Genomic DNA, 140257 nt, shown 5'->3' with positions numbered 1-140257 from the left:
AAAACATCAAAACTGTAGATATCAGTACCTCCGTTAAGCTTCTGTCATATTTTCCGTTAGTGGGTCCCAGTTACCAACCTTCCCTCCCTTTCTTCTTTCTCTCTCTTCGATCCTATTTGAATTCCCTCCCTTTTACTCTCTCTATCTCTCTCTTTGCCCTGTTCCTCCATAATCAAACTCCTCAACCACATGCATTTACTCCATAGTCACACTTCAACCACAATTTCTTTCTCTCTCCATTGTCAATTGTTAAGGTAATTTGTTTTTTTTGTCACTGTAATTTCTACAATTGAGTAAGGCGTGGATTTTTACTGGAAGCTCACATCAGCAACTGGGAAAGGCTTGGACTTGGGTGTCGTCATCTCCATTGACACTTAGGAGAATCTTCTAACAACGACGCAAGTATGGTTTTTTCAACTTTTTGTACCTTTCCATTAATGGTTTAAGTGCAATTTGGATCAATTTTTTGGGCAATTTTGGAAAATAATTTCGCAAACCCTAGAAATGTGTGTGTGGATTAAATTAAGGTTAAATAATCAGTTTTATACAAATTGATTTACAATTCATTGTGACTGTATGCTTAAGTGTGGTATATGTGTGGTATATTGTGACTGTATGCTTAAGTGTGGTATATGTATGCTTAAGTGTGGTATATGTGTTGTTGCATGTACTGTGTTATTTTGCTTAAGTCATATGAACTTAATTAGGTTGGATTATGTTTGTTAAGGTACCGGTACATGATTTTTTTGCTTAATTTGTAGATTAAACAAATGGATTAGCTTGATAATGATAGGCCGTCGTCGAGCCTACCAAAGATAAAGTCCTATCTTGGTCTCACTAGCTAATAGCAAGGGTAAGAAAGGGTCGAATCCAAGAGAGGCGTTGAATCAACCACCGAGATACTACCATTTAAACAAGCTAAATGAAGTCGAAATTGGTTTGGCTTTATGTAGCATGTACTAATTCAAATCAACTAATACTAAGGGATGATTAACAATATTTAGAGAATTCTAGGGCTTGGGATATACCACTCAATTTCGTCACAAATCACAATTAGCAAGTAGCAAACAATGGTAATTTGAGGGGATAATATAGGGGAAGTCATCTAAAGCACCCAACTACTCTCTCAAGCTAGAGGGATTACTTGAATCATGAATACAACCTACTCTCGTGGTTAAAAAGCATAAAACAAGTGTTAAAGGATAATCACGATGACAAAAATATTCCCTTGACTGGAAGTTCCTATTCTCATGGCATTTCAAGTCAATTAAGCATAAGGGAGCTAACTCAAGTTCATCTCTCGATCCTTCGTTGAGAAAGCTTAGATAATAGTTCTAGCAATGGCCATATACAAGAACTAAGCAATTAAACCACTTAAGCTCAACTAATTAACACCCAACAATTACCAAATTAACACATGCAACAAGTAATTAGTGACTACATTGAGGGTTTTACCCAAACCCTAGAAAATTAGACTACTCACAATCCATTGAGATTAAAGCAATTAAAGATTTTAAGTAACTCATGAACAAGAATTAACTAAAGATTAAGCTAAATAACAATCTAAGCATACAAGAATTAAGCAAGATAACTAACAATCAAAGCAATTAAAATGGAAGAGAAGAGTGAGAAAATGTTACTAGAAGCTTCAACTTGAATATCAATGGTGGAACTTGTCTTCTACAATGATTGAGAATGAAATTTCCAAGCTAATAATTATAATCTAACTAATGATTTGAGAATATTTGTGTTTCTACAATTGCAAACTAAGAGGAAGCACTAAAAACTTGGATGTCGTACAAATGAGCTCAAGGGGTTATTTATAAAGACCCCCCCAAATAAAAAGGACGGAGAAAACAAGTCGGGCACGGCTACAGGTCAGCACAGACGTGCTGAGGTTGGCACGGACGTGCTGAGGTTGGCACGGGCATGCACCTGGGAGGCAGAAGGTACTGTTTTGGCCAGGGCATCCTGCACGGACGTGCAAAATATGGCACGGACGTGCAGGCCTTGTTCAGTAGAATCAGTTTTGAAACTGATTTGGGCTGAGCAAACTGCACGGACGTGCAGGATCAGGCACGGACGTGCTGAATATCCTGCACGGACGTGCAGGCCTTGAAAGCAGTAGGCAATAGCTTCTGGTCGTGCTGGAACACTTCTGCACGGACGTGCCATACTTTGCACGTCCGTGCAGACTCTCTAAGGCCTTTATCTTCACTTTTCTTCGGTTTTGCTCCATTGTTTCGGCTTCTAACCTCGGTTTATCATCCAAATGCCTCAAATGGTCGTCTTTGAACCTAAAAACCCAACAAAAACACTAACAACCCGTAGAGCAAGGGATACACAAAAGTTGAACAAAAATAGAGTAACAGTGAACCAAAATGCCAATATACCAAGTAAACAAGGTTCGAAATCACTCTAAAATCGTATCAAATAACAAGTTATCAAATCCCCCCAAGCTAAGCTTTTGCTAGTCCTCGAGCAAAACAAACATGTCAAATCAAGAAGGAAGATTACTTGCTAATGATCAAACCAAGGAAAGATACTTAAAGAGAAAACACAAACACAAATCCGCATGGCAAGAACCATAAACACTTTTAGCACAAGTGAAAAGCAATTTAAACCCCTAAGTCGCCTAAGAGGACGAGTTTTTATCTCGTGAGGGTTTCCCTTGAGCTTAACCCACAACTCACAAAAACCATGCCAAAATTGTCAAAACACATCATCATCATCATCAAGGTGATCAATACACACCAAAACCAGTGTTTTTATTTCCCAAGTCAACTCATCGGGATATAAATCACAAGCAAGACAAGTGAGCGACTTTCGAGAATTACCGATCATACAAATGTGCACATGAGTTGGGGGTTGTAGGGAATAATTTCAAGCCTTTAAAATCCTACTAGCTCGAACCCCACTGTGATCATACACTAAAGTACGGTGGCGTCCAAAAGGGAAGAAGATAGAGCAAAAGAGTCGCCAACAAGTTTTTAGGAACTTGTAAACCGTTCATAGGATGAAGGTTACACCCCTTAACGATCCAAGAGATCGTCAACTCCATAAGGTCTAGAACCAAATAAGGGTTCGGGGATGAATGTACAAATCTAACCTAAAAGAGATTGAACCTGCCCTAATAATAGGCCTCTACTTTATTCTGATCGTATTCATGTGCGCTTTTTAATTAACATGCAATCATTAGGTTTAACCCTAAACCTATTTAATCTATGTTAGTTGAATTTAATGCACAAATAAATCTATTATTGGCGATCACTTGAAATTATAATCACAATTAACCCTATTAATTATCTTATTAAGCGTGATTACAAGTACAAATTCCCTTTAAACATGCAATAAAAGGAGTGATCAAGCAATAACAATAAATATCAAGAAACATAATAAATAATTAATATCATGAATAATAATTAATAATCATATCATAATAATAATCATAATCATCATAAATAAAATAATCATCATCAAAATAATAATAAATTATAACAATTATAATCATAATCATGTTCATGTTAATATTAAAGCATAATAAAAATAGCAAGATCCTAGGCATGATACTAACAAGATTAATAACAAACCCTAGCATGTCACTAAGCAATAAAAATCAAATCTTTAACCCTAACATGATACTAACAATCATAAATATTAGGAAGAGAATAAAAGGCATCATAGCAATCATATTTGATATTAAAATTAACCTAGACATGATACTAGGAATATCATAATAACAATATAAACATGATATCTACATCATAATATCAATAAATCAATTAAAGCACTTACTTGGATGCCTCGTACCTCTTTCTAATAACAAAATACACACGTTAGTAACTTCAAGGAAAAATAATAATCAAAGCAATTAAATTAAATAATTGAAATAGAGATTTGGGACCAAACCCTCAGAAATTAAACCTTTCACGTCTAGGACGAAGGCAGCTTCGAATATGGCTAGGTGTTTCTAGATCTTGTGAATGCGGAATTTGTATGAAAAAGTAAGAAAGAATTGAATGAATGAAAGAATGCTAAAGAATTAATGATTGTTGATGAAAGCTAATTAAAACTAATTGTTGATGAGAATTCGTGAATGAAAGATGATGAATGATGATTGCAGATCATGAATTGTAGATCATGAATTGTAGATGAATGAAAACGGAGTTTTTGATACGATATTTATAGAGAAAATAAGCCAAAAAAGATAATTTAACAAAACAGAGTCTGACGCACGCAAAACAAGGTTGGCGCCAACCCTGGCTAGCTGGCGCTAGCCACCAATGGCTAGCGCCTGGCGCCAAGCCTGGGGTTGGACGCCAAACTGGATTTCAACGCGTTTTCGAAAATCTGATAAATTTCCCGTACTGGAGGATAAAATAATATAATTTCTTCGAAAATGCTATTTGATTTTGATTAAAACTCTAAAAAGTCAACAAAGTCAACTTATCAATGCTAATTGAATTAGGAATGAAAAGAACCTTCTAGAAGATTCTAGAAGACTAAAACCATTCCTAATTGCATTAGGAATGATAAATCATATTAGGCCCTCCCCTAGATCACTGGGCCGTACATAAAGCTCAAACCGGGCCCAGTTTAGTAAATTGGCCATAATTTCCTCAATATTCATCGGAATTGGGCTTATAATATATCGTTGGAAAGGTCTTTGCAAGCCCCATCCAACTACACTACTATTGAACCCATATCATGGACCAACCAAACTGGATTGGCTGTTTTCTTAAAATAAAGTTTTCAAAAACAGAGAGAAGAGAAAAGAAATAAAAACTTTCCGCAACACTAGACCTTTCCACACTTTCGTTTCATTCGATTATGATTCGACGTGAAAGGTACTCATCACTGGGTTTGGTTTTGGGGAGACACAAATGGGTGTCTACAGGGGTAGAGAGGAGAATTAAGCAAGGTTGCACTAGGATACTTCCTTATACCTTTTACTAGTTCATTAGAGCACGTCTAGATATTCCAAAGTTGCAAAAATCCCTCTTTCGGTTATAAAATCTCAAAATGCAAGTCCACCTCCCAAAATGCACTCCAAAGCCTTTTCAACTACGCTCTAATTCGGAAATTTACACAAGAAACATCAAAATAGATAGTGTGTGGGAGGCATCCACAAATTGACCTCTGGAGAAGAAAAAGTGAAAACTTTGAGAAATTTGGAGGAGTTTTTTTATCTCCTTTTCTTTTTCTATTTTTTTTTTCTTTTCTTTTCTTTTCTTTTTTTTAACATTCATTGCCCTTGCCTCTTTTAAGTGTGAGCGGCTCTTTCTTTTATTCGATACATGTGGCTTATTATGCCACTTATTACACAAGATACAAATAGAACCAATTCCCTAATAGAGTTTCATTTTGGGAGAGGAGGGGAGGAACATCAAGGGCACAAGGGACCGCAATTCGATTCAAACATATCCTACTTTGGAAAAATTTGACAATATTCTATACTAGACGTGCAATTGAGCATTTATCGGTTTTCATTTCATATACTCTAATGCAATCAAGATTAATAAGCCTCTAAATGACCCCAACTCTTGCACACACCCTTCTAAAAGAACTTTTACTCATCACTCAAGAGTCAAGCAAGCAAATCATATAAGCATCGCCATTTGAGTCTCATCCAAGGGCCATTTTTCCTTTTTTTTTTTTTTTTTTACTAAAGGTTACTGGAAAGCAAGAATAGATAAAAATTTAAGAAAACTAAGCTAATCATAAAAAAAAAAAATTTGAAGCACAACTATACATCTAAATAAATAAAGAGAGAAGAGAAGAGAAGTATTCACATATTAAGAGATTTGGATTTAGGGTGTTGGATTTCAAAGGGAGCAAATTTGGATGTTTAGGGGTTTGGATGTTAGGGGAAGGAACAAACAACATGCAAAGTTTATACCAACAAGAACATACAAGAACCAACATATGAACCAAAGAGAAAGACTCCCCCCAAGCTATCATAAACATTGTCCCCAATGTTAAAACAATTAAAGCACAAGAAGGGGGAGAAAGAGAACTAACTCATTGGCTCGGGCCTCCTTGGGAGCTTGAGCCCCCGGGGTACCAATGTCGGTAGACGTTCCGGAATTCACCCAATTCTGATCGAAGATCCTCAAAGCTTGTCCTCATATTGTCGTAGGAGGACCTCATGTCTTCGTGAGACTTTCTCATAGTCTCGAACTCGGTGGACATGCGGTTGAACCCGACATTCATCATTTGCATTTGTTGCTCGAAGGAAAGGGGTGGGTTGCCCTCACCCATGCCTTGACCTTGGTACCCTTCTTGGTACCCTTGTTGGTGCTCATATTTTTGTTGTTGTTGGAATTGTTGTTGGAATTGTTGTTGTTGCGGTTTTTGTTGTTGTGGTTGTTCTTGCTCTTGCTCATGCTCTTCTTCATCATCACCGGGAATCCAAGGGTGGTCCCTCTCGAAGACCTAGTTGCTCTCGTCGTAGATGAAGGTCCGCTCCGGATCGGGGAGGTAGGCATAGGGGCGGCCACTCACGTGCCACAAGTAAGGATGCGGCCCTTCCGCGTCTGCAACCTATCTCATGGTCCTAAGCGACTGCATGTCTAGCTGCGTCGACCTTGGGCAAACCTGCTCATCTGCAAAATCAAGGTTAAGAGCAGAAGCAATAATAGTGATCATGCCACCTATGGTGATGTTGCCGGACCCAGTGGCAACATCCTCTAGGTGGTCGACTAACCAGGCCCCTACATCTAGGGCCGTACTACCCTCGCTCAAGTGCCATAGGAAGTGAAGCTCCCTAGTGGACACTACACCCGAACTATCACCTCTAGCGAACGTCGTGTTCGCTATGGTGCGCTGTGACATCCTAAAGGCGGGGTGGATTATGGCCGCTTCAAGAAGTTTTAAAACTTCTTTTTTCACAACTTCCTTCATGTTTGGATTGAGCCTTCTTTGGTGCTCAATCGAGGAAGCATGATCATCATCAAGTAAAATCTTATGCATGCATATAGTAAGACTTATCCCCTTAATGTCATCAATTTTGTACCCAATGACACCTCTATACTCCCTTAAAACAACTAGGAGTTTCCCAAGAGAGGTATCATCAAGTTTAGCATTGACAATAACGGGATAACTCTCACTATCATCAAGAAAAACATATTTAAGTAAAGGAGGAAAGGGTTTAAGTTCAACCTTGTGAGGAGGCATAGTCCTCTCCTCTTTTACCTCCACATTAAGCACTTCCACTTTCTTTTCGTTGTGGACTAAAGGTTGGTTGAGCAAAAGATCATACCCCCTTGTTTCTTCACCTTCCTCAACTAAGCCTCCCGTTAGGATAGCTTGTAAAGGATCTCCTTCAAACAAATTCTCTTGGAACTTCTCTAAGTCCCTTTCCAATGTATCAACTCTATGAACTTCATCATACAATGGCTTTTTCAATGTTTATGGGAATGAAAATGATATTTTCTCATCTCCCACATTCAAGGTCAATCTTCCTTGCTTCATATCAATCACAACACTCTCGGTGTTAAAAAACAGTCTTCCCAAGATTAGGGGCACCGTAGTATCTTCTTCCATTTCCATTACCATAAAATCACATGGCACAAATACTCTTCCAACTTGAACCGGCACATCTTCAAGAATTCCCAAAGGTAGCCTAACCGTGCGGTCGGCCAATTGTAAGGGCATTCTTGTTGGGTTCAAGTCTCCCACTTTCAAACTCTTAGCAATAGAATAGGGCATCAAACTCACACTTGCCCCAAGATCACATAAAGCATACATAGCCTCCAAGTCTCCAATCTTCACCGGTATTGCATAGCTACCGGGGTCACCAAGCTTTTGAGGAAGCTTGTTTTGAATGATTGCACTCACCTCCTTAGGAAGGGAGATGGTTGCACTCTCTTCAAGCCTACTCTTGTTGGATAAAAGATCCTTCAAAATTTTTTCATATGTAGGAATTTGTGACATAGCATGAAGAAAGGGGATATTCACTTGAAGTCCTCTCGTGACTTCAAGAAAGTTTGAAAACTTTTCATTCAATTTCTTTTCAACAATCCTATGAGGGAATGGAATGGGAGGCTTGTATACTTTCATGGGGGGCTTTTCTACCTTTTCCTCATATCCCTCATTCTTACTTTGTGGCTCCTTTCTCTCAACATCAACTATCTCATTTTCAAACTCACCCTCATTTCTCACCACAACTCCCTCATCTCTCTTTTGTGGCTCCTCTTCACTCATAACCGGCCCTTCATAACCTCTCCCCGATCTCAAAGTAATGGCCTTAGCTTGCTCCTTTGGGTTCACAACCGTTGATCTTGGGAAGTGACCACTAGGATTGGAGGATGAACTTCCAACTTGTTGCGCAATTTGAGCCAATTGATTCTCAATTATCTTGTTGTGTGCTTGAAGTTGTTGGATGTTCGCTTGCATATCCGCATTGCTTCTTCCTTGTTGTGTAATGAAGGTCTCAAGTGCGGCTTCAAGGCTAGATTTTTGAGGAGGTGGAGGAGCGGGTTGGTTATATTGTTGCCTTTGTTGGTTTTGGTCCCTTTGGTTAGGGTGACGGTAAGGAGCTTGTTGGTTTTGTGGATGAGATTGGTTGTATTGGTTTTGAGGGGGGCCTTGATTTTGTTGTTTCCAACCCGTTTTTTGTTGGGGTTTCCAACCTTGATTGTAGGGTTGAGAATATTGATCGTTTCTTCGCCCAATAGTCGCAGCTTGCTCTTGGTTAGTTGAGTTGCAATAGGAGGACAAGTGATCATTTCCTCCACAAGTTTCACAAGACATGACTCGTTGTGAAGAAGAGCTTGGAGATGTAAGGGTGGCTTGATCTAGCTTGTGAGCTAGCATGTCTAACTTTGATGCAATAAGGTCTATTGCACTAAGGTCGTGGATTCCGCCCTTCTTTGATTGAGGTTGTCGTCTATCACCTCCGTATGCATAGTGCTTTGCCACTTCTTCAATCATCTTGTATGCATCATCCAACGATAGCTTTTTAAGGCTACCACTGGCCCCGTTATCAAGGTTGGCCCTTGAAGTAGGAGTAAGACCATCATAAAAGCTTTGAACAATGATCCATGATGTGAAACCATGGTGTGGGCATTTTCTAGTGTAGTCCTTGAAACGCTCTCAAGCTTCACTTAAGGTTTCATCAATCTCTTGGTTGAAATTGGTGATTTTCCTTCTTAGTTCGGCGGTCTTGTCGAGTGGACAATACTTTCCAAGGAAAGCTCTAGTGACTTCATCTCATGTGATCAATAATCCCTCTTCTACCGTTCTCAACCAATGCTTTGCTTTGTCACGGAGGGAGAATTGAAACATGTACATACGGATGAACTCTTCCGTAATGTTGTTTTGCTTAATGGTTGTGCACAATTCAAGAAAGTTGTCCAAATGAGCAAAAGGAGACTCATGAGAACTCCCACCAAATTGATCACTTTGTATCATCTGGATGAGTTGAGGTGAAAGCTCAAAATTATTTGCATTCGTAGTAGGGAGACGTATGCCACTCCGAAATGTGAAGGCATTGGGGTGGTCATAATCTCGTAACAATGGTGGAGGAGGATTGTTATCACCCATGTTATCTTCTTTGTTGGTTGCAAAGATTTCCTCCGGATCGGAACCGAATATACAATAGAGAACTCGGGTGTGCCTTGCAAAAGCCTCCTCACGTTTCTTAAAGTCCTATTTAACTCTGGATCAATGGGAATAAGCGGTGATTGCTTACTCTTCCGTGTCATGCAAGGTCAAACAAAGCTAAGAAAAACGTTAGCAATGACTATCACGAGTTGAAAACACAAATATACAAAATAAATAAGAAAAATTATGATACACATATACACACTTAGACTCATTTAACAATAATACATTCAATGTGACTTTGCCTCCCCGGCAACGGCGCCAAAATTTGATAGGCCGTCGTCGAGCCTACCAAAGATAAAATCCTATCTTGGTCTCACTAGCTAATAGCAAGGGTAAGAAAGGGTCGAACCCAAGAGAGGCGTTGAATAAACCACCGAGATACTACCGTTTAAACAAGCTAAATGAAGTCGAAATTGGTTTGGCTTTATGTAGCATGTACTAATTCAAATCAACTAATACTAAGGGGTTATTAACAATATTTAGAGAATTCTAGGGCTTGGAATATACCACTCAATTTCATCACAAATCACAATTAGCAAGTAGCAAACAATGGTAATGTTGATCTTAAGTTTTGATGATGACTCAAGGAACCTAAGCAAACCATAAGGGCTTTAACTTTTGTCTATTAGCTTTGATGTACTTGACAGGTTTTATATGCAACGAAGTTCTAGAGTTAGAATGGAGCATGGAACAAGTCTAAAGGATGAGCTATGGACAAGCATAGAAGACAATCAGTAGCCAAGTTCCTTTAGTGAGGAACTGAAGCTCCAGAGTCGAAGCTTCATTGTGTTCCAAGGAGTCTATTGTATCTTTATTATTTATTTTAGGCTTCTTGTATATATGTTAAGTACGTGGCAAATTGATAGAATTTAAGTGGATTTAATTTCGAGTTTTAAAGATTTTATTTTCCTTGTTTTAAACAAGATTTAATCTTATTTCTGAAAACTATTTTTTAAGTGAAAAATATCTTATTTATTTAAAAGATTTTCTGTTTTTATTTTATCCTAATCTTTTGGAAAATCTGACTTGGTAAAACTATTTTGAAAAACGGCTTTTTACTTAGTCAAGGAAGTTGAGAAAATAAAGGAACCACTTCCTTTTGTGCGCTTCAGCTTGCTGCCCAAGCATCCACGAACTGCACTTCCTTATTTCATGGAAGTTGTGGTGTAGTGGGAGTTAAGGTAAACGTAAGGTCTCAACTGGTTTCCTCTTATATAAATAGGATCAGTTTTCTGTTTTAAAAAGTACACTTGAGCATTACAATTCTTAGTTTTTCGAAAAGAGTCAAAAATCCACTTAAGTCCTTGAGTGTCCTTGTACTTAGAATCTTAGGAGTTTTTGTCTTGAGTTGTATTGGGGAAGAGTTTGGGTAAACTCTAGAGTGTGTTATTGCTTTGAGTGAAGTAGGGAGAAAGAGAGAGATTCGAGAGCTTAACTGATTGAGGGATCAGTTAAGGGGGAACTTAAGTTCATTGAAGAACTTGAGTTTAGAGTCTTAATTTGTAATAGGTTGTTTGCCCTATTATTATTAAGAGTTGAGTTTAAAATCCCTTGTGGTCGTGGTTTTTCTTCTTGATTAGGGCCAAGAAATTTTCCACGTAAAATCTCTCTTGCACTTTAAAGTTTTTGTTTAAGTTCCTTTAAGAATTTCGCAAAAATTACCCTAGTTCCTCTACAATACAATTCACCCCACCCCCCCTTGTATTGTTCATTCGAGTCAACAATTGGTATCAGAGCAGGTTCCTCGGAGAAATCAGGAAACCCTGACGAGTCAAGTTCCTGGAATCAAGATGAACAATCACGAGAAACTGGAAGAAGGTTACTCTACGCAGCGTCCTCCTATGTTCAATGGGAAATTCTACACCTATTGGAAGAACATGATGGAGATTTTTATCAAAGCCGACAACTACCAGGTTTGGAGAGTAATCGAAGTTGGTGATTTTGAAATTACCAAAACTACTAGTGAAAATGAGGTAGTACCTAAACCCATGTCTGAATTTGATAAGGAAGATTTTGAGAAAATGGAAATTAATGCACTTGCTGTTAAATTACTTCATTGTGGTCTTGGACCCCATGAACACAATCTTGTTATGGGTTGTAAAAATGCTAAAGAAATTTGGGATTTACTTCAAGTTACTCATGAAGGAACTAACGAAGTGAAACGCTCTAAAATTGACCTGCTTATGTCAAAATATGAACGGTTTGAAATGCAACCAAAAGAATCAATTCAGGAAATGTTAACTAGATTTACTAACATTATTAATGAGCTTGTTTCTCTTGGAAAGAAAATCCCTATTGATGAGCAGGTCAAAAAAGTTCTAAAAATCCTCCCTCAAGATGAGAGATAGAGAGCCAAGGTAACGGCCTTACAAGAAACAAAGGACTTCACAAAGTTCAATATTGAGCAACTTGCTGGTTCCCTCATGACTCATGAGTTGCACCTAGGAACAAGCAACAGTGAAGGAAACCGAGGAAAAGGCTTAGCTCTCAAAGCTGGAGATCAAGAAGACTCTGAAGTCGATGAAGAAGAGGCTGCCATGCTGGTGAGAAGGTTCAAAAGAATGTTCAACCGAAACAACAAGTCAAGGAACTTCACTAAGAAACCCTCTACTTCAAAAGCTGACTCTGGTTGTCACAAATGTGGATCTCTAGAACACTTTATTCGTGAGTGTCCACTTTGGGATACAGAGAAAGGTAAAGGGAAGGCAAAGGAACAAGTTAAGAGCAACTACAACAAAAATCCTTTCAACAAAACAGACATTAGGAAGGCTATGATTGTTGCATGGGGAGATTCTGAAAGTGAGGATGAAGAGGAACAACCTGAAGAAGAAATAGCTCATTTGTGTTTGATGGCCAAACGTGATGAAAAGGCTTACAATGATGAGCTTGCTAAAGAGGTATTCCTTGATCCTAATGTGCTTAAGACTTATAATAAAGATGCTCTCATTGATTTAGTATTTGAATTGGAAGATGACTGGACTCATACTAGTATTCGTCTAGGTGAATGTCAAAGAGCTCTCAAAGTCTGCAAGGAACACAGTACGTGGATTGAAAATCAACGAACTGATGTTCAGAATAGATTTTTTGAACTTTTTGACAAGAATCTTCTCTTAAAAGAAATGAATGAGAAACTCAAGTTTGAAAATATCATGGTTAATGTAGAACTGACTCAATACAAACTTGCTAATGCAGAAGTATCTCCAAGTTCCTCCTTTGAATCTTTGCCTAAATTCAATGAGGATTTTTAAAAATTAAAATATAATCTTGACGAGTTAAGAATTGAAAAGGCAAAATTGGAGAAGGAACTGGATCTTCGAAAAGAAAGAAGCATTAGTCAGTTTGGAATTCCTAAGTGGATTGAGAATGCTCAAACCAAAAGAACTGAAGGTCTAGGATTCATACGTTCTAAGCATAAGGGCAAGAAAAAATATGTAGACTTGCCTAGTTATAAAGTATGTACCTTCTGTGGTAAGATTGGTCATCTTGTTACTACTTGCAACAAGAAGGAACAGTCTATTAGCAAGAATGTTAGGCAAGTTTGGGTAAAGAAATCTGATATTGCTTCAACGTCCAAGGAACCCAAGGAAACCCGGGTTCCTGAATCTAACCATTAAGTTCTTTTGCAGGTCCTAGTGAGGGGGAACAACACGTGGTACCTCGACAGTGGTTGTTCAAAGCATATGACAGGAGATAAATCAAAGTTTCTCTCACTAGAGGCCTATCCAGGAGGAACTGTGACCTTTGGAGACAACAAAAAAGGTGAAGTAATTGCTAAAGGAAAAGTAGGAAGGTCCAGTTCTCACTCAATAGAAAATGTACTTTTGGTCGAGGGTTTGATGCACAATTTGCTGAGCATATCACAATTTTGTGATAAAGGAAACTCTGTAAGTTTTACCTCTGATTCATGTAACATCATTAATGATAAAACAGGAAGAGTTGTTCTCGAAGGAACTAGAAAAGGGAACACATACATTGTGGATCTAAATTTTGTTCCAAGGAACAACCTTACCTGCTTAAGTGTCATTAATGATGATCCTTTATTATGGCATAAACGTTTTGGACATGCTAGCTTCTCACTCATGAATAAACTTAGAGCAAGGAACTTGGTTGTAGGGCTTCCCTCAGTCAAGTTCCTCATACAACACATCTGTGATGCATGTGTGAGAGGCAAGCAAGTCAGGTCTTCTTTTAAAAGCAAAAACATGGTCAGCACCACAAAACCATTGAAGCTAATTCACATGGATTTGTGTGGTCCCATGCGTATTCAAAGTAGAAGTGGAAAGAAATATGTTTTAGTTATAATTGATGATTTTTCTAGATTTACTTGGGTGATTTTTCTGTCTAGCAAAGATGAAACTTTTGATGAATTTGTGTCCTTTGCCAAAAGAGTACAAAAGACAAGTGGAAATCAAATTATCCACATTTGATCAGATCATGGAACAGAGTTTGAGAATTTAAGATTCGATGACTTTTGTAGAGAAAATGGCATGGATCATAACTTTTCAGCCCCAAGAACTCCTCAACAGAACGGAGTTGTTGAAAGGAAGAACAGGACTCTAGAAGACATGGCAAGAACTATGCTCATAGCTAGTGGTCTTCCAAGGAACTTCTGGGCTGAAGCTATTAATACTGCATGCTATATCATTAACAGAGTTATGATGAGACCAATCATCAATAAGACTCCTTATGAACTGTTTAAGGGCAGAAAACCCAATATTTCTCACTTTCGAGCTTTTAGATGCAGGTGCTTTGTCCATAATAATGGGAAAAGGAACATAGGAAAATTTGATGAAGAAGTGATGAAGCTGTGTTCCTTGGCTATGCATCAAATAGCAAAGCTTACAGAGTTTATAATAAAAATACATTGTGCGTAGAAGAAAGCATTCATGTGATATTTGATGAATCTAATATGTTTATGAATGTGCAGGAACAAGACAATATTGATTATGAAATTGGTATGATTAGAGACAGGGAAGAAGAGGAAGAAACCTCCAAGCAAACCAAGGAAGTAAGTGAGGAACCAGAGCAAGAACATCAAGAATATGCTGAAGTTCCCAATCAAGAAACCCTGGAGGAACAAGATCATGGAGAATCTTGCAACAAGGAAAATGCAGAAGAAGCTGAAGAAGAAATGCCTCAAATAGGAGTTCCTGCCAGAGAGTTTCAACCAAAGCCATTCAAATACCAAGGCTCTCATCCAACAGACCTTATTATAGGTGATATTGGTAGAGGAACTCAGACCAGATCACAGATGAGGAACTTCTGCGCCTTTCAAGCCTTCCTATCCATTATTGAGCCAAGAAATCATGAAGAAGCTCTAAAGGATGCTGACTGGATAATTGCCATGCAAGATGAACTCAATGAGTTTGAGAGGAACAAGGTCTGGCATCTTGAAGAAAAACCTAAGCACAAAAAGGTTATAGGGCTCAAGTGGGTATTCAGGAACAAGCTGGATGAATATGGAACAATTGTAAGAAACAAGGCAAGACTGGTTGTGAAGGGCTATAATCAGCAAGAAGGTATTGACTTTGAAGAAACTTTTGCTCTTGTTGCTAGATTAGAAGCTATTAGAATGTTAATTGCTTTTGCCTCTTTTATGGGTTTCAAACTGTATCAAATGGATGTTAAGTGTGCTTTCTTAAATGGCTTTCTTGAATAGGAGGTGTTCGCGGAACAACCTCCAGGTTTTGAAAATCCCCAATTTCCTAATTATGTCTTTAAGCTTGATAAAGCTCTTTATGGGCTGAAACAAGCACCTAGAGCTTGGTATGAAAGACTCTCTAAGTTCCTTCTTCAAAATGATTTTAAAAGAGGTAAAGTAGATAAAACTTTGTTTTTAAAATCTGAAGGAACTGATTTACTAGTTGTTCAAATATGTGTTGATGATATTATTTTTAGAGCAACTAACGAAAACTTGTGCAAGTACTTTGCTGAGCTATTGAGTGGTGAATTTGAGATGAGCATGATGGGGGAACTCAACTTCTTTCTTGGACTACAAATCAAACAAACAGAAAGAGGTATTGCAATTCAACAACAAAAGTATGTCAAGGAACTACTGAAGAAATATAACCTTGACTAAGCAAAGACCAACCATACACCAATGGGAATAGGCACAAGATTAGATGAAGATCTACAAGGAACTAGCGTAGATCAAACCAAATACAGAGGTATGATTGGATCCCTTTTATACTTAACTGTTAGTAGACCTGATATTGCATTTAGTGTTGGCTTATGTGCAAGGTTTCAAACTAATCCTAAGGAGTCACATCTTACAACAGTAAAAAGGATCCTACGATATCTCAAAGGAACTGACCATCTTTGTCTCTTCTATCCTAGAAGTGATACTTTTGATTTAAAAGGTTTTGCAGATGCTGACTATGCAGGAGATTTGGTGAATAGGAAGAGTACTTCAGGAATGGTTCAGTTTCTTGGGCCATGCCTAGTTTCTTGGGGATCCAAGAAACAGAACACAGTGGCCTTGTCAACTGCTGAAGCTGAATATGTGGCAGCTGCAGCCTGTTGTTCTCAAGTACTTTGGATAAAACAACAACTAAGAGATTATGGTATGAAATATAATTGCATTCCTATCTATTGTGATAATACTAGTGCCATATGCATTTCAAAAGATCCAGTTCATCATTCTCGTGTGAAACATATTCACATAAGGCATCATTTCCTCAAGGATAATGTGGAAAAAGGCTTAATTAAGTTAGATTTTTGCGAAACTGAAAATCAAATTGCTGACATTCTTACTAAGCCTTTGAGCAGGGACAAATTTGAAAAGATGCGCATGGAACTTGGTATGATACAATTGAGTTAAGAAGACCTCAAGTTCCCCCAAGGTATAAGTCAATCATGCATGCATTATATGTATCTTACACAATATGTATATGTGAAAACATAGTCCTACGCATTAGAGTGTATGGCAATGCATATGGGATTGTGGCTGTATGTGAAGAAATCAAATTGCATTAGGCATGTCTGTGTTATTACAAACTATGTTGATTTGTTCCTAGTTCCTCCGAAATAATCTATAAGATTTTATTCTATCTTTTTGTGAATTAATTAACTAGTCAGTTGATTAATTTTATCTACTTAAAATCTTATCTTTTGAATTATTCTTCATCGCTTATCTTTTAAAATTCAAAATCGTTCCTTGAAATTGTTGATTAAATACCCGTGACCTTTTGCATTCAATTCAAAGTTCCTGATCAAAATTTATCTTCAATTAATCTAAACCCTTCATGTCAAATCACATTAAAATCTGACCAAGTGAAAAGTTTTGTGCCATCCTTCATCAATCGACACCTACCCCATTCAATTAACCTTCTACACCATTCCACCGACCAAACTCACCCCTCTAAATTCCACCACTATATAATGAAGCTAAACCCTAACCACTGTTCCTCACCACCTCACTCAATGAAATACAAACTCATATTTAGTGACAACTCTCCAATTCCCATGGAAATCTCACCCAAAATTCAAAACTCTCCTCAAAAGGAATCACCCATGGAAATAGAAACTGAAACTTCAAACAAAACTGTTGCTGAAAAACCCCAAAACAAACCCATGGCTCGCAGTGATTCGAAAAAGAGGAAGATCGAGGAATTAGACTATGAGGAACTGGGTGAACCAATTCAGGGGGAAAAGTCGAAGTCCGCTGCTGTCAAAAGGCTTGAAGCCAGCTCTGAGCGGTTCATTCCTGGGTTTTGTATAAATCTAAAGTGGTGCGAATCGAGTAAGTACTCTGAACTTCTTGATATTCTTGAAGCACAAAATTGGATTAAGCTATTTAGTGAATGTTATGACAATGTGATTTCACATGCACCTTTAAAGGAATTTTGTGCGAATTTTAAGAATGTGAATGGTGCTTGTGTTAGTAAAGTCAAAAACAAGAAAATTAGTTTTGATGTTGATGATTTAGCTGCTGTGTTTGGAACCCCTAATGAGGGATTTGATGAGTATTTTAAAGGAGAAACTGAATTAAGTGTTAAGGGTGTTTCTATTGAAAAGATTGTTGAATCAATTGGTGGTAAGGCATCCAAAGTTCGAACCAATCATAACCTGTTTTCACCTATTCAAAAGCTGCTGTTTATTTTTGTTCATCTAGCTATCATTCCAAGAACCCAGCATAGGCATGAGGCAAACCATCTTGATGTCGTGCTTATGTATTGCCTTGAAAACAAAATACAGATAAATTTTCCTTCTTTGATGATCCAGCACCTCACTCATTGTCTTGCCAATCACTTAAAGGTTGGGTATGCCAATTTGATAATTACTCTTCTTGAAAGTTGTGGAATCTCCATGACTAACTATGAATCCCTTAAGCTTAAAACCAACCATTATGTCCAACCCAAAACACTTGAAGCCCGAAACCTAACTGTTATTGAGGGAACTACTCAATTTCTCTCAAAATCCCTTTTTAAACCTAAACAGGATGAGAGTGGTTTGAAGAAAAAGGAGGATGAAGAGTTGGATAAATGGTTGGAGGAAGAGGGCAGTGAGAAAGAAGGTGAACAGGAAAGGAAAGAGGTGATTGTGATGTCAAATCCAAAGGGTACTCAAAGCTCTGGGAAGAGAAAGAGTACTAGGTTGACTATAAGGTCAAAAGGGAAGGACAAGGCTGAGTCTGCTGCAGTGGTTGATCTGAGTGAAGAGAGAAACAATGCTCCAGGGGATCAAGGGATCCTTGAAGAGAAAACTGGTTCTCAGGGGGAACAGGGCATTCTTCAAGCTTCTGTTGAAAAAACATTTCCTACAGGTTCAGGTTTTGCTGGCTTTAGCACAGTGAGTTCCACCTTGGAACTTAAGGCTCTCAAAGAGACAGTGCAAAAACTAGTTGATACTCAACCAGGGTTGATTCAAAGGATTGAAGCTCTTGAGAAGGTAGTATCAGACTTGGTGAAAGCTTCCATAGAGCTCACCTCAGCAATGCACCAGAACACATCAACTCTCTCCAAAGGGCAGGCTGATCTTTTGAAGAAATTGGAGGACTTGGTCATTGAGGAGGTGCCAGAGAATGATGCTGAAGAAGAGACCCAGTCCTCTGCCCCTAAAGCTTGTTGTTTTCTTTCTTTCCTAGCTCTAAAACTTTATGAACTTGCTCTATTTTGAACTTGTTTCTTTTTGCTTCTTTTGGGTTGTAAACACTTAAAACAGGGTATTTTCTTTTGTTTTTGTTGTTCTGGAGGAACATCAGTTTGTTTATATGGATGTTGCTTGCTTGCTCTATGACTATTTGCATACTATTTCTGCCTATATGTGCTTTGCTCTATGCTTTGGACATAAACCATTACAATGGTGCTGTGTTTAGATATGTGTATTTGTGTGCATTAATTTTGATGAACGCCAAAAGGGGGAAAGAAGGCAGAACTCAATTGTTGACAAGCTCTCCATCCATCTAAAAATAGAAGGTATAACTTTCATTCAGTTCTTTGTTTAATTGTAGCTAGTTCATTTTGATTTTTTCTTTGATTGTTCTTCAATTTTTTTTTTATGAGTTTGCTTAGGTTTGTCATTCATCAAAAAGGGGGAATATTGTTGATCTTAAGTTTTGATGATGACTCAAGGAACCTAAGCAAACCATAAGGGCTTTAACTTTTGTCTATTAGCTTTGATGTACTTGACAGGTTTTATATGCAACGAAGTTCTAGAGTTAGAATGGAGCATGGAACAAGTCTAAAGGATGAGCTATGGACAAGCATAGAAGACAATCAGTAGCCAAGTTCCTTTAGTGAGGAACTGAAGCTCCAGAGTCGAAGCTTCATTGTGTTCCAAGGAGTCTATTGTATCTTTATTATTTATTTTAGGCTTCTTGTATATATGTTAAGTACGTGGCAAATTGATAGAATTTAAGTGGATTTAATTTCGAGTTTTAAAGATTTTATTTTCCTTGTTTTAAACAAGATTTAATCTTATTTCTGAAAACTATTTTTTAAGTGAAAAATATCTTATTTATTTAAAAGATTTTCTGTTTTTATTTTATCCTAATCTTTTGGAAAATCTGACTTGGTAAAACTATTTTGAAAAACGGCTTTTTACTTAGTCAAGGAAGTTGAGAAAATAAAGGAACCACTTCCTTTTGTGCGCTTCAGCTTGCTGCCCAAGCATCCACGAACTGCACTTCCTTATTTCATGGAAGTTGTGGTGTAGTGGGAGTTAAGGTAAACGTAAGGTCTCAACTGGTTTCCTCTTATATAAATAGGATCAGTTTTCTGTTTTAAAAAGTACACTTGAGCATTACAATTCTTAGTTTTTCGAAAAGAGTCAAAAATCCACTTAAGTCCTTGAGTGTCCTTGTACTTAGCATCTTAGGAGTTTTTGTCTTGAGTTGTATTGGGGAAGAGTTTGGGTAAACTCTAGAGTGTGTTATTGCTTTGAGTGAAGTAGGGAGAAAGAGAGAGATTCGAGAGCTTAACTGATTGAGGGATCAGTTAAGGGGGAACTTAAGTTCATTGAGGAACTTGAGTTTAGAGTCTTAATTTGTAATAGGTTGTTTGCCCTATTATTATTAAGAGTTGAGTTTAAAATCCCTTGTGGTCGTGGTTTTTCTTCTTGATTAGGGCCAAGAAGTTTTCCACGTAAAATCTCTCTTGCACTTTAAAGTTGTTGTTTAAGTTCCTTTAAGAATTTCGCAAAAATTACCCTAGTTCCTCTACAATACAATTCACCCCCCCTCTTGTATTGTTCATTCGAGTCAACAGGTAATTTGAGGGGATAATATAGGGGAAGTCATCTAAAGCACCCAACTACTCTCTCAAGCTAGAGGGATTACTTGAATCATGAATACAACCTACTCTCGTGGTTAAAAAGCATAAAACAAGTGTTAAAGGATAATCACGATGACAAAAATATTCCCTTGACTGGAAGTTCCTATTCTCATGGCATTTCAAGTCAATTAAGCATAAGGGAGCTAACTCAAGTTCATCTCTCGATCCTTCGTTGAGAAAGCTTAGATAATAGTTCTAGCAATGGCCATATACAAGAACTAAGCAATTAAACCACTTAAGCTCAACTAATTAACACCCAACAATTACCAAATTAACACATGCAACAAGTAATTAGTGACTACATTGAGGGTTTTACCCAAACCCTAGAAAATTAGACTACTCACAATCCATGGAGATTAAAGCAATTAAGGATTTCAATAACTCATGAACAAGAATTAACTAAAGATTAAGCTAAATAACAATCTAAGCATACAAGAATTAAGCAAGATAACTAACAATCAAAGCAATTAAAATGGAAGAGAAGAGTGAGAAAATGTTACTAGAAGCTTCAACTTGAATATCAATGGTGGAACTTGTCTGCTACAATGATTGAGAATGAAATTTCCAAGCTAATAATTATAATCTAACTAATGCTTTGAGAATATTTGTGTTTTTACAATTGCAAACTAAGAGGAAGCTCTAAAAACTTGGATGCCGTACAAATGAGCTCAAGGGGTTATTTATAAAGACCCCCAAATAAAAAGGACGGAGAAAACAAGTCGGGCACGGCTACATGTCAGCACGGACGTGCTGAGGTTGGCACGGGCATGCACCTGGGAGGCAGAAGGTACTGTTTTGGCCAGGGCATCCTGCACGGACGTGCAAAATATGGCACGGACGTGCAGGCCTTGTTCAATAGAATCAGTTTTGAAACTGATTTGGGCTGAGCAAACTGCACAGACGTGCAGGATCAGGCACGGACATGCTGAATATCCTGCACGGACGTGCTGAGCTCTGCACGGACGTGCAGGCCTTGAAAGCAGTAGGCAATAGCTTCTGGTCGTGTTGGAACACTTCTGCACGGACGTGCCATACTTTGCACGTCCGTGCAGACTCTCTAAGGCATTTATCTTCACTTTTCTTCGGTTTTGCTCCATTGTTTCGGCTTCTAACCTCGGTTTATCATCCAAATGCCTCAAATGGTCGTCTTTGAACCTAAAAACCCAACAAAAACACTAACAACCCGTAAAGCAAGGGATACACAAAATTTGAACAAAAATAGAGTAAAAGTGAACCAAAATGCTAATATACCAAGTAAACAAGGTTCGAAATCACTCTAAAATCGTATCAAATAACAAGTTATCAGATAACACTGTTGACATAAAGCTAAGACTATTTGGGGGTTTTGTGTTTAAGAAAAGAAAAAGAAAGGGGAGTGAGTATCAAGTATATGAGGCTGGTTTTGTGTATTGGAGGTTGAATGTGCCTTTGTCATTTATAATTGTGTTGTACTTGAGATGGTTATGTACTGAAGGGTTTAGGGAAAAGGGGTTGGCAGTCCCTCAAATTTATGTGTTATGGTATAAAGAGAAGGGAGAAACATAGATGACTGGGAAAAGGAGATTAGAGGATGATGAGGCTCTAAAGGGGTTTCTTGAGGCCAAACACAAAGATGGGCACTTGGAGTTATTTTGTACTGTTTCTGAAGAAAACCCTGACCAAACAAATCCAATTCAGACTGAAGGGCCAAGTGAAAGCCCAAACCCAAACCTGAGCCCACCCAAAGACATTGAGAGTCAGTCTAAAGTCAGCCCACCTCAAACTTCTCTTACTAAAAAAGTGTCAAAACACACTGTTATAGCAAAAAGCTCAGCAAAAAAAACTCCCAAAAAGGCTTCAAGTGCATTAGTTGTGAGGAGGAGCCTTAGGTGGCAACAATCCAACCCAACAAAAACTGCTACTGTAGTGAGTGAGGTAATACTTAGGAGGATTCCTAGGTTTTCTGATGGGAGTGATAAGGTGAAACTTGCAATTGATAAAGGGAAAGGGAAGATTTCAGAAGAGCTTGAGTTGGGTAGCAGGAGAGAAAAAGTAGAGGGGAAAGGAAAAGGCAGGTGTCAAAAGAAGCTGTTCATTGATAATGAGGATACTGAATCTGGATCTTCAAGTGAGGATTTGAGTGACATAGATATAGATAGGAATCTAGGAGAGGAGGAAGAAGGTGATTCTGAAGATGAGAGGGTGGATCAGGGTGCAGGTTACATTTTAGGAGAGGTAGATAGGAGCTTAGCAATTGTGCAGGCTGGCAGAGCAGTAAGCAGAAATTGGACCAGCTTGTTAAGGATATTGGGCAGCCTAAGGTTGAACTACAGGAAGAAGAAAGTGATGATGATGAGCTCAGAAGTGAGCATGGGTCTGATGAAGAGGCAGATGACAGTCTATGGTTTAGAGAGGAGACAGATTTCAAAAAACCAGTTGTGTAAGTGAAGGGTCAGAAATTTAGCAATATTTTGGTGCTTAGGAAAGCTCTAAGAACTCATGCAGTTGAGAATAGATATGAGTTCTATTTTTTGCACAACAACAAGGTCAAGTTGACCACTTTCTGTAGGAGGAGATGTGGGTGTGTATGGGATTCAAAGAGGAGCAAGCTGCCTGTTTGTCAGTGCAGTGAGGAAGTTAGGAGGTGCAGGTTCAAGGTGATTGCTAGGCCTTTGTTCAAGAGTTGTGCCAGGAAAATTCATGATATTAGGTTAGAACATAACTGTATGAGGAGCAACATGAATGTAAATGTGACTGCAGAGTGGTTAGCTGAAAAATATGTTGAAGAGTGGAGAAGTAATCCACACTGGAAGACTAACAGCTTCAGGGATAGAGTGTTAAGTGATTTGGGTATCAAAATTGGGTACTACAAGGCATGGATAGCTAGAGCAAGGGAAAAATTCATGATATATGGGTCTGCATCTGAGCAGTATGCCAGAGTATGGGATTATGGCAAGGCTGTTCAAAAGTATAGTCCTGGGACTGTAGTTAATGTGGTGGTAGATCAGCTGGAGAGGCCAGAGCCACCTTTATTCTTAAGAATGTTTGTGTGTCTATCTCCATTGCTGAGGGGTTTCTTGAAAGAGTGTAGGCCACTAATAGGGGTGGATGGATGCCATTTGAAAGGCTCTTACCCTGGTCAGATTTTGGTGGCTGTAGGAAAGGATGGGAACAACAGTATCTACCCCTTTGCTTGGGCTACTATTGAGGTGGAGAATAAGGAAACCTGGTGCTGGTTCTTGGAATGCTTGAAGCAGAGTCTAGATGACTTAGCAATGGGAGGTGGATTCACATACATGTCAGATAGGCAGAAGGTTAGTTGAGAATGTTGTATTTTTTCTATTTTTTGTACATGTCTGCATTTATGTGTAGTTGACAAGAGTATTTTGATCTTATGTGTTAGGGACTGCTTGAAGCATTTGAGGAGGTGGTGCCTTTTGCTGAGAAAAGATTTTGTGTGAGGCATATATGGGCCAATTTCAAACTGCAGTTCTCAGGCTCCACATTCAAAGAACTGTTTTGGAATGCTGCTAGGGCCACTACTTGGGTATGAATAGCTCTCAACATATTGATTTTGGTCTGTGCTTTGTTGCTGATTTATGTTTAAAATAGTAGTTGTGTTGTGTGCTTTGTTGTTGATTTTTTATTATAATAACTCTCAACTATGCTGGAATACTGTGTTGATTTGCAAAAAATAACTTTTCTCAGCAAATTATGGTTGTATATTGTGTGATTAATTGTTGATTAGCATGTCATTGTGGTTGTATATTGTAGGCTGACTTTGAAATTGCTATGGAATCCATTAAATTCATGAGTGAGGATGCATATGAGTATCTAGCCAACATTCCTGCCCAACATTGGTCTAGGCATGCCTTTTCCACTAACTGCAAATCCAACATGCTTCTTAACAATATGTGTGAGACATTTAATGTCTGTATTAGAGAAGCTAGGTATAAACCAATCCTAACCCAAATGGAGTGGTTAAGGAGATATGCAATGAAAAGGCATAATGATAAGTGGGAGGGTGTGAAAAAAATACAAGGAAAAGTGATGCCATATGTCAGTAAGTTGTTTGAAAAAATAGAGAGGGTGGCTAGGCATTGCATATTACAGGTGTCAAGGGATGATACCTATGAGGTCAACCTAAATGCAGACCAAGTGACAGTTGACCTTCAAAACAGAACATGCACATGCTATCACTGGCAATTAACTGGCCTCCCTTGTGTGCATGGCGTTGCTTGCATACTTGACAAGAGAACTGATCCAGAGGAGTTTGTGGATCACTATTACACAAGGGAGAGGTACATTGAGGCATATGACTTGCCTGTGCAACCTATGTCAGGTCCCAAGCACTGGGAAAAGGTGAAAATGAGGGAGCCACTACCTCCACCAGTGAGAGTCATGCCTGGAAGACCCAAGTCCAAGAAGAGGAAGAAAGAAAGGGGTGAGGGTGTCCCTGATCCTGCTGAGAAAAGTACACAAAAAAGGCAAAAGAGGTGCAAAAAATGTGCACAGTATAGTCACTATGCCAAGACATGCACCAATGTGCCTGCAGATGTGGCAAACACTACTTCCCACCCTGACACAAAAGGCAAGGCTGCTGTGAACACACCATGGGTAGTAGAACAAAGGAGAATCAAAGCAGCAAGGGCATTAAACAAGGTCAGTTCTTCACACTTTCCATGTACATATGACTCATACATATGATTTGGTTATGTTTTTTAACTTTGTGTCTTTATTTATTATGTGCAGGCTACTCCTGGTGCATCGGCAGGTCTCAACAGCATTGCTAACAAAAAATTCCCCCAAGAGGAGGCTAAAAAGAAAGCTGCAGCAGCTGCAGCCAAAGCAGCATCCAAGGGAGCAGCATCAAAGCTAGTAGGAGCAAGACCATCTCAGGGTGCAGCAGCATCAGCACAGGGACCAAACACAAGGTCTAGGACAGGTGCTGAGCCACACTTGTGCGGCCAAGCATCAACAACAACTACAGCAAAGAAAAGCACAGCAACCAGGGCAAGCAAGAACAAAAAATTAGGATAGAGTTTGAAAACAGTTGGGTCTGTTTATTTGAAGACAAACAGTATGTATTTTGTGTGTTGAACACATGTACTTAGCATTTTATTTTTGTGCTAAGTCACCTTTTGATGAACAACTATGTGTGTAAATTTTCTATGTTGAACATATCAATGTCATTCACAACACAACATCATTCCAACTTCTCAAATATAATATTGCTTGAAATTGATAGATTCATTGATTGTAACCAAGTTCAAATGAAAACAGAAACAACTAACATTCAACACATTACATAAACAAACTTGAAAAAAATGTCCTAGAATCCCTCAAAGTCCCCTAAATCAGTTTAATAACTACACTAATTCCTAATATCATAACAACTACACTAATTGCAACTAATACAACCAAGCACACTGTGTCAGTAGTGCCATTGCTGCTTGTCATCTTCTTCCTATCACCAGACAAGGCCTTGCATTTAGTCTTCAATGTGTCAACTTCATTAAGCAAACACCTTCTTTGCCCAACCAGATCATCAACCTCCCTTTGCAAAGAATTCATCTCAGATTTCATCAGCTTCTTGTCTAGCAGCAACTGATTGATCACATCCCTTTGCCATTCAGTTTTATCTGAGTCAACCCATTCAAAGCATTTGCATCCCCTTGTCTCAGTGTTTGGATCCCAAAATTTGCAAGCCTTGAACTTGCGCCCTGGATTGTCTCTTGTCCAAGATGTCAGTCTTGCAAATGGCAATCCACAGTTACACTTCTTCAGTTTAGAGGGGGATTCAGTATTCCAGGACATTATAACTCCTGCAAAATTTTAAAAAGAAAAAAAAAGGGCATTAGACACAACAACTACAACAGCAACAACTGTTACCCACACCAATCTCACACAAACCTTGTCAAACTAGTGGCTGAGCACCATTATAGGGATAGCCAGGGGGTGGCCAATTCCCATTTTGTTTCTGCCTAAACTCCCACATACAATCTGCCAAGAACCCAGGATCATCAGTGGTGCCCACATGAATGGTGTAGATGTCCTTATTAGGCAGCCTCTTAATCATTTTGAACATATCACCATCATCTTCTAAATCCCTATATTTCCCTTTATAAATGTACTGGAATTTGGGAAACATGATATCTATAGATCCTTCTACTGGATCATCCATTTCACGCAAACGGTCTTCCCACTCTAGGCATTTATCCATCAAGTTGTCCTTGCCTATGTCTACTTCAATGTCAATGACTACACTCAAGTACTTAAATCTGAAAACCACCCTATTCTCAGCCATTCTGCAATAAAATTGAACCAAACATGCAACAAAAACACCCAATTTCAGATAAATTACTTACATGCGACATGAAATTCAAACAAACAACATTTCCCTAAATTATTCAACTCAAGAACCCTAATTTTTCCATAACATAAAATTATAACAACATAATTCAATTACACACACAGTTGACAATACAAATCACAATTTCACAACATAAGAACCACATCTATAACACAATTCAGCTGAATTCAACTTCAAATTTAACATTTCGACAAAAAATTACTAAGACCTTACCTCTTTTTTTCGCCAGCAGCAGTGCTTCAAAAATGCCTCCAAAATCTTCCCAAATCCTTCGCAATTCAACAATGACCAACAACCCTAAGATTAATTCAAATTCTTACCATTAATTTCACTGTTTTCATTCTAAATTATAAACCCAATCAAATTAGGGAAAAAAATAAGAATAGAGTCGTTCTTAAAAGGGGGCAAATTTTACCCACTAGCCGTTACACTGGGACCCACTAACGGAAAATATGACAGAAGCTTAACGGAGGTACTGATATCTACAGTTTTGATGTTTTGGAGGTACCAATTTAAAATAAAATTTTAGATGGGTACTAAAATTCAATTACCCCAATATTTGAGGTACCAAAATCCAAATTTTCCTTATTATTATTGAGCCCTTTCCCTAAATATTGTTGGGAAATTATCTAATTTCCAAATTACAGCTGCTCTTTTTTTTAATTCCCACTATACCGTCCACGTTAGCTAAGGAAAACAAACCGGTTTTTTTTTCTCGGTCCAGCAACAAACCGCTACTTCAAGTAGCGGTGTTATGAGAATAAACCGCTACTTCAAGTAGCGGTGTTATGAGAATAAACCGCTACTTGAAGTAGCGATTTTAATTTTGTAAACCGCTACTTCAAGTAGCGGTTTTCCTCAAAACACCGCTACTTCAAGTAGCGGTTTATGGGTTTGTTTTGTAAGTTTTTCTTTAAAAACAAAATATCTGTAAATCAGTCAAAATTAAACCTTCAAGTACTTATTTGAATAATTGTATCCCCAAGTTCCATAAACCTTTAATAATCGGTGCAATTTGGCGTGCAATCGGTGTCGGCAATCACAAATCCTTTGATATATCCTCGTTTCTGGTTATATTCTCACAGCAATCATTGTCGGCAAACAACTGTAGGAAGGCGTCGATGGTGGCGAAAACGGCTTCCAGCGCGAGGGATTGCTGCGTTGGAAGGCTACTTGAGGAGTGTCGTTCGAATTTTTATTTTTTTTTTCTTTTTGGATGATTCTGCTGAATTACTTTACAATGGAAGGGGAGAAAGTGATTTTATTAAAAAAATTAATTAGTAAGTACAAACCGCTACTTCAAGTAGCGGTTTACTAAATTAATTAGTAAATACAAACCGCTACTTCAAGTAGCGGTTTCTAATAAGTAAACCGCTACTTGAGAGTTCGTTTGGCATCGCTGTGGTTTTCTGTTTTTTGGTTTTTTGTATTTTAAAAGTATATTATATATGTCGCATAATGAATCAAAAAATATTTAAACTTATTAAAATCATAATAATTTTGAAAACTGACAACAGAAAAGTGGAAACACCTTTTTCTTGTTTCCTGTTTTTGGTTTTTAGTTTTCGAAAAAACAAGAAACTAAAAACTAAAAATGATGCCAAACAAACCCTGAAGTAGCGGTTTTCAGTAGCACACCGCTACTTGAAGTAGCGGTTTTCTAATAAACCCGTTTTTTAAAAAAAATTCCCTCTGAACCGGTGACGTGGACGGTATAGGGGGAATTAAAAAAAGAGTTGCTGTAATTTGGGAATTAGATAATCTCCCAACATTATTTAGGGAAAGGGCTCATTATTATTATTATTATTATTATTATTATTATTATTATTATTATTATTATTATTATTATTATTATTATAATAATTATTATTATTATTGTTATTATTATTATTGTTATTATTATTATTATTATTATTATTATTATTATTATTATTATTATTATTATTATTATTATTATTATTATTATTATCTCAAAAACAAAAGTCATACAACCTACAATAAATTAGTGGGAAGCCGAGATACAATCTGGCCTCCACTCCTCTAGCTATAGCAAAGCCTACTCTAGTGAATATATGAGCTACAGCACGAGCCCCAATGTCTTGCGTCATTGAGAACCTTTGAATCCGCTTCAGCAACACAACAACCTCCTTCTCTAAATCCCCAAGCGAAGAAAAGGAGAAGGGAATGAAACCATATTCAATCGCCAGACAACGAGCTTCATACTTAACCCGCTTTTGATGAGCCGCATCAGCCACAACCCATCCCGGAACAAAGGCAGATAGCCCTGTTTGTGTCAAAGGAGAAGACCCTGTGAAGTCGACACATACATCACGACCACGATCCCATGAATAAAGTACTACTACTACTACTACTACTACTACTTATTATTATTATTATTATTATTATTATTATTATTATTATTATTATTATTATTATTATTATTATTATTATTATTATTATTATTATTATTACTATTACTATTACTATTACTATTATTATTATTATTACTATTATTATTACTATTATTATTATTACTATTATTATTATTATTATTATTATTATTAAAATTACGACTACTTATTATTATTATTATTATTATTATTAATTATTATTATTACTACTACTACTATTACTATTAATATTATTAAATATTAATTATTATTATTATTATTAAATATTATTATTAAATATTAATAGTTATTATTATTTAATATTGATTATTATTATTATTATTATTATTATTATTATTATTATTATTATTATTATTATTCAATATTAAATATTATATTTAAGCAAAGCAGAGCCGATTGAAGCAGAGGAGAGCAGAGCAGCGCTAAAGAACAAGACATAATCATGAATCACTTAGAAGTGGCAAAAGCGATCTAACTCAATTTAAGACTAAGGGTCTGTTCTGACTGAACTGATTGGAGATGAAGTGAACTGAATATTTTATGAGAGTAGAAAATTAAGAATTGAACTGAACTGAAAATAATCTGAAAAGAACAGGCCCTAAAATTGTCCAATTCTTTTTTTTTTAATTGACCAACTAATATAGCATACGTACAAATGTGCGATGTATGATTTAATAAATTGTCCGGGGCTTATATAGCTATTTATTGCCAATAAATGTTAAATATAGAAAATGCATGCCACTTACATGAGGTCAGAAAAATTGAGTCAATGGGCGGAATTCGACTAGTACATGGCACCTTATTATTGAATCTTTTTTTTTTGTGAACACGAGGGACAAGCCTCAAAAGAAAAACACGAAAATAAAACAAACTAAAAGCAAAAAAACTACTAGCCCTAAGGCTTTATTTCAACTAAAAGAAACTTAGATATCCGGAACCATTCTCGGCTAAGCCACTCCACTCAAGTCCTCCAATAAAATAGCATGAAGGTCCTTCGGGACCACCTCAAGAAGCACCAAGTTAGACCCCGTGTTCACTTCATAGTTAGCTAACCATTCAGTCGCCCGATTAGCTTCCCTATAGCAATGAATAATTTTAATCTCCCAATCTCTTTGAGAAATCAAAGCCTTACACCTGCGCATAATCCTATATATAAAGTGAAAGGGCTTTTTGGGAGATAAATTTCACTATCCCCAAATTACCCCTCTCAAGTTGCAAAATTACCCTTTTTTATTTTTTTTTAATTTTTTTTTATTACAATTACAGTTAAAATTTAAGAATTATTTTTTAAAAAATCCTATCATATCTACCCTATAATAACCGCTCCCTTTCTTCCACATAAATTACATATTCAACTGAAACCACTCTTGAATCGATTATTTTTTCATCTAATTTCTTATATTATACACGCGTAACGTGTATCTCTTAACTTGTATGTATAAAGGGAGAGTTAGGGGAAGAATCCTCCACTAACAATTGCAATACCACATGAAAATCAATAGCTAGGACCTCTCTTCTATGACCTCCCTCCCAAGCAATCTTAAGCCCATTCGTAACAGCTACAAGCTCTTCTATTGTACATGTGCTGACGTGCACACCCCATAGCCAACAGCCAAAACTTCATGCAGCTCCCCATTGCTAGCACGAAACAAGCTACCTACTCTGGCCACACCCAGATTACCCTTAGCTGCCCCATGAGTATTTAACATCGCCCACCCAATTTCGGGTCTCATCCATTTAATAGGCACCTTTTTTCTCTTCCTTTTGTGAGATTTCAAGACCATATCATACCTTTCCATAGCTCTTCTAATAATACCAACCCGATCAAAAATGAAACTTACTTGGTCAATAGGAATTGGCAGAGGGTCTTTAAAGTATCTTTCATTTCTCCATTTCCAAAGTCACCACACATGTGACCGCAAACATCCTTGGCCACTCATCTCCCAACTCTGATTTCTCATCATCAATGTTCTCTAAATCCAATCTAGGAAAGGAGTAACATTACATATTCGGGAGTAAGCAACACCCAATTTTCGCCACAGACTACGAGCTGCTGGGTACCTTCTCACTACATGCTCATCGCTTTCATCATCTTCCCCACAAACAAGGCACCTTAGGCATCAGTGAGGCCACTAACAAATCTGTTTCTGTTAGTCATGAGTCATTCTTGTGCAACAAGCCAAAAAAAATAAAAATAAAATGAGGCACTCTCATCTTCCAAATTAGCTTCCAGCCACGCACATTACCCAGGTCCGTTGCCTCACTGTCTCGGCTAATGGCAACAACTAATTTAATAGTGAATTTTCCTTTTGGTGAGCCACTCCAATACACTTCATCAATAGCCTCTTCATCTTTAGTCACTTGATGCGCTGCAATTTCTCCTAGAACATAAGCTTTTAGAGAATTATTGAATCAATAAATGTAATTGAATCAGAAATTGCCAAAGTGATGATTAATTACCAAAATAAGACCTATGATTTATCAGTGAAGAGATAAAGATAGAAAGTAAGTTGTATGATAAAAGCTTTTGGTTTTTCTTACTCACACTAGTTCACAACTTCACAATACGTGAACCGCTCTTATATACTTGTAAAAAAAAAAAAAAAAAAAAAAAAAAAAAAAAAAAAAAACCTTCTCTATATAGCTAAAGTTATGGAATATAATTGTATACATTATTGTACCACATGTAAATTACTGTACTAGGTAAAGTTGCATTAACCAGTTAAAACTAAAAATGCATGTGAACTTCAATCATCTTTGTATTTATCTCAACAATACCCAATAATTTCTTTATCAAAAATTTCACCATCAATTGAAACTAGGGATGGCAACGGGTCGAACTCGGAGCGGATTAAGCTAAATCCGACTCCGATCCGACAGGAAGTCGGATGTTAGATCCGACATCCGACTCCGACTCCGACATCCGACATCCGACATCCGACTCCGACTTCAATATCCGACCTCCGACTCCGACTCCGATCCAACCCGACTCCGATTTTTTTTTTCATTATTCAATATACTCTGAGATGTTGGGCTATTTGGGCCTTTACAACCCACACCCAATGCCACCATGACCCACACAAAAATCCACTATTTATTGGAGTCGGATTCGGATAATCCGTCAGAGTCGGACATTTGTCGGAGTCGGATTTTTTTCTCGGATTTTTTGTAGGATCCGACTCCGACCCTCCTCCGACTCGGAGTCGGATTATTTTAACGGAGTCGAACTCGGATTACTTTTTTCTCGGACTCGGAGCGGATATTTTACCTCGGATCGGGGCGGAATAGGGTCGGATCCGGACTAGATTGCCATCCCTAATTGAAACCATTATAATTTTCTTAAAAAAAAAAAAAGGAAAGAAGAAGAAAGTTCAAGCTTTATATTAGTATTATTTCATCAAAGCTTAGAATATGCGAAAATATAAATGCTATATTGTAAAGAGAACATAACTTAAGACGAGCTGTCCTAAATCGAGCCGGAGTTGACCCACTTCACCCCATATGTGAGTATTGATAACCCAAGCTCGAGCCATCCAGCACCCTCCTCCTCGATCACGACGCAAATCACACTCTCTCCCTACTTCAACTCCAGAAAACCACCCCTTGATTTCCGCCATTGAAATTCTCTCTCTTTCCTTCCATCAATTCGATACTCCATTGATTTAGTCAAGCTCTTCTGCTGCCACAACAATGGCGGCCAAAGGATCTATCCTGCTTCACCATCTCCGCTTTCCGAAGCTCTCTCGTCTTTCCGTCTTTGTTTTCTTTCTTCTACTGGTAACCTCTCATCCCCAATTTCGCATCTTTTGATTTGATTGCTAATTGTGGTTTTCCTTTTGTTAGTTTTATCATTGATTATATGATTGTTAGTAAGGAAAGTATGGAATTTTGTGTTGATTAATCTGATTATGATTGCTGCATTTGATTTGTATTTTATGGGTTTTTTGAGGAATTTGGTTCTCATTCATTAGGAATTCTTGATATTATGATGTCTTATTATTTTGATTGCTATACTATGCTACCTTTGATGAAATAATGGCCCCCATAATTGAAGTAAAAGATATGGAATTTGAACTATTAGGGGTTACTGAGTTACTCTACTCTCCTTGGCTCCTTGCTTAATGTCATGCCGAAACAAAACCCTTGAGTACTCTTTACCTCTAACCGATCACGGACTTGAAAATTTGCTTACTTCTGAAATGGATATCCATTTGCCATTGCCTTGAGAAGCAGACGTCCTCTTGCTCCACCATATGAGGTTTAGAGTGGTGCATTTGAGCTTGACTTTTTTTTTTTTTCGCAAATCTTCATAATTATTTTATTTAAGAGATATTTTCATTGAGCAGATGGGTAGCTCTAACATTCTTGGGTGACCCACCTCTTCCGATATACTACCTCCGTTACATGTTATGTGCAACGATTTGACATAAAGCAGAGAGGGAAAATGTCTAATCGTTGCACATAACCTGTAACAGAGGTAGTATATATATGTAATCCAATGTGAAACCTTGCGGCAAGTATTGGAAGATGAATTACACAGTTCTATGTCGTACTTCCTCAGTTTCACTAAAAATGCAACACTTGCCTATTTCCGGATGTCTTAAAATAATTGCGATTTGCGACACTTCTTTTTCACACAACTTTTCATATATGTACTTGGCCCACTCTATCTCTCCTCCTCCTCGCTATCTTATTTAGAGTATACTTTTTACTTTTAGATTTTTGATTAACTCCCCTCTTACATTAAAAAATGTGTGAACCAAGTGTTGTGATTTTAGTGAAATCAAAGAAGTATAAATACACACAGTATGAGAGATGGTTAGGGTAAATGAGCATCTCGCAAGGGTTGTGAACTTTTGCTGCAGAAAATGAAATTTAACTACACTGTCATGGGTTACATGTGTCTTGGGTATATTGGCTGGCTATTATTATTGATAAAGACTCAAGAAGTGGGTGAATTGGGTTTTTGCCTGAATTGAAAAGAGATGCTCAAATAATAAAACTTTTGTACAACCCAATTCAAACTGTTGTAGCTGTTTCACTATTAAACAAGTAAACAACATGAATCAAAGTATCTTGCTGTTCATGTTTACCTAACCCAGTGATCAGAATTTTCATTATTGAGCTCGTCTCACGACTTAATATTTATCTGTCCAAGTCTAGCATCAAATAGGTGAATTTCGATAAGTTGTTTATTTTATATTCATCCAACGGATAATCGTAAGAGGGCTTCCTTAGTTCCTTCTAAGATCTACTGATCTTGTGGCTGAGCAGGTATATAAGTAGTTAGATGGTTTGGATAGGGCTTATATCTCCTTGGGAGCACAAATTATGCTTATTTAATCTTGCCATTTTTCTTATTTTTGTGTCCCTTGTTGAGTGTCCAGTATTATGGCTAAGATTATAATGGGTTTCAGTTGATGAGGAGATTACAATTAGTATGCTGTGTCCTCTAGCATAAATTGAAGGCAGGTTTAGTTCTAAATAGTTGGGTTTGATATTTTGCGGTCCAGGCTTATTTATTTAACCCAGCCAGGACCTGCTGTCATCCCCTACGAACTATAGATTTTAGCTTGCCAAAGAAGATCTCATTGTTGCTAAACAGACATGGAGCATTAAGAATTGTTTTGACCTGAAAGTTGTTGACTACTTTGATGTGTAAAATTTTAGGATGGGTTTCATTCTTCTTTGTGGTCTGGGTTGTAGGTATATTACAAGATGTGAATGGTGATCAAATGCTTTCTTTAGCTATATTTCATGGAAACCTCAAATCCCCCCCCCCCCTTTTTTTGAACGGGAAGTAATTATATCATTAAATAATAGCCATACGACATCTACAATAATAAAGATCTGTAAACCACAAATTTAGAAAAAAATATCATAAATTTTACAATCAAAATCATAACTAATTTGCATATTTGGCATAGCTCATACTCCATCGCTTCAAGCTTGACGCAAGCAATGATTTTTCGATGTATTTGCATCTTTTTAAGTTGAGACCTCATCAATCTGCGCTGATGTTTTGATCGACTAGTTGATGACAAATCCCAGATCTATAGGAATCCAAATCACCTTCCCAATTATTATAAGAACCCTAAAAATAAAATTCTCATCCATGGATGAGAATCAAAATCTCAAAAAATTGGGAACAACCCAGAAAATTGGGACAAACTATCACAGATGGAGAGAACAAAACAAAACAAACAAACCAAAACGTAAAACAAAACAAAAAACCTAAATTGAATTAAAGAAAAAGGGTCGGAAATAGTCTAACTTTCTTTGGAAATTAGACTATTTCCGGCCTAAATGACCTAGAAAACTAAAACCCTTGAAAAGAGAGGAGAGAGAAGAGAAAAAAAAAGGGGACTTCTGGTAATTTTACGAGTAGTTTTTTCTTTAATTTACTGCTAAAAATCTGGAAACCTCAAACCTTGTCTTCCTGTTTCATAGTACTTCTGGAGTGATAGATTCTCATATGATTAAAAGATAGTGATGAAATTAAACCTTATTATATTAGGCACATTATGCGAACCATTACCATCTTGCTCAACCAAGCTTTATGGTTTTCCTTTAAATTTTCACTCTCACAAGTTTTCATCCGTAAACGCGTCGTGATTCATTTACCATCACTTTCACAAGTATTCACTCTCACAAACTTTATGAATTTCATTATGATAATATGGAAACTTTGTGTCAGGTTTTTGCTCCTGGATCACATGAGTCTCCAACGCATCGTAAACGCGGAATGTCATCTGTCTTTTCTTTGTTCAATCTCAAAGAGAAGAGCAGATTTTGGACTGAGTCTGTCATACATGGTGGTAAGAGCCCATGGTAATTTAATTTTTGTTTTGTTGAAGCTGCGACTGCGAAATTTTTAAATTTAGATAAATTATGTAAATTTTTGGCTTGACAGTTTCAATTAATGTTCAGATTTTGATGAATTGGAATCTTCCAGTCCTGGAAAGAGTGGAGCCTTAAACTACTCCAAGGCAGGTAGTTAGCTCGTATCATTGCTGTGTTTATCTTTTACATTGGGTTTTGACTATATGTGGTTTGTCTTTTGAACATTTTGTCAAATATTTGGAGCGACGAATCTAAAACCCTAGTTAATCAACGTTCGAACTTTAGAAAGAGCTCTCGAATTTTTATGCAAGCAAACCTGCAAAATTAATTTTTATTTAATTATTATTATTTTTTTTAACACTAAGTCATTCGATATATATATATAATTATATATAAGACAAATCCAACCTTTCTCATGTCTCCTACATAGTATATTAGACTTCCCTATGAGAAACCTAAATAAAACCCTACAATAATTAACAAATATGGCCCTATATATAATGAATATAAATAAATGATTATATGCTACAACTTTGGAAGCCCAAGGCGGCAAGGCCTTATTAGTCCATAGGTAATAATAAAATTATAGCTAAAACTCCGCTATGTTACTCGGACTCTTTGTTTTACCTCAAGTACCCGTGTCGGACCCTCGACACTCGGACATGGGTATGACACTCGGACACTTCATTTTAGTTCAAAATCATAGAATTTTTTCACAAAATAGCCGAGTCGGACACTTGGACACATACTCGTGTCGGACATGGGTACCCGAGTCCGAGTAACATAGGCTAAAAGTACCGTAGAATCTCACCAGTAAAACTCCCACATTAAGGGAGGGGTAAAATCAAGAGAGTTCCTAAATAAAGCAATAAAGATAATCATAGAAAAAAATTGTCTTGATTTACATCAAGTACTAAGCTTGGAACCATATTATGGAATTTTGTAACATATTGTATAAGTTTATGCTTTATGGTGACTCTATGGGCTTGTTTGACTTCCTTTATTTGTTGCTCTTCTTTTCTTCTCATTTCATTTGCAGCCAGCCATTTAAACTTTAAAAGGATTGTGATGTGCATTCTTGTCCATCCTTTGGGTTTTCTTGCTGGAAAGTGGAAAGTAATAGCATTTTAGAAGTATGACTGCTATTTGTGGCATTATGCTGCTTTGGGATCCTTGCTTCCTTCTGATGCTACTGTATATGGTTTTCGCAGGTCAATGTTACATTGATGGTTGGTGTAATTTGTGATTGGTCTGTTATTTATGTTTATTGATATCTATAGATAAATCCTGACCCTGTAGGGATGTTTATCCTTTACTTATCTATATATTTGAAAGAAATTTCTCCCTTAAGTGTAGTAATTTAGGTTTGAGAAATTTTCCCATATAGTGAGAAAATATTTTATATAAGTACATGGGCAAGTAGGTACACGGGAGATCCAAAGTATTTCTCTAAGAGCTTTATTGATGGAATGATTATTGTTATTTAAAGTGTGAAACTTAAAATGTGCTTATGGGATTATGTGACAATATTAGTGGCATTGTTAGGGTGTGATTACTACCAGCAAAAGGATATTTGTGTGATAGTGCCCTGGTATCGTCGCTAACTATTGGTTGTTGGGGTTCACCTATGGTGAAGAGAACGCATTAAAAAGAGTATAAAGATGGACATGATTAGAGAGTGAAGTAGTGTGTAGTCGTGGTTTGTTGAGACGTACAAAATGAACCCTATAAGATAAAATGAAGGTGTGATTGGGATTTTACAAATGAGTAATGCTCGTTTATTGCATATGAGAGGGTTTACAACATCTTTGTACAAAGGTTGGTGTTGTAGCTAAAAAATATGGTAAATTTATTGCTATAAATGAGATAGTGCTATGAGATTTTTTAATATAGTCCCGAAACTCTTAAGAGAGACATGTCTTTGCATTATTTTTTAATTTACCTTTCTTTGCCTACAAAAAGTGATGAGAAATGCTTTTGCAATTAGCATCTAAGGTAAACTGATTGACTACATAAAGTTTGTTGGAGAAAATAACTACGAACATTTCCAGGGTAGATTTGGTCATTTGAAGGCAGAGATAGGTTATTTCTTTGGTTGTGGGGTCAAGGGGGTAAGAGATAAATGTATTTGCCAAATATATCATAAAGCAGAGTGTTTAGGGGGTGTTTGGTTCGCAAACTTGTATGGGGTTGGAATCAGGAAGAAACCATAGTTGTATGGGTTTGGAACTTGATTTTTGATACCAGTTATTTGGTTTGATTATGAAACGGAGTTTTTTTTTTTATTTTTATTTTTTATTTTTTCTCTTTTATTTAATACCAAAAAGAATTGGTATGAGCCAAACCCACCTTTCCCCTTGGGTTTCTAAACTCCATACCTTTGGGGGTTTGAGGTAAGGGTTTGAAACTCTTAAAATCATTAAGCAAGCATAAACCTTCTAAATCCATACCTCATACCTAAATTATGTGAACCAAACACCCCCTAAAAACTTTTTAAAAATACCAAAATGGGAATTGTTAAGATCATGTAGAAGTGATGGTTAGTATATGGCAAAAATTTTGCTTCTGATTTGCCATGAGGGGTGAGATACGTTCTCTCTCTCTCTTTTTTTTTTTCCCCACCTCTTTTTGGCTTTTGTGGGAACAACATTCGTGGACTAAAATTGGATATATGCTGGTCAGTGGTCACTATATCCTAGATTTCAAGAATTGGATATGGGTAGTGGACTAGTGGTTCAAGAGAAGACAGTCTAGCTATAGAATGTAGCTAATTTCAAGAAAAGTAAAAATCCATCATGAACTCTTTCTCTTTCCTGATCTATTGCTTTGACCATAGATTTACTGCCTTACAGCGGCTTGGGATGAATAACAATGTTAAATTTTTAAATTTAGACTCTTGGTTGCAATGATTCTCAAGTTACATGGAGGAGAATGTTAGAAATCTAGTGGTAAGCTTGAAATGAACAAAATTAACATATATTTTTGAGGCTTTGAGCCAAAATATCAAGGTACAAAACGTTTTCTAAAATGCCGAGAGAAATTGCAGTCCAATCACATCGATCTGGATTTCAAAGTTTATTTTTGGCTAAAGCAATGTAGGGAGTTTGTATTATGTATGAAGATGTAATCCAAGCTAATCCATACCACATAATTAACCTCAAAGGACTCTATGCGAAAAAGTGATTATGTTCGCCGTTCACTAAACACATCCTAAATTTATTGGGAGAATAAGTTCTTTTCAATCTGCAGTGTAAAATATCTTGGGTATCAAGTTTATCTTAAAATTACTGCAGATAAAAGTTGTGATCCTGCTGTATTTTTTCATGACTAAATCTGGTCTGTAAGTTGGAACAAATGAACAATTATGTTTTTGGAGTGAAACAATTACGTAGTAGAATGAATGGATGAATCATACACCTCTGTGCTATGTGTCCCTTCTGTTGTTGCTCTTAGACCTCCTTTCTCTAATGTGTGACACCCAGGAAGTAATTTTTTTATATGATGGAAATTTTTTCGTAACTGATGGACAAGTGATGCTTAATCTAAATTTTCAGGGAATATTGCTACATATTTGAAGCTTCAGGAAATTGATTCTATGCATTTTCCAGTTCCCGTGAATTTCATTTTCATTGGATTTGAAGGAAGTGGAAACCAAGGTATCTATCAATCTAATGTTGAATTTCTAATACGTGAGTGTTGACTAAGTAATGTCTGAGACTTTGAGTCAATTGTTATTTGATCTTATGAATTTTCATATCCTTTGATTTCAGCATTTTCACTGCAACCTGAAGAACTTGAGAGATGGTTTACAAAAATCGATCATATTTTTGAACACACTCGGGTCCCACAGATTGAAGAAGTGCTGAACCCATTCTACACGATCAACGTTGACAAAGGAAATCATCATTTTCCTACACTAAGTCATGTGAACTACAAGTAATGTTTTTTCCAAAGTCCAATTTATGTTTTTGGGTGGTATTTATCAGACTCTACTTTATTTATTGCTCTGTGATTCCTGATACTGAAACCTGGAACTTATTTATGCAGTTTCTCTGTTCATGCTATACAAATGAATGAAAAAGTTACTTCCATTTTTGAGCGTGCTATTGCTGTGCTGTCTCGGAAGGATGATGTTTCAGGGACTGGGTATGTTGTGATTACAAAATTTTTCTCTTAAATTGTCACATCTATCTGTGAAGATTATGCCTTTAAAAGATTGGAGTCAAAGTATTCTACTGGGGCCCAAAGTTTTGTTAAATTTGTGCTGGCAATGTCATGTGAAACAAGCGGACAAGCCAATGTGTACATTTGACTTTTGTCTCTCGGGCTGCTTTTACTTTTTAGCTTTTTGCAAGCTGGATAATACTTCTGTAGGGATTAGACAATATAATACTTGGGAGTACCAAAAGCCCATAGTACCATACTAGGACACTAAATGGATTTTATCAGATTGCTAATTTATTTGTTATTATACACAGTTTTACTGTTATTGAGTTTCTTTAAAGTTCATGGGATATTTAGAAACAGGGGAAGGAGATATATGTGGACACTTAGGCAAGGTAAATATGAAATAAGAGCTACAAAACCAAGAGACAAACTGAATACCCTGACGGCCTGACCACACTCAGCAACTATATCAAAACTACTAAAATGGAAGTACCTAGACACCCACTCTAGTTCAAAACTGCTATATACGGGCATGTATAATGTGAAATGATGGTATGAATGTGTATTTGTGTAGTTTAAATTCCAAAAGGCTGCTTTTCACAGGGTAATACCAGTATTTGTTTCTGAGGATCTGAGGACTGGAATAGGAAACTTGAATTTTGTACATTAGTAAGACAGTAGTTTCTGCTGAGGTCCATATTTGCTCATTATAACTTGAACATGTAGTTATTATATACTTTTTGATTGGGGGTATTTCTAGACCACATAAGATTTTTTGCAATTCATAGGATATGCCTACTTGAACATGTAGGTCTAGTAGAAGGTGAAATCCACAAAAAATAAGTATAGAGATGTTTGGGCCTTAATGCCTTATGTCTTTGAGTCTTCTTATTCTTGAATGCCTTAATCCCATAAGTGGGGTCGGTTGCATGAACCAACATGAGGACTTCCTAGGAGGTCACCCATCCTAGTACTATTCTCAATCATGGTGGCTCATGTCTAGCGATGTGACAAAGTTTTACGCTAGCTGTCACTTGTCTACCAAAACCCTCCTCCTTTACCCCGACTTGAGAATGATGTTCTTGCCTACACCTTGTCTTATATTTTTTCCATTCCATGGAGCTTTCCAACTTTTGCTTTATTCCATTTTTTTTCAAGAAATACTAGTTCCTCTATTTTTTAGTATCGGCTACACTTCTTCAAAATGGAAATGTCATAATACTTCGCAACACATTATAATTGGTTTTTTTTTTTTTTTCTTTTTTTTTTTTGGTGAAAGTTGTACTATTACCCTTATTTAATGCTCATGACCCACTTATTTATATACCTAACAATTTTTCAACCCTATTTTAAGGATGTTAAATTATGTGAGATCCACTTTTCTTAAATACCGTGAAAAAGTATGTTGTAAGTACTAAAAATCGGAGGAAGTATTATTTTACTCTAATGTGGCTTACTTTATGGTGCAACTTTTCTTATTATACCCTGTCTCTTTCCTTAAAAAAATAATGTGTGTGTGATTTCATTTACTTTCCTTAGCTGCCAAAATTTTTGATTTGATTGATGTATAGCTACATTGGGGCATATAATTGACCAAATTCTTTATACTTGTCACATAAATCTAAATAGTTTTCTTGATCTTGTGAGCATTAAAACACTTTTAGAACTAGAAATTATCCCTTTTACTCATTCATTTGTATTAAGTATGTACACTAACAACTAATTCCATTTAAAGGCTTATTTGAGGATATTGCTTTACTACCTCAATAAAAAGAAATTGAGAGTTCGTCATGACTTTATTTTATTATGGGAACATAACTACATAAGAGCTAACAAAGAGGAAGCAAAACATTAACATAGTTTAGATGAAACATTTGGTTTCAACTAATGTAATCCAATTTAAATGGCTTGTTTGATAGTGGCCTAACTGAGCTTAAAAGTCTAAAGCATAAAAACTCTAACAATTGGAGTATATATTTTAAAATGCCTTAAGCAATGCCATCTTTTGGAAAGCTCCTCAGGTATATGTAATCATTTTCAACTCATGGAAATCCTCTTACCTTTTACTCTATTTTATGTTCCTCTCCCACAGGGAAAATAAAGATGTTTTGTGGCAAGTAGACCTGGATATGATGGAAGGGATTTATGATAGCCTCATTGAGTACTTGCAACTTGGAAATGCTTATAACATTTTTGTTTTGAACCCGAAGCATCGTACTAATACAACTAACTATGGCTACAGGTTTGTTGTTACTTCTAGCAACCTTTCATAATTAGCTGTATCGCCTAAGTTGGGGGACTGATCCTATGGCTATGTCATTTATCTCCTTTCATTTTGATTTAACCCATGATTTGATTGCAGGAGAGGATTGTCTGAGTCTGAGATAAATTTTCTTAGAGAGGTGCTCCATTCTTTCCAATCTATTGATTGTTTTTATACTTAGTTAGTATACTTTTGGATGTTTCAGCCATTTGGTAAATTATCATGCATAAATGCTTTTGAGGAAAACGTCATCTTCATTTCATATTTGGTCTGGAATCCTTCGTGTTATGGCAGCCTTTCTGCTCATTATTGCAGTAAATGATTTCCTTTTATATATATATATATATATATATATATATATATATATATATATTTCTATTTGGGTACATTTATTGTTTATAATATGGTGGTATTATTGATGCAGAATACAACCTTGCAAGCTATAGTGCGTGAATCAAAGATCGTTCCTGAGAGTACTCTTGGTTGGGAACTACTTCTCAAGTTTCTTTCTCCTTTAGTAATTCTATGTTTTGGCTACTAGCCCTAAAGGCCTAAACTGCTGACAAGGAACATTTTGTTACTCTGCTAATTAGTTGCTTTTGGCTAAATGTTTTCAGCTATTGAAAAGATTCAAAGACCTCTGTATGAAAAGCACCCGATGGCTAAGTTTGCATGGACGTTAACTGAAGAAACTGATACGGTTTGTGCTCTACATGTTTAAAATTTTGGCATATTATCCATATTTCTCTTTGATTTCTCTTTCAGTAGTAGTAGTTATTGGGATGGTGTGACAATAGATGTGTCTTGTACACTTGTTCCTGCATGTTTGGACGTGTGGGTTTACAAGAGGAATTAGGTATGTGCGAGATGCCACTCTTTTTTCTGATTGGAGGTTGTCTTTTTGCAGGTGGAGTGGTCTAATAGATGCTCAGAAGCTCTAGATAGTATTGAAGAACTATATAAAGGAAAGGATATAGATTATGTTATTCAGAACAAAGTTTTGCAGGTAATTCTTTGCATATTTTCTAAATTTATCTTGAAAAGAAATGATGTTTGGGCTCTAAAGTCATTGGCGATGTATTAATTTTCTTCTTATTATTGTTTGTCTGAAGGTATTGAATGGGAAAAGCAGAGATCTAAAGCTTGCATTACAGAAAGAGCTTAAATCTGGGGACCTCAGGAACCTCCATGCTGAATGTTTAACTGATACATGGATAGGAAAAGATAGGTTCATAACTAATCCCTTTTGGGTTACCACTGGCTTATTAGTGTAACACTTCAACTTTTTCTTGACCTGTGATTACATGATCTTCAGATGGGCATTTATTGATCTTAGTGCTGGTCCTTTTACTTGGGGTCCTGCTGTCGGAGGGCAAGGTGTTCGCACAGAGGAAAGTTTGCCAAATGTAACAAAAACAATGGGTGCAGTTGCAGGTTTGGCGAAGAGTGATAATTTACCAGTCATGAAATTTATAGTCTATGAAATGCCTTTATTTAGCTGTCTCAGCTAATTGTGTTTCAATCTATGTTCTTAGGGGAAATGGAGCTTTCCTGGTTAGGGTTGGCTCATTGTTTTCTAAATCCAATTATTCCTAAGTAAGCGAGAGCCTCTAGAGTCTAGGTATAGTTATCCTCACTTTAAAGACTTAGTAAGTCCTCACTCCAATCATCCTACTTGATGTCTTCAGCCTTTTTCATTTGTTGCTCAGTAGCTATTGCTTTAGAGTCCATTTACTCTGAAAAAGAAGCTGGGATCACCCTTTCATTAGAGTCCCCAATGAAGCCATAACTACTTCAGCATCCCCACATCTGTTAGCTAGATAGAAGCTAGCAGAAAATAGAATGTGGAATTTCCATTTTATTAGGTTTGGATAAGTGTTAATAGAAGAGAGAAACTAATGCAATTATAATGACCCTTTATCGTTGTGTAAAAGCCTAGTACAAGGTTAAACTGAACAGAGGAATTATAATATAGATGTATAGAAAGTGGCTGTTCCTAGTTGCACTGCTTGTCCATGCACTCCAATTGATTTTCTTTCCCTGAAATTGATTTTTAAGTAGATAAATTGGAATCATACTTGTTAATATTATTTTTTTTTGTTGAGTAGCTTTATTTTAAAAATGTTTTTTGAACTTTGTGCTTTCAGAAATTTCAGAGGAGGAAGCTGAAGATCGTCTTCAAGATGCAATTCAAGAAAGATTTGCTGTTTTTGGGGACGTAAGTATGTCTTGATTATGATTTATGAACATAGGGTGTGAAATGTGATGTTGCTCATTGTGTATATTTACAACTTTAATGAGCATTTTGTATTACCTCCATAATTGATTTTGTACAGAAACTTCAACTCAAGGCCTTATCAATTAAATATTTTCAAACTTTCTATACTGTGCAATGATTCTTTGTCTTACTGGTCCACCCAATAATAAAAAAAAGATGAAAAGAAAAAAATGAAAAAGAAAAATCGCTGCTTATTTGTTGGAGTGTTAAGAAGACGTCATAGTGTGCCCATAGACCAACATTACTATATGGGTCTGATGTTGGACTTTTGGAAGGAGTATGTTAAGAAGATGAACCTATTGTTGGACAAAGTCAATGGTGGATCTAGATATTTATCATAGGGTGGCCATGGACCAACATTAATATATGGGTCTGACGTTGGACTTTGGAAGGAGTATGTTAAAAAGATGAACCTATTGTTGGACAAAGTCATTGTCGGATCTAGAAATCTATCATAGGGTGGGCCTAATTAGGCATGTTAATTTAATCTTTAAACTACTTTTATTGTCTTCTATTTAGTAATTTATGATGATTTTAATTAATAAGAAATATAATAAAAGAAAAGTACTTAGGTACAATAATATAATTTAGAAGAAATTTTAATTGGAATGATTTATTTAAAATAAAGAGAATTAAATACATTCCTATGACTACATTAAACGAAGCTAAGGAGAAAAAAAGAAAGAAGGGAGGTAAATATAGGATTGCTTAAGTCAAGAAACTAAGCAGGGCAATTAAACGCTACAAAAAGAAAGGAAGCTAAAAATAAGTGGAGGATAGGGGGATGAAGGCAATTGAACCCCATAATTTGACAAAATAATGCTTTCTCCATTTTTTATAATTGACACTATTCACAAATTTTACGTTGATAGTTTTGTATTTACAGTTATGATAAAATATAGTCATGTGTGATCTTGTTAGAATTGTCTCTTTTTTTATAATTTCATAATTTCAACTTTTTATTATTGATGATTAGATACTAATCGCTGAATTTGTGCGTTAGCATACGTGATAAACAGAAAAAGATCAAAGGAAGTATATGAATAGTGCACAACAAACAAACTCAGCTACCAATTTTTAATGCTACACAACAGAACAATTATTATTAAATAGACAATTTGATTTATGGGGTGGGCCAAAGCTGGGTAGGCCTTCCCTTTGTTCCACCCGTGGATAAAGTTAGCAATATAGATATTTGAAAAAAAGTTGGGAGTTGTAGATATTGAGAATAGGATAAGGGAGAGCCAATTACGTTGGCTTAAACATGTGAGATGCCAACCAAAGGATGCACCGATAAGGAAGGTGGTGAATTGGGATAATGGAGATTTCAAGAGCCAAGGGAGGCCAAAAATGGCTCGGATGGGAGTTAAGATGAATTGAAGGAAATGAGTATGCTTGATCATGTGGCTGTAGAAGCTGAAGAAGAAAGAGGATCTTTGTGGATGACAAAAGAGATGAATTTTTTGTTCATGCAGCTCATCTCATTCTTTTAGGAGTAGGGTTATGATTTAAAATTTTCTTATCGTGAGCACAATAAGGCATTGTAATAGCTGCACAGTGGAGGGATCATATTCATTTTTTTTTGGCTGTTTGAAGACAACTTGTCCTTTGTTTTTTTTTTTTTGTAGTTTTTGCTGTTTCGCTGCTCATTTGTAAAATAAATTCCTCATTAATGTTATAAAGTAAAGTACATTTGTAGTTCATTGCTTGGTACCAAAATGGATTGCTTTAGCTTTTTACTATTGGCTTTCTTAGTAACTAATTATTTTTGGAAATATTGCAGAGAGAACATGAGGCCATTGATATCCTTCTAGCAGAAATTGATATCTATGAGCTTTTTTCTTTTAAACATTGCAAGGGAAGGAGAGTTAAACTTGCTCTTTGTGAAGGTAACTGGCTTTGCTCTTAAAACTTCTAATCTAGATTTTTTTATGTTAAAAAATCTGATTCTTGCTGGTTCTCTGCTTGGGTTTATAAAATTCTGGGTAAAGCAATATCTGCAATCCTATGAAGAATGCACTGATGTATATAACTTTGGAACGCCTATTACAGAACTCGACGAGAGAATGCAGGAACTAACAAATGAGCTTCAGTCTATGGAAGGTGAAGAAAATGATGAAAATCGCAGGACAAAGGCGGTGGATGCGTTAAAGCGAATGGAGAGTTGGAATCTTTTCCGTGATAATGATGTGGTATTGTTATGAATTGCCTTTAGTATTAAATAACTTGCATCAAAGACATGTAGCATGTAACTATGCTTTCTTAGACTCGATTTTTATTTATAAGACGAAATTATGTACTCAAACAAGTTGTGCTTCTACTGCAGGAGTCCCATAATTACACTGTTGCGCGTGATACTTTTCTGGCACACTTAGGTTCAATTTTTTGGGGATCAATGAGGCACATTATAGCCCCTTCTGTGGCTGACGGACGTTTCCATTACTATGAGCAGATATCTTATCAGCTATATTTCATCACTCAAGATGTATAATATTCTCACCCTCTAGAAAGCCCTCACTTTTCCTCTCCCTCTATCTGTAGTCCCCTTCCCCACTCATCCCATCCTTGATTGTGCGCACTTATGCGTGTGTGTATGTGCATGTATGTACATGTAGGGCTTTCTAAGTATGTGTAAGAGCTCTTGCTTAGTCTCTTAAATTTTCTGTTTTTGATAATACACTATCTATTTTAAAGTACAGTCCGCAAATGTTTTGTGCTAAAAGTTTATTAATTTTTTAAAATATACGAGTCTTGATATCGAAATATTATGTTTTATGTTTATGTTTATTAAATATATAATCATTATACTTGGAAAGAAATTAAAAGATAGTTGATGTCAAAGAATGGATGGCTTCAATTTTTAAAAGAGTTGTAATATATTTTAAATTTCTTTTAATCATCTCTAAATTTTACACTTCCCTTTTGCAACTTGATCTTTGTATTCAGATCTCATAGCTGATAGGCCAATCCTGAACCATAGAAAATAATGTCATCACTGTTGTTGCAGAAAGTCAGGAACGTTAAGCAGCTACCTGTGGATCTAAAGGCTATAATGGATGGGCTTTCTTCTTTGCTTTTGCCTTCTCAAAAGGTGATGTTCAGCCAGCATATGTAAGTATCTCTGCTGCTCTCTCCATAAGTTGTCAATGCTTTCTTTTTGGAATGTTCCAAAATACACTGGCTCACTTTTTATAGTTGTATAAAGTCCCGCAATTTCTATTTTACTCTTGGAGTACTCCATGTTTATATAATTTATGTTATTTTGTCATTTTGATGTGAACTTCTTGTTATTTCAATTTATATATATATATGTTATTTTTAAAAAGTACATTGTATTTTGTACTTGCATTTTTTTTTTATACTCAACATTATTTCAATTTATATATATGTTATTTTATACGTGCATGCTGTTTTTCATACATGTTGAAGTAAATAAGCAAATAACATATTATTTTATTCCCTTCATCCCCAAAACTTCAACTCTTTTGGCCTAATTTTAGTCCCAAAATGATCGACCCATTTGCATTAAAATACCCACCAATTTACAACAATATTTGTGCAAAATTAGATTCCCCATATAAAATTTTGGTTTTTCATGTATTTTTAATACTTTATCGCTGTACTTTTTTACAAACCCCATGTAAATTTATCTTTCCAATATGTTTTTATTTCTTTTTATTTAAGTTTCTTAATAATTGCGAAATCAACCCAAAAGGGTCGAAGTTTTGGGGACGGAGGGAGTAGCAAAATAACACAAGATTTAAGCAAAAATAGCATATGGTTTAGGCAAAATAACTCAAGCATAATTGGTATGGAGTACCATGATCCAGGAGTATATAATACTAACTACTCCGTCCCACATAGTTGTGCCCGTTTAAGGAATGAGAATATTCCCAATGATTATAGTACATTCTCATGTCCTTTTGCATGTGCTTTGTACTTTTTATATTTTAAAAAAATAAAAAGAAAAAATAAAATCGTCATTGATGAAAAAGGATAAGCATGTGATATTTATTTTTGTCCAATGTGAAAAGAGGAAAAAGCCAAAACAACTCATCACCTCTAAAAATTATGACATGGATTTTTGTGAAAAGAGAGGGGACATGCATGATATTGTCCAAAATCATATGACAAAAAAGAATAGATTCACAAATGAGCACAAATTTATTGGGCACCCGAAAAGGAATACGGGCACCAGTGCACAACTATGTGGGACGAGGGAGTAGCACTTTTGGTGATTGGCTGGCCTGAAAGTCAAAAGAATAGCTGGAGACAAGATAGTAAATGTTCCCTTTTATTTGTACTTATCCTAAATATGACAGTTTATTAAGGATGAAGGGGGGTGGGATTTTCTTAAATGTAACATGTAAATATGTTTCCTCAGCTCAATTGGCTTGTATTGAAGCAAAGCAGTGTGAACAAAATCAATCTACAACACTGACAAGATTGCTGATTTTCTTAAATGGATCTACGCCACCCTGTGACTGAATGGCTTAATCCCTTCAGCGTTTTCTTATTTCCTTATTGTTTGTGGTCATCTTTAGAAGATAATAGGGATTTGAGCAGGAAAGCACAGCTCTAAGATAGGTTCAGTGATGTTTGATTCAGGCCAGGTGATAGATTGGTGTAATTGAAGGTTCTGAATAGTTTGCTAGCAAAAAGCTTCACCTTCATTGCTATTTGCTAATAGATTTAAGCCAGTCGTGTTTATTTACTGTAATGGAAGCAATAATCTACGTTGAGTATGATCTGGGTTGTTAATAGTTAATACTCTTGTTTATTTACTGTAATGGAAGCAATAATTTGCATTAGTATATACGCTATTTGAATACAGTGGGTCTAATAGGAGTTGAAACTGGACAACATTATGAATGGAGGCTGACAATTTTGTGGAAGAAATAGTAGATATGAAATTTATTGGGTTTTTTTTTTTTTTTTGACGGGAAATTTATTGTTAGTAATGCATTTTCATTTAGTCTCCCCATGTGTAAATATGTAAATCAAATTTTCTTATAATTATTGCTCCTGTTGAGTCAGTTAAACCTTTACTTTACCAAACTAGTATGATTGATCTCTTCTTCCAGCAGAACCAGTCAGTTGTGTCTGATTTCCATAATTTGGTCACAGTCTCATGATAGTCATGCACGGTCTTGCAATCTGAGCCGGCACTTTACCATAGATTAATGTGTTTGTGGTGCCTGTAGGTTGGTGCTTTCAGATGATCCTGCTTTGGCTATGGCTTTCTCTGTGTCTCGGCGAGCAGCTGCCGTGCCAATGTTATTTGTGAATGGAACCTACAGAAAAACTGTCTCCAATTATCTCGATTCCTCTATTCTTCAACATCAGTTGCAGAGGATGAATGATCATAATACACTAAAAGGTGAACACCTGGCCTTCACTTGAGTTTGGCTGTAAATGTACAATGATCTGTCAAACATGTTGTTATCCTTGAGACACGATTTAACCATTTATCAGAACTAATATCCCTTCTTTGTTCAAAAATTTGAAACTAATATGTTTATGCATTGAAGCATCCCTTGCTTTCACTTATGCTCATTGGCTCACATCCATAAGTGGAGCATGGAGCTCCACATTCATATTGGCTTCGTATGAAATTACTAGTATATACTTCATCTGATTTTATATACTTGCAACACACCACTTAAGCACGCACTTTAAGGAAGATATTAGACTAGGTAAGTGGACAATTTTATTGAAATAAATTAACCACCGATAAGATGAAGGTATTTACTTGTTCAGGTTTAAATTTTATATCTTAACTAACATTTTGGCCCGTTCAATGCACGGGTTATAATATAGGTTATTTTTATATAAATGTATGCTTTTCAATAGTTGAAACTACGAAGCTATTGTTACATGACTTTTGAGGTAAATGCTTGTGAAAACTTTTTTTTTTTATAAAAAAAAAAAGTGAGAGTGGAATTGTGAAAGAATAATTAATTTAGTTAAGTATATATACATGAATATTGTAGAATATGAAATGACATATTAGTTTAAGCTATATTTTAAGTTTAAGATAAAAAGACTATTTTTATTATAATTCATATGTTTATGTAATAGTTAATTCAACTTTATTCTATCATGGTAGAAATTAAACACTTCATTTTCTTACTTAAATGTGCAAGTTACGGAATGCACAAAGGCTTTAACATTATGTAATATTTTTAATTTAATTTTTTTAATATTGAAAAGGTAAGGGAAGTAACATTTGCATATGAGTGAGTTGTGAGGACATGTGGCATACGAATAAGTTGTGAGGACATGTGGCATATGAATTATTGTGGTTTGAGTTTTTAAATACTAAGTATAGATTTGTCCGTTTACCTTTTTATTTACTTCCTCAAATAGCGTGCTAAGAAGGTATGTTGCAAGTATGAAAATCCAGTGGAAGTATATGCTTTGATAAATAGCTGTCTGCTATATAGCATGCTTAATTTTCTATTTAAATATATTGAATAATCATCCTGTATTCTGTGGGCTGTTGCACACCAATTTGAAAATGCATGTATTGCTGATGCAGGAATGCATGCTAATAGCAGGTTGACACTAGAGGTTCCAATTTTCTGGTTTATCCATGGCGATTCATTGCTGGTTGACAAATATTATCAGGCAAAAGCGCTTTCTGATATGCTCATTGTTGTTCAGTCTGAGACCTCTTCCTGGGATAGCCATTTGCAGTGCAATGGGCATTCAATTCGTTGGGATTTAAGGTCAGGATCTCTGTGTGCTTTCCAAATTTTCTTCATTGTCCTTGAAATAATTTCTCTTCTAAGACAAGTTTGAGGGTTCTAGGAGTGTCTTTTTTAATATGAATACTTCTTGAGGATAGTGACATTCTTATTTGTGTTTAATTTCTTAGCTTGAGCAATAGTTATATTTATTGGCCTATGGTTGTACTAGGCAAGTAGGCTAGAATGGTGGGCTGAATTTTTCCTTGTGGAGGCGGATGTACCAAGCCGGATTTTTGATAAAAGGTGGAATGAACATATAGCTATTTTGTAAAGAACATATAGCTGTTTTGTAAAGAACATATAACTGTTTTACAAAGAACATCCAGCTTTATGTTCTTTTTGTATATCTAAAGAACATTCATAATGTTAATAAAGAACATGATATTATTATGTAATGAACATTATTTGTATTCATCCACCATAATCTAAAGACAAAATTTAAAGAACATTTCACAGTAAACAATGAATATTATGTCACAAATAAAAATACATTACACTGACAATCAAATAACACGGAGATAAAAGAAATTATTTAACAGTTTGTTCTTTATAAAATAGTGTCATGTTCATTGTTATTAATTGCTTTATGTTCTTTTTTAATATCTCTTATGTTCTTTTATCACGGTCATTACATTTTAACAATAAGTTCTTTTCACTTTAGATTTATGTTGTCTACAATTCTATAATTTATACCAGTTCTTTTTACTTTAACTAAATGTTATTTACATTTCGATACAATTTTCTCTCTTTTTTTTTTGGTACATCTGCCTCCATGAATCACTGATTGTTGATGGGCCTTAGATGCAACCTGAATTGGGTTTTTTATTAAACATCCCTGGGACAGCAGGAATATATTGGGGATGGATAGGATTTTTTATCCGGTGCCCTGCTTTTTATTAAATAATAATTAAATTGAAAAATTTACGTTTCGCTTGGCTTTAAGAAGGGAAGAACAAAGAGTTTGAGGAAGAAAGATATTAAGGCCCTGTTCTTTTGAGCTAATGTGGTCTGTTCTGCTATGCTGAAGTCTACTCTGCTCTACTCTACTCTGCTGAGCCCTGCTTAGAATTAATAGTCTGCTCACCTGCTTTACTTTGCTCTAAAGCTCAAAAGAACAGGGCCTAACTGTTTCAAGGGACTGTAGAAGGATACATGGAAGATTGAGAAGGTTTCAACCTTACCAAGACCATGGAGTTGTATATGTTACCTTTTCTTGCCTCTTTGTACATAAATTTTTTACCCTTATGGTCCTTGTTGATGACAATTGTCCACTACTTGACACTTGGTAGTCGGTAATGAACTGGTACAATATCAAGCTACCACCCTTTGTGACTTTATTCCTTTTATATTCAGAGTTTATTACAATTTTGATACGCATCCATCCTTTCCTTTGTGCTCCTCTCATCTAACTCGTCACTCAAGATCATATTCCATCTTAGTAACATGAGATTTGAGCTAGAAGTAGATATCCACATGCATATCACATGCCAGACCTTTATTTTGTTGTGCTATTATGCCTATAGTTGGTCTTAACCTTTTTTGTGCTCCTCTTTGTTTCAGGAGGCCCGTTAAAGCTGCAATTGCTGCTGCTTCTGAACATTTAGCTGGTTTGCTACCTCATCATCTCGTCTATAGTCATGCCCATGAAACTGCTATTGAGGTATGCAGGGTGCTAGTTAAACCATGTTACTTGGCTGACATTTTCCTCATATCTGATGTTTCAGTTGAAGCATGTAAAGGTTGCTTGTAAATTAAGCTTATGAGTTTTGTTTAAGCCACACCTCATTATATAGGTCTGAATCATATAAGTGTTGCTTAAGCTGTTAAAAATCCAAATAGCTGTTTTGTTTTCAGGTTCCTATTGATTTCTGTTTTTAAGTTGTTATGTCCATCCTGCTCTCTCTCTTTTTCCTGAACCTATTACTTAACAACTAGTATCTCAACCTATTACTTATGGTAGCTGATAGAGATGTTCTTGGGCAGTAAAAAATAAATACTTGTCTGATTATTTATTTTGAATCAAGTTTTAGCTTTATGGAGTAAAATCAATCGCAATCATGATTATGACTTATGAGCTCTTGCTTTCTTGATGATACAATTTGGATCACATTTTTTGTATGAATGTTTGCTCTACACTTCTGCTAATTAAGTTGTATTTCATGTGCATAGGATTGGTTATGGTCCATGGGATGCAACCCTCTTTCGATCACTTCTCAAGGGTGGAGAATCTCTCAATTTCACTTGGATACCATAGCCAGGAGCTATATTATCACAAGTCTTGAAGAATCTATCCAGCTTGTGAACTCAGCTATTCACCGTCTGGCCTTTGAACAGACTAGTATCCTTGAATTTTCTGTTTACAAATCCTACCTCCCTGAAAGACTATGAATAATATTGCTCAGTTGTTCCATTTGTTCTGTATCTCTCTCTCTCTCCAGGTAGAATATTTTGCTGACTAGGGCTTTTACTTGATGCGAAGGGTTTTCGAAATTGATATTTACAGGGATAGTGTCTATGAGACGACTTAATGACAATTGATGGGTATCAAAAATTGATGTTGCCATTTAAAAAAGAGACTTGATAATGCTACTCTTTTATTGACTTGCCTACTTTGATATTTGTACTTTGTGGTATAACACATGAGGCCTATATTTGTTCGTATGGAAAGTCTATCCTGGTGTGAACTTGACTACAAACAGCTCAAAAATCGTTCAAACTTTTTCAGTCCCAGGAGCGGGAGTTGGTGAATAAGTATAATTTTGCTGTTGGCTTGTGGAAAAGAGTGAGTAGCTGAACTTTTTTGTGTTCTCATCAACACTGGCCTTTGAATATCTAAGCTTGTGCTGATCAAATATTCTTTCAGATTGCTACTGTTACAGGAGAGTTGCGTTACACTGATGCATTAAAGCTTCTGAACACCTTGGACGACGCATCAAGAGGGTAAGGCATACGAGATATATAGATTGCTGACAGGGGGATAGCCCATTCGGTTTTATAGATATCTAGGCTGCATACATTAAATATATATCCTGTCTTGACTATGTTTACTACTAGCAAACGTTAAATATGGTTTTTGTATTCATAGTAAATATTTAATTTTGACAAAAAGACAGATAATATGACATACGTTTAATGTGTATACAATGGCCAAGTAATTCTTAATTTCATAAATATCATCCTTTACCCTAATTACCACTATCACCTTTAATTTCTGTTGCAAACATTTTCCTATTACTACCTGTTATGCATTCTAGATAATTAGTAATTATGGCGGCTTGTGTTGAGAATGAAAGATGCTCTAGTCTTTGCTATTTTCTTGATAAAATGATGAACATGGCAACTAGATGATACCAAATTACCAAGGTCTGGAATTTTCATGCTTGCTTTAGTCTACTTGTCTCAGTCTAGTATGTTTCTGGTTATGTGAAACTTTTACCAACACCTGTTTCTTTCCCTTTGTTTCTGAGCTGAAATTTGTTCCTGTTCCAGATGTTAATATTCTTATTGTGATACATTGATATCCATTTCTTCTTTGTAAGTTAAAGTAACTAAAGTTCGCTTTTATTCTTGTAGATTTGCGGAGAAAGTGAATACTACTGTGTCGTTGCTCCATCCAATACACTGCACAAGAGACCAGAAGGTTGAGGTTGTGTTTGACATGACAACTATTCCTGCTTTCTTTGTTGTCTTCCTTATCCTTTGGTTTGTTCTAAAACCAAAGCGCTCAAAGCCGAAGATCAACTAATTTATGTAGCAGCATAGTTTTGGGGGAATTTATCTTTGGTAGTTATAGAAACCGTGTTGTTTATACAGAATTTTGTAGAGCAGCAATGAATGAAAATGTATGTAAAAAAAAAATGTCTAGAGCATTTTCTTTCTTAATTTATGAATGCATCAGCTCCATTTATTCCTTGAGGGACTTCCTGTTGTCAAGTACAATTGGAAAAAAAAGAAAAAAAAAATAGTGCAGTATACTAAATACTCAATTCTACAGTCTTACTATTGTGCTCTCTTTAGGTGAAATAAGGCGTCTTTACTTGAACCTATATGTTATGATCTAGTCTGGTAATGAATATTTACCATATGACACGTATATAATAACAAAAGAGATCTTGTTAGATTCATATTAATGTGTATTTTTCAAGTATCTAATTTTTACTTAATACAGAACTAATTCGATTGAAAATATTTGACGACTAAGCAATAACTAGTTCTGATATGATTTTTCCGTCATAACAAACGGAACATACAAAGGATGGAGAGATGATTGAAAGACAGGCAATTGGTGAATGCAACAAAAAATTTTATACGTTCCAAGCTCTTAAATTTGAGTACCAAATACCAGCTTTTCATGCGCTTTCATGCATATAAACCCCTTTTGTTTGTTATCAACTTCCTATCTCCTTTTTGTTGTTTGTTTTAAGCCTCAACGTCATTTATTTCAATTATTAAAATATTTCTATGAATTTCAAATGTCACTCAATTCTTGTTTAGCATGTTAAAATAATTTATGCTATATTACATTTTAGTTTTTCTAACCTCCTACACTCTCAAACTTTTATGTTTTTTTTGTTATTCTTTAAGTTAAGCTAGTATGTCAACCAAGATGGAGAATTTTTCCACAGATATTGTCAATACAGGAGTTGAGAATGAAGGTCCTTATGCAGGCTCCCTTAATTTTTCAGTTAGGGTTCGACGAGGTTTACCCAACTTTCTTAACTCGGTGAATCTTAAATATGTGAAGCTTGGATACCAGTATTTGATTAGCCATGGTTTGTACATTGTAACCGCGCCACTTCTAGCCTTAATCGTTGGTGCCCATCTAGGAAAGCTCATATGGGATGACTATGACCTTGATTACGATTTTTCTAGTGCCATTTTGTTATTAGGTCTCATATACTTGGTTGATTTTTTCCTTCTTCCTAGACCAACCTACTTGATTGATTTTGCTTGTTATTCACCACCAAAGGAGCTTAAGGTGAATAATATTGTTGTATTACTCATATTATATTGCAAATTCTTGTATATATGCTATTATAATCTTTGAAAATCATGTACTAATCATGAATAAAATTGTAACTATTATGACAGGTTTCAAAGAAGGAGTTCATTGACTTGGCTAGAAAATCAGGCAACTTTGATGAAAAAACATTAGTTTTTCAAGAAAAAGCCCTAAAATATTCTGGCATTGGAGATGAAACATGTATGCCTAAGGCAATATTTCAGCCTGGATTCAAGAGATCTCTCAAGCAATCTAGAGAAGAAGCAGCCACGGTTATTTTCGGAGCTATAGATGATCTCTTAGCAGCTACAAAAATCAACCCAAAAGACATTACTATACTCATTGTTAATTGTACTACACTTAACACTACACCATCTCTTTCTGCTATGGTAATTAACCATTACAAGCTTAAGCACAATGTTCAAAGCTTTAATCTTGGCGGTATGGGTTGTGCTGCTGGAGCTGTTGCCATCGACATGGCTCAAGACCTCTTGAATGTTTATCCAGGCTCATACGCACTTGTTGTTAGCACGGAGATCATTAGCCATTCATGGTATACAGGAAAGGAACTAGATATGGTGATCCCAAATTGCTTCCTTAGGATGGGAGGTGCTGCTATGCTGCTCTCAAATCGCCGCCTTGATCGTTGGAGGGCCAAGTATGAGTTAAAACAGGTACATATTTCTATATATGTATATCCATCATCATCTTATTCTAAATATCACAAAGGTTCAATGTATATGCTTTGAAACAACATGGTCTCATACATGTATATATTGTATAATTTACTTATTATATTGTTTTCAACCTTAATTTAAGTAAGGATATGAAAAATCCGTACTAAAATGTATGTTTTTCTATCTTTTTTCAAAATCTGATCCCTGTTAAGAAAAAGGCATAGTCCAATTTACGATCATAAACCATTAGGGATGTAGATAATACTTTTAAACATTCTAAAAATAATGTACGTGCAGTGTGACCATAAATTTTCATACTATGAATAACTAACGTAACGTTCAAGTAACATATTTTCATAGAACATTCATGATTCATTATACCTAACAATTAATTATCTTATTGTCCAAGAACCAATCAATATGAATCAACATTAACAATTTGTTCCTTCTCTGATTCATATTTTGTTCTTCTATTTTCTTATGCACTTGGTAGGTTGTTCGCACTAATAAGGGCATGGACAATAGGAGCTTCAAGAGCATATACTTGAAAGAAGACGCCGAAGGGCAGCTAGGCATCTCAGTAAGCAAAGATGTGTTAGAAGTTGGTGGAAATGCAGTCAAGGCTAACATCACCACCCTAGGGCCACTAGTCCTACCATTCACCGAACAATTTCAATTTTTCACCACTTTGTTACGTAACAAAACCTCATCTAGGCCTTACATACCGAACTTCAAGCAAGCATTCGATCATTTTTGCATCATTGCAACAAGCAAGAAAGTGCTCGATGAATTCGAGAAGAACTTAGAGCTCACAACGGAGTACATGGAACCATCAAGGAAAACATTAGAGAGATTTGGTAATACTTCTAGTAGTAGTGTTTGGTATGAGTTAGCTTATTTGGAAGCTAATAAAAAGATGAAAAGAGGTGATAGGGTTTGGCAAATAAGTTTTGGATCTGGTATTAAGTGCAATAGTCTTGTGTGGAGGGCTCTTAGGAACATTGAAAGGCCTAACAAAAGTCCATGGTTTGATCAAGAAGACTCCATTTAAAAAGTTTTATTGCAAAGATAGAATAAAATGGAGAATATATACAAATGGTGTGATGAAAATTTGCAATATTTTTAAGAATTCAATTATAAATTTTCATTTTTTCAAGTGTAATAAATTTGGAAATATAACATAATTATTGTATTATTAGTACCTAAAGTTATTCATTTTTATCCATATAATAGTAAATATGAAACATAAGAGTTTTATCTAATTTTCTTTGTTCTTTACCAGTTGGAGTTTTATCCATATACTAGAAAATATGAAACACGCGTCAACCAACTTTAAAAACAAATAATACTTACTCCATTCTATCAAGTGTCTGTATTCGTAATGCAGTGTAAATATTTGCCAAGCCCCTACTTGAATGAATGTCTGAACTTGGAGAGGCTTTCTGCAGCTCTAGAAGGGTCGCGTAGAACCAATATGTTTTGTCACCTGATATATATAAGAAGGTATGTGCAATGCTATTAGGCAAAAGATTTTACATGCCATTGTTTATAGTCCAAACTTGCAATAAAATAAAGTACAAGATCACCAACTCAATCAATCATTCTATCAACATATGGGATAACATGATGCAAACAAGTGAACATAAAAACTCACAAATGCGGGTCGTAGGTCAATAGCGGGTCAATAATAGGCGGGCCTACAAAATATCAAATAAAAAAAAATATTGGACAAAGCCATTATTAAGTATATATGAATATAAATTTATCTATGTAATTAATTATTTTTACATAATCTATTTTCTTTATCAATTAATTTGGAAAAATATTTTGGCCCTATATTGACCTTGTCCAATAAGAGCTCTGTCCATTAAGGGCTCTGTCCATTAAAAGCCCTTTAAGCTTGGCCTTGACCCTATTATCATTGGGCTACCCTACCCAATAACCACCTCTACTCACAAGATTTACTAAAGGTGGGAAACAAAACCAGCAGGAAGTTTTATCAACAGAGCAAACTAAAAAGGAGAGTAATATTAATAAGCTATGAGTGACTACAAGATTAACATCAGAATATACTAGTTTGTTATTAGAGATACCTCTGGAATAACACAAGCCTAATGAAGAAAATATGGTTGTTATTGAACTACCAAAACTCGAGAACAGATAAATGGCACATTCGTCACATTGAAAAACAAATCAATTTTTTTGAGTCTTTGTTGAAGCTGAACTGTGCCCAAACCAAACCATAGTTAGAATCTAAAAGACACGTTTTCAAGGTCCTGCAGATTTTCTATGTCAGGCACAGCATTTCATCAGGTCATCATCTATATGATTAAGTGATAAACCCAAATTCAAGGTGGTTGGTTCTTACATATAGTGTCCTTGGATGTTTCAACTGAATTGAGAGTAAAAGACATTATAACAGCCTTGGTCTTCCGATCATGATAGAAACAGTTGCAAAATAATCAATTATATAACACGGTAAATTAGAAACAATTGCAAAATAATTAAATTCCCTGTTTCTCATGGTTGAGAAACGAAATTTGTTTCTCATGGGGGCATTTTCGTGAATAAATCAACAACTTTTTCATTATTGTGGGCTCCACAATTGAATAAAGTTGTTGGTTTATTTACAAAAATGTCATGTGAGAAACTGGGGCATCCTCATAGCTGCTATATGGAGGATAGTATTTTCTGAAGGAACGTTAAAGAAGAGTAAAGTTAGAGCACCTTTAGTTGGTAACAATGAATATGCAGTGAACCTGGAAATACATAGTCTTCATATAAGCATCAGATGATTATACATTGATGGATTTCATAAAAATAAAAAATATCAAACTTCAAGCTGAGGAGGTACAGGATAAAAAGAGCAAATGAATAATTTCAGCAATAGAATTTAGACTTGAATAGTTACGAGAAAGCCAAAAATCTAGACGGTGAACACATGCCTTGAGTTAAAGTTCGGATCAGGTAACATATTTCTTCAGATCACCATCAGGAGTACTCGAATATATATCTTAAATTGAAAATGAAAAAAAGGCAAGCTTTTCCAATATATTACCTTAAAATGGTAGATGTGTTAGGCTTCTTAGCACCATAGCATGAGCCAACAGTTGCATTTGAAGGTCAGGTACCTGATATTACAATTTATCAGAACATTGCTCATATATTCTATAACTTTTCCAACAAACTATTAATATTATTTATTATAGCTCATCTTAGAAACATCTAAAAAGGTAAATTTGAAACTATAAAGTTACATAGAGAAGGTATGTACGGCGACTACAATGTTCATTAATTTCTACAATGACACAAATTTAAATCCGGTCTGAAGTTAAACTGCAGCGCGTTGTGAAAGATATGTAAATATATACAGCTAGTTGATTGATCAAGTTCTCCCTCCTGCCACTATTATTAAATTATTTGCAATATTTAGGAAAAGAATAACAAAAGAAACATTGTCATAAATTCATAATGTTCCTACATTTTTCTAGAACTTTAAACTAATCATCTGTTTGAGAGTGCAAAAATAAAAGTAGGCAGAAAGGTAATACAATGTACTAATGTTCCTAAACAATATACTCAGTATCTCTTAACCAATACATTGTCCAAGCTTGAAGAGAATGCATGTATGATGAAATTTCAAGATCACCCAAGTTTAGAGACTAATCAGCCAAAGAAAATGTCTTTTTAGAAAAATTAAAATAAAAAAATTTCATATATATAAAACTATTGATACATTGCAATACAATATTTTTATGACGTCTATGTTCTGTGCAAATTAAAATGCATAAACTAGGCTGAGTGAAGTTCATATAATAACCAGTTTATGATCTTTTGCTTGAGTGAAGTTCCATTTACTGTTAAAATTGTTGTATCAACAAGCTGCCAGAAGTGAGATATATGAAAGTGTAAGTTGATGTAAACGTAAAAAATGTATGCAAGACCATTATTTAAGCAAACTTACTTGAATGGGCAGAGCTAGGTTGAATCATACGGCCATTGGACAAAGGTAGCGAGTGTCTTTCATTCTCTGTTATTATACAGCCATTAGGATCACTTGCCAATTGTTGTTGTATCATATCACACTCTTTAATGTAAACTATAATGTGTGCAGGAAGGCCATTGTCACCAAAGGATTCCAATTTGGAGCAATATTTGATATCCATATAGCGCAGTTTGGGAAGAGTGGAACAACATATTGTTTTCAAATTTTGGAAACCCTCTATGGCTAATAAACGCAAAGAAGAGGGAAAGTCGGGATAGCTAAAGGACTCTAGTGTATCAACACAGCTGCCAACATTTGCAAGTGTAAGATCATATAGGGAAGTAAGAAGGTGCAATCCCCACTCTTTTATTGGTTTGTCTATCTTGGTTCCACTGATTGAAAGGTACATTAGGTTTGTGGGTAAATCTCCTTGTGGAAAGTTGTGTAGTTTTGGGCAATTATGAACTGATAAATGTGTAACTGAGGTCGAATTGCTAACCAATGATTCAAGCCTTGGGCAATCGCCAACATCAAGATAAGTGAGGTTGGGAAGGGTGCTGCAATTGGATATGGTTTTCAAATTTTGGAAACTCTTGATTTGTAATTCAAACAAGGAAGAGGGGAGAGAAAGATGTGGGCACGAAATACACTCTTGAGAATCTACGGAGGTGCCTACATTTTCAAGCCTAAGAAATTTAAGTGAATGAAGGAGGTGCAATTCCCACTTTGTTACCGCCTGTTTCAAATTGGCTTCTTTAATTTCAAGGGATAAACCACCTTCTACTAAGCTATGGAGTTTAGGACATTTTTCGATCCTTAAATCATCGAGGGAGGTGAAATTGAGCAATTCACCAGCAAGCCTTTCCATATTCTTCAATTCATTGATTTTCAGCCTTTTAAGAGAAGGTAGATTGCCTTGCAATGATGGACAATCATACATATAAAGGGTTTCAAGGATGGAAAATGCCTTGCAGTCAACTGGTAGGTGCACCCACTTCTCCCAGGATTTCATATGAGAAAATTCTAGAGTCTTCAGAGATGGGAAAGGAGGAGTTGAGCAATTCCCATAAAATTCAAGACCTACCTCCTTAATACCATCCATATATTCAACCACCAGACTCTTCAACGAGCGTAGTTCCCCCAATGGAGGCAAGCATACACATTTCTGACAGTTTTTCAACTTCAATTGCACCATGTTAATGAAAGAGGGATCTCCCAACCAACTTGGAAATTTCAAGCCCATGTACCCATCCAATTCACACTCTTTGATGGAAGTATGAGGCCGTAACATCTCAACCACATCTCTCCTAGTCTTGTCATCAACCTCATCGGTACAAGTTTCCCATTTCAAATTCAACCCATCTAGATTCTCTTTTTTACACAATTGGGCTTCCTCTGCATCACCAACCTCTGTCACATTTTCTAGCCCGGAAATGGTAAATAATCTTCCATGGAGCTGATTCAACTTCCCCAACTCCCTTACCCTGGACCCACCTCCAGCTGCCAACACAAATGTCTTCATATTCATGGATAAGGTCATGCATGATGTAAAATCCTTGAAAAAATGTCTTTTTTTCAAATAATGACCTTGATACCAGATCATTGAAGTAATTTTGGCCTATATCCTCCATTCTTCTACCCTTATTGTTTGGTAGGAAGCCCTGAGCCATCCACAACTGGGTGATCTCCATTTCTTCGAACTCGTAATCTTTCGGAAGTACAGAACAATAAGCAAAGACTCGCTTCAAATAAGATGGAAGATAATGATAACTCACCCTCAGAACCGGTAAAACATTGCATTCCTCATATTCTTCACACCAAACATTGCTCTCTAATATCTCTCGACCGTTTACTCTTCTCTGTAGTACATTTAATGAGACCTCCTAGGGTTTTTGCAGCCAATGGCAGTCCTTTGCACTTTCGTACAATGTCATCCTTGATCTCAAAATCATCTACATTTGCATGTTGTTGAAATAGACGCCAACAATCATCACCTGACAAACCTTCTAAACGGATGATAGTGCTGTGATTTTTAGTCATCTTCTTCGCAGTCCTATCACTTCTTGACGTGACTATAACTCTGCTTCCCCTTGCTGCACCAAGAAAAGGTGTCCTAAGTTGATCCCAATCTTCATAACTCTCGCTCCAAACATCATCAAGAACAATTAAGAATTTTTGGCCTTTCAGCTTTTGCTGCAATTTTTCTTGTGCTTGATTCAGGTTGCTACAATCAAAATTTCCAAGGGTAGCCGAGTTAATAACATCTTTTGTTACGCGTTTGACATCAAACACATCTGAAACGCACACCCATGCCTTGACAGCAAAGTGAGCCTTCACCTGCTCATCATTGTAGACATACTGAGCAAGAGTCGTCTTCCCAATGCCCCCCATACCAACAATAGGGATCACGACATAATTCTCATAACTTGGTTTATTTTCTAGCAATTGACAGATGATATCTTTTTTTCTACCATCCCTCCCGTAAACATGAGGTTCTTTTATCAAAGACGAGGTCTCTGGCATCTTTCTTTGCTGCTCCTCTACTGCATATGTTGGTAAACATATGTTGGATAGGAGACTCAAAGTCGGAGCTCGGGATTTAATCTTGTTCAAGGTGTTATTAATCTCATCAATCCTAGATGAAAATTCTGGAACTGAGTATCCAATTTGCCGGGTAGCACTACATCCACATGCCAAAATGCCAACCTGATTGATTAAAGTTTATAAGTTAATATGATACAAATGATGCGTTTAAATAATGCTATAATTCAATAGCTAATTTATTCAACAGAAAAGCAAATAAACTACTATTAAAATTAAACTTGTATGACAAAAATGATAAATAACCTTCCTCGGTGCATAAACAAATTATTTACTCTCTCCATGATTTTTCAATTTTTTCAATTTTTTTTTTTTTTTATTTTAGTAGGCAAACCAGAAACTATATTTCATCTGTTTTTTTAGTTACTGGTACATTATTCTCCTAAAACAAAAGTTAGTTGATCAATTTCTTTTTTAACTAATAAATTCTCTGTATCTCTTTCTTATCATATGAGTTTTTTTTCATCTCTCTACCTCTCTCTACTCCAAAAATTGCTAAAGAGTTCATGAAAACTAAAGTAAAGCCCTGTTCTGATGCGATTATTTTCAGTCAATCAGCTGAGCTCTAATAAGTTCAGTTCAAGTTCAGCTCTAATAAGTTCAGTTCATTTCAGCTCCTAATTTTCTTCTCTTATAAAATATTCAGTTCAATTCAGTTTAGCTCTAAACATTTCGGTTTACTTCTAAAAAGTTCAGCTCAGTTCAATCAATGAGAACAGGTCCTACAGCAACTAAAAAACAGAAAAAGTATATAAAAAGTTTACAAAAATTCACTTTATATCTCAACCTGGGGCGATTTACTTTAAACAACCCCATGATTTCCATCTAAGTATTATTATCTAATAATCTTAACTTTGATATGAGTTTGCCTCCAATAGGCCAATTGACCGGTAACAAAGGGCAAATTTTTTGTTTAATAAAGTTAAGTGTCAGCATCTCCCAAATTTAAAAATTAATTAATTAAAATTAAAAAGAAAATTACCCAAAACCCATCCCAGCCACCCCCCTCCTCCATCCCCCACCGTAGCCCAACCGCTAACCCCACTCGAAACCGGCCGGCTAACCCCTCCGAACCTACTTTTTCCTGCACACCCCAATCATTTCTATAGTCAAATTGTATCGACTAAAGTGTCACACGTTATTTATGCATATCTAGCACTACTATATCAATCCTACTCGAATTGTATCGACTAAAGTGTAACACGTTATAAAACATAGAGAATATGGTGGATGGAGCATAAACTACCTCCGTTTCATACTATTTGTAATACTTTAACCTACAATGTGAGCGAAAAATGTCTTATAGAGTTATAGTATATACTTTCTCCATTCTTTTTTACTTGACATGTTTCTTTTATCACGCTTGTCAATGCAAAACTTTAACGGTCAATAACTTTAATTCTCTATAATTAAAAATTATAAAAGTTATATATTACGATAGTACTTATTAAGATGAATTCAAAATGATCCAACATGAACATGTTTTTCCTTACATATTATTCACAAAACACAGTCAAAAGAGAGGTGGTGAATAGTGTAAAAGTCAAAACGGATCAAGTAAAAAAGAACAGAGGAAGTACTTTAGAAAATGGTCTAGAATAATAATAGAGAGAAATATTAGTACAAACCATATTATGGAAGGAAGTTGGAAGAAATCTACGAACATTCTTCTTGAAACGATGAACATGAAAATGATCATTACTATCTTGAGTCATTTTAAAGGCTTCAAAGGCAAAGTCATCCAAAAGATCCTCCAAATCAAAACCCAAATCTTGAAGATCCTCCAACCATAATCTGATCGTTTTTCCGTTTTGTTCATAACATTGCTTTTGTTCAGCATCAATCAATACTGCTTCAATCATCTCCAGTTCATTCTTCCATTCTTCGATTTTTATTTTATTTTTAGAATTCTTTCCTTTGTTAATCAGCTTAGTGAACTGCTTTACTCCTTCGGACACTAGTTTATCTAACACTTCTTTGAACATTGCTGAAACTATTATCTCTACTACTGCCATACTTGCTTTTTTTAAAAAAAAAAAAAAAAAAAAAAAAAAAGTTAAGAACTGCAGAAAAATTGTAGATGAGAGTTGGAAATACAGAGAACGAGTGATTATGAATGAAATGAAAAGTGGAAAGAAGTGGAGAACTGAATTATTACTACTGCCCCATTTTGAAGTGAAATGTTAAATGTGGGTACTCACATCTTCACAAGGGTCGATTATTCATTTTTCGATACTCCTTCCGTGTTTTAACGAGAGCTACACTATTATTGTCACATACTTTTAAGCAATTTAATTAATTTAAATAAAATAAGTGGCAAGTGGGGTATTAGGAGTATTAAAATATTGTAAAAAAAATACTAAAGTCAATAATTTATTAACGGGTATTGAATGTGAGAAGAAATAAATGATTAAAAATAAATAAATAAAAAATAATAGTTGGTTCGAGTGTAAACCATAAAAGGAGAAAGATTTAATATATACTTCGTAGCTTTTTGCCCAAGGGAAATGTAACACTTATTAAAACACGGTCATATTTGATAAGTGTAACACTTATTAAAACACGGTCATATTTGATAAGTGTAACACTTATTAAAACACGGTCATATTTGATAAGTGTAACACTTATTAAAACACGGTCATATTTGATAAATGTAACACTTATTAAAACACAAAAGGAAGTACGTAGTTCACACTCTTAAGACTTTTTAGATCTGTTTTGTATCTTGTGATACAATTATTAAACTATTTGAATAATATTTATCTTCATATGTAGTTAGTTACACATTTTGACTTTAACATTATTCACATATTCCCTTTTGATTGTGTTTTATATTTTGTACGAAATGAAAAACATATGTGGGATCTTATAAGTTCGTCACGATATATACATTTTCAAAATATTGACATAATTTTACTTATCAGTAATTAAAGATATCAATTGTTGAATTTGCGCATTGACAAACGTGACTACAAAAATGTGTCATCTAAAAAAACGGAGGAAATACATACTATTGTGGAAGCAAAACTAATTAAAGGGACGCTTGGCGATGTGTTATTCAATTTTTTTTTTATTTTCCAATTCTACTTTTTTACAAAAATATTATAATATAAAAATAAGGATTGTATCTAAAAATCATACAGATTTAAATTAACAAGAATTTATGGACAAAAATGTCAAAGTTCAACCAAAAAATTAGCAATGAGGCAAAATAATAATTGTACATCAGTGAACTAATTATTCATTTAGTCAAAATAATCATATGTATTATGAATACCTTCCCAAATCTCATTTTTAAAATATATTCAAATTTTCAATGGGTAAAAATAATGATATATCAACATGTTATAAAAGGATTTTTTTTTTTTTTCTCTTTTCAAAAGTTGTCAAGGATATATTATCTTTGTATAGTCTTCCCAAAATGAAACGACTTTTGAATTATTTCAAAATGTTGCCATGAATAACACATATATGCTATAAATAGAACATGACCTTTTGGTATCGTGTTTAATAGGATATATACTTGTGACATGTGTAATGAGGAAAATTTTCCTCATAAACATCTCATCAATGAGGAAAAAAAAATTATGAACAGTAGCAAGTGGGCCCCATCACCACTTGCTACTCATTTATTTATTTTTGGCTTACTGCACTTCTAAACGACATGTTTTGGGCGTCGTTGTTAATTACAACACCTCAAAACTCTTCGTTTTAAAGGTGCTATCAGCAAAAATTACTGTCACATAATTAATTAAACTAATAATTACTTTCAAATAATTAAACTAATATCAGCAAAAACTCGTCATGTAAATTCTTAATTAAACTGATAATTATTGTCAAATAATTAATCAAAAATTAAATAATTATAATTTATTTTTTTTATAACAAATTAATTATAATTAGATTTAGTTGTTTCATAATTGTTATTTTATAAAAAGTATAAATTGTAATGAAAACATAAATTAATAAAATATGGTGATTTGTAGGAGAGAGAAAATGTAAGTAGGGTATTGAAAGTGGATTGCTAAACACCGCCAACAAAAATGATCACCACCGCCAACATTTCGTGTGAATGGACAATCGTAGCCATACTACTTCACCATCCCTTCATCCTCCCGGCAACCCACAACCCCTTCCAACCGGCAATCACAACCCCTTTTGACCGAGACCCACCACACCCCCCTCTATTACAACGCACCACCTTCCCTATCCCGCGTGAAGGTGGTTTTTTTTATTTCAGGCAACCGTGGTAACCGGAGCCCAAAACCAGTTATCGTGCATGGTAACCGGAGCCCAAAACAAATTACCATGGATGGTAACTGGTTTTGGGCTCCGGTTACCACGCACGGTAACCGGTTTTGGGCTCCGGTTACCATGCACCTTAACCAATTCTATGGTAACCGGAGCCTGTTATCATGCACGGTAATCGATTTTGAGCTCCGGTTACCATACACGGTAATTAATTTTGGGCTTTGGTTACCGCGATTGCCTGAATTTTTTATATATTTTTTTTAAGGAGGGAAGTTGGTGGGTCGTCGGTGCGGTGGTGATCGTCGCCAGTCAGTGTGGTGGGGGTGGTGGTGGTGTTAGTCATCAATTAGGGTGGTGGTGTCAAGGTGTTAGTGATTGATGGAAAATGAGGATTGATGACATGACATCATTAATCATTAATCTATCTTTGTTTTACTCAAAAACATCATTTAATGTTTTGTATTTCCCATTGAAATATTTCATTATTGTTATTTGTCTTATTCTTTCCTCTTTAATTCACGTAAAATCTTACAAACAGAAATGTAATTTAGGGACGGAGAGAGTAAAAAAGGAAAGAAAAAATGTAATTTTAAAATACCCAAAAAGAAAAGCAGGAATGTAAAAAAGGGAGGGAGTAGTTTATTTTTCACATTGAAAAACTTGAAATTTCTGGTTCTCCCGATAGATAGTACTTCGGTACACCCAAACTCAAGGAAATGTAGAGAACAACCCATAGGCCTAAGTGCCTAACTGTATTTCTTATAAATAAAAAACTCAACCACTCATTATCAACTAAACCCACGTGTAACATTCATAAGCAAATCCAGTAATTATACTCCAATTTATAATTTTTTAATTTTATTTATATATAAACCCTTTTGATTTTCTGGGTGTTTTGTAGGAGCTAAGTTTACTGTAGAATTATTCTAACAAGTGTTCAACAATGTCAGTAAATTGTTGTTTTCTCCCCAATACCTCTAATCCAAGAACACCCATTTCTTTTCTCAGACAAAACAGGAAAAAACCTAATCTGGGTCATTTTCATTTCCCTCTAAATTCCTCTTATTCTCCTCCTAAATTCACTTGTCATCTTAGCATTGGTTTTGATGATATTCTTACAATCACCCAAAATAAGGTAATGGGTATTCTTCATTTTCAATAAATTTATTTTTTGGGGATTTTTCTTGTTCATTTTGGAAGTTTATTTATGTTTTCTGATTTTTTTTTTTTTTTGATAGGTTTTGATTGCAGCAGGTGTATCAGCAGCAATTGGGCAATTAGCAAAGCCATTTACATCAGTTTTGCTGTATGGCAAAAATTTTGATATAAAAGCTGTTATTCAAGCTGGTGGATTTCCTTCTACTCATTCTTCAGTGAGCACACACTTTCAGTTACTTGTGTTTATGATGTTGTTTGACTTTGATTTGATAATTGGTTTGTATGATATGCTTGTTCTGATTTTCTGAACAAAACCCTTCAAATTAAGTTTACATCCGAATTCGGAGAATTTGGTTGGTTAAATGGAGTTCAATTAGTGGTATTCATTTGTTTTCTTGGTCATATGTGTGATGGTACTTATTTTACTCTCTTACTCTCATCCATGAGTATTCCTTTCAGCTAGATAAGATGGTTAGTGTTGTAATCATTTACACTTGTCCTCAATTTGATGTGTCGTATTGCCTTAATTTCAAGTTATTTGACCATTTAACTAACATTACGTCATGTTAATGTAAATTTGTAATCACTTGATATATTAATGTATTATTAGCTTGAGCAGTTTAAATATGAACACAATATAACTTATTAGTCCTGAATCCAATGCAATAGCCAACTCTATGTATATTTATAACCTTATACTTCACTATTAGTTTGAAATAGAGGGGGGTAATTCTTTTCGGAGTAGGAAGTGATAGCAATATGAAGAAACATAATGAGAGAGATTTTCTAGTGTTGTAAGATGAGCATAAGATCTGACTATATCAAGATTTGTTGCAAGTAAAACCCTATCTTGTTCCCTGTTCGCTATATAAGTTGCTTTTTAACTCCCAAAAATTTCATAGTATTACAAGATAGGATCATATCATCAAATGCTATTTTATCATAATATATACACAACTTATACAGTGAGTCCAGCAAGAGAGAGTAGTTAAGAGCTTGAGTGGAATGTATTGTTCAAGTCTATATGGATGGTTATAAAGAAAACCCTGTCCCCTGTTGTGTTCACCGTTTAAGTTTTGCATTATCCTCTTCATAATAATGCAAGGAGCACAATAGAAGATCCTCAGTGTTTTAAGTTGTGGGTAATGAACCAAATGATACATGGCCATAGATGTACCTTCTTGTCTTGTGTCATATTGGAAAATTCCAGTGAATATATTAAAACGTAGTTTTCCCAAATTTGAAAGTTTGCACATACTTGGATGGTTCATAGATAAAAGATCTTAAAATAAATGCTTTTAAAAAGGCGTTACGTTCCAAGATATATCAGTGCTTGAGTGCACATACAAAGTGTTATTGTGCTCTGCTTATTCTAGCATAACACCCCGCTCCTTGATTTCCCAATAATAAGCCTCTTATATATATATATATATCTTCTATTCTTCTTATCTATAAAACTAAATAGTTTATTCTATGTCCAAAAAAAATAAGAGAATTAATATAACTAAATAGTAAAATACTTATATGTAGCATACTAGGTTTGTCAAGATGGTAATTTTGGTGTTTGACATAAATGTGTGCGACTGCTTTCACGCCCATCATATGAAGGGTATTTTTGTAAGCTGTATAGGAAAATAGGACTGCTGTTATTGAAATATTTCATTTCAGCATGCTTACTGTGAAGCAAGTGAAAGTGCCTTTTGTATGGTCCTTGTGTGATGTGGTAGTTTCTTTTCTGATATGAGATTTGAGAAAACTTGGTTTATGTGTCAATATATTTTGGCATACCGATGTTTGAAGTAGTGTCCCTTGTGTTTAGTTATTATAGCGTGTCATTATATGGAATACTACCTATAATTGTAGTTTGGGAGATTGGGTTTTTGTATGCTGATATTTTTGCATTTCTTAGGTCTTCTGTTTTTCCAATTGACAGGCAGTTGTGGCTGCAGCGACTTCTCTGGCACTTGATAGGTTGACTCTTGTAAAATCTTTTGTTTAGCAAAGCTATTATTTTTACTCTTTATGTTTCTCTTCATTTTATTGCACTCGTGATATGTCCTTTATTTGTTATTTTGACATGTTTTATATTTAAATGCAGGGGCTTCTCGGATTCAATATTTGGAATGAGTGTTGTTTACGCAGGACTTGTTATGTATGATGCACAGGTATAAGACAATGTATTCATTTACATTTGGTGACATCTATTTTTCTGCTGTTCCTTGCACCCACCTCCTTTTGCCAATAGCCCTGTATAATTTTTATGAAGTCAACCTAGGCACCTAGCCTGTACTTTGGGAAAGAGCTATGTGGATCACTGCAGCCAACACAAGAGAACGATACACATTGTTTTACTGTACTGTTTTTCCGGGTGATAAATTTGTTCTAAACAACTTAAATCGGTGGCCCCTGATTTTTAAATACATTTTCTTGTCAGGGAGTAAGGAGAGAAGTTGGAATTCATGCTAGAACACTAAACAGGCTGCTGATGGAGGACCAGATAAAGTCTGTAATGAAAGACAATGAAGAAATCAGAAATTCTGTACCAGAAAAGTCATCTGCGACAAACATAAAAAGCTCACGTTTCCTTGAAGAACCGAATACTTTTAGTAAAGAACCGACAACTGCAACTCAATTACTCGGATCTAGGCTACTGAACAGTACAGCTGAGAGGGGGAAAGAATTAGAGAAAACTAATTCTAATGTAGCTCTAAAAGAATCAATTGGTCACACTGAGGTTGAAGTTATAGCAGGAGCACTATGGGGTTTCCTCGTAACCTTGACTGTTTATGCCATTATGTGATCATGGCTTGTTCAATATCTTCTATATTTATAGCATACAAAATTCTTATTGTGACAGTCTAATACCAATGTCACTTGATCATGTTTTTCATAGATAGTTAAATGTGTTGAACTTGATTAGCCAAGGAGAAACATGGTTCTTAGCAGAGCTGGTGAGCTCTGGCCATTTTTGTTAGGATATGAATCTGGGCATGAATTATGCTGCTCTTGGTTCTACCAAGTTTTGCGCGGCCATGTTTCTGAGAAAACATGAAAATTTCACCAAAATTGTGTGTTTCAAGAGATACAATACGGAATTACGTTAAAATCTTTTCCTCATTTCCTTCTGTAGATGCTTGGTTATTCTACCCCCATTATTTTCCTCTCTCCTGTTTTCTTGAACCAAAAATGATTCGACACTCCAATCGTAATTGACACCCCCCATCAAACAAATATTGACCCAAATAAGCGAATATCTCATCACCATATATGATCTGGGCAGAAATAATCCAAAAACCCAAAACTATTACAAGAAACAATCTTAAATTAGTACAAGTGAGAAGCTGCAATAAGTCTTACAGACGAAACTGACTAGGCTTGCCTTCACAATCTAGGCTTGATTATAGGTTTTTGGGTGAGTTTAAAGTTTTATAGTGACATTGAAACTTCTAGAAATATACTTACCTCCATTTTTTTTTAGTTGACACGTATTTCTTTTTAGGAAGTTTTTTTTAGTTGACACATTTCCTTTTGGGGTAAGTATTTTACCTTACATTTACTATCTACTCCACTTGATTTATCATTCTCTCACTCTCTTTCCTCTCCTTAATATATGTGCCTAAATCAAACGCGTCAACTAAATAGAAACGGAGGAAGTATATATCATCAAAGGATGGTTAAGTCTGTCATTGACACACCATCTCAAGAAAACATGTCCATGAACCCGGTGCACAAGATACTATCTTGAAACCATCTTTAGAATATACACACTAAGCAAGTGGAGATCAAAGTTGGACATCATGAACAAATCCATAACCTTTTGGTGAAACCAAGAGTAAGTTTGTCAGTTGTATCAATCTGCATTTACATTATAATACGATACTATCATCATAACCAAAACCTCAGATAAAATGCGAGTTCCCTAGAATCTATTAACATGTGTGTAGGCGTTAGAACACTAATCTATCAATTCATATTGAAAAAATGTTCACAAGAATCACTATATCCAGATAGGATCGAGAAAAGATATCAGTTTATGAACTGTGAACTTCGTAGCAGCTACTCTATTTCTTCAGACATCAACGATCATTAACAAGCTTCCTCTCTTATACCTTTTGTTCTTGAGCGGGTCCAAATAACTCTCTTAGCCATTTATCTCTATCTAACATAAGCTTCCGGAGGTGGTTGCTCTGGAATCTGTAGAGGGAACTTAAATGGGTTATACACTTATACATGACAAATAGGATCCTATGCACCAGAATCTGAAACCAAATGAATAACATTTCGTACTCAAAACAGGTATGTGAACCAACTTTCATATTGCAAGATTTCAAGGATTATGATAATTTGTGTTATAGACTGAATTCTACTGATTTAATTAAGCATAATTAGTATTTAATTAAGGCTAAAAGCTTAAACATTTGATTGATTAAAGGTTGGATTACATAAGGATAGTCATAACTTGAGGTTATGAATCTCTCAGTAGCTTTAGGCTACAAATCTCTCTAGTAGCTTGAGGCTACAAGTCTCTCAAGAGGTTCACTCAATTTCTGCCTACCTTCTATGTTACACATACTAACTTATACTAATGGTCAAGGTTGACCTTAAAGCTTACATGTGACTTCTAAACGAAAATGGAAAAACCATAATAAAACATACTAAAAGCTGATTGCTTTCTTTCCTTCTCTTCTTCTTAATTAAATTTGTCTTTTACTTAATTACCCCCTAAAGTTGGTCTATTACAATTTGCCCATTACTTGAATTATGATAATTGCTAGCAAAATTGGCCTCAACACTCTGAACTATGGCTTGAGTTTGTACTTTGCTTAGTTGCCAAAACACCACAAACTAATGAATTGGGTGCAAAGTGCAACTTTAGTGAGTTTTCCGGCCACCATTCTCAATGAAGCCGGTGAATTAAATTTTTATTTTTCGATTTGCGTGCCGAAAAATATCCCGTAAAGTTCGGGGGTCATTTTGACCCTTTAAGGACCTAAATTGAGCTCGAAACAAGGAAAAACATAGCGCACATGATTCGTTTAGTGTGTTATATCACATCTCGATTTGTGTGTCATTGTTTTTCTAAGCCGTATTGAGTCATTTACGCTATTTTTTTTTTGCTTGTTTCGAACTCAATTTGGACTCTTAAGGTTCAAAATGACACCTGAAATCTTTACGGGACATTTTTCGGTACGCAAATCGAAAAAAATCACCGGCTCCAATGAGAATGGTGGCCGGAAAACTCACTAAAGATGCGCTTTGCACCCAAGTCATTAGTTTGTGGTATATTGACAACTAAGCAAAGTACAGGGGTGCACCCAAGCCATAGTTCAAAGTGTTGAGGCCAATTTTGCCACAATAGTCACTCCACAACAATTACTACTTAGCTACGAAGTATTACATTGGGTCCAAACCAAATAACTCATTAAATAATTGAGTATTACTAAGCTCCACCGTCTCTTATTTTTAGTAAAGACATCAAGAAATCCAATCATACACTATTAGAATTTGGAAATAGCCCTGTTCTCTAAACCTGATTTTTGCTGAACTTAAATTATTTTAAGGGTAAATTCAACTTTCTCTCATAGTAAATCTGGAATTCTTAATCTCTGAGATTACTGGGGCTCCCTCTTATTTTTATTGAGCTTAAATTATTTTTGTTAAACTTAAATTAAATTCACTGATATTACAATATAATTGATGAGCTTAAATTATTTGTATAGATTAAAACTTATATTTTACTATAATTGCGGTCAAAAGCTCACTGGACATATATTTGTTGAACTTAATTTACTTTGGTTGAGCTCAACATTTTTTTACTCAGCTGAAAATATTTTCCTCCACTAATTTTTTTTTTTTTTCCCCAATATAATTTGAATAAGGTGAAGACAACAGGCCTAATTATTTCAATACATCCCGATGACTACTAATTCAAGTGAGGGGGGGTTACTCTTCCTATGATCATATGAGCACTTCTCATATTTCACTGTATCCCAGAATACCAGGACGCTGCTCACAAAAAGTCATTACACACTACATTGAGAACTTTCTTGAGCAGTGTTAACAAATTTACAACTTTGCACTTCACCATAAGGATATTTTTGGCAGCTTATAAAAGCTATTATACTATAATATAGATATGTAAGTTCAACGAGCTGAAGAAATGGTGATAAAAGGTTTACCTCTCCAAGCTTCCACTCCTGCTTCAACCAAATGCTTGCATCTACAGCTGAGATCTCTAGAGGATTGTTGTCTCTGAAAACAAGAAAATCAGAACCAAAGTAGTGTCAATATGGTCACAGGTATATAATAAAATTTAAGGTTTAAACATGAAGGAGGGTGCAGATACAAGATCATGTTCTGCCAAGAATAGGTCACAGTTAAAGTGCATAACATCTATCAATCAGATCAAATACATCAGTTTACACATTAGTTTTGTGATATGTAAAGATGCCAATGATCGATATGTTATGCTACACTTACATCGTTTGTTGAACTCCATTAGCACCAACAAATCCATTGAAAGTTGTAGTAGAATTGTTGACTGCAGGAGTCTGAATATCAAGTGATACTGATGAAGTTGAAGGTAGTTGGCTGCCTTGACTATTTATACCACTATTGCCAAAGCCTCCTGTGTTGGAAGTAATTGGAGCTCCACCTGTTTGCACTGGCACTTGAGGCCCTTGATTATTCATTCCAATATTACCGAAGCCTACCGCAGGAGGAGTAAAGGTATTCCCCCCTGCTTCTTGAACTCTCATGGCACTGTTGCCAAAGAAGCCACTTGTGTTGGCAGCAAAACTTCCTCCTGGCTGAGCAGGAACTTGAGTGCCAAAAATACCTAGTGAAATAGAGGTTAGTTAAACAATTTATCTCCATGTTGCAAGATGAGGAGATATATTCAGTACCTTGACTACTCATGCCACTATTGCCGAAGCCACTTTTGTTGGCAGCAGGCAGAATTCCACCTGGTTGTGCAGAAACTTGAGTGCCAAAGGGACCTACAGATTGTAAAAGCTAGTTAAACAATATCTCCGAGTGGCGAGATGAGGAGATGAATGGAGACCCTACTGATGAAAGGATACCATGTATGGCACATAGACTCAGCTAAAGTATCCAACATATATGTATAAGCCTTGGACAAGGACATTTATCGGATAATGGTGCATTTTTTTTACTTAAAGTGTCCAAGTATCCATTCTCAGCATCTCACGTAGGAATCTCTAGTACTTAAATAGAAAAGAGAAGAATACAGGATAGCAAATGCTAGATGCACTGGGACGTGAAAGGTGCACTTGCTAACCTGAAGGAGCACTATTTCCTCCAAATGGGCCAGGGCCTTGGGATTGCCCAAAAGCACTGTTTGATGGAGTAGAAGGCCTGCAACAAGTGATTGCTCAACCATATCAGGTAAACTGAATCATAGTAGAATCATAAAAGTATAGCAGAAAATTTATTCAGAGCTCCAACATTTACAGATTACATGGTAGTATAGTACTGATATGAAGCATTATGTTTGACATTAGCATGTTTTTTGGAGCCCCTCTTAGGTTACTGTTTGCGTTCACTGTCCAGGCACAATAAATGCACAATTTTATGCTTGACACAACTACCTAGAGCTAAATGCTCAACATAGTGATACTTGCCTTACACCAAATGAAAGGTTAGGAGATGGACTCTGTTGATTTGAAGGTGCAAATGAAGAAAAACCACTATTTTGAAGTGTCGGTGATGGTGAGCTGGCGTTAGCTGCTGGAAATAAGCTTTGGTTCGGCTGAGCAGGAAGTGTATTCTTTGTATATGGATTTTTAAGCAAGTTTTCAAATTCGATCTTCTTAGAATTCACTAAACCCCTTTCTCTTTCAACCTGTGCAAGGAAGAGTTTAGTCATAGTAAAAAAAAAAAATTCAACAAACTCAAAGTAAGTATGTCACCCAGAACCCCAGTGTCAATAATCCAGAAAGGAAATAATAAAGCTACTAGTTCTAAACAAAAACAACAGTCCTTAGCTAACAATATGGCTTCAGCACAAACTAACTCAACAAAATTGGTCATGAAACAAAGATTTTCCATGCAGGTAAATTACAGAAGACTTACAAAATATGAAACCAAAAAGAACTGATGAGATTACCAAACACAAATATTTTAGCAGGAAAGAGGAAACAAATTTAATACAAAAGGCTACGATCTTTTTCCCTGTTAAAAAAGTATATTTTCTGTCAATTCACATATGTAGAACAAACCGCAGTTATCCTACTTGAAAAAACTAATGCATTCCCATGATTCCATGAATCCCTTTAGTATTAATAGCTACAGACTCCACAGTTTCATTACAGACAATACGGTTCATCAAAATACAAAACTTTATCCAGACTTCAGAAAAACTACTGTGTACAGCTATTTCACAGGTAAATACTTTGTTTTCCATTGAGCACCAATCAGCATAAACATAGAAAAATTCACATTGAATGGGAATAATGTATCTTGCAAGCCAACTAGGAAGAAAATAATGTATGTGTAAGATAAATGATGATCATCAAAGAGACAAAGACCCCTAAAGATCAATAAATTTCAACAGACTGCAAATTAATGCCTCATTTAGCAGTGAAGGCAAAAGGCTTACAATTGACTGCAAACTGGTGCCACATTTAGCATCATCATATGCCACTGCCCGCAACTCTTCATAACTAATATCACCGGTAATATCACATGGAAAGCTGCAAAAAAAAAGATAGTTAAAAATAAACCTATCCTTGGAATATTAGTAATAAAATATAGATTAAAAATAATCCTATCCTTGGAATATTAGTAATAAAATATAGAACCTGAGGAGCCATATATTTTTGAATTTTTAACACAGCTCGAAAAGGCACTAATGGATAACATTTTCACCTTTAGATATTACTCCAAACATATTAAATACACCTTAGGAGTGGGTAAACAAGATAAAATGACATGTATTTTCAACAGTTCGCTCTCACATACATCTTGCTATGCATACTATTAAATATTAATGCAATTGCAATTATATTCTAAAAAAACATTAACTAAAAATAAAAGAAAAAAAAAACAAACTAAAAAATTATCAGTCTTTTCAAGATAGAGAGTGATAGGCACACACACGCATGTGCGCGGACACACGCCTGAAATTTAGTATCATGCATTTTATTTTAAAAGAGAAGAGTAACCAAGGATCAATTAAGTCAGTGTGCTTAGCCTGGAAAGGGTTGTTGTGCTTAACATGACAAACACTAGACCTTTCTTAAGAAGGAGAAAACTTAACAGCATCAAAACACTAAATCCAACTTAATCTCACAAGTGTAATCAGGCAAGAACACTACTCGGTAAGATCAACTCTTTTGAAGTCTTTGTATTGTATACACGGCATCCTCTTCTTCGTTGAAACCCTCTCGAGAAGTGGGGTTCAACTGAAAATCTAAATTAGTTTATCACTTTTAGTATTGATTGAGATGCTCAGAAAACCTGCTCTGATATCAAATTTTGTCAACTTGGAGATTTATGTCAATAAAGGTAGTACAAGGAACCATCCAATCAGAGATTCATGAAACAGCCAAACTTTTTGATGATGACTTATCAATTCATTAGAAAACTCATAGTAAACACTTTACCAGGAGACTCAACTACTGAAACTTGTTATCAGAGTAATGAAAAATGCTTCCTTCTCAATAAACAAAGATATAAACAAACACAGGCTAAGACAAACAGATGTGGTAAACAACACCTATTATCTATAGTCACCAAAAAAAGACTTACTATTTAAAATGTCCATAACATGTTAGCTTCCAAAGTGGACTCTCATTCTGAAAATCTTCAGCAATTTGACGCTTGCAAGAATCCGGATCTGTACACCTACAGATACCAAATTACCACATCATAAGTAATGGACAACTTGAAAGAAGAAACTAGAAAATTGTTCCTCTCATTCTCCAGACATGAAGAAAAATTACATTAAACTTACTTGTGACTAGCAGCCTGAGACTGATTCTGGGGCTGTTCTGAGCGAACCCATTTATTCTCAAAAGGCTGTGGATTCACAAATTGAAATCAGTAAATAGCAAAAGAATCTTATTATCAGTGGTCATATAAGATTTTTTAAATAAACAAAACTAAAAAAAAGTTCAGATTGACTGCAAGTAGCTGATCATTGTGGACAATGGAGAAGCTCCTCACTAAGAAAACATAGAGATTTCAGGTAAGTGGGGACAAGAACCTTATTTGAATTCGGTTGCCCAAATCCTCCTGAAGAACCACTATTTTGGACACCAAAACCAAAGGGATTGGGCTTCTGCTGCTGGAAAGGTGTGGCAGTCTGCGAACCAAACCCAAAAGCATTGGATTTTTGCTGTTGCTGAGTGGCGTGGGAGAATTTACATTTATCACCAAAACGACAGCTGAATGAAATATGAGAATTGTGATGATCAGAATACCAAAATAAGCCAGCTTTATTTTTTCAAGAAAACACAAATATTACAAATTTCTTTTGATTTGGTAAGGTTGCATGTCAGAGGTTGCATACAGCTCCTTTTTTTACAATATTAACTCCCACTTTCACCATTTCACGAATATTATTGTACACTGATTTCCCATATTCAAGTTAAATTCTAATTAGAATTATGGCAAAATTATATCAGGTGAGTTCCACTTTTTACAAACCCATGATACTAAAGGACCCAATACATACACTTACTTGGTTACTCTAAAACTCTAAAAGTGAACCGGTGAAGATACTAAAGTCAAATATACACTTATGAATTACAAAGCTTAAATTGCCATTTAAAGACACTTTATAAGCTCTTCCAATGCAAATTTAATGGTGCAAAAATAAGCAAAATTTAAAAATCACTTTTTCCTTCTCAACAAAATAAAGACTTCAAGTCAAATAAGAATAATGGAAACCAAGGGAATTCGTAATTGAATGGACTTTCTTTACTATCATTTGCTTTCCTTCCTACTAATACTAATACAATTACCAAATCAATGAATCATAAACATTAATTTATTACTTCTTTCATGTTTTATTTTCCATTCTACTCCGTATCTGTATTAAGTTACATTCGGAACAATCGAAAACTTAATCCAGTCTCAAGAAATGCAAATTTATACAACAAAACTCATTGTCTTAGCTCAAATAGCACTTCTTCTCAAAAGAATCTTGGCCACCATTCTGGGTATTCTCCAAATTCTTCCTTATACCAATGAACTCTCTACCAAATTAACAACAAATTAACTATTCTGGGTATTTTCCAAATTCTTCCTTATACCAATGATGTATTCATCATTCTTCCACTCAAGTATTCAAGTATGTAGAAATTCAATTCTCTTCCAAAACAATGTCAAATTGAAGAGCAAAAACTCCCAAATTCCAACCCATCAAAACCCACAAACAAAAAATTGGAAAAACACAAAATTACAGAACAATAGTGAAATTAAAGGACACCCATAATAATTTGTATAAAAAAAATTACAGAGAAAATTGCAGGAAAATAAAGAAGGTAGAAAAGGTAGCTTACCTCCCACGCAGAAAATTTCTGCAAGGTTCTTTCTTAATGGGCATATTTGATCTGGGGAACACTTCTTTTACTGCAACACTGAACAGAAAGACTGAAATGTTCAACGTTGGAACTTTATTGTTTGTGTTATATACACCAAATTTGATTGAGGTTTTGCTAAGAGCTTTGCAAATTAGCGTTTTATTCAATCTAATAAATAAATATATTTCACCAAAATAAAAAAAGGGAGAATTCAAGTTAATCTGAGAAAAAATTAAAATAGAAAATGAAGAGCCTATTTGGCATCATTTTTTATTTTCAGTTTTCTGTTTTTTTATTTTCAGTTTTCAAAATTATTATAATTTTAATATGTTTAAATAATTTTTGATTCATTATGGGACATATATCCTATACTCTTAAAAAACAAAAAACCACAGCAATGTCAAACGAACTCGAAATTGTTGGTGTATGGATTTTTTTAAAACCCTAATAAATAGGGAGTAATAACTATGTACTAAAGACCCTTCATGATCGTTAATCTTTTTTTTTTTTGAGGAAAAATTAATTTTAAATTAGTTGTTGATCGGTTGGGCCTGTTAGGAGAAAAAAAAACGCAAGTGAAAGTTATGAAATAATCGAAAAATGAGATTATTAAAAAAAAATTATTCAAAGATGAGATTTTTAAAACCAACTTTTCTAATAAAATATCATACATGATGAATAATACTCGTATTGTAATATTAGGACGTTTTGTGTGTGTGTGGTTGGTCACACTATTTGCCCGCTTGTAAAAGAACAAAGTAACCCCTATAACACTGGCTAAGTAACTTCTATGGGCATGTTCGGCAAAATATAGTTGTGAAGGTAGCTGTAGCTGTGGAGATAGCTGTGAGCTGTGGAGATAGTTGTTAGCTGTCAATAAGCTGGTAGCTGTGAAAAAAGATAATTTAGGTATGATTGTTCGGTAAAGTAGTGGTTGACTAGCTGTTACATTTAAGAATCAATATTTTATTTTTAAAACTATACATTAAATTCTCAAAAGCTACTTCAAAAGCTACCTCTAACTTCAAAAGCTAATAATCCTAGCTTTTAATAAAAGCTACCTCCACCACTAAAAGCTACTTGAACCATTACTTTGCCAAACACTCACATTTTTTGTTGAGTAGTGGTTTGACTTGGTCAAACCACTAAAAGCTACTCAAAAGCTAGCGCCGAACACGCCGTATATCACCGATGAAGTAACCTTGTAACATTAACCGGGTAACCCCTATCAACACTAACGAAGTAACTTTTATAACACTAACAAAGTAACTCGATGGTGGCTGTCATACAGTGTGGATAGCCACATAAAAGAATTTGTGTGTAAATAAAAAAAATGTTTAATACAGTATAATTATATTAGAATTGATAGAATTTATTAGACCTAATTAAACTTATGTTAGACATGATTGAAACTTATTACTCCATATGTAAATAAAATACGTAGTAATAATGTTGTATAAAAATTGTTAAATTAGTCTCATTTTACTTCAAAAAAAAAAATCTCAATTTGTAAATTAAAAATATTAATGGTCAAACATATGCAAAACAAAAGGATATTGTGCTTCTGTGCATCACAATCTGAGCATATAAAGAGTTTCTGTTTTGGGTGTTTTTGTCCCTTGGGAGAGTTACGTCACAAAGTCTGATCCGGCTGAGCTGTACCTGCAAAACAACGGAGACTCCGGGTGGTTGGAGCTCCGCCTCCGACGATCAAGTTAGTAACTTGAAACGGAATAAAGAGAACGGAAATTGAGGTGGGTATCTGCTCGGATTCCAAGCTCAGGTCTTTCTCTGATGTAAGAGAATAAGGGTGTAATAAGTGATTCAATGTGTCCCCAAAATGGGGAAATATCTCCCTATTTATAGGGTCGTTGGAAAATGTGCCCCTACCTAGGTCACTTGACCTAGATTCTAGTGGGTTGCGCCATTTTACGGCGCTCCTAGGAGTTTGGGCCTTTGAAAGCCGCCATTTCAGAAAACATATGTGAGGGCGCCAAGTATCAAGAGGATGTTGAGCCACATGGACCATCCTGAGCTCGACACGTGGCGACCTCTCATTGGTCCACGTGTCTAGGGTAAAAATACCCTAAACATTTGCCCCTCACAGGTCGCACGTGCATGTCACGTGGGGCCTGTGACACGTGTCCACTTTTCATAGGTGAACAGTAACGGGTAAAATTTTGAATTTCAAATCAAAATTTTCCCCCCACTTTTACTTTCTATAAATAGAAAGTTACCCCCCTCCTTTTCACACCTTACGTTCATATTGACTTTTTAGAGAGAGAAAAAGAGATTTCTAGAGAGAGTTTCCTCTGCTCCCGCCTGCATAACAGCAAGTTTCAAGCTTCCGAGTGCTAGCAGTACATCACCCGGTTCACCGGCTGAAGCGGTTTTCAGATTTTCCAGAGTCAAAGCAAGGTAACCGCCTGTACCATTTTAGCTTTTCTTCCCTTCAATTTACATACCATTTTTTTTTGCCTGTATGCCCGGCTTCTTTTAGAAAATAGAAAATATAAATGAGTTCCCAATCCACCCACTCGGCACTGCCTAGGACACTCAGCCGATCCGGGCCGATCTCCCGGAACGGCTGAGTCTAGAACAGGGGGTGCCTCTTCTGGACTGTCAGAACCAATATGCTCATCTCCGAATTCCTCCCTCTCTGTGTCTGTGCAGGACACAATGGCCAGAACGAAACAAACGGCCAGGCAGTCTAAAAGCCGGCGCACCATGAGAGTGCCAGCCGATGAGGTTTTCCCGGAAGGGGATCCGAGGAATTGGGAGGAAAGCGGATCTGACGAAGAGGCTCCCTCTACCTCTGGGAGCTCTGGAGTAAGAGAGGCGGACGGCGAACGAGCCGCCTCCTCAAATGAAGTCGGCGACGCTGAAGCCGGCCAGGGATCAAGGACGGAATCCTCCGGCTCTGACCAGGGAGATTTTGCGGCTGACTATCAGCAGCCGCCCAAAGTTGCCGACCATCCCAACCCCAAAAGAACCCGGATGCTGCCGAGTAACATTGCCCTTCTTAATAGCGGGTTCAGGGCTTTTAAAGAGAAACATCCATTTGGAAGGGGTTGGGAAGTTATTGTCCCTCCGGCTGATGCTGTGATGGCCTGGGGGGACGACATTGACCACGCAGATGACTACTTCATTTGCTATGAGGCGGTTATAGAAGCCGGCCTCCGGTTCCCCCTCCACCCCGGTATTAGGAAAATCCTCAAGGGGTATGATCTGGGAGTTTGGCAACTCACCCCTAATTCGTGGGTGAACATATTAAGTTACATCGCCGCCTGCGAGTTCCAAAACTTGAACCCCAGCTTTTCCGCCTTCGCTCATATGCACTACCTGAGCAAGGCCCCAGGCGGCCATGGGGCATGGTATACGCTGACTACCTTGCCCCAATATCTAATGACTTTGGACAAAGTGTCCAAGTGGTCCGGGTGGAAGGACAAGTTCTATTTGATTTCCTCTCCAACCCTAAGACACAACCGGACATTGCGCCGGTACAATACTGAGTCGGCTCTTCTTGGACGTAAATGCCCTCTCCCGGCACTATCTACTAAAGCCCGGGAGCAAATCATGGAGCCGGGATTTTTTGAAACCACAACTGAGCCCATGGGGGATGGGACTCACATTATTGTTCCCAAGAACTGGATCCCCCATCCGGACTTCTTCAAAGATGAATGCTTCTTGTCCGCCTGCGGACTGAGTACGATGTTTCCTAGGGGTAGAATACTTCTCATCCAGAATGATTGTCATTTTATTCTTATTGCAAACTTGCCTTGATTCTTTCTAACCTTAAAATTCTTGTTTTTGCAGAAGAAGCCCTGAGGATGGTTGACCAGGATAAGACTCCTGCTAAATCTGCGGCGCAACTACGCAAGGAGGCGGCCCTTGTCAAAAAGGCAGCCGTCGAGGCTAAAGACACGAAGAAAGGCGGGGTAAGACCACCTGACTTTATGTTTGCATTTTTATTTATTATTATTATTATTATTTTTATATATATATATACCGGTTGGGTATACTTATATTTTGCTTCTTTCTCAGGAGTCCGCCAAGAGAATCCCTCGATCATTCTCAAAGCTTCTCAAAAGGCAGGGAGATGATCTGGAGAAGACTCCGGCTGCTAAAGCCGCAAGGAAGGATCCCCCCCAGAAGCAAAGTTCTGCCCAATCCGGTCGTCCAACGACTGGGGGCAAATCCCCTGCTGTTCTGAAGAAACTGAGTGAAAGCTCAGAACAGAAGAAAGCGCCGGAAGCCTCTATGGCATCGAAGGGTGGCGAGCCACCTAAGGTTGCAAGCGGTGCGGCAACCACTGGGGAGGAGAACAAGCCGGAGACCCATCCGGAAGTTCATGGTAAGGAACAAACTGAAATACCTTGGCCACTTGATTTTATGAGAATCAAGACTAAGGTTGATTCTTCAAAAGGGTCAGTCAGCAGCCGGCAACGGATGAATTCCAGCTACGCTGCTTCTATCTCACAAAGAACTACTTTTGATGCAGATCTGACTCCTGACCTTCCGGATCTCGCAGGCTTCGCGAAGCGGATGGTGAGGACCCTCACCCGGTCTGAGAAGGCCTCCATACCTGATCTGCAGGTCGTGGACTTCGACCGGATAATGGGCTCTCTGGCTGAGGTACATAATTCCTCTATCTTGATGTCTTTAATCTTTATTTTGACTAAGTAACTCATAAACCGGTTGTTATTGACTCAGGCTATGGTGAGAGTGGACAATCTCCGGGGTCCCTTCAGGCGGAAGCAAGAAGAGGTAAATGACGCCAAACGGAGGGCCCTAGAAACCTCAACTTTGCTGAACATTCTGATTATATGTGTAATTTAAAGATTAAAGCAGTAGAGTTGAAACAGGAGGAGCTGATCCGGAATTTGACGGCTGCAAACGATGAAGCTAACAGCCGGGCTGATGACCTTGATAAGCAGCTGAAAGATGCCAAATCTGATCTCAAGGCATTAGAAGATGCTGACAAGGAGAATGCCCAACTCCGGATTGACAATGACCGCCTGAGGCTTGAGCTCATGACCCAGCGCAACAAGCAGTCGGATGAGCTGGCCCGGGAGCAGACTCGGCTGACTGAGGAGAATGAACGGGACAACTTGGCCCGGCTGAAGATCACCTGGGGCCTCCTCTACCCAGAAATAGACTTTGAGGTCTATAAGCTGAGGTATGATTACGCCACTGAGGTGTATGATGCCCAGCAACTGGGTGATGCTCCTCCGCCTCGCTTCCAAGACTGGGCTGCTGAGCAGGGATATGAAGTCTCTGATGATGAGGAGCCGGCGGATGATAATCAAGAGGGCCAAGCCAGCCAAACTCAGCCGGAGAAGACTCCGCCTCAGCCTTAGGCGAGCCTCCCACCTTTCTGCGGCAGCATGCCAATCAATATTATTTACCGACTTGCATGCCGTGTTTTGTTGTATCTTTTTACCAACCATGGGGTTGGGTTAACATTTTTACTTTCTTTCCTCACCGGATGTGTCCGGTTAACAATTATTCTGGCCTTTGTGCCATTTCAAATATAAATGAAGTATTCCGACTCAGTCGGATTTTATATATGTCTGTTTTAAATTTGAATTTTTCATGTGTATGCAATTATTCTGGCCAAGCATGCGGCAATTTGCAATCCGGGTGCTCTTGCCCCTGGGCGACTGTGTGGTTGGTTTTATGTCAAGCTGATTGATTGGCTTGAAAACACTTGATACTTGGAGAAGTATGGAGTGTTTTTAGGCCAATCAATCACAATGGTGATTGCCCCAAACCAAGTGCACAGCCGACCATTAAAACGGGTGCTTTGAGCTTCTTACCCAGGCGGTTATATTCCGTCTGGGGTTAACGCGTAGCCATTACACAACTCTTTTCCCCAATAGGGGATGTGAGTGCAACTTTGGAATAAATAACCCAAGTAAGAATTTCTATCAATGACCGACTGATGCCTGTGGGCATCCGGTATCTGGAAACTTATTCGTTCTTCATAGGTTATTTTGGTCAGACGGCTATGAGTTGGCCAACTTGGTCGTTCAATTTTTGCCGTCTGCATGGGTACGTAGAACCGACAAATAGTCTGTTCTCTGCGACGATTGCACCCGGAGGGGTGTCGCCGGACGCCTTTGTCCATGCTGGGACAGGCGATTTTATAAAATGAGCAACCATCCGGCTATTTTAGCCTCTGGTCTTGTTTGGGACCGGTTATATAGCCACTAAACATTTTTGTGCTTAGTTTTTAGTCAGTATTGAATTTACACTAAGTATCAAACTTAGTTTTTTAAACAAGCGGGTCAGTCTGGGTATTACCCAGGCAGATAATCAGGCAGTTTAATAAACAAAGTATCAAACTTAAATAAATAAGGGATCCGAGTAGTACCCAGGCGGTCCAACGAATATGACCTTTACTAAGTGTCAAACTCAGTTAGGTAAGGAAGAATCCGCCTGGGTATTACCCGGATGGATAATTAAACAGTAACTCGATTTTGCAAACAAAGTCTGAATCTTCATTAATTGACTCACTGTTTACAAAAAGTTTACAATCTCAGAAGTAGTACTTTTTTAGGTTGTCTACATTCCAAGTTCTAGGCAGACGCCTGCCGTCTGGGGTTTCCAGGAGGAAGGTGTCATCCCTTACTTCTTCATAGATCCGGTAGGGGCCTTCCCAATTTGGAGTTAGCTTTCCCAGCTCATTGGCCCTACCGGTTGCCTCCATTTTTCGTAACACTAAGTCGTCTACTTTCAAAGGACGCTTGTGTACTTTTTTGTTGTAGGCTCTAGTCATTCTCAGACGGTAAATCTCATGACGCAAGGCGGCATTGCCCCTGCGTTCTGGGAGTGAATCCAATGCCAGGCGCATTGCTTCCCAGTTTGCCTCTTCATCATACAGCATGAATCTGAGAGTCGGCTCATAATGTTCGATGGGCAAGACGGCTTCAGCACCGTAAACCATGAGAAATGGGGTTTCACCGGTTGCCCCTTTCGCGGTTGTCCGGATGACCCATAGGACATGGATTAATTCTTCTGCCCATAAGCCACCGGCTCTTTCTATTTTCTTTTTAACGCCGTCTGAGATGAGTTTGTTGAAGGCTTCAACTTGGCCGTTTGCTTGGGGCTGGCCAACATATGCAAAATAGCTTGAGATCCCCTGATCTCCCAACCAAGTTTTTAGCTGAGGCGTCTCAAACTGAGGACCATTATCAAACACCATAGACATAGGTACCCCATACCGGGTGATGATGTTCTTCCAAATGAAGGAAATTACGTCTGAGGTCTTGATGTTTTTAACCGCCTCAGCCTCCACCCACTTGGTGAAATAGTCCACAGCCACCAAGATGTAACGCTTTCCGCCTGGAGCAGGCGTGTAAGGACCTAGAATGTCCATACCCCATTTGGCAAACGAGATTGGGCTGTGGATGGCCGTCAGATCAGTGGCCGGACGGTGAATGAGTTTACCAAACTTTTGGCACTTGTCACATTTCTTCACCAATTCCTTGGCGTCTGCCTCAAGAGTGGGCCAAAAGTAATGTCGTCTGGCTCTGACGGCTAGGGACCTGCCGCCTATATGAGAGGCGCAGAATCCCGAGTGCAAGTCTTCGAGAACTTCCTTCCCCTTTTCCAAGGTGACACACTTCAACAGGGGCTTAAGAAATCCTGCCTTGAAGAGTTCTCCCTTTTTCAACTCGAAGCTTGCAGCTCGCTTCTTCAGGAAGGCTGCTTCCTGTGGTGAATCAGGAAGTGTGCCGTCTGAAAGATAGGCCCGGATGGCATCCATCCAGGTGGAGCTTCGGTCTAAGGTTCCAATGGGCTCTTCATGTATGCTTCTCTTTTCAAGAACTTCCCAAAAGACCGACCGAGGGGTATCACAGCAGGCGGATGAAGCCAATTTGGACAAGGCATCCGCCTGGTTGTTATCTGACCTGGGCACTTGATTCGGACGAAATTCCTCAAGTACCCCAGTCTCTTCCTTGACTGCCTGAAGATATTTGATCATAGCCGGATGAGTTGCCTCATATGCTCCTTCATACTGGCTAACGACCAACTGTGAATCAGAATAGACGTCAATCTTTGTTGCCCCTGCTGCCTTACACATGCGGATTCCGGCTAGCAGGGCTTCATATTCCGCGTCATTATTTGAGGCTTGAAACTTAAACCGCAGTGCATATTCAAATTTGTCCCCCTCTGGGGACTCATATATAATTCCTGCACCACAGCCGTTCTTTGTTGAGCTTCCGTCAACATACACTTTCCAAGCCTGGTCAGAATTGTCCGGTTGCACCGGTCGGGTCATTTCCACAATAAAGTCGGCAAACGCCTGATCTTTCACTGCTTTTCTAGGTTCAAAAGTGATTTCAAGACTTTGCATTTCAATAGCCCATTTCAACATTCTTCCGGATGACTCCAAAGTAGACATTGGCCGCTTGAGGGGCTGGTCGGTGTAGATTACCACCGGATGAACCAGGAAGTATGGCTTCAATTTCTTGAAAGCCATATACAGAGCAAGGCCAAATTTTTCTACCATGGGGTACCGGAGCTCAGCATTTTTTAAGACATGGCTAATGAAATAGACCGGAAGCTGAACACCGTCTCTCTCAGCAAGGAGAACGGCACTGAGAGCATGATCTGAGACGGATAAGTATATGTATAACACCTCCCTAGGCAATGGACTAACAAGTCTTGGCAAAGAGTGGAGGTGTTCTTTCAGCCGTTGAAAGGCCGCCTCGGCCTCATCTCCCCATTCGAACCTGGTCTTCTTCCTGATTGCTTGGAAGAAATAAAGGCATTTTTCGCCTGACCGGCTGAGGAATCCCCCCAGAGCAGCTAGGCAACCAGTTAGTCTCTGTGCTTCCTTGACAGTGCGGGGTGACTTCATGTCAATCACCGCCTGTATCTTCTCAGGGTTAGCCTCTATCCCCCTTTGATCAATCAGGAATCCGAGAAACTTCACAGACTCAACACCAAAGACGTATTTCTTAGGATTTAACATGACCTTATGCCGCTTGAGTGTGGTGAAGGTTTCTCGGAGATCAGCAAGGTGATCCGCCTGCTGTTTGGATTTGACTATCATGTCATCAATGTATGCCTCTACATTCCTCCCAATTTGATTAACAAAGACAGTATTAATCATTCGTTGGAAGGTAGCCGGCGCATTTTTTAAGCCAAACGGCATCACCGTGTAACAGAATAGCCCCTGATCAGTGACGAAGGCCGTCTTTTCTTGATCTTTCTTCCACAGGGATATCTGATGGAAGCCGGAGTAGGCATCCATAAAACTCATCAAGGCGTGACCGGCTGTAGAGTCGACCAGACTGTCGATCTTCAGAAGCGGATAATCGTCCTTAGGACACGCCCTGTTGAGGTCTATGTAATCAACACACATGCGCCAGGTCCCATTCGGTTTCTTAACAAGGACCACATTGGCCACCCAGTCGGGAAAATTACAAGGCCGAATGAACCTGGCGTCTAGCAGCTTTTTGACTTCGGCAGCTGCCGCCTGACTTCTTTCCTCGCCGTGGTTTCTTTTCTTTTGCCGGATGGGCTTCTTTTTGGGGTCCACGGCGAGTTTGTGGACAACGAGATCCGGGCTGACGCCTGGCATCTCTTCCACTTCAAAGGCAAAAATGTCTTTGAATTCCTTCAGCATAAGGTGCAAGCTTGCACCCAAGGTAGCATGAGCAACCGTTCCAACCTTAACATTACGTTCTGGACGACTGTCATCCAGAATGAGATCAATGCTTTCGCCAGCCGGTTGGGGACGGAGCTCATCTGACCGTTCACCGGCCAGTGATTGCTATTTTTTCTCTTTTTTTACCTCCACCAGCAGAGGTGCTTTTCTTTTCTTTCCGGCTGCTGGTGGGGCAGGAGCTGGGTCGGCATCCTTGACATTGTCAAGGTCTATGGGTTCCTGACCGCCTGGGGCCACGGTATCTCGGACGGCTGAGAGATAACACTCTCGGGCCGTCTTCTAATCCCCATTCAGGGAACCCACAGTGCCGTCATCCCTCTCATACTTGATGAGCATGAGAGATGGGATGATTACTGCATTGGCTACGTTGAGAGTTGGCCGGCCAAGGATGATGTTGTAGGCAGTCAACTCCTCAACGACCAAGAATCTGACGACAATATGTCGTCCCTGGCCTTTCTCCCCCAGCCGGATGGGTAAGTCAATTCTACCGGCTGGGTAGACCATCCCACCCCCAAAACCAACCAAGGGGTGGGTGACCGGGTGCATGCTGCTGACATTGTATTTCAGCTTTTGCAGACACCGGAGGCTGATGATGTCTGATGAGCTGCCGGTGTCTATAAGGATCCGTCCAACCAGCTGGTTGGCAACCTTACATTCAATGACCACCGGGTCATCATGAGGGCGGCGGACGCTGCCTCTATCCTTCTCAGTGATCAAGACGTCTGGGAAGGAAGAGCTGGCAGACGTCTGCTCATCATCATCTTTGTCCATCTTTCGAAGATGGCTCTTGGTGCCCCGGATGGAAGGGCCACCACATGAGAACCCGCCTGCTATAGTGTAGACCGGCTCCTTGTCGGTATCCGAGCTACTAGCAGGCTGGGGGTAGTCTTGGAGGACTGACCCTTGTTTTTCTTTTTTGCCCCGGCTGGGGACTTAGAAATGTAGGACTTCAACAGCCCTTTGTCAGCCAGACGGTCCAATGCCCGCTGAAGACTAAAGCAGTCGTTGGTGTCATGGCCAACCTCCTCATGGAACTGACAAAATTTATTTTTGTTCCGTGACTGGACAGAACTCTTCATAGGATTCGGCTTCTCAATGGACAGCCGATCCTTTACCTCCATGAGGATGGAGTTGCAGTCTTTGTTAAACTCGTACCTGGGGACGTACGGTTTAAACTCTTTCTTTTTCTTCTGGGACGGCTGGTCAGAGTCAGTAACCGCCCAGACTTCTTTTCTCTTCTTGCTCTCCTCTTTCTTTTTAGCCGGCTGAGCAGGCCGGTTGTCTTTCTGCTTGTCAGACTTCTTAGAGTCCGACTGGCCTCCAGGCGAGCAGAGGTCAGTAGCTTGAATGTAGCTTTTCGCCTCCCTCAGGGCCGCCTGCAGGGTGAAAGCCCCTTTTCTAACTAGGTCGAACTTAAAGGTCGACCCGTCTCTCAGACCTTTGAAAACGTCTGTAAAAGCTACCTCATCAGACAGCCCCTGATCTGAATTTTGATCAGGTTAAACCGCCTGACATATGAGCGCAGCCCTTCTCTCTCTCCCTGCTTAACAGTGCTCAAATCAAGGCTTGTTTTCTTAGCAGGGATGTTCATTGAGAAGTTGGAAGCAAACAGGAAGGCAAGCTTCCTGAAACCATCGATGGACCCGGCTGGCAGATTGCCAAACCATTGTTGGGAAATGCCCTTCAATGTAGCCGGGAAGCATCGACACCAAGTGGCATCATCCAACCCCTGCAGATACATGAGGTTGGTGTAAGCCATGAGGTGGTCTTCCGGATTGGTGGTACCATCATAGGTACCAACCAATACATTCTTAACCTTGGCCGGCTGGGCCGCCTCGGTTATCTCCCGGGTGAACGCAGAAGGCTGTTCACCCAGGCGTAGCAGACGAAGCTGCAAGTCCAATGGCTGGACATTTGGATATGCCGCCTGACCCCCAAAGAAGGTCGGTTGCATGAAGTGAGGGGAGTACTGCCCGTAAGCCTGAGTAGGCACGTACGGGACAACTCCAATCATATGAGGGCCAGAATGGACGGTATTACCGCCTGTTTGACTCTCATGCAGGGAGGGTGCACTCCCTGCAGAAATGTTGTTGAAGCTGTCTGGAAAGTTCGACGTTGAAGCCGACTCAGACAGCGATTGGTTTCTCTTCCGGTTGATGATCTCCCGGGCATCAAGAGTTGATTTTTTACTTCTCACCGGCTGCTGAGTCCGGCGAGTGTTATTGGTATTCTTCCCAGGAAGGAGAATTCTTGACTAATCAATGGTCCCGGCTGCCTTCTCCTTTGGATGAGGGGTGGGCTGCCGGTTTCTGACTGACTTCCCCTTCTCTGGAGGAGTCTTCTTCGCCGACTGACCTTTACTTAGGCCAGCTCGGCTTTTGGTGATCAGCTCTTTAATTTCACCCTTGAAACTTGTCATGAATCTCATGAGTTCGTCTCGAGTGACAGGGGCTGATCCAACTGCCGTTTGGGTTTCCCCTTCCGGCTGCCCAGTGGGTCTGCTTGGACCCGCTTGGGAGGCACCCCGCTCCAGAGTCTCTCTGGGCCGGATGCGCTTGATTATGAGAGAGCCGTCTTCGGCTGTAAAGGTTTCGACCTGAGGATCTTCATCCTCATGGTCTGTAAAGACTTCTGGGTCTTCGCCCAGACGGTTAGGGGGTGGTACAGACTCTTGAACCATCTTCGAGGTACTCTCCCCACAGACGGCGCCAAATGTTTTGGGTGTTTTTGTCCCTTGGGAGAGTTACGTCACGAAGTCTGATCCGGCTGAGCTGTACCTGCAAAACAACGGAGACTCCGGGTGGTTGGAGCTCCGCCTCCGACGATCAAGTTAGTAACTTGAAACGGAATAAAGAGAACGGAAATTGAGGTGGGTATCTGCTCGGATTCCAAGCTCAGGTCTTTCTCTGATGTAAGAGAATAAGGGTGTAATAAGTGATTCAATGTGTCCCCAAAATGGGGAAATATCTCCCTATTTATAGGGTCGTTGGAAAATGTGCCCCTACCTAGGTCACTTGACCTAGATTCTAGTGGGTTGCGCCATTTTACGGCGCTCCTAGGAGTTTGGGCCTTTGAAAGCCACCATTTCAGAAAATATATCTGAGGGCGCCAAGTGTCAAGAGGATGTTGAGCCACATGGACCATCCTGAGCTCGACACGTGGCGACCTCTCATTGGTCCACGTGTCTAGGGTAAAAATACCCTAAACAGTTTCCACTTTAAACCTTAGGTAATACGCAATACTCCATACTATATATGTCATGATGTCAAACTAATACATCTACTCGAGTGTTCAAATTTTCAAGTTTTATTATACAACCAGTTAGGTTAACCAAGTCGAGCAGTGAAACATATCCCAAGCCAAGGGTTTTTAACGAGCCAAGCTGAGACCGGGCTTATATAGGCTCGACTTGAGCTCGAAGCTCCTCAAGCCTGAAAAAATTGGGCTCATCTCGAGACATCTTAAGGCTCGGCTTAAGCTCGATACTCCTCAAGGTTCAACACTCGTAAAAGCGGGGCTCGATTTGGCTCAGTTTGGGTCGAGGCTTGACTTGACTCACTTTGGCTCGAGGTTGAGGAATTTAGTATTTAGTCCAATTAACAAGGGCCCAAATGGTGCACATGGTCATTGAATCTAAGACAATCAAAGTTTTCTTTTATAACTCTCATATTCTATCCCCTTGCTTCTATTTTTCAATGTGGACAATTTCTTTCCCTTTTTTCTTTTGTTTTAATTCTTCTATATATCCCTCAAAAAAAAAATTCTTCTATATAAACAAGAAGAAAATCATCAACGAAAGCTCCAAAACTTAGCGAGAATCCTACGAAGATTAATTTTAACAAAAAAAAAAAGGAAAAGAAAAAGAAGATTACTTCTAGTCACTAAAGCCTTAACATATAAATACTACACCGAGTCATTGGCTCGTTAATATCTCAAGCTAAACCCAAGCTCAAGTCGAGCCTATATCGAGGTTTGGTTGAGCCAAATCTTGAGCAATTAATGAACATGCTCGGCTCATTAACACCCCTATCCAAGCCCCAACCAACCATACCCAAGCCCCAACCAACCAATGTAGCTTGGAAAGATCGAGTTGACTGTGAACTTGGACTGTCATCTTCCCCAAACAAGTAGGAAAGAAAGTTCCAGAATCCATCAAGTCCCTAACGTCACCCCCACAAACACACTCTCTCTGAAACTTCCCGAACTTCCACCATCTTTTTAACCTCTTTTCTCTCTCCTCCTTCATCAGATCTGCAATACCCACTTCCCCAAATCCCCTAAATCTGAACCACATTCTTGTAATTTTCAAATTAGGGTTTTCAATTTGTTGGGGTTGAAGAGGAAAGAGATTCTACAATGGAGGGTGGAGCTGTGTCAGAAAAGCAGACATCTTCTTACACTTATTGGGTGAGAGAAACGACGTCGGAGGCTGCTCCTGCGCCTGTTCCTAAGATGCTTTCTCCTCAGGATGTTTCCAAACAACATGCCCCTGTGCTTGGTTCTGTTTGGAATACGGTATCGCTTTGATCATTAATATCTTTAATTGCGTATTAATAAAAATTGTAAAAGTCGATATTTTTAGAATATAAACGATTTTAGAATATAAACGATGAATTAATAAGATCCCACGTGATATGTTTTTATTTACGGGTATATGTTAGTGTAAAAATATGGTTAATGTTTGTAAAGTTTGATATATTGCAATTAATTTGAAAAGGATTGGGTATTCAATTTTGTGTTTTATTAGAAAAATTATTATGATTAGTGTGATATTATTAAAGCAAGAGATGATGTATGTTTTTTTTTTTTTTTGACACAATGTATGTTAATTGTTAAATTCTCTGTTTGGATGGTATTGGGTTGAATATTCTAGTAATTTTGTACTTATACTATTATGCTGGATTGCTAGGTTAATTGTGAAAAAGGTTGATTACAATGAAGGGATGTTTCTTGTAACTTGCAAGTATGCTTGTTTTGTTGTTTGAGTTTGTTAACTAATGTACCTAAGGAGGCATTTGTTGAAACTAAACTATTGTTAGTGACAAAGAATTATTTGCTAATGCCTGGTGCTACTCATTCAATGATTGAGTCGTTAAGTTGGAAAATCTCTAACAACTGTTAGTTGGATATTGCTTTTGCGGTAGAGTAATTTTCTTTGTAAGAAAGTAGTCTTGTTCTACACTTCTACTTTCTGATGAGGCGACCTTAGATTCTTAGAAGTTATTATGCTGATTTGTGCCGGCCAAAGTAACAGACTCGTGGTTCCATATCTGGCTTTTAAAAATTTAAATTTGCTATAGTTGTCGTCCTCTTTTTTTTTTTTTTTTTTTTTTTTTTGACGACTTTAATTATCTTAGTTACATTATGCTTGTTGAACTTTGCTAATATTTGATTCATATCCTTGTTTTAGGCTGGAACATGGGAGGAGAAGAACCTTAACAAGTGGTCAACTGAAAGGATTAAGGTTTGTTCTCCACAAGTAAATTATAATATTTTTGCTTTGGCCGTTTATTTGTGATTTGCCTGCCTCTGAACTGGAACTTGCCACATCTATCTTATAAATGTATGAGTTTTGATGTTTTTAAGAAAGAGGGCTTATTTCTAGTCAACATCGTCTCTTTCCTTCCCTTTCTTACATTCCTTATGTGAACATGGTCACGTATTACATTAAATTGACATGAAATTTCTCCTGGGATTGAGTTTTTTTTTTTTAATGTGTGTGTGTGTGTGTGTGATGGATTAAGGAATTATGTACTACTATATAACTCCTGTCTTTCTTCTGTGCAGTGAGTGTTGTACCTCAAGTTAGGGTTTGGGGCTCAAGTTTTATAGGATGTGATTTCCCTCGAGTGTTTTTAAGTGGTTTTTAGTTCACCAGGTTAGATTAGAGTGAATTAGTAATGTGAACTTGAGTGCTATAATAATAAAAAATTATAGGTGTGGGTATAAAATAATGTTAAAGTGTTTTTGTGGGGATTGAGGAACTTAATGCACCTGTATCAGTCTTACACTCTTACCTGTACAAACCCAAAGGAAGCATTATCATATCCATTTCATAATTTCCAACTAAACCTAGGTTTATACATTCCTTTTGTTACATATTCCAAATATCCAATACGTAAAAATATTAAGCAAGTTCATTCTTGTATATCAAACGTGTACTCATTTCTATAAGAAAGAGAACGAGCCTTGTAATGCTTTCCCCCCCCCCCCCCTGCTCTGCTCTGTCCTTTTCTTTTCTGAATAGCCATTAATATTAGGGCACTAAAATTGAGGAAGACTCTAAAAATTGGTTGAGATGGGGGAGATTAAGTGGCTGTAAGAGAATTAAGAAAAACCTAATCTCATATTAACAAAAAACTGAACTGGATTCTCTTCATGAATCCAAACTTTAATAAGTTCATATTTCACAATTCACAAATTTACTTAATAAACATGTTCGCACAACACTAGATATTTAATATTACTATAGCTGCCTTGCTCAGATCCCTAAATACAGTTCCCTTAATTAACCCATATAACTTGGAACTTATTTAGATGCCCAAAACAATTAAACCTAAACAAATTTAATTGGAATATATTTTACAGCTTGCTCCTTTTTTATTGTTCCATTTATCCTTTCAATGCACACATCTATACTTTGTCATCTTCAGCGATGTGTTATAAAAAATTGTAGAATGGTAATGTTTTGAAACTACAAATCGAGTGAAATTTAACAGGATCTTACAAACAGAAAGACAGTGGTGGTAGCAAATAGAGTTAAATGAAACAATATAAATTTTGGTGTATAAAAGGGGAATCCCTTTTCATATTAGCTTTATACTTCCTCCCAATCTTGAAGTTATTTCAGACAACTTTGGCACCTTTTCCATAGTATGAGAGGTTAAACGAGGTAGAGGAAGACCAAAAATGACCTGGTTGGAAGGAGTTAGGAAGGATATGATCATATGAAGCATATGGATTTGCATGAGAATGAGGCATTTGATTGTAAGGGATGGAAGAGGAAGATTTTTGTGGATGACTATATGGAATAATCACTTTTTGTTTATGCAGCTGACCCCCCCTTATGGGATTAAGGCTTTGATTGATTGATTGATTTATCCTGAGTATCTTTTGTAATAAAATGCTCTTGGCTGTCATGCTTGTCATTGTGGTACTGACATGTTTGTGGTGATTAGTTGGCTTGACAATAGACATGCAGTTGTATCTGTTTGTTTTATTTGCACTTTAGCTGCTTACTGCTTCTCCTTATGTCATTTTGCAGGAGTTGCTTAGTTCTATTGGCTCCCTGGAGTTTACTAATGGAAAAGCAGAAATAAGTGAAGTATCAAAATGTTCAGGCGATGTGAGTATTGCCTTTACGCACATCATCACCGCATTATTGGTGATTTTATTGAATAAAAATAAAAGTAGCCTATTTCCATGTGCTATTTATTCAAATAATTTATACTCTGAGAGGACTTCTTTTTCAAGTCTCAACTATTAAAATCTGGACTTAATATTGAGTAAAGCTCTTGGATATAGAGGATGAGTTGTATTTGATGTTTTTGTAATACTGCTCTCTAAAAATGGATTTTACGCGCATGTTCTGATGTACATGATGATGCCAGTGGTAGGGCTTTATTAAGATGCAACTTTGATCTGAGGTTTTAACTTTTGTCAAAGGATTTGAATTTGGATCCTGATTGAAAATGGCTTTGAATGTCGATCCAACACTTGTTTCTTAAAATTCAGGTTTAGCTTCTATATTCAGATTATGATTTGGATCTGAAACTGTTTGTAGCTGTAGTTTCATCTACCTTCTGAAATTAGTTGTTCTTTAGCTACTTCACTTTATTGATTAATGAATCCTTCAACAGGAGCTTTCGTTTTGGATGTGGTTGTCTTCAGGTACCCATGCATGAAGATTTGATTTCCTGACACAGTTGTGTTATTAGTACTACCTCCACAGCTCCATCACATTTTTATATGCCTTAATGAATTCTTTTTCACAAAACCCCAAGTGTCCTTACTCTAGAAATGTGGTTTGGTTGTTATACTTGAGTCTTTGTCTTGACTTTTAATGTGCATATCATGCCAACTTGGCCTCATAAACTGGGGTGAAGGGAGTTTCGAGTAGATTAAAGGAAAATAGGAATTAGAAAATATATATTATTGATAATTGTTAATACCTTATTAGTATGAAGTTTGGCCACTAGGCCATAGGCAGTTGGAATATACATACTTAAATTTAATATCAGTGTGTACTTTATCTGCAATATGAACTTACTGTTTTGTCAAATATATAATACACAGGCCTACTTGGTGACGGTTCGTAACAAGAAACGTGTTGGCTATACTTACGAGTTAACCATTGATGTCAAAGGTTGGCATTTAGAAATTCACTTTTACACAGAATACCACTTTTAGGTTTTTTCTTTAATAAGATTGTCATGTGACAACTTGGAACAGGTGAATGGCAGGTTGGTGGAGAGAGTAAGAAGATAAAGGGATATCTGGAAATTGCAGAGTTCTCATATGGGGAATTAGATGACTTGGAGGTATGTCTGTATGAGTATGTCAGTAAATTGAAACTTTGTTTAAAACTGTAATTTGATATATTGACCAAAGCTAAAGGGTTTTTAGGGACTAAATCTATAGATTCCTGTTTATGTAATGTGTTTGGTTGTTCTTTTGGGGTGTGTACTGTCATCCTAACTTTATTTAGCTATGCGGTAGTTTTCACTTAAATTTATATGATTTCAATTATTGGTAGTTGCAGTCCAATTCACCATCTTGTTATGAAAACTATTTGATTTGGCTGAAGGGTGCTGGTTTAGTTTACAATACGGGGGCCTAATGTTTTGTGGTTCCTCTATTTAAGTATATGCTGATCACTAATTGGTCCTGAATTTCATAGTGTCGTCTTACAGCATCACTTGCTAGTTGCTACAATTATTATAGAAAGTTTATGTACCACAATGAAAGGAGTCAATAGACTTCAATATGGGATCATCATATGCCAGTTCTTATTTTCCGACAAAGATGCTCTCCTATATTCTGATATCTGCCTGTTTTCTCTGGATGGTCTTCTACATTCTACTTATGCTCTCCAGACAAAGATAGAAAATGCTTACCCTTAATGTATCTTGACAACCATCACCTAGTACTTGGATTGCCTCCTCAGAATACTTCTTAGAATGTGAACTAATATAAAATTTTCATAGTTCATAGACCAAGGCCCTATGGCTACCTAATTACTTATGATGCCTTAGAAGTTGACATAGTTATAACTTATGATAGTTGTGGAAGTACTTCAGAAATTTATGCAGAGTTGGGGCAATGAGCTATTTGGCTTATTTAAATGGCAGTTATTAGAGCCTTAGAGATACCTCCTGGAGGAATTTGGTATTTTAAATTTATTTTCCGTTCTCTTTTAATATGCCTAATAAATCCTCTCTCCTTTCCCTTCCCTTTACCCTCCTCTTCCTTGTACCATTGTTATCCAAATGTACGATTAGTGTAAACAGCTGTAAAAGTTCATACTATATTTGTAAGGTCCCAACAAGTTTGTGTAGATGGTTGTCATAAGTCTCATTACTTGCTGGTTGTAGCAAGTAGTTGCAGTTAGAGCGCAGAGCACTCTATTTCTTTTTTCTTTTTTTTTTTTTTTTTGTTTAAAGCCTTTATTTACTACGTATGGAGTACCTATTTTCTTCTTTGTGTCAAATGGCTGATTCTGTCTGAGAATGTTTGTGCTCCCTACTTGAAGCCATTGCAGCTGGGTTTTTATAACCATATTCTGACAATTCTTTTGCCATGTATGTTTGCAGCTTACCGTGAATATAAGCGGAGGCAGTGATTTGCCACACCAAGATAAGCAGAGTATTACCAAGGATTTGAAGTCTTTCTTACAACCCTTGCGTGAAAAGCTGTTACAGTTTGAACAAGAACTCAAAGAGAGGTAGAACTGTCGAAGGATCAATGTGCCTCTCGATGTACTCTACTCATTTATTGCTCTTGCTAGTTTCAGAAATTATGTAACATTAGAATATCAATCGAGATTCCATCAACCAAATGTAAGAGTAAAAGTCTCAGTTTTCAGGGATCTCTAGCTCAGTCATTTCAGTTCGTTTTGTGTACTCTAAAAATGTGCTTTGAATTCAAACCTTTTGTTATCTAAGAAAGCTAAAACTTCTCTTTTGTTAGTTTGTCAATTGTCACAATATGGAATTTTTTCGATCAGTGTTCCTTCTACTTCGTAATACGGAGTATAAAAGAGATGTTAACGAATAACGATTTATTTTGAGGTAGCGAGGCTAAAAGCCAGGCATCTAAGAGGATGGATTCCCTTATCGATTAATATATCCCTGTTTGCATAAAAACATGACACCAAATCTGTTTCTAAGTATTCCAAAAATCACTTTCAAATGCTCAAGTTTGGAAGAATAAAATTACTTTTTCTTTTAATTTATAATTACATTTCTCATTATTATTTGGAGAAGTTTCAAAACTAACACACGCATTGGATAGTAATAATAATAATAATAATAATAATAATAATAATAATAATAATAATAATAATAATAATCTAAAAGACAAAAAAGCATCAATAATGAAGGCTATGGGGTAACAATTTGATCCCTTTTGGATTCTCACTATAAGAGCAAGTTTAGCCCTAAGTCTTAAGATTTGGGTGACATCATCATTTTGATTCTTAAGATTTATATTTAAGATTTTTCTCATTTTTCTTCAAAAATCTCAAACAAATCTCAAGTTGAGTCTTGAAATTTTAAGACTCAACTTAAGACTTGAGATTGGGACCTACTCACTCACCCACTTCACTTTTATTTTTATTATCCTTTTTTTTTTTTTTTTTTTTTTTTTTTTTTTTTTTTTTTACACTTTTCTACGTATAATATGTCAAATATTTAAGTCTTAGGGCTAAAGTGATAAATTTGTGTAAGTCTTAGTGAGTCTAAACAAGAATTTGATGATATCATTTTCAATGGGGACTATAAAAAATGATGTCACATCCAAATCTTAAGATTTGGGGCTAAACTTGCTTTAAGAACTAGTAAAAGAGTGCAATTAACCAATTTTGAAATGTATTAAAAAGTCTAAATATTAAGCTAAACACTAATTTTAATGAGACTGGCCACAATGTGCGGTCAAGTGGTCAACGATTATAAGATATTTTGTTAGTGTTATAGGGATTGCTTAACTTAGGGCTTGTTCACATTTATTGAGCTGAATTGAATTGAACTGAATTGAATTGATTGGAGCTGAAATGAATTGAACTAATTGGAGCTGAAGTAAACTGAACTAAGCTAAAATTAATAATGAGAAAAGAAAATTACGAGCTAAACTCAACTGAAATTAAGTTGAAGTAAACAGGCCCTTAGTCAATATTATAGGAATTTTTTTGTTATATTACAAATGATCACATGGTGTGATCTGCCACACACAAAACACATTGTAATTTTTTTTTTTTTAAGAACAAAACGCATTGTAAGTTATACTTAAAAAAAAAAAAAAAAAAAAAAGCAAAAGCTAACGAACGCCTTGGGGACGTTGGATAAGCTAGCTAAAAGTAGAAAGATTAAATTAAAATTAACATTAAATTAATTACACCAATTGACGCGTGATTTTGTCATATTTTTCCAAATTCATACCATTTTGAGTAATATTTTAAATGCTTATCCAACGTCCCGGGGTTAGCAAGATCTAAAAAAATACTAATAATAATCCATAAAGATGCCTAATTATATATGATCATAAATCAAAATCAAAATAACTTTTTAAAAATAATTTAAAATAGAGGTAGGGGAATCCCACAAAATCTCAAATTCTCATTTCCCCACCACTATTTGGCAGCTTTCAACGCATATCCATTAATCTTTTTTATAATGGAATTAATTAAAATTATTCTCCTCTTCTTTCCACAATTGTTTCATCCCACCACGTCCTTTTCTCTCTCTCTTTTCTTTTCTTTTTTTTTTTTTTTTTTTTTTTTTTAATATTTAAAAAAAAAAAAAAAAACGAATATTAATTTTTCACTTCCTTTTTCTTCCAAATTTCTTGACAATTACTACAAAACAAATCATCTACCAAAATTTTTATTTGTCTCATTGTTTGTGAGCCTTACAAAGTTGACAAAAGTTGGATGTTAATCATTGGGTTTGTTATATGAAGCTCTAAGAATTTTGCTTGTGCTTTTGCATAATGGTTCGTTCTTCATAACCTTTAATTCTATTTCCCATTTTTGTTTTCCATTTTTGGTGATTTTGGCATGATATGGTATGTTTCAACATCAATTATGATATTATAATCACGATTGGATTATAACTAATAAAAAAAGTTATTCTAAATATATGGAATACTAAACTTTAGTGTAATCATATAATCTTGGGTTGGCAACTTGACTACCGTAAACTTAACCTTGGGCATAATATATACCATATGTACACACGTCAAGTCCAATATATGTCTTGAATGTTGTGTGACGTACTTATGTGTTTTGTGCACACATTGTGCCATTTGTCGTTTTGAATGCCTACGGGTGTATTCTTTGTTTTTAATACAGCTAAACACGTATTAAGATATGTGTGGATTAGGATTCTATATATATTTTTTATTAGAAAGTTTAAAACGAGGCCATTTTCATAAATTTGATGGATATTCCTTGCAAGAAGTACCATATCTAACTTGTTCAAGATAATTTTATTTGAGAAAGAAGAAAAATTATTTAATTTGATTTGTTTTTTTAAAAAACATTATTTGACAAAAATTTTATGTCAATTAGGAGGTGAATGCAATGGTGACTAGTTGAGACCATCCATTCTTTAATTCTTAAGGATGATACTCTAAATGATGAAACAAGTACGTTTTTTTTCATCTTCTCACTTCTAAATTCTAATACTTCGTAATGTTTTACTCCCTCCGCCCCTAAATTATATTCCTATTTCTAGCATTTATTCTTCACATAATGGAGAGAAGTAGGAATGTAATTTAGGGACAGATTGTCATTTTATATTACTTATACAATTGATTATCATATTTGCTCATTCATACAAAAGGAGAAAACAAATTTTCTTCATTTAGAAAAGAAAGAGCAAATTTGTTTTGTTCAACTAAGTTAGTTTTTCTAATTTGCACCTTGAGCAAATTCATCAAATACGCAATAAGTGCAAAATCGATTTGCTCATTTGCGCAAATGAGCAAGGTATAACCGATTGAATGGTAAAAATGCTACCTGATCGTTAGGTGTTAGATACTGAGTTTTTTTGTTTTTTTTTTTTTTTTTGGTCCACATAATAAATACCAAAAGAATTAAACTCCAAAATCCCAACATAGTGTTGGTTCTTGGTAGGTGATAGGATTTGGTCAAAAATAGGTTTATTTGGCCGTTTTTGATACATTCTACGTGCTCAGCACAATTTCATTTCTTAAGCCTTAATAATAAAAATTAATAGAACATGATTTCACATCAATAATATTTCAAACAAATCTTTCAAAAAAATTAAAAAAAAAAAAAAAATTTCAAACAAAAAAAGAACTTGTCAATTTTTATTCCTAAATGTCACACTTTTATGATGATGTGCATATCTTTTGCACTAGGCCTGCATTTGTAAACATTGATTGATATACTTCATGTATTCAATATATTAGGAAACTGCATTTATTTTCTAAAGTTTAGAAAAAAAATTTGAACATAATTTCATTCATATTGAACTGTGTTATTAATGTGGTTTCCACAAAAACCTAACCAGGGATTCAATCAGCGTTGCTGTGTCGCGCCGCTGACGTCATTTAAGCCTGTGGAGAGGGCTGATACTTCTGAGGTTAGGCTCTTTTTGAATCATTTACCTTTTGTGGTCGTTTTTTTTATTTAGCTAATTATATTTTGTTACACGTCTCTATTTATGTCATTGTAAATACGTGTTCTAAATTAGTTCATTCTTGTCTGTTGGACTCCTATGAAATCTCAACTTCATAACAAGTTTCTAAATTTAACTGATTTGTTATAACAATCATATTTTTTTTGAGGGATTATAACAATGATTGTTTGTATACGTAATGATTAAAATTAAAAGATATTTTTTGGAGAATTATTGTTCTTTGCTAAGTAATTTGTTCTTGGTTGGAAAGATATTTGCCTTGGTAAAATCATCACCCTTAATAATATATAGGTACATTATGTAACGATGTTTTAATCTTTGTTACGTGGTAATGTTTTAATTTTTCTTTCAATTTTTAAGCAAAAAACGCGATTTTTATTTGATTTTTTGTCCTTAGAAAAAAAAAATGTATGTGATCATCTGAAAGAGTTCATATTTGTATGATGTTAATGTAACAGATGAGCTATCCATCATCAGAAGATGATTCATATGAGCCTAAAAGGATGAGTCCTGATTGGGGATCGAAAACCAGCATGGACTCGGGTTATAGCTCACCCGAACCAGGCTCAATGGATCCAACCTCAATGCCTAAACCAACAGGTCCTGCTCAAAGCAAGTTCAGGGAGCAGAAGAAACATCTGGAACCTCTATGGAAGCCAGGGTCTAATAACCTGATGGCTGGGAACCAACGTCGAATACCCTCTCCTAGGCCGGTCTCAAGTCATGAGGTGACAGTTCAGAGGCGAGATCACAGCTACAGCAGCAACAACAGTAATAACCATCAGAACCAGCACCACCGCAGTGACAGCATAGAGAGCACGAGTTCTGCACCCTTAAAGCCTCATACAGGAGGGGATGTGCGATGGGATGCTATAAACGCGGTGAATGCAAGAGAGGCTCCATTAGGACTTGGCCATTTTAGACTCCTTAAGAGGCTTGGGTATGGAGATATTGGTAGTGTTTATCTTGTTGATTTAAGAGGGACTTGCACCCATTTTGCTATGAAAGTCATGGATAAGGCCTCACTCGCGAGTAGGAACAAGTTGCTTAGGGCGCAGACTGAGAGGGAGATTCTTGGCTTGCTTGATCACCCTTTCTTGCCTACATTGTACACACATTTTGAGACCGATAAGTTTTACTGCTTGGTCATGGAGTTCTGCAGTGGCGGTAATCTTCATTCCCTCAGACAAAAGCAGCCTAACAAGTTTTTCTCTGAGGAAGCTGCTCGGTCAGTAACTTTTCCTAGCTATTTCCCTTCTGATGATCTTATGTTTCTACCACCTCCGTTTCTTATTATGTGCAACAAAGTACACAAATCCCTTTGTTTCACATAATAAGAAACGGAGGTAGTAAAACACTATGTTATAGTGGCCTTAAATCATACTTTTTCTAGCTTGATTTACTTCTTTTACATTCTAGGCTTAAAGTCTTTGTTCATAATCATGTTTTAAAACAATCAAGAGAAAGAATAATACTGTGAATTTATGTTGAATGCAGGTTTTATGCATCAGAAATACTATTAGCATTGGAGTATCTACACATGCTTGGAATTGTATACAGAGACCTTAAGCCAGAGAATGTGCTAGTAAGGGAAGAAGGTCATATCATGCTCTCAGACTTTGATCTTTCCCTCCGTTGCTCGGTCAGCCCAACCCTTGTCAAATCTTCCTCATCTCATGTGTCTAATGGTGGTAGTGGTGGTGGAAGTGGAGGTGGTGGGATCCTCGACGAGGAATTAGCAGTGCAGGGGTGTATGCAACCCTCAAGCTTCTTCCCTCGCAGCATACTCCCTGGCAAAAAGAACAGAAAATCCAAATCAGATTTTGGGCTGTTTGTAAATGGATCACTCCCTGAGTTGATGGCAGAGCCCACCAATGTCCGGTCTATGTCCTTTGTCGGCACACACGAGTACCTTGCTCCTGAGATTATCCGAGGGGAGGGGCATGGTAGTGCTGTAGACTGGTGGACATTTGGTATTTTCCTATATGAGCTCTTACATGGTACCACCCCTTTCAAAGGGCAAGGAAACCGGGCTACCCTCTTCAACGTCGTTGGCCAACCCTTGAGGTTCCCTGATAACCCAAATGTCAGCAATGTGGCCCGTGATCTCATTCGTGGACTTTTGGTTAAGGAGCCTCATAAGAGAATTGCTTACAAAAGGGGTGCTACTGAAATCAAGCAACATCCTTTCTTTGAAGGGGTGAATTGGGCACTTGTTAGATGTGCTGCCCCTCCTCATGTCCCTGATCCTGTAGATTTTACGCGGTTTGCTAATAAGGATGCACCTCCCCCTGGCATGGAGAAGAAGGTTGCTGAGTGTTCTACCGGGAGTGACAGCAATCAGAGCAATTCTAACGATTCTACCTACATCGATTTTGAGTATTTTTGATAAACTATATAAATGATGAAACAATTTTCCATAATCCAACTTTATAGTAGTTTATACTCCTATACTTTAGTAGTAAAAGGGACTATTTTATTTTTTGCTGTACAAAGAACATGAAAATTGTATTTGTTTAACAGAAATTCTTTTTTGACACAAACAGAAAGCATGAAGTCCTGATTCATATTTTGACAAATAATTGAGTACATATATATGAGATCATACAATTTACTTAACCTACCAAGATCACACAATATAATAAAAATGATACATTTTCTATCATACAGTACTATAGTTTAATTTTTTCGCGAACTTTATGGTGTCACATAGCTTAATCTGTAATTGTAATCTGAGGCATGGGCTGATTCCTTAGGAATTGTTGAAACAGAAGCAGGGCTTGTCGGGGTCTAGTCAATGGAACCTCGTGTCCTGCACCTCTGATTGTCACGTAGGTTAGTCCGTTATATACTTGGCTCCATCCACCAACCTGTTCAGAAATCGTCAACCAGAAATTCAGAAAGTCTGAGTAGTACTAACAGAACATAATATCTGCACAACTATATGCTGCTGTAGTGCTGTAAGCCTGTAATATAACAGAAACTGTAAGCACTGACCTTTTCACTGTCATACCAAGGATACCATTCTGTAATTGTACTGAGATTAAGGGCATTGATGGAGAATCTTGTTGAAGTTAGTGGTAAAATCGCGTCTGTGTCTCCACTGTAAGGAGAAATTGTTAAGAATCAGTTAACTGCGTTCCTGGTATGTAAAGGGTAAATTCTGATACTGCTGACTGCTGAGAGTTACATTTATGATAGACCCAAGAACAGATTTTAACTTTAACCAAAATAAATCTGTATGTATGACAGTACATATAACATCAAGTTAAGGAGACATAAATCACCTGAATACCCAAATCTGAACACCAGCAGCTATGAGTTCCTTGAAGATAGGAAGCATAGATTTCGGGGAGTCAGTCCAACTGCTTCGAACAACTTCACTGCATAGCATGAAAACCATAACACATAAATACATCTTCATGATATAAACTTCACAGAAGAAACCATCCTGCACATTCTCAGAGATTGTACAAAATGGTGCTATTTCGATGTCTGATTAATGCTAACAGGATATAATGATACTAATTGATATAAAGTCCAGGGTTCATTAGGCCTCGTTCTTTTCACCTGAAAAACCCGATCCTTTATCTGAACTAATTGACCCTTATGTAATTAACGTGAAAAGAATGAAGCAGTAAATCAGAGTTATGATAAAATTGGTGTGGTATGCAAACCTGCAAGCAGTCCAAGTATGAGGAATAGAGCCAAAGATGTTAGCATGAAGAGCTTTTTGTACTTGTGGTCTGTTCATGTAATTTATTGTGTATGTCACTATACAATCATCATTCCCCTTGTACTTGAATGGCTGCATGATTTCACCAATATATTTGTCAATATATTTAAAATCAACTATTATTTGTAAATCTACAGGAATTGAGAATAAATTAAATAACTAATCACCAATATAATCCTAATTGAATATTACTGAAAAGATGGTTACATTTTAGAAACACAATAAATTTACATTGGAGTCTGTTTTCAACTCAACATATTCAAAACTCGAGTAGAGTTTTCACCCAATACGAGTTGTTTATTATTACTTCTGATCTTTTTAACAGTTGCATCATTTTGACCAAACACGTTTATAACATATTACTTTGCCTATATAGTAATCAAAATTAGAGAAAAAAAAAAGTCAAAATGATGCAACTATTATGAAACAGATGTAATATTGGGCGAATAGAGAGAGAAAGGAGGATAATAGCGTACAAAGTGAGGGTGGAGGGAGGAAAGATCATCACAAACAGGGCCATAAATGTCATAGGGATTGATGTCTCCAAACTCCGAGTAAGCCTTGAAAAGTGCGCCATTACATTCACCCTTTGGGAACAATATCGAGTCATTCAAGCAATACTTGTTTAGTGCCTTGTATGTTGCATCTGATATCAACCCATGATTGAACCAATACTCAAATGATCCTTTGTTGTCTAGGTAGTTATCTATCACTGGATTCCCTAGCTGCAATATTAAAATAGAAATAAATATAATATTATAATATAAGGTCGAAGATAATATTAATAATAATAAATTATATATAGATGTATGAATGAGATGGAGATATTACCAGGAAGCCTTTGAAGTTTATGGTTGGGTTTTTAACTCCTTTGTTGAGACGAGCTAAGATTAAGGAGAGTTCAGGGATGTAATGGCCTGCATAACTTTCACCGGCTATGTAGAATGGTCTATTCTTGTATTCGGGGAACTTTTTAAACCATCTTGTTAAGAATACGTAGGCATCTCGAGCTGAACATGTGTATAAGGTTTATAAGTGACAGAACATTGCAATACTTGGTATCATGTTATTTGTACTAAATTATTAGTAGCCTTAACTGTCAAATTGAGATGGAAAGGGACGGAAATATACCAGTTCTCCTATCACCAATTTCTTCTACATCAACCGAAGAATTTGAATAAGAGAATCCAACCCCGGCAGGTGAATCAAGGAAAAGCAAATTGGCCTCTACATAATAAGAAGAAAAAAGGATTGTTAAGGGGGATTTTTAATTAGCTTGGTAATTTGAATCAAGGAAAATAAAGCAAATCTATTTTTTTACATATAATGAAATGAAATAAAACAACTTAATCTGAATTTAATTAACTTGGTCGATCAATATAATAATTGTGTTAACCTAAACAAAATACATTATGTATTCTTTATAATATAGTAAACTATGAACTATAGTAAACTATGAACCTACATATTAAAAATTCATCAAGAAGCACAACTTGTGACATTCTCTTATTCCCCACAATTATATGAAGACTAGACAAAGAAATGCCACTTTGTGTGAAACACCAATACCCTACCTAACCACTCATATAACTAGATTATCAACAAAACACCTTCACATTCAAAGAACATAGGAAAAAGAACAAAAAGACAACACCATCAGCAAAATGACCAAACAAACAAACAAAATATCCATATCTTCAAACTATATAATATAAATATATAATATAACAAAACAAATAATATGAAATATACCTTTTTTTTCATTTAATAATACTAACTCCGTTTTTATTAGTTGACACGTTTTGAATTTAGCACTACTCATACACTTCCTTTGACCATATTTAGTCAAGTGTAATCTTGTTAGATTCGTCACAATGTATATTTTCAAAATATCAACATTTTATAATTTTTGCTTATCATCAATTAAATATATATTCATGATTGAATTTGTACATACCTTTGTTCCAAGCATATGGGCTTAAAGTAAGTGTTTTCCCATCAGGCTGGACCCTAAATGGGCCCACCTCCTCAGAAGCCCCATAAGCCACAGATGAGCAACCAGGCCCACCATTAAGCCAAAGTACAAGTGGTTTCAAATTGGTTTTACCACTTAATGGTGACTCAATTAGCCAGTAAAAAAGGGACCTATTAGTCCTTTTATCCACTGTTACATAGCCTGAATATTGGCTGAAATTCACCTTGCCTAATGGCTGCCCCGGTAGCGCGGTGATCCTATCTCTATCTCGGGCACTCCGGGCCGCTAGCGCCTCACCGGAAAAAAATAGGATGAGGAGTAGAGAACATGAATAGATCTTACATTGTTCTCTAGTGGGTGAAGCCATATTAGTTGTGTTTGTGTAAGGACTTTAGAAGAGAAGTTTAAGCATAAAGTTAAGGATTAATAGAGTGTCATATAAAGGCAAAGAAGTCTTCTTCACATGCAAGTTACATTGTGATCTTATATTTATAGTTTGTGTCTTGAATAATGGAAAACATTATTAACTAATTGTAATGGACGGTTTTAAATTGTTTAAAATTTATCAATCACTTGGGCTAACATGTAATTGCCCTAATGAATTGGGTTTAATTTGATTAAATGGGTACATTATTAGGGACAAATTCATGAAAAGAAGGCAATATGTCCATATATATACTCCTAATTATTCCTTACTCCTTACTAACTCCATTTATCTACGGTCAAATTTATGGTAGTAGCAAATGTAACAAGAAGTAGGATTACAATATTTGAGAAAGAGTTAAAGTAGATTTGTTTTACTATCTCAATCCGAATTCGACTTAATTGTCTTAATTCACACTATAGTTGATATGATGGTAAAAGTTAATCCACAAATTAATTAAATTTTGTATGAAATAACAACTAATTGGCACAATAAATCCACAATCGACTTGATTGTGACCTAAGCCTAAATTGATTATTTGTTGCATGATTATAAATTGAGCCGAATTGAATCGAAGCAAGCCCTACCTAAACTTGATCCAATTTACTCGTAAGTCAACTCTCAAGAAAAAAAAAAATAATAAAAAAAAAAGTATAAATTGATGCTAAACTATGATCCTCCTCAATATAATGAACTAATATAAAAATAAAGTACTCCCCCCTCCCATATTCGTTGCAATTGTTTGACTATTATGATCGATCTAAAAGTAGTTAACTCTATATAAATAACAAATTACAAAGTTAAATAATTAGTAATTCAAATATACATTAAGATACATCTTAATAAGATCTTATAAGAATATAGTTTGTATTATTTCTATGAGTGATGAATTATATATATTTAAAATTTTATTGATTGCAACTTCAAAAGTGAAACTTTTGAAAAATAAAATAAAAGACCATACATAATATAATTAGGATAAATTCTATCAATCTAACAATCCCAAATTTGAAATTGTCAAAACTCACTTGCATTATAAATTTATCTACACTTAATCTTAGTGGTAAAATATTTTTTGACACACTTAAATCTTTGGGTAAAAAAAAATGTCTTCACTAACCCTTTACTCTTTATTTTATATTCAATCATGCTTTACAAATAATGTGTCAAATCAACATGACAGCTAGCTAGCCTAGGAGAGTAGGAGATTAATGCTTAAACCTTAAAGTATACTTCGTATAACATTCTCTATGTACGAAAATCAATATATGCTCAAATTTTTCAAAAAGGTAAGAAAAATTGCTCAATTGGGTCAAAATTCCGCATAGGCCAACTCATCCCGAACTAACAGACTAGGCATAATGAGAATAGAGGTAAAAGATCGACAGATACTCTAAAATCCTCCAATATAATCTTCCAATTTGTTGATACAACCAAGTGAATATTGTATTATTTGAATTACGCCTCATCTAAAACTTGTTCATCAGTGTCGTAACATAAAGTATATTCAATCTAACACGGTGATAGGCTAATTTAATAACATTACAGCAAGAGCCAAGAAGGATGCTTGAAGTTGAAGACACCACCACTAGGCAATGCACTAGAGCTAAATCAATAATCTTTAGTCTTCAATTCATGCCCCTTATAACGCCCTATTTTCTGGATCACCCCTAATTATTTTTCTTCTCCTTCCATTTTCTAACATGTTTATTTCATTAATTACAATATCAGTGCACTATTAATGACAATGAATTGAAGAACTTCTGTTTGCTATTGGGATTAGATGGGCCCACTATATACTAAGGTTAGATCATTGTTGACGTAACCCTTCATGATTGGTGGGAAACTTGCAAGTGTCAAATTTGATTAAGCAACCTCTAATTTGTTTTATTATTGTAATTTAGTTAAAGTTTTCCTAGTATTTTATTTAAGATAGGAAATTTTGACAATTACCACCTTCTATTATATCCATTTTAGCAATTACCACCTTGTATTTTTTTTTTTTTGAAAATTACCACCTTCTAGTTTCAAAAACATCAAAAGTTACCACCTTCTTGCCCCCCAACTACCACGTGACGTCATTTTTGGCCCATTCTTTCCCTTCCCTCCCTATTTCCCTCACATTTCTCATTCCTATGTGGATTCTCATATCCCCTTTCACTTTTTTTCCCCCAAGCCACCAATAATTTTGATTTGGAGGAGTGAATTAAAGTGTTTTTGATTGTTTTGGAGAAAAAAAGTGAAAGGGGAGATGAGAATCGAGTTAGGAATGAGAAATGTGAGGGAAATAGGGAGGAAAGGGAAAGAATGAGTCAAAAATGACGTCATGTGGTAGTTGGGAGGAAAGAAGGTGGTAACTTTTGATGTTTTTGAAAATAGAAGGTGATAATTTTCCAAAAAAAAAAAAAATAGAAGGTGGTAATTGCTAAAATGGACATAACAGAAGGTGGTAATTGTCAAAATTTCCTTTAAGATATGATCTAGTTTTGATATTATTAGTCCACCGCTATGACTGACCAAGTGATATTTGACTATAGAGAATAGAGATATATAGTAGCTACTTGTAACTTGTTCATGGAACATTTTATGAAGAAATTATAATCAGCTACTAATTAATTAATAATCCATAAATATCTTTGATTAATTAGCAAAATTAGCTAATAATGCACTATAATAAGAGACTTAAGAAGTAATACACCATTACTTATTTACTACTTCGTACATACGAACAATTTAGCACAATATTTTGTATGCGGTCTTCTATATTGTGCGCCAGGGGTTACTCTAGTTATTCGGTCGGGGGTTATTGAGGTTTCTCAGTTAGGAGTTACTCAAGTTGCCTTAGGATTATTCGAGTTGCCAGAGTTACTCAAGTTATTCGGTCAGGGGTTACTTGAGTTACTCCTGAGTCCTGATCGAGTAACCCCTCGAGTAATCCATGACCATACCTAATTTACTACTGTTATACAAAGTATTAAACATTTGAAGGTTAAATCAAATTATGCAAACATATTACTTTTAGAGACGGATTTAAGTTCAAGATAATATTTAAAAGATAAGTAAATAATGATTTATTTAAGTTGAGAAAGATTGTTAAACAACTATCTTAACCAAAAGTTTAAGTTGATGCTTAAAACTCAAAGAATATGGTTGATGGCATAGCATGCGAAAGTACTTGGCTTCGAAATCATATTAAAGGACCATCTTCGTCACTAAAATCTTAAGCTAATGGTTAAAACCCAAGAATATGTTTTAATTTGTACTTTTTCAATATGAATATTATGAATAGTAGAGGGAGAGAGCGGTCATTGGACAATCATTCTAAACCAAACAATATTTCTACCTAAACCAACCTAAGACAAGTCTAGGATAAGTAGAGGATCGTATCCACAGGGAATGGGTAAATAACACCAAGAGTGTGAAATGGTTGTAAGCTAGTTCGGTCACAAATTGTAGGTATTGATTAAATAACTACTATGGAGACAAACATTAGGGAAAATGGGAATCGGCACCAACCAAACCAATGGATCAAAACAATAGGCAAGCATGAACACAAATTGGGTGATAGAAAACAAGGGCACTCAACATTCTTTCGAAGCCACAACACTAAGCATTCTTAAACCAAATTCAACTAACAAGATAGGACAACTAAGTCTTAATGATGGGAAGTAGACTACTAACTCGGGTGTGTCTTTTGATCGGTCCAAGAAAGCATTAAGGCACAAGTAATTGGGATTTCTCACCTAATTATTGCAACTAAGACTACTACATCATCCAAACAAGGAACAACAATTAAAAGGAATTTATCATAATCATATAAGAAAAGGCTCACAGCTAGACCTCATCTCTCAATGCAAGCATAGAGGTGAATACATAAGCAATAAGTGTCCATCCAATTACGTACACATGCAATTAACCAATTCTTTAACAATCAATCATCAACCCAAAATGAAGATTCAAGCACAAATATTAATCAACCCATGGCTTGGTTGGGTCTTAGCTTCACCCAACCCCTAGCTAATCATGGTGAAGAACATCATAACAACACTTCCTAACTCTAGCATTAATCTAACAAGTTGAGAAAACCAATAAGAATAAGGAAAATTGAACATGCAACAACAATTAAACAAGATTAAGGAAAAAATTAACAATTCAAAGTAAATAAAAATATAAACCAAAGAATAAGAGATAGAGGAAAGAGATTACTAATGAAGCTTCAAAGTTCAGAAATACTTGAAATCAAGAGAATAATCTTCAATTAACTATTACAATGATTGAATTTTGAGGAAAACTAAGCTAATTAAAGAGAGTTTAGAGAAACTAAGTGCCTAAGAAGACTAAAGAGATCCTTAAAATGGAAGTCAAGGGTCGTATTTATACCCCAAAAATTACATCGTAAAATCCGTCAAGAAAACCGGGATTACAAAGAGGAGCGCCGCTCCTTGACATAGGAGCGCCCGCTCCTAAGGCTAGAGCGTCCGCTCTTGACTGCACAGATTTGGACAAAAAAAATGCTAGATGTCGGCTAGGAGCGCCCGCTTCTGGAAGGATGCGCGCCCGCTCCACTCGCTCCAGCTGTGATAAGGAGCGCTCGCTCTCCTTGAGGTCCACGCCCGCTCCTAATCTTGATGTGCACCCTTAAACGTTCCTTTGAGCCTAAGATATTTCATCTTATCTTTGTACCTATAGACATAAGCACACACAAAAGAATAGTATAAACACCAAAAGCTACAATCTTGCACAAAAAGGGGTTAAATTAAAGAAAGGGAGAAAGAGAGAAAAATGACAACAAAATTGTGTTAAAAATACCATGATAGGTGGACAAATAAAACACTTATCAATGAATATACTTTGGGTACAAATAATTATATGTGCAATATCATATATTGTTAATTTTATGAATCTAAGGAGGAAGAAAAGAGAAGGAAGTCATTAAAGTAGTACTTGAGTTTTTGATCAGTAAAGAGAGAAGAAGAATAAAGAGTGAAAGAGAGGAAAGAGAAAAGTAAGTAGTGTATTCTTTAGAATGAGAATATTGGAAAATATAAAGATACTATTACATCATACTATTTGTGTATATTTATACTACTAAGTACATTAGCCAAGGAATACAAGTAACCAACTACTTTATAATCCAATGTATATATTCCAACATCCCCCCTCAAACTGGAATGGGTGGAACAACCATGACAGTTTGAACATAGCCAAGAAAAGGGGAATTATGATGCTGAGCTTGAGCTATCAAGTACCATGGACTGCTAAGCTGACCAACTGAACTTGCTTATGTCCACACGCATAACCATCCACCAAGACAGCAAAAAGACCAATTAAACCAGCCTTGATAAGCAACATATTCTGCCTGAACTTGCACAAAACTCTTCTGCAATGTCTCCAGAGTACCATTTATAAGTACTGAGAATGAGCCAACTTTCATTTTTTTTAGCACCCTCAATCTTGGAAATCAACCAATACCAAAATTGATCACCAATCAAACCAACCACCAATGACACAATTAGACCACCAACCAATCATTATGTAACGATGAACTCATCACCACCTTGGAATCATCAATGTCGTATTCCCCGCTCAAGCTTAGAAGGGTAGAAAACCATTCAAAGCTTGACAATGCATACACAACCAAACCACCAATGTACGCCTTAACTCCAACATCAACAATCAAACCAATCTCCAACAATATAAAAATACACTGTAGCTCCAATGTAAATGGAAAATAAGAGGAGAATGAATCTGGAAGAGAATGTGTTTGGAAGCTGAAAAAGAGAAGAAAGTGATCACAAAGGATCTGAAAATTTGACCTCTTCGGGTCTTTGAAGAAATGAGCCTCAATGGGTCTCACCAAAACTGATCACAAAGGATCACAAAACTGACCTTTTGGCCACAACAAAACTGACCACTATGGGTCTTGAAAATGACCATCTATTGGGTCTAAAAAACTTATCTCAATGGATCATAAAAGAAGGCCTCTATGGGCACAATAAAATGACCAACTATGGGTCTCAAAATTCAAAGCCTCTATGGGAAAATCAACAAGCCACTATGGGCAATCAACAATAAGAGGATATTATCAGAGAAAATATCAGAATAAAGAGAAACTAATCTCATAAGAGAAAGAATTTTCAGGAAGAAAAGAATTCAGGAACAAAATTCAGAGAAATTCAGGGAAAACAATTCAGGAAATTTCAGGAAAACTTCAACACACCAACACTGCCAACAAACAATTACCAACTGCTCCAATCTACAAAACCTCCATTAACATCCAGTAACATTGACCAACACCCAATAATCAACAATCAATCAAAATATCAACATCACACTACTTTGAAACAATCCCAAATCGGTATAATCAACCCAACAAACCATTACCAATATTCATCGTCAACATCCAACAACACAAAACATACTTCAATTCTACCTTAAATCAAGAAGAACAAAATCTCTAGAAACAACCAGAAACTTTCACCATCACCCATCAACTAACAGAGCAATATCAACATCACAAAACATATCAATCACCAATACAACTCAAACTTCAATTCAACTATCAATCAAGAACAACCCAAATCCAATATCAACAAATTCTGACTACACCTCCAATCAATCAATATGCACCAAAAAACACCAAATCACCATCATAATAAGGATTGTAAGCATGAGAATTATACCAGATTTCGCAGAAAGGCCCAAGCCAATCAAGAAACGAACCTAACTTGGTTCAATCACCACCAGAGAATTAGCCCTACCAGCAGCTCGCAACGATGACAGAGGTGGCTACGAACATCACCAACAAGAATATCGAAGAACCCAACAACGAGAACGAAGATCCCAGAACATGAAACCTAGATATTTGAGCGAAAACTTGAGCGGTCGAAATTCTTCAAATCAATCAAACTTAAGTTCGAATAACCTAAACCCAAAAAAATGATCGAAAATATTCAAGAAACACCCATATCCACCAGAATTGATCGAAAATTGTTTAAAAAACGAACAATAACGAATAAAATTGGAAGAACCCTAAAATTTGGGGAAAATCCAAGAATTGACAATTGAGTGATTTAATGTTCGAAAAACAAATTGGAATAAAAAATAGAGGAAAATAGGGCGAATTAAAACTCCTACTGCTCAATTGCGAACTTGATTTGACCGAAAATTCGAACAGAAAATTTTGAGAAAAATGTGAATTGGGGATTCACGGTTAAGCTGAAAATTGTGCGGAATTATGGAGCTAGAATTGTCTGCTCTGATACCATGTTAATTTTATGAATCTAAGGAGGAAGAAAAGAGAAGGAAGTCATTAAAGTAGTACTTGAGTTTTTGATCAGTAAAGAGAGAAGAAGAATAAAGAGTGAAAGAGAGGAAAGAGAAAAGTAAGTAGTGTATTCTTTAGAATGAGAATATTGGAAAATATAAAGATACTATTACATCATACTATTTGTGTATATTTATACTACTAAGTACATTAGCCAAGGAATACAAGTAACCAACTACTTTATAATCCAATGTATATATTCCAACATATATAGTTTCATGTAATTTGTAAATATATATATTATTATTATATTATTTACTTCATGTTGATTGAATCTACTAATAAAAAATAGTAGATTTGCTATTGTTATATCCTGATTTAAAATACTTTATACAATATAATATAATTTATATCTAATATTAACCATATTATGTTACATATAAGGGAGAATTATATAAAAAAACATAAGTTTAAGAATATTATTATCTTTGACTTACATTGTTTTTGTGAGACGTAGTTAACAGTCATAAATTATAATCCGAAATCTATAAAAAATAAAAAAAAAGAACGGTTTGTTTTATCCGGGTTGAATTTATTACTCCCTCTTCTTTTTCACCCGTGGCTTGGTTGGGTCTTAGCTTCACCCAACCCTAGCTAATCATGGTGAAGAACATCATAACAACACTTCTTAACTCTAGCATTAATCTAACAAGTTGAGAAAAACAATAAGAATAAGGAAAATTGAACATGCAACAACAATTAAACAAGATTAAGGAAGAAATTAACAATTCAAAGTAAATAAAATTATAAACCAAAGAATAAGATATAGAGGAAAGAGATTACTAATGAAGCTTCAAAGTTCAAAAATACTTGAAATCAAGAGAATAATCTTCAATTAACTATTACAATGATTGAATTTTGAGGAAAACTAAGCTAATTAAAGAGAGTTTAGAGAAACTAAGTGCCTAAGAAGACTAAAGGGATCCTTAAAATGGAAGTCAACGGTCGTATTTATACCCCAAAAATTACATCGTAAAATCAGTCAAGAAAACCGGGATTACAAAGAGGAGCGCCGCTCCTTGACATAGGAGCGTCCGCTCCTAAGGCTAGAGCGTCCGCTCTTGACTGCACAGATTTGGACAAAAAAAATGCCGGATGTCGGCTAGGAGCGAAATAGCAAATAAATGCTGGATGTCGGGTAAAAAAGAAGAGGAAAGTGAAAATCGAGTGAAGAAGAAAGAAAACAGAGGGAAATAGCAAGGATGACGTCATCTTTGTGAGTTGGTTGAAATAGTGGGAAATTTTAGTGTTTTTGAAAATATATGTGGTAAATTTCAATTAAAAAACTATATGTGGTAATTCCTAAAATAGCAATAATTGTAGGTGGTAATTGTAAAAAAAAAAAAAATCATATTATTAATAGATAAATACATCACACGTAGATAATAACACGAATGCCACCTTGCAATAGAGTGGTTGTGGGTCTTCAATTTTTTACTCTTGTACCAAGTTCAAAAGGAAATAGAGGAAGTATGTTATTAAATTTTTATTAATAGCTAAAATACATAGTACTATTTCGTTGATAGCGGGTATTAATGGGTTGCTTAATACTTTCTCTATTTTTGTATACTTGCAACACACCTTTTATCACGCTTTTCGAGGTGGTGATTAAACTAGGTAAACGAATGGATTAAGCTATGAAATTTAAACCGTAGCAACTTATCCCTTTATTCTTATAGGTCTTAAAATTTTGTAAATTAATTTATCCGTTTACTTAGTGTAATATCTTCCTTAAAATGTGTGTCGAAGGGGTGTGTTGCAAATAAATAAAAACAGAGGAAGTACAATTTATTAAGTATACATATTTTTTTCTCTTTGTTCTTGATTATTTGTACCTAAATTCTAATTTTTATTTTTAATTAAGATTGATTCATAAATAAAAAGTCATATGATGTCTACAAAGAGATTTGAATTTAATAAATACATGACAATTGAATCAAATAAAATATGTCTTTCACGATCGTTGTTGTAAATCATACATTCTTCATACCCTCTTTATAGCGTAGTGATTTACAACCTCTTTCGTCGAGGGATCTATCGATCTGTTGTAGTCGTGAAGAAAATTTTCGTTTGATTCATCTAATTATAATTGAAGGATTAACATCTTTTTCGATCCGCATAAATCTTTACCCGTGAAACAATTTGTACCATACTAAACTCAAAAAACAAAAACAAAATTAGAACAAAGCCCACCATAGGGGCACTTTCTACCCTCAAACCCACTATAGGGGTATTTAGGACCTTCAAAGAGTGTGGATTTATTAAATTCAATAACAAAAAAAATAAAGAAACTAAAGGAAAATGATCTATGAAACATTTTTTTTTAAGAACCCTAGAGAGAAAAAAAATATAGAAAGGAGACGGTTGGAATATAATTCTACTTTTTGTTTTTGTTTATTAAGTGCTTATCATCACTAAGTAGTTTTTGTTTGTAATAATTCGATTAGTTAGAAAGAGTTGCATTTTTTTTTCAAATGTAATCCAAACTCCTTCATATCTATTATCAATTTGTTTAAAGTCTTGACTATATGATAAAAATAATTGATTTTTATTTATCAATGATTGGAGTATATAGTCTGAAATTAGGGACATACAACTACAACTAAACTTTGCCGAATATGTGGTGAAACTTTTTACTCACTCATTTTTTGCCATACAGGAATAAGTGCTCTATGTAATTTCAAATTTAAACAGTTTATATGATCACTTTTTTTTTTTTTTTTTTTTTTTTTTTTTTTTTTGAGATTTTTGTCGAATTAGTAAAACGTCCAAAATTGTCTCCCCATATGAAAAATTATGGTTCCACCATTGCCTTTATAATGTGCTAAAATATCAAAAAATTATATGTGATGTATGTTAAGACTCATGTTGACTCTTATGTAGGTCAATATTCCTCAATAATACTAGCTTAATGATTTTGATCCATATCATTTTGTGGAGTTAGAGGATCTCATGCGCATATTCTTAGGTACACACTCTTGCACCTAGAAATAGGTGTAACAACAGCACAATATGAACATTAGCTTTTCAGAATGTGAACATAGGCATAAAAAATATGAACATTAGCTTTTCAGAAAGTAAACATAGGCATAAAAATGTGTGATTTTCGATTTCTTATGTGGTGACTTTGTGATTAACTTTGCTTGATTAGGTTATACTACCTCCGTCAACATTTAGTTGCAACTTTGGGGTATTATTTGAGAGATATAAAATATTCCAAAGTTGCAACTAAATGTTAACGGAGGTTGTATATGATTTTCTTAATTCTAATAAATTGAATTTTATCTGATTTTCTGCATTTTTTTTAACAGTGAACATAATCATGAAAAATATGAACATATGCATAGGTTCCCTTAAATGTGAACATTAACTTTTCAGAAAGTGAACATAGGCATAAAAAATATGAACTTATGCATTTCAGAAAGTGAACATAACATTTCAAAATATGAACGTAAGCATTGATTTTCTTAAAGTGAATATAAGCATTTAAAAGGTGAACATATAAGTAAAAAAATATGAACATAAATATTTAAGAAAGACAACATATGCATAAACAGATTTAATTAATATTTCATGAACAATACTACATATTTCCATTATGAATATTTGAAATTATATATAAAATATTATTATGAATATAATGCATTTAATTATGAACATAAAAATTTGAAGTAATAAAAAATAATATGATTATAAAACATATGCATTATAAGTATTAAATGTTCATTTTTTTTACGTGTTCATTTTTTATTATTAAATGTTCATTTTTTTTCATGTGTCATATTTTTTACTAATTGTTCATATTTTTTTTTACTGAATATTCATTTTGTAGAGCGTAGTGTTGATTTTTTTACGTTGTTACACCTATCTAAGGTGCACAAGGGTGTACCTTAGACTAATTGGATCTCATGCTTCAGCGAGTGATGTATAGAATGGGCTAAGGCCCTGTTTAGTTCGCCTTATATTTGCTTATCTAAACTTATCTGATCTAGTCTCATCTGATCTGAATGTCAAATTTGACCAAACTTTGACCTTAAATATACGATAATATATACGGAAAAAATATATCAAGTGATGTATTGTTAGATTCGTAATAATGTGTATTTTATTAATATATGATTCTCATAATTTTTTTCATTATGAAATAAAAGATATTAGTGATAAAAAACTGCACATAATACGATATTTCATCTGAACTTATTTTTTCTAAACTGATCTGATCTGAACTTATTTTTTCTGAACTGATTTGATCTGAACTTATTTTTTCTGATCTGATCTGAACTTATTTTTTCTGAAATAAGTAAAAATACGGTGAACTAAACAAGGCCTAAATTTTTTTATGTTTATTTTTAAAGTAGCAACTATTTTAATTAGAAAATTTCGGGTGCTGGTCCATCATAAATAAGGTTGATGCACTACTCTTCTCACGTGTCATATACTTCCTCCGTTTCCTTTTAGTTGACACGTTTTTTTAGTTACGTTTGCCATTGCACAATTTAAATTATTAATATCTTTGAATACCGATAAGCAAAAAATTATAAAAAGTTGATATTATGAAAATATACATTGTAACGAATCTAACTAGATCCCACTTGACTATATTTTTCCTCAAAGGGAGGTATGTGAATAGTGCTAAAGTCAAAACGTGTCAACTAATAAAAAACGGAGGTAGTACCTTATTTTTTTTTTTTATGATTGGTTTAAATTTTAAAATGGAAAAATTGAAAAGAATAATCTCACCTTTAACACATCTTCTCAAAATAATCTCATCTTTGCGTATTCCATAAATAATTCCACCTTTATATCTCATATTCTCAAAATGAGCCTTTGATTGGTTTATAAAATTAGAAACCTGTTTTAGAGGGTGACTTAACACGCATCACCTTCTAATTGGTCATATTTTTAAATAATTACAAAAAAAAAAAAAAAAAAAAAAAAAAAAAAAAAAAAAAAAAAAAAAAAAAAACCCTCCTACCTCCCTCACTCCTTCAATGGCAGATATCCATGACCACCACCACCAAACCTCCATACTACCATTACACCCACCAGATTTCACCTCGAACTCCCAACCTTTCCCCCATGAAACACCCTAATTCTCTCTCTTTTTCCCCAACCCTTGAGTTGCCCTTGCCTGAATGGTTTATAAAGATGGGATTGTTTTTGGAATGCGCAAATGTGGGATTATTTTGTGAAGATGTATCAAATGTGGGATTATTCTTTTCAATTTTTCCTTTTAAAATTAGCGAGTTGCTTTACAATATTCGTGTCACGCTCATGTTAAATTTTGAAAATGATGTTTATGTACGATCCTTGGCCCACTAACGAGCTGGGCAAAGCCATGATCAGCTCTACTCAAAATAGAAGTATCTAACTAAGCTAGTGTACACCAATCGGGGTGTTATATTGAAAGTTGCGTAACGCCAATATGATTACAACATTACCATCCAAAAGGAAATCAAAACAAAAGGATTATGCCAGGAAGTTCTGCAATTTTGCTGTAAATGAGATTTTTCATACAAATATCAGTCAGTAATACAAGAAAAAAAAAAAGATATATATGATACATTTGCTTCAAAAAAAAATTAATAAAAATAGATTTCCAAATAAAAATGGGATAAAAAAAACCTATGACCTAAAACTTTTCTGATATCAAGCAAGAATAGGGGTAAGAAAGGGGGGATTCCAGGGGAATTTATTTGTCACTGATAAAGTTTCTGCTATTTTAATTGTTTCTGTTTTCCATTGCTCCAATAAATAATCATATAGCAAACCCTATAATAATCTTTTACTATAAAAATTTGATAATCATGAATTTTATCGACTTCGACTTGGCATGGATCTGTCCTTCAAGAAATGATTGAAAAGTATAAAAGCTTGTCGCGGTCTATGAAGTGGTACTTCATGTCCTGCTCCTGTTATTGTCACATATGTTAAACCCTTGTATTCTTGGCTCCATCCACCAACCTATAAATAACACAAGATTAACAAGTCCATGTTAATTTACGATGTCAGACAGACATGAAATCAAATTCCATCTATATAACTGTCCATGATGGCTGTCAAAGGACTCAAGTTTTTGACTAACATTTGAAAAGATTGCAATGCTTATCTCATTGATTTGTAAGGAAGTGTATAAGTGTATAGCTCAAGTGTGTTATGAACTACTAAGTACTAGTTTATCTAATACTTCGTGTGTTAGTTGAATATTACTTTCTCGTTTATGGTACTTACCCTTCCATTGTCGTACCAAGGTGACCAATTGTTCACAGTAGGGAGTCTCAGTGCATCGATAGAATATCGAGTTGCTGTTATAGGCACTACAGCATCAGTGTCTCCGCTGCACAAATTAGAACACGGAAGGTAAGCAAAGAAATGAGCACATAAGAATTGATGAAATGAGCACATAAGAATTAATTACAGAGAAACAGAACAGGATTGCAGCAAAAAATACCTGAATACCCATATTTTCAAGCCTGCTGCTATGAGTTCTCGATAAATTGGAAGCATCGATTGTGGAGAGTCAGACCAGTAAGTTCCAACTATGTCACTGAAAATGTTAAGCTTTGATTAGCAATGCTGCATATAATCTGAACTACTGTCAAAAATATTAACACGAAAAAAAAAATGAGTTCTTACCTGCAAGTACTCCATGGATAAGGCAATTTGGTCACATTAGCATGCATAGCGAGTTGAACTTCAGGAAGATTAAAGTACTGGTTTGAGTACCTCTCGGTGCATGGATCGTATGCTCTAGTCATCCAAGGCTGATGAAATAAAGAAAACAACATTAAGTACAAGCAACCCTGTAACATGACTTTTTTTTTTTTTTTCTTAAGGGGATTGTAACAGGTAAGTTATAAACTACAAAACTGCTGAATTGACATTGTTATAGATAATTCTGCAGTAGTACTGGATTCATATATATATATGCAGACATTCAATAAAAGTATTAAAGATAGAAATTCAGTTCAATTTGGACTAAAACAGATACCCCATTGACTGTGAGTAAGTGCTTTCAAATCATACTTGATTATAAATCTACACCTGATATAACTAGTTTGCATTCGATTATCCGATTTTTTAATCTGAATTACATGGTCCTACCCGAACAGAACCAGATCTAATCGACGACTCTAATTTGACCCGAACTAAAATTGACCTTAAAATTAATAAGACCAAACATGATCCAACCTGAATTACTGAATACACCTAAGCCGAAATGAATGACTTGTCACCCCATTTGCCACCTCAATCTACACTACCACATGTATGTTTGTCTAAGGTGAAGTGGGTGACACACATTTAGGGGATAAAAAGGAGATTACAGGGACCCAATCAATCAAATGTTAAAGTCATACAAGTTTGGTATAGGAAAGACTTAACAAAAAGGACCTAAAGAGTAAAGACCCTTCAAAAATATGATGCAGCCAACAAATATTGACTGTCTTCAATTAAAACAGCTGGAAAACATGCTACTTAGGAAGCTAATGGGACCTTCAAACCATAACTTCTATGAGCTTCTACAACTTTACTTTCCCTTAATACTGATATTACTAAGAAAACAATATGACAGTAACAAACATCAATCAAGGAGCAGTTCAAATCACTCGAAAATTCGAAGATTTCATACAGATAATGCACTGATATCCCCTTGGAAAACAAACATACAAGTCAGTAACATTCTATCAAGAAATGCAGCTTAGTCACTTACATAACGGCCCCTTAGGCTGCGCTTCATTGAGGCAGTTGAGTTGCAAGGACGAGTATAGATACTGTATGGATCGATGTTTCCAAACTCGGAATCAGCCATTTCCAGAGCTGTGTTGCATAGAATACTAGGATGCTGAGATGATCCAGCCAAACAAGCAGTTTTAAGGCTCTTGTAGGTTGAATCTGAAATTAAGCCATGTGTCCACCAGTACTCAAATGTACCAATGTAATCATAATAATCATCTGTAACTGCATTTCCCACCTGAAACACACAATAATGTTTAAGAACATAATTCAGAAAAAATGAAAAAAATAAAATAAAATATGCTCCACTTTTCTGCATTGAGACCATCTTCCTTCGTCTCTAAAAGTTCTTGTTTTGTCACCGTCAAAACATGAATTAACTTTAAGAGACGAAGGGAGTACTATTTACCAGAAAACAAAGCAAAATATAACAAAAATGCATGTACCATAAATCCCTTGAAGTTTATTTCTGGCTTTGCAATTCCTTTGTTTCTTCTGTAAATAAGTTGAGACAATTGAGGAACATAATGCCCTGAAACAAAATGCAAGAAAATGATCAGAAACTTTATCATTAATGTGATTAATTATCATATCATAAAGATTAATTAGCATAATTAAGGATCATAATGAAGATTAGTACCTGCATAACTTTCTCCAGCAATGTAGAATTCTCTGTGCTTGTACTGAGGGAACCTATTGAACCATTTAACAAGAAATTTATAGGCATCTTTAGCTGCACAATTTAAACCAAAAAAAAAGATTATAAGCTATACAATCTATAATTTTACTTTATCAAGATATAAAAGTACATTATTCACATAATACAGGTACAATTGTAGTAATCTAAATGAGAAGCACCTACTACTCTAAAGTCTAATTTTTGACTTCAAAATTAGAAAAGTTAAAGGATTTAAAAAACCCTTTTAAATCCAAAATTCCGTGTTGGTATCATTGCCAGTTTTCACTTTTTATTAATGTGATTACAAAAGTTGTACAGTATGAACTAAAATTTAGTTATACTAGTCATATCAATATATCATTAAACTTTTACACACTTTTCAACATTTTGTTTTTATTATTTTTATAAATAATAAAAACTCGAAACTCGCAATAAAAAAAACAATAACGAACAAGCCCTTAGCAATCGAGTAACAGAATTAGGAAGTCGAGCACCCAATAATTACCTGTCCTGCTATCACCAAGAGCATACAAATCAGATGATCTATTTGAGTATGAAAACCCAACACCAACTGGAGACTCGAGAAATAGCAAATTTGCCTCTGCTCAACACATTAAAAAAAATCCAATTCATATTATACACTAAACCAATGTCATAAAACAACATTACATTAACCAAAAAAATGCTAAAAGTATACCTTTATTCCAAGAATATTTATTCAAATAAAGACTTTTTCCATCATTTTTAATATGAAATGGACCAATCTCTTCTGCAGCACCATAAGCAACTGATGAACAACCAGGACCACCATTAAGCCATAATAACAATGGTTTTGACTCTGGATTTGAAGGTGATTCAGTTAACCAATAAAACAATGCTTTACCAGCTGATTTATCTACTGTTACATAACCAGAATATTGAGCAAAATTCACATTTTCTGGTTGTCCTGGTAACCATGTTATTCTATCTTTCTCTTGATTTGCTAATGTAGCAGAAAAAATACCCAGAAAAACCAAGAAAAAACACCCAAACTTGGTATTTTCCATGATTTTAATCAAATCTGAAAAAAAAAAAATTGAATGATGACCCAGAAAAATTCTCAGAAAAATAAGTTCTGGGTATCCAGAACTTTTGAGAATGGTGTTATAGAGGATGAGATTTGCTCATAGAATGAATTGTAGTTGGTTTAGAGAAATGGAAAATGAAGTTTATATTATTATACTTTATATTATATAGTACTAGTGAGCACGTTAATTGATCAACAGTAGGGAAAGAACAAAAAAGACTACAGCACAGTAATTGGATTAATCCCTATATTTATTTATTTTTTTAATTTTTCTGGGATTGCAATGAATTTTGTCAACTGGTGGCTGTGAGTCTGTGACTGAGAGTGGAGAGGAGGATGGAGGAGAGAGAAAATGTGAGTGAAATTACTAACTCCCATCAACCAACCAATCAGTCATATAAAAAGAAAAAAAAAATCTTGGTCATATAAATGCAAACTCAAATTTTATAAATCTTAAAATTTTAAAAAAAAATTTTAAAAAAAATTAAAAAAAAAAAAGCTTGAATGGATTAATCAAGATACATATACAATGGATTGATCAAGAGTTCAAGGCACATACATTGTTAGGTTGCAAATTTACAATTGGATGGTTCGGCTAAGCTTACATTCGTGATTCGTATGAAATTATGTGCATAGACTTATATAGTCAGATTGGTTGTTCGGCCAACTTACATTCGTGATTCTTGTGAATGTTGTGACATAACGGATAGTTTAATTTGATTATTCAAATTAAGATATTTATTAATTTCTCTAATTAATTCAATTGACACATTTTCGTGCTTGTTATTAGACCACGTTACTAAAATAGTCAAAGCATAGGAGGTAGTGAATATATTGTTAAAGTCAAAATGCATCAACTAATCATGATAATGTTATCTAATATCATAAAGCAGACACATTAGTCTTCAAGTCAAGTAAATTTTGATTCGGGTTTATCAATCGCGCATTTGGATAGAGGAATTCAAATACAGATTGATAATTCAAATCGTATAATTAGGTATCAAAAGATTTTTATTTTATATGTTCGACTAAATTATTGATAATTTATCTTTAAGGTATTACTGTGTCTGTGTGCGCCCATAAACACACATTAATGTTAGAAAATCTTAAGATGTATCACAAATTATTGATTTACCAAAAAGGTAGTGACATCAAATAATAAAGAGATAAAAATAAGCCCTAACAATAAGGGGACATAGAGAGAAAGAGACGGAGAAAGAGGTTACTGAATTAGGATTAATTCTTTGGTATTTATGTTAAATGTACTTTATAGTATTAAAAAAAATGCATTTAATAAATGATATGTTAGCTTCACATGATTATTATGATGAGTTGTGATTGGTGTGAAAACGATATATAGCCCCAAATTTTATAAATATAATAATAAATGTGTAGGGGGCTTGAAGCAATAATGTACAATGCAACTTTCTTAGCTGCTACAAAATTTTTGGTTTGTTTTGGGGTGTATTAGACTGAACAGGTAGAACATGCACATGGAGTGGTTGATTTAAGAACATAAGATGATAAGAGGTACCAATTTGCCAATATGTGGTGACGGTGATCCAATGTCTTATTTCATCTAAGAATAACATTTTTAATTGTTTACGCTGTATGTCGATCTCATGATATGGTAAAAACTTTTGAGTTTCGTTTTTTAAGATGTCATCCAATAAAATTATCCCACAAATATCATATTATATTATGTTATATCACTAATAAATAAAGCCGGTCTCGTAATCAAGCCACGAGACAGCTAACACTTGACATTAAAGTGTTTCGCCAGGTGTCGAACCACGTAGGCGACAAACAGGTATTATTATGACACATATAATGCTAAGGGTCTGTTCATATTTACTTATTTTCAGTTCAGTTTAGTTCAGCTCCAATCAGTTCAGTTTAGTTCAGTTCAGCTCCAATCAGTTCAGTTCAGTTCAGTTCAACTCTTAATTTCCCTCTCTCATAAAATATTCATTTCAGCTTAGTTCAGCTTAGTTCAGTTCAATTCAGTTCATTTCAGATCCAATCAGTTCAGTTCAGCTCCAATTCAGTTCAGTTCAGTAAATATGAACAGGCCCTAAGTTTGTGAATTGAATTTCGATTAGTTTTTTATGATAAAAATGTTATGTAGAGTTTTATTATCAATATACTTTTAATATTTCATACATACAAAATTAATCATAACTTTAAATAAATACGGAGTAATAGTAAGGGTAACACTATTACTCTGCCCTCCTAGCTTGTTTCCATTCCCTTACATTTACTAATTTGCTACCGAACACCCCATTACTCTCAGTCCTCAGATTTCCTTCTCGACTGTAACCAAAACAGATCATATATCTCCCTAGCTCGTTTGTCCATCAGTAACGCGTACGACGACTGCAGCTGCTGGAATGCCGCAGTCCTAGCAGCAATATCATCATTAGCTTGAACGTTATTACTACTGCAATCAGAGTTTCCTTTTCTTTTCCTCATGATTGTATCAGGATGTAATTCTAGAGCTTTTTTTCGATAAGCTGTCTTGATCTCTGCTTGGGTTAATTTCGTGCAGTCGAATTCCACAGATGACAAACCAAGTACACTATAATGATCAAGATCCATCTTCAGTTAGAATTATTCAAATTTGGTATTATGATTAACGCTTTGCTAATATATATATAGAAGATTTTCACCAAAAAAAATAAAAAATAAAAAATAAAATAAAATAAAATAATAGAAGATATATATATATATATATATATATATAGAAGATAGCCAGATTGTAGAGATATCCAAGGTTTTTACCTTGGCTAGGACTTCTAAAGGCGGCAGAATTTTTAATTTTTTTAGAAATTTTTTTTTCCTTATTTAAATTCCGTTATTTATTTATTTAAAAAATAGTACTCCATAAAATATTCAGATAATTACAAATAAAATATGTAGTTTGATCATTTATAAAGAATGATTTTGATCCTAAACACGGAATTATTTTTTTTTTTTTTTTGAATTTTTTTTTAAATGTCTTTGTTTGAGACCTTGGGGATAAAATTTGATAAAACCAAATGAAGCCGTGCACGGTTTGTTAGTATTTTTTAAAAAAAAAAATATTTTTCATGTGATTAAAATTGTTATTATATTAGTTTTAAAATATTAGAGATTTTAAAGTTTAAATTAATTAAATACAAAATATTAAAAGATAATATTTTGTATTTAATTAGTTTAACTTAAAAATCTCATTTGCCAATTTTGCTTAGGTGACATTTGAATTATCTAATTCTATAAGAAAATAATAATCTCTTATTTGATTGGCTACAACTTAAATTTATAATCCTACGTGACACGCTAAGAAAATTAAATCCTACGTGGCTTTTTAAAAACTCGGGAAAAAACTCCCCTTTTGTTATGAAAAATCTAATATATATATATATATATATGGAATTTTTCCCGGAGATTTTAGAGAGCCACGTAGGATTTTGTTATTTAAAAAAAAAAAATAGAGCGCCACATATTTATGTGTGCCATGTAGGATGAAATAAAAACAATAAAATGAAAAATTAAAATGATCCTACTAAAGTACTAAGCTAATAATTTATCTAATTATTTCAAATAAAATATGTTAATCCTTTAAAAATTTATTAATTATACCCTAAATTTATTAATTCTACCCTACCATTATCTTATGGTTCAAAGAACTATACAAAAAAAATAAAAAATTAAAATTATCATACTAATCTAATTATTTCAAATAAAATATGTTAATCCTATTAACAAGTTTCACGAGCTTTCAAAAAAGTGATATTAAAAAAAACATAATTACAAAAAATCATAATATATGATTATTGTTATCCCAAATATCCAAAATCACGTAAATATAGTATGTATAAAAACAAAAAATAAATAAAAAAAATTATTTATATAGATAACAACTAAAAAAATGATAAAATTTTATATTAACAAGATAAATTACCATGGCATATTCATGTGATTGGTGTCGTTAATAAAAACAACATCGATTTGGATAACAATTAAAAAGGATTTTATAAAGAATGATAAAATTTATGTGGGGAAGATATGATGTATTGTATTTCCTTATAAATAGGCCTTAATTTAATTCACAATACATAGAAAAATATTAATTGTTTATTTTCATAGTCGGAGATCCCAAGATTTATGGCTACACAAAGTGAAATTAAATTTATAATACCTTCGAGGATGCGATGGTAAACAAAGATACAACTAAGGTTGGAGATGGAAAAAAAATCAATCTTGGAATAAGATAATCCTGTCAGTGTCTGATAGAGTATAAAACATATTCATGGGCCTCAACCATCAGCTTAAGCTTAAGCTGATGGTTGAGTTGGTCCTCTAACATGGTATCGGAGCCAGCGTTTTTTTAATTTTATAATATTTATTAATATAATAATAATAATAATAATAATAATAATAATAATAATAATAATAATAATAATAATAATAATAATAATAATAATAATAATAAATGTCTTTTAGTTTATGATTTTATCAATTTTTAATAATAATAATTATTATATAATAAGACACAAATCTAAAATAATATTAAAAATAAAGCCGTGCAAAGCACGGGCTTCACACCTAGTATCTAAATATGGATGACTATTATCCCATGTACTATCTAGAATAATCTAGAGTTGGGCATTTGGTCTTCTCCGTTGATGGAACCCTAGGTAATGTACATGTATATATATATCCCGTCCTAGGTAATGTGTTCCATATTTAACACATTATAATTTGATATGTATATGTTTGATTTTTATGAGATCTAATTTTGAATATTTTTTATATATAGTGAAAATGTCAAACCTTGTCAAGCTTGAATTTGTGGCCCTTGATATTACTGGAAAGAACTATTTGTCATGGGTGTTAGATGCTGAAATACACCTAGATGCTAAAGGGCTTGGTGAAACAATTAAAGAGGCTAATGAGGCAACACCTCAAGATAAGGCTAAGGCCATGATATTCCTTCGTCATCACCTCTATGAAGGACTTAAAAATGAATATTTAACTGTGAAAGATCCATAAATCCTTTGGAGTAATCTAAAGGAAAGGTATGACCACCAAAAAACAGTGATACTCCCTATAGCTCGTTATGAATGGTTGAATTTGAGATTGCAAGATTTTAAATATGTTAGTGAATATAACTCAGCTATGTTTAAAATAACTTCTAAATTGAAATTATGTGGAGAAAATATTACTGATGCAGAAATGCTTGAAAAGACATACTCCACCTTCCATGCAAATAATATTGTCCGAGAAAAAGGTTTTAAAAAATATTCTGAATTAATATCTTGTCTTCTTGTGGCTGAGCAAAATAACGAGTTGTTAATGAAAAATCATGAAAAGTGATACCAATATATGTTACCGTTGTGGAAGAAAAGGTCATTGGTTGAAGATGGTGAAGGTGATTTTGATGATTTCCTTACTTCCCCGGAAGGGAATAATTTTGATTTTGGCTATACAATTCATTTAGAAGTTGCTGATTTCGTCATTGCCCCACAAGGGAATAATTAAAATTATATTGTTTTGTGTCAGTTTTAAGTATTAGACTTATGTTTGCTTATTCTAGTGATTTACTTAAGTTTATTTTTTTCGTTGTAATAAGGACTTTTGCTTTATAAATTTATGAACTATTTGAGTGTTTTTATTGATTTATTTATTTTATCATCTTTATTTTTATGCTTAATATTTTGACATGTATTTTATTTCATGAAGAACATGGTATTACTCAAGTTCAATTTGCTATGAATGGTGAAGAATAATGTCTTGCTGACAGTGCAACTACTCATACAATACTTTAAAAAAAATATTTTTCTCATTTGATGATGAAAAGGATTAATGTGAGTACCATATCGGGTAGTACAAATATATATATCATTGAGGGCTCCGGAAGAGCCACCATAAAATTGCCTTGGGAGACTGAAATTAAAATAATTGATGCTTTATACTCCCCATTGTCTCAAATAAATTTATTAAGTTTTAAGGATATTCGCAATAACGGTTATCATATCGAGACAATCAATGAAGAAAATAACGAATTCCTTCAAGTCACAAATATAACTCAAGGCTCAAAACATGTTTTGGAGAAACTACCTACATTCTCCAGTGGTTTGTACTACACAAAAATCAATGCTATTGAAGCTCATACTATAGTAAACCAGAAGTTTACTGATAATTTTGTTGTTTGGCATGACCGGTTAGGCCATCCCGGTTCAATAATGATGCGAAAAATAATTACAAATTCATGTGGACATTCTTTGAAGAGCCAGCAGATTCTTCATAATAACTTTTCATATGCTGCTTGCTCAAAAGGCAAATTGATTATTCGCCCATCACCAGCTAAAATTAATTTTGAATCAATTAGTTTCTGGAACGTAAACAAGGAGATATTTGTGGGCCCATACATCCGCCATTTGGACCATTTAGATATTTTATGGTTTTAATTGATGCATCAACTAGATGGTCACATGTGTCTTTGTTATCAACTCGTAACCTGGCATTTGAGAGATTACTTTCCCAATTGATTAAGTTACGGGCACATTTTCTAAATACTCCCATTAAGACTATTCGGCTTGATAATGCTGGTGAATTTACATCTCAAGCTTTCAATGATTATTGCATTTCCATTGGGATAAATGTTGAACATCTGGTAACTCATGTTCATACACCAAACGGTCTTGCAGAGTCATTAATTAAATGTATTCAGTTAATTGCTAGACCATTGCTTATGAAATCCAATCTCCCAATTTCTGCTTGGGGACATGCTATGTTACATGCAGCAGCACTAATTCGCATTAGGCCAACAAGTTATCACAAGTTCTCCCCATTACAATTGGTTTATGGTCAGGAACCAAATATTTCCCATCTAAGAATTTTTGGATGTGCGGTTTATGTTCCAATAGCTCCACCACACCGCTCTAAGATGGGTCCTCAAAGGAGGTTGGGGATATATGTTGGGTTTGAATCCCCGTCAATAATTAAATATCTTGAGCCTTTAACAGGGGATTTATTTACGGCTCGTTTTGTAGATTGTCATTTTAACGAGTCACTTTTCCCAACATTAGGGGGAGAAAAAAGAGAGCTGGAAAAGGAAATTAAATGGAATAAATTATCATTATCCCATCTTGATCCTCGAACTAAACAATGTGAACTGGAAGTTCAAAAGATGATTCATTTACAAAGTTTAGCAAATTAATTGCCAGACTCGTTTGCTGACCCTAAAAGAGTGACCAAGTCACATATTCCAGCTGTAAATGCTCCATTTAAAATAGATGTCCCGGAAGGACAAAATAAATTTGCTAATGAGTCTAAACCACGTCAGAAACGTGGAAGACCAATAGGTTCCAAAGATAAGAATCCTCGGAAAAGAAAAGGAGCATTGATTGATGATGGTCAAATTAAAGAAATAATTTTCGAAGGATCTCCAGAAGAGACTTTAGACATGATACAAGAAGAAATTCAGGTACCTGATAATGAAGAAATTTCAATAAATTATATCATGTCTGGAATTACATGGAACCGAAATCAAATCGACGTTGATGATGTTTTTGCATGCAATGTAGCATTAGATGTTATGGATAATAATGAGGATCATGAACCAAAATCCATTGAAGAATGTAGACAAAGAAATGATTGGCCAAAATGGAAAGAAGCAATTGAAGCAAAATTAAAATCTCTTGGAAAAAGAGAAGTATTCGGACCTATAGTCCGTACACCTGAAGGTGTAAAGCCAGTGGGATATAAATGGGTCTTTGTGCGAAAGAGAAATGAAAAGGGTGAAGTTGTAAGATATAAGGAACGCTTAGTTGCACAAGGATTCTCACAAAGACCTGGTATTGATTATGAGGAGACATATTCTCCTGTGGTGGATGCAACTACTTTTAGATTTTTTATTAGTCTGGCAATAAGAGAAGGACTTGATGGATGTAGTCACAGCTTATTTATATGGCCCACTGGATAATGATGGATGTAGTCACAGCTTATTTATATGGCCCACTGGATAATGACATTTACATGAAGCTCCCAGAAGGATTCAAGTTGCCAGAAGTAGCAAAATCTAGTTCTCGAGAACATTTCTGTATTAAATTGAACAAATATCTTTATGGATTGAAACAATCTAGGCGTATGTGGTATAACCGTCTAAGTGAGTATTTGTTGAAAGAAGGTTATAAGAATGATCCTATCAGCCCATGTATTTTTATAAAGAAATTTGGATCGGGATTTGTTATAATTGCAGTGTATGTTGATGATTTGAATATCATTGGAACTCCTGAAGAGATTTCAGTGACTGTCAATTATTTAAAGAAAGAGTTCGAAATAAAAGATCTAGGAAAGACAAAATTCTGTTTGGGGTTACAAATAGAGCACCTAGAGAATGGAATCCTTGTGCATCAATCAACATACATAGAAAAGGTTCTTAAAAGATTTTCTATGGATACAACACATCCATTGAGCAGCCCTATGGTTGTAAGATCACTTGAAGTAGAGAAAGATCCATTCCGACCTCGGGAAAATGATGAAGAAATTCTTGGTCCTGAAGTACCGTATCTTAATACAATTGGAGCACTAATGTACCTTGCAAGGTTTAGTTCATGTCCAACCCGAAGGCATTGGAATGGGATTAAACATTTAATTTGTTACCTTCAAGGTACGAAGGATATGGGTTTATTTTTCCCAAAGTTGTCCAAAGAAAATTTGATTGGTTTTGAAGATGCAGGTTATTTATCTGATCCTCATAATGGTCGGTCACAAACTGGATATGTGTTCACATATGGTGGTACTGCCATTTCTTGGCATTCCATGAAACAAACCATTGTAGCTACTTCTTCCAATCATTCTGAGATTTTAGCAATTCACGAGGCTAGTTGTGAATGTGTATGGTTAAGGTCGGTAGTTCAACATATAAAAGAAGTTTGTGGTTTATCATCTGGGAAAGAGGCACCAACAACTTTATATGAGGATAACGCAGCTTGTATTGCTCAACTTAAGGAAGGATACATCAAAGGCGACAGAACAAAGCACATCTTACCCAAATTTTTCTTCACTCATGATCTTCAGAAGAATGGAGATATAAATGTATTGCAGATTCATTCAAGTGAGAATTTAGCAGACTTATTTACTAAGGCTCTTCCGACAGCAACATTCAAAAAGTTAGCTTACGGCATTGGATTGCGTCGTCTTAAAGATCTCAAGTGATGTAGTCATGAGGGGGAGTTAATGCACTCTGCACTCTTTTTTCCTTAACCATAGTTTTTTCCCACTGGGTTTTCCTGTAAGGTTTTTAACGAGGCAACATCTTATGCGCATTATAGTGTATTGTTTTGTACGGGTTTTATAGTAAATGTTAGTTATTGTTTTATTCAATATATAGTCATCCAAGGGGGAGTGTTATGAAAATATCTAAATATGGATGACTATTATCCCATGTACTATCTAGAATAATCTAGAGTTGGGTATTTGGTCTTATCTGTTGATGGAACCCTGGGTAATGTACATGTATATATATCCCGTATTAGATGGAATATAAAATATAACGTAACAATCTTCCCTCATCTCTCTATATATTTTCTCTTCCATATTTAATACCTTATATATATATATATATATATATATATATATATATATATATATATATATATATATATATATATATATATATATATATATATATATATATATATATATAATATTTATAATATATTTAATTTATTTTAAAAAATAATAATAATAAAAATCAATAGTAAAAAGTTTTAATCAATAACAATAATTTTACTTTGGTAAAATACTTTTAGTTTAGTAAAAATAATTTATGTTTATAAAAAAAAATCAAGTTAATAATAATGTAGATATTCATTTACAAACAAAACTACAAAATGTACACTATTATATAAATGAGTGATATGATATCGTATGATTAAAATTTCTGCATTATCATAACATTTAAAGCGACTATATGTAATCGTATTTAACATTCAAGCCAAAAAAGTTTATCCTAAATTTTATCAACAATCCAGGTATTGCCCGAGCACAAAACTAGTACTTACTCCGTTCCTGAAAGTTCGACTCACTTTGCATTTGCACGGTCTCCAATGAACATCTTTAACCATAAATATCTTCGGCTATGTATAAGTGAAAATTATTTTTTAAAAAAAAAAAAAAGTTAAACAAGATCCCATATGCCAACTTATTTATATTGTATAAGTCATTAAAAATGTGGTTAAAGTTATTTTATTTTGACCCCGTAAATAGTAAATGAGTCAGAATTTCGAAAACGGATGTAGTATATTGAATAAACTAATGCGATATTAGGCTAGCTAATACTAAAATGATGACAAGTTTGGGCAAGTATTTGATAGTGTTTTGGGGTGTTTTTGTCCCTTGGGAGAGTTACGTCACGAAGTCTTATCCGGTTGAGCTGTACCTACAAAATAACGGAGACTCCGGGTGGTCGGAGCTCCGCCTCCGACGGTCAAGTTAGTAACTTGAAACGGAATAGAGAGAACGGAAATTTAGGTGGGTATCTGCTCGGATTCCAAGCTCAGGTCTTTCTCTGATGTAAGAGAATAAGGGTGTAATAAATAATTGAATCTGTCCCCAAAATGGGGAAATATCTCCCTATTTATAGGGTCGTTGGAAAATGTGCCCCTTCCTAGATCACTTGACCTAGATTTTAGTGGGCTGCGCCGTTTTACGGCGCTCCTAGGAAAATGGGCTCTTGAAGGCCGCCATTTCGGAAACATATCTGAGGGCGCCAAGTGTTAAGAGGATGTTGAGCCACATGGGCCATCCTGAGCTCGACACGTGGCGACCTCTCATTGGTCCACGTGTCTAGGGTAAAAATACCCTAAACATTTGCCCCTCACAGGTCGCACGTGCACATCACGTGGGGCCTGTGACACGTGTCCACCTTTCATAGGTGAACAGTAACGGACAAAATTTTTGAATTTCAAATCAAAAATTTTTCCCCCACTTTTGCTTTCTATAAATAGAAAGTTACCCCTCTCCTTTTCACACCTTACGTTCACATTGACTTTTTAGAGAGAGAAAAAGAGAGGTTCTAGAGAGAGATTTCTCTGCTCCCGTCTGCATCACAGCAAGTTTCAAGCTTCCGAGTGCTAGCAATTCATCACCCGGTTCACCGGCTGTAGCGGTTTTCAGAGTTTTCAGAGTTAAAGCAAGGTAACCGCCTGTACCATTTTAGCTTTTCTCCCTTTCAATTTGCATACCATTTTTTCCGCCTGTATACCCGGCTTTCTTAAGAGAATATAAATGAGTTCCCAATCCACCCACTCGGCACTGCCTAGGACACTCAGCCGATCCCCCGGAACGGCTGAGTCTAGAACAGGGGGTGTCTCTTCTGGACTGTCGAAACCAATATGCTCATCTCCGAATTCCTCCCTCTCTGTGTCTGTGCAGGACACAATGGCCAGAACGAAACAAACCGCCAGGCGGTCTAAAAGCCGGCGCACCATGAGAGTGCCAGCCGATGACGTTTTCCCGGAAGGGGAACAGAGGAATTGGGAGGAGAGCGGATCTGACGAAGAGGCTCCCTCTACCTCCGGGAGCTCTGGAGTAAGAGAGGTAGACGGCGAGGGAGCCGCCTCTTCTAATGAAGTCGGCGATGCTGAGACCGGCCAGGGATCAAGAGCGGAATCTTCCGGCTTTGACCAGGGTGATTTTGCGGCTGACTATCAGCAGCCGCCCAAGGTTGCTGACAATCCCAACCCCAAGAAGACCCGGATGCTGCCGAGCAACATTGCACTTCTGAATAGCGGGTTCAGGGCCTTCAAAGAGAAACATCCATTTGGAAGGGGTTGGGAAGTTATTGTCCCTCCGGCTGATGTTGTGATGGCCTGGGGGGACGACATTGACCATGCAGATGATTACTTCATCTGCTATGAGGCGGTTATCGAAGCCGGCCTCCGGTTCCCCCTCCACCCTAGGATTAGGAAAATCCTCAAGGGGTATGATATGGGGGTTTGGCAACTCACCCCTAACTCATGGGTGAATATAATAAGTTACATCGCCGCCTGCGAGTTTCAGAACTTGAACCCCAGCTTTTCCGCCTTCGCTCATATTCACTACCTAAGCAAGGCCCCAGGCGGCCATGGGGCATGGTATACGCTGACTACCTTGCCCCAATATCTAATGACTTTGGACAAAGTGTCCAAGTGGTCCGGGTGGAAGGACAAATTTTACTTGATTTCTTCCCCCACCTTGAGACACAACTGGACACTGCGCCGGTACAACACCGAGCCGGCACTTCTAGGTCGGAAATGCCCTCTCCCGGTGCTATCTACTAAGGCCCGGGAGCAAATAATAGAGCCGGGATTTTTTGAGACAACAACTGAGCCCATGGGGGATGGGACTCACATCATAGTTCCCAAGAACTGGATCCCCCATCCGGACTTCTTCAAGGACGAGTGCTTCTTGTCTGCCTGCGGGCTGAGTACAATGTTTCCCAGGGGTAGAATACTTCTCATCCGGAATGATTGTTATTTCATTTTTATTGCAAACTTGCCTTAATTTCTTCTAACTTGAAATTCTTGTTTTTGCAGACGAAGCTTTGAGGATGGTTGACCAGGGTAAAACTCCTGCTAAGTCTGCGGCGCTGCTGCGCAAGGAGGCGGCACTTGCCAAAAAGGCAGCCGTCGAGGCTAAGGATACGAAGAAAGGCGGGGTAAGACCGCCTGACTTTATATGTTTGTTTGTTTTTTTTTTTTTTTTTTTTTTTTTTTATATATACCGGTTGGGTATGCTTACTTTTTGCTTCTTTCTCAGGAGTCCGTCAAGAGGATTCCACGATCATTTTCCAAGTTGCTCAAAAGGCAGGGAGATGATCTGGAGAAGGCTCCGGCTGCCAAAGCCTCCAGGAAGGATCCCCCCCAGAAACAAACATCTGCCCAATCCGGTCGTCCAACGACTGGGGGCAAATCCCCTGCTGTTCTGAAAAAACTCAGCGAAAGCTCAGAACAGCAGAAAGCGCCGGATGTCTCAACGGCATCGAAGGGTGGCGAGACACCTAAGGTTGCAGGCGGTGCGGCAACCACTGGGGAGGAGAACAATCCATAGACCC

General features: G+C 35.9%; 9 protein-coding genes, 1 non-coding gene and 1 pseudogene across 12 annotated transcripts; 6 read left to right on the top strand and 5 right to left on the bottom strand.

Moving 5' to 3' along the window:
• Positions 1-6601: 6601 nt before the first annotated feature.
• On the bottom strand, positions 6602-8397 carry LOC145643134 (uncharacterized). The gene is made up of 3 exons (XM_081694292.1): positions 7555-8397; positions 7016-7398; positions 6602-6605 (listed from the first exon to the last, which is right to left on the bottom strand). The coding sequence occupies exons 1-3, from the start codon at positions 8395-8397 to the stop codon at positions 6602-6604; spliced, it is 1230 nt and encodes a 409-aa protein (XP_081550418.1).
• Positions 8398-9052: 655 nt separating this feature from the next.
• On the top strand, positions 9053-9159 carry LOC145557193 (small nucleolar RNA R71). Its single transcript, XR_014092244.1, has one exon. It is a non-coding gene; the product is annotated as a small nucleolar RNA R71 (small nucleolar RNA).
• A 23483-nt stretch (positions 9160-32642) lies between these two features.
• Positions 32643-55362, top strand: LOC145556220 (uncharacterized). The gene is made up of 25 exons (XM_081617873.1): positions 32643-32921; positions 35842-35962; positions 36075-36137; positions 39542-39643; positions 39758-39923; positions 40035-40133; positions 42247-42396; positions 42517-42556; positions 42842-42899; positions 43035-43117; positions 43325-43423; positions 43530-43645; positions 43733-43851; positions 44565-44635; positions 46479-46584; positions 46748-46887; positions 47022-47180; positions 47703-47806; positions 49900-50075; positions 51237-51426; positions 53008-53107; positions 53617-53785; positions 54147-54229; positions 54311-54387; positions 55021-55362. Exons 1-25 carry the CDS (start codon positions 32835-32837, stop codon positions 55190-55192), a joined length of 2850 nt encoding a protein of 949 aa, XP_081473999.1. The 5' UTR covers positions 32643-32834; the 3' UTR covers positions 55193-55362.
• Positions 55363-56041: 679 nt separating this feature from the next.
• On the top strand, positions 56042-58601 carry LOC145556219 (3-ketoacyl-CoA synthase 10-like). The gene is made up of 3 exons (XM_081617872.1): positions 56042-56425; positions 56539-57123; positions 57620-58601. The coding sequence occupies exons 1-3, from the start codon at positions 56042-56044 to the stop codon at positions 58175-58177; spliced, it is 1527 nt and encodes a 508-aa protein (XP_081473998.1). The 3' UTR covers positions 58178-58601.
• LOC145641946 (putative disease resistance RPP13-like protein 1) lies at positions 56573-65729 on the bottom strand (annotated as a pseudogene). The gene is made up of 6 exons (XR_014115597.1): positions 65341-65729; positions 61091-63817; positions 60185-60257; positions 59854-59885; positions 58480-58612; positions 56573-57087 (listed from the first exon to the last, which is right to left on the bottom strand). The product of XR_014115597.1 is annotated as a putative disease resistance RPP13-like protein 1 (transcript).
• A 3040-nt stretch (positions 65730-68769) lies between these two features.
• Positions 68770-72017, top strand: LOC145556218 (uncharacterized). Its single transcript, XM_081617871.1, has 5 exons — positions 68770-69098; positions 69202-69336; positions 71055-71092; positions 71220-71286; positions 71556-72017. Exons 1-5 carry the CDS (start codon positions 68907-68909, stop codon positions 71919-71921), a joined length of 798 nt encoding a protein of 265 aa, XP_081473997.1. The 5' UTR covers positions 68770-68906; the 3' UTR covers positions 71922-72017.
• An 898-nt stretch (positions 72018-72915) lies between these two features.
• On the bottom strand, positions 72916-80863 carry LOC145556217 (zinc finger CCCH domain-containing protein 46-like). 2 transcript variants are annotated; one of them, XM_081617870.1, is made up of 11 exons: positions 80650-80862; positions 79350-79530; positions 79098-79162; positions 78893-78988; positions 77742-77835; positions 76765-76985; positions 76422-76498; positions 76027-76119; positions 75602-75959; positions 75301-75373; positions 72916-73315 (listed from the first exon to the last, which is right to left on the bottom strand). In XM_081617870.1, the coding sequence occupies exons 1-11, from the start codon at positions 80691-80693 to the stop codon at positions 73277-73279; spliced, it is 1341 nt and encodes a 446-aa protein (XP_081473996.1). In that variant the 5' UTR covers positions 80694-80862; the 3' UTR covers positions 72916-73276. The 2 variants fall into 2 exon arrangements, with proteins under 2 accessions (XP_081473996.1, XP_081473995.1); XM_081617869.1 differs by lacking the exon at positions 72916-73315 and having other exon boundaries at positions 75132-75373; positions 80650-80863.
• Positions 80864-94408: 13545 nt separating this feature from the next.
• LOC145641945 (uncharacterized) lies at positions 94409-100539 on the top strand. Its single transcript, XM_081692978.1, has 6 exons — positions 94409-94867; positions 95763-95816; positions 97617-97697; positions 98648-98717; positions 98804-98892; positions 100165-100539. Exons 1-6 carry the CDS (start codon positions 94709-94711, stop codon positions 100297-100299), a joined length of 588 nt encoding a protein of 195 aa, XP_081549104.1. The 5' UTR covers positions 94409-94708; the 3' UTR covers positions 100300-100539.
• A 3114-nt stretch (positions 100540-103653) lies between these two features.
• Positions 103654-106623, top strand: LOC145556216 (serine/threonine-protein kinase RHS3-like). The gene is made up of 3 exons (XM_081617868.1): positions 103654-104175; positions 104691-105460; positions 105730-106623. The coding sequence occupies exons 1-3, from the start codon at positions 104077-104079 to the stop codon at positions 106619-106621; spliced, it is 1761 nt and encodes a 586-aa protein (XP_081473994.1). The 5' UTR covers positions 103654-104076; the 3' UTR covers positions 106622-106623.
• Positions 106624-106747: 124 nt separating this feature from the next.
• On the bottom strand, positions 106748-110310 carry LOC145643133 (serine carboxypeptidase-like 28). Its single transcript, XM_081694291.1, has 8 exons — positions 109926-110310; positions 109100-109195; positions 108800-108978; positions 108445-108693; positions 107910-108040; positions 107520-107615; positions 107230-107335; positions 106748-107102 (listed from the first exon to the last, which is right to left on the bottom strand). The coding sequence occupies exons 1-8, from the start codon at positions 110308-110310 to the stop codon at positions 106947-106949; spliced, it is 1398 nt and encodes a 465-aa protein (XP_081550417.1). The 3' UTR covers positions 106748-106946.
• A 12853-nt stretch (positions 110311-123163) lies between these two features.
• Positions 123164-127542, bottom strand: LOC145641944 (serine carboxypeptidase-like 27). The gene is made up of 9 exons (XM_081692977.1): positions 126805-127542; positions 126613-126708; positions 126069-126161; positions 125875-125960; positions 125406-125666; positions 124331-124458; positions 124146-124241; positions 123926-124031; positions 123164-123658 (listed from the first exon to the last, which is right to left on the bottom strand). Exons 1-9 carry the CDS (start codon positions 127151-127153, stop codon positions 123509-123511), a joined length of 1365 nt encoding a protein of 454 aa, XP_081549103.1. The 5' UTR covers positions 127154-127542; the 3' UTR covers positions 123164-123508.
• Between the last annotated feature and the right edge of the window lie 12715 nt (positions 127543-140257).

Source organism: Chenopodium album, chromosome 8, assembly GCF_948465745.1.
Source record: "Chenopodium album chromosome 8, dcCheAlbu1.1, whole genome shotgun sequence".
Taxonomy (NCBI): domain Eukaryota; kingdom Viridiplantae; phylum Streptophyta; class Magnoliopsida; order Caryophyllales; family Amaranthaceae; genus Chenopodium; species Chenopodium album.
This window is presented reverse-complemented; position numbering and strand designations above follow the sequence as displayed.

What these genes read in the sequence shown, in the direction of transcription:
- LOC145556220 (XM_081617873.1), top strand. Translation starts at nt 32,835, where the DNA reads ATGGCGGCCAAAGGATCTATCCTGCTTCACCATCTCCGCTTTCCGAAG. An exon ending in GATGATGTTTCAGGGACTGG is followed by an intron (nt 40,134 to 42,246) that starts GTATGTTGTGAT and finishes CCTCTCCCACAG; the next exon opens with GGAAAATAAAGATGTTTTGT. An exon ending in TAAACTTGCTCTTTGTGAAG is followed by an intron (nt 46,585 to 46,747) that starts GTAACTGGCTTT and finishes CGCCTATTACAG; the next exon opens with AACTCGACGAGAGAATGCAG.
- LOC145641945 (XM_081692978.1), top strand. Translation starts at nt 94,709, where the DNA reads ATGGAGGGTGGAGCTGTGTCAGAAAAGCAGACATCTTCTTACACTTAT. An exon ending in GGTCAACTGAAAGGATTAAG is followed by an intron (nt 95,817 to 97,616) that starts GTTTGTTCTCCA and finishes GTCATTTTGCAG; the next exon opens with GAGTTGCTTAGTTCTATTGG. An exon ending in GGGAATTAGATGACTTGGAG is followed by an intron (nt 98,893 to 100,164) that starts GTATGTCTGTAT and finishes GTATGTTTGCAG; the next exon opens with CTTACCGTGAATATAAGCGG.
- LOC145556218 (XM_081617871.1), top strand. Translation starts at nt 68,907, where the DNA reads ATGTCAGTAAATTGTTGTTTTCTCCCCAATACCTCTAATCCAAGAACA. An exon ending in TTCCTTCTACTCATTCTTCA is followed by an intron (nt 69,337 to 71,054) that starts GTGAGCACACAC and finishes TCCAATTGACAG; the next exon opens with GCAGTTGTGGCTGCAGCGAC. An exon ending in ACTTCTCTGGCACTTGATAG is followed by an intron (nt 71,093 to 71,219) that starts GTTGACTCTTGT and finishes ATTTAAATGCAG; the next exon opens with GGGCTTCTCGGATTCAATAT.
- LOC145556219 (XM_081617872.1), top strand. Translation starts at nt 56,042, where the DNA reads ATGTCAACCAAGATGGAGAATTTTTCCACAGATATTGTCAATACAGGA. An exon ending in CACCACCAAAGGAGCTTAAG is followed by an intron (nt 56,426 to 56,538) that starts GTGAATAATATT and finishes CTATTATGACAG; the next exon opens with GTTTCAAAGAAGGAGTTCAT. An exon ending in CCAAGTATGAGTTAAAACAG is followed by an intron (nt 57,124 to 57,619) that starts GTACATATTTCT and finishes TGCACTTGGTAG; the next exon opens with GTTGTTCGCACTAATAAGGG.
- LOC145556216 (XM_081617868.1), top strand. Translation starts at nt 104,077, where the DNA reads ATGTGGTTTCCACAAAAACCTAACCAGGGATTCAATCAGCGTTGCTGT. An exon ending in AGAGGGCTGATACTTCTGAG is followed by an intron (nt 104,176 to 104,690) that starts GTTAGGCTCTTT and finishes TTAATGTAACAG; the next exon opens with ATGAGCTATCCATCATCAGA. An exon ending in TTCTCTGAGGAAGCTGCTCG is followed by an intron (nt 105,461 to 105,729) that starts GTCAGTAACTTT and finishes TGTTGAATGCAG; the next exon opens with GTTTTATGCATCAGAAATAC.
- LOC145556217 (XM_081617869.1), bottom strand. Translation starts at nt 80,693, where the DNA reads ATGCCCATTAAGAAAGAACCTTGCAGAAATTTTCTGCGTGGGAG. An exon ending in GGCAACCGAATTCAAATAAG is followed by an intron (nt 79,163 to 79,349) that starts GTTCTTGTCCCC and finishes GTGAATCCACAG; the next exon opens with CCTTTTGAGAATAAATGGGT. An exon ending in TAGTGGCATGAGTAGTCAAG is followed by an intron (nt 75,960 to 76,026) that starts GTACTGAATATA and finishes CTATTTCACTAG; the next exon opens with GTATTTTTGGCACTCAAGTT.
- LOC145643134 (XM_081694292.1), bottom strand. Translation starts at nt 8,397, where the DNA reads ATGCAAGCGAACATCCAACAACTTCAAGCACACAACAAGATAATTGAG. An exon ending in TTGTGCCATGTGATTTTATG is followed by an intron (nt 7,399 to 7,554) that starts GTAATGGAAATG and finishes ACATTGAAAAAG; the next exon opens with CCATTGTATGATGAAGTTCA.
- LOC145641944 (XM_081692977.1), bottom strand. Translation starts at nt 127,153, where the DNA reads ATGGAAAATACCAAGTTTGGGTGTTTTTTCTTGGTTTTTCTGGGTATT. An exon ending in TCTTGGTGATAGCAGGACAG is followed by an intron (nt 126,162 to 126,612) that starts GTAATTATTGGG and finishes TAAATTGTGCAG; the next exon opens with CTAAAGATGCCTATAAATTT. An exon ending in GCAGCCTAAGGGGCCGTTAT is followed by an intron (nt 124,459 to 125,405) that starts GTAAGTGACTAA and finishes TTATTTCATCAG; the next exon opens with CCTTGGATGACTAGAGCATA.
- LOC145643133 (XM_081694291.1), bottom strand. Translation starts at nt 110,310, where the DNA reads ATGGCTTCACCCACTAGAGAACAATGTAAGATCTATTCATGTTCTCTA. An exon ending in TAAACTTCAAAGGCTTCCTG is followed by an intron (nt 108,694 to 108,799) that starts GTAATATCTCCA and finishes TTAATATTGCAG; the next exon opens with CTAGGGAATCCAGTGATAGA. An exon ending in CTTGGTATGACAGTGAAAAG is followed by an intron (nt 107,103 to 107,229) that starts GTCAGTGCTTAC and finishes ATTTCTGAACAG; the next exon opens with GTTGGTGGATGGAGCCAAGT.